This window comes from Amphiura filiformis, chromosome 3, assembly GCF_039555335.1.
Source record: "Amphiura filiformis chromosome 3, Afil_fr2py, whole genome shotgun sequence".
NCBI classification, from domain to species: Eukaryota; Metazoa; Echinodermata; class Ophiuroidea; order Amphilepidida; family Amphiuridae; genus Amphiura; species Amphiura filiformis.
Genome location: NC_092630.1, coordinates 3,082,497 through 3,185,666, shown reverse-complemented (window position 1 = coordinate 3,185,666; position 103,170 = coordinate 3,082,497). Strand labels below are relative to the sequence as shown.

At 38.5% G+C, this 103,170-nt stretch overlaps 3 protein-coding genes across 3 annotated transcripts; all 3 read left to right on the top strand.

The window, feature by feature from the left end:
- The first annotated feature begins 15,698 nt into the window (after window positions 1-15,698).
- LOC140147017 (lateral signaling target protein 2 homolog) lies at window positions 15,699-64,609 on the top strand. Its single transcript, XM_072168789.1, has 15 exons — window positions 15,699-15,747; window positions 30,979-31,066; window positions 32,104-32,257; window positions 33,555-33,679; window positions 36,305-36,454; window positions 38,115-38,257; window positions 47,276-47,365; window positions 48,234-48,335; window positions 50,103-51,220; window positions 51,336-51,772; window positions 51,865-52,202; window positions 54,935-55,086; window positions 56,627-58,171; window positions 58,928-59,031; window positions 60,818-64,609. Exons 2-15 carry the CDS (start codon window positions 31,031-31,033, stop codon window positions 60,932-60,934), a joined length of 4,611 nt encoding a protein of 1,536 aa, XP_072024890.1. The 5' UTR covers window positions 15,699-15,747; window positions 30,979-31,030; the 3' UTR covers window positions 60,935-64,609.
- An 11,556-nt stretch (window positions 64,610-76,165) lies between these two features.
- On the top strand, window positions 76,166-102,829 carry LOC140149325 (uncharacterized). The gene is made up of 12 exons (XM_072171590.1): window positions 76,166-76,317; window positions 89,649-89,770; window positions 92,442-92,571; window positions 93,162-93,276; window positions 93,898-94,073; window positions 95,428-95,575; window positions 96,331-96,418; window positions 98,330-98,468; window positions 99,945-100,061; window positions 100,345-100,489; window positions 101,655-101,749; window positions 102,528-102,829. Exons 2-12 carry the CDS (start codon window positions 89,735-89,737, stop codon window positions 102,827-102,829), a joined length of 1,491 nt encoding a protein of 496 aa, XP_072027691.1. The 5' UTR covers window positions 76,166-76,317; window positions 89,649-89,734.
- Window positions 85,761-87,152, top strand: LOC140149326 (uncharacterized). The gene has a single exon (XM_072171591.1). It carries the CDS (start codon window positions 85,761-85,763, stop codon window positions 87,150-87,152), a length of 1,392 nt encoding a protein of 463 aa, XP_072027692.1.
- Window positions 102,830-103,170: the final 341 nt, after the last annotated feature.

The following is a 103,170-nucleotide window of genomic DNA, read 5'->3' as shown; positions in this document are numbered from 1 at the left end:
TTTTCACTAGTTTATAAGCATGATACACATTCTCTGTTGTCGCATTTTGACAACTAAAGCAATAATGTGTTTAGATTATCCAATTCAACTGTGATGTTATCTTGGTTTCTTATCGTCTATATAGAACTCCCAACTATAATCCTTATACCCTCCCCCTTAATATTGACATCAGAGTTAAGATACACATATATGTACGCTGCAAATAGGGCAAAAGCTATATTAAACTTCATCATAATTTTTAGGTAAATATAGGTTGGGATAATATTGACTTATTATTAGTAATATTACCATAGTGACTTATATCCATACATTTAATGTTTGTTCACTTCTGTTACTTTATACCGCAAAGGTGCTTACATTAACTTAAAAAAGTTGCCGAAAAAGGCATGTCAAAGTGTTTCGACTGAACTTATTATACATAGAGTACAATAATATACTCTCGGGGACTTCAAACAATAATGCAGTTAACATGGTTAATGTTATAAGAGCTTAAATGTGGGCTAGATATCTCCGGGCGATGTCTACGTGGTTGATAGTACTTTTGTGATATTCATACTCGTGACGAATTAATTCTTTGAAGTAACTTAGGAACAATCAAATACGAGAGAAAATCGCTTGTTTATGGGCAGGGGTGTACCTTAACGTTTTGGGATTGGACTAGCCAACCAGGGCATATAGCAAGGTAGTAGTTCATGTTAGGCTGTAACATTCATTGATTGCCGGCCCGATTGGTTCATGTCCACTCGCTTGATTGGCTGGTAGCAAATTAGCCTGCTCAATGACACTTCAGTGGGCAGGTAATATAGTTCCTGTCGGGCCGGTAACTTTCATTAGTTACACGACCGATTAGCTTGTGCTCCTGACTGGCTGGTATGGCAATTAAGCCTGCTCAATAACACTTCAGCCAACATGCCCGATTGGTAGTGCCAACCTCTGCCAGTCAGACTGGATGGTACTATAGCCAATCGGGCATGTTGGATGAAGTGTTGTTGAGCAGGCTAAATTGCCATACCAGCCAGTCAGGAGCACAAGCCAATCGGTCGTGTAACTAATGAAAGTTACCGGCCCGACGGGAACTATATAACCTGCCCATTGAAGTGTCATTGAGCAGGCTAATTTGCTACCAGCCAATCAGGCGGGTGGACATGAGCCAATCGGCCCGGCAATCAATGAATGTTACAGCCTAACAGGAACTTTTACCTGCCCGATGTACTGAAGTGAAGTGTTAATATTGAGCAGGCTAATTGCTGCCATTCAGACTGGTGGGCACCAGCCAATCAGGCATGTTAAGAAGTTATACCGACCCGATCGGTACTATACGGTACTGCCCGATGTACTGAAAAGTTATTGAGCAGGCCAATTGCAATCTGCCAGTCAGACTGGTGGGCACTAACCAATCGAGCATGTTGGTAACTAATGAAAGTTACAAACCCGATCCGTACTATAGTGCCCGATGTACAGAAGATTTATTGAGCAGGCAAATTGCAATCTGCCATGCATGTCAGACTGGGAGGCACTAGCCAATTGGGAATGGAGGTAACCAATGAAAGTTACCAACCCGACAGGAGCTATTGTCTACCAGATGTACCTGAAGTGTTATCTGCCAGTCATGCATATGGGCACTCTCCTATGGAGACTAACCAATAAAAATTCAGTACTACCCGACAAGAACGGTTATACCTGTCAGATGTGAACACTTCAAGTATATCTGGAAGGTAATAGTTCCTGTCGGGTTGGTAGGTTTCTTTGGTTACTGGCCCGATTGGATAGTGCCCATCCAGCCTGACTGATATAGGCGTGGCAATTTAACCTGCCCTAGCTGGCAATAATTAACACTTCAGGTACATCTGGCAGGTAATGGATCCTATCGGGTTGGTAGGTTTCTTTGGTTACTGGCCCAATTGTATCGTGCCCATCAGTCTTACTGATGGTTGCAACTTAGCCTATATCCAATAACACTTCAGGTACAACTTGCAGGTTCCTGTCGGGTTGGTTTCCTTGGTTACCTGCATGCCCGATTGGCTAGTGCCTACCAGGGATTAGGTCTAAAACAATTTTACCCGTAATTAGCTCGTAATTGTCTGTCGGGATGGCTGGTGGTAAAGTACATCCCTGTTTATGTCTGATGATTGACCCTTTGACACTTTTATCGTTTTAAATACTTTAATGTTAATCTTGATTGCAGCAATCTCAACATTTGCAAACATCCGACTCGCCATGCAAATCGTCTTATTATATTGTTTGTCTAGCTTTATGTAACCCTTTATTGGTTCATGTATAATTGTATACACTAGAAAACTGTGACCTTTAATAATGAAGACAGTGTAACATTTTACAATTAACTTCACCGACAGAAAAAATCACTTTGTCTGGGAGAGGTGAAGTCTGGAGAGGCGGGAGCTGCCTTTCTTAATGTCGTCTTTTGAGATCTATATATTTAACCCCATGAGAACTGCCTGCCGATTGGCCAAAATGAATATTGTGCCCAATTTTGAACCAATCAAGGAGGGTATTAATAAGATTGTCTGCAAATGCAAGTTTGACCATAAATAGTTTAAAACCTAGTCATAATGGCACTTGAAATGAGCATTTCAAGTTATCAACCAATCAGAAATGCTGTCAGATGATCAGTAAGTGGGGTAGGTTGCGGCTGCACCCGGCGGCTGCATTTCTGCTTCGTACTGCATGTGATTCAGTAAAGAAGTCGATGTTACTTGGACGAGAATGCAATCGTCAGTGGACATGCTTTTATGCAAAAAAGATTAAATATATATATATGTATTAAGAATGATTTAGCATTCAAATTCCTTTGTTTTTCATTTATTTTACTCTTGCCCTTTCCGCCCTTTTTGTAATACAACTTAGCCATCACAAACCACATACGTTTGAAGGTCAAACTACGCAACTGAATACTATTACTAAGATCAACAAAAAATGATAAATACAAACAATACTTGAAACCGAAGCAAACTTTGGAAGAGAAAACAAAAAATAATTGAATTAACAGACAAAAATCACACACATGAAACACTGCATAGCACTCTGGGGTTACCGTCACCCAAACAAGATTGGCAAACTTATCATGTAGATATAACTTTTAAACAAATAGAGAAATGGGAAACCAAACGCCAAATTATTTGCTTATATTTAAATAGGTGGTTTGTCTAAGCTGATAAAGGGTTACCAGATTTTGATGGACATATCATTATCTGTTTTTGATCTCAGTGACAAACATGAAAAATTAAAAAGCTTAAGAGGGTCAAAGAGGTATGTCAATGAAAACATCCACAAAACACACCAATGTTTTTGGACAATGTGTTGTATTCAAAAATATAGCGCTTCTCATATCTCATTGCAGGATGTGTTCAACGCCTTCGGCCATTGTGCTGTTCCTGTTGAAATCCATACACCACTATGGAATACATTACTTTACACAGGGGTTGGATTTCAAATGGAGTCACCCATTCAGATAACTCCATTTGAAATCCGTACACCCTCTACGGAAGACATGACCTTAATCTCCCACACAGGGGGTGTAGATTTCAAGTGGAGTAATCCATTGAAGAAATCCAACTTAAAATTTACGCTCCCTCTGTGAGAGATTAAGGTCATGTCTTCCATAGGGTGTATGTCCCGGTGTAGGCCTATGTATTTCAACTGGAATATACTGGATCTGGAATGAGCGTTTTGAGCGTTTCGGCAGTATTTTTTGTGGGACATGAGAGCACATCAGATATATCGAATTGAATTCTTTATACGAGGAATGTCCTTCTGATATCAAATAATTTTTAAAATTGTTGATATTTAACAGTCCTCGAAGTAAATTTTCTGAATCTAATGATATACTTAAAGTGTATGTAGCTGCGATCAAATGAAGATTTTGACCTTTCGTATTGAAGATATATGTGTTTTTTTGGGAAAAATCCATATCGTCAAAATGAAAGGTCAAAATTTTCATTTGATCGTCGGCTTTTCATCCCAGCTACATACACTTAAAGTACATAATTAGATTTAGAAAGTTTACTTTAAGGACTGTTAAATATCAAAAATATCCATTTTTTATAATTTGCCATAAAATGTGTGTTATATCGCGAATTTCAAAAAATCAAAATGATTTGATATCAGAAGGACATTCTTCGTATTCAGAAGAATGCAATTCGATACGTCTGATGTGCTCTCATGTCCCACAAAAAAAATACTGTCCAAACGTTCATACCCCACCCCTTAAAGCAATGACTCAACAATTTAAGCCTATTGCTCTTGTTGATGTCTGATTTCTGGTGTATTCCATAGTTTGCATTTACTCTGTCTGTTCAATTATAGATTCTTGTATTTTTAAGATATTTGAAAAAATAAAAACATTGTTGTCAAAATCATCAAAGAAAAGTGTTAGCACAGCCTTAAACCCAACGTGATTTATACTTTTCAAATTCCAAAGTTCAATTTGAAACCCCATTTCTTTTCAATGTTGGTCTTTTCCCGCGATATTTTGTTAATAAAAAGCCGTACAACGTCGGGTACCATAAACTTTTTTGAATCAATCCATTTAGTGCAATAGGGACGAATGTCATAGGGTCAGTCCATGTCAAAACAGATTGAGTGTACACCCACCCTCTTGGATTTTGCTCTCCTTTGGCTCAGGGATACCTTTCATGGACCCCTAGGTGAGGTCACAAGAAAAAAATTCAAATTCAATTTCGTTTCCGAATGGCGCGCCATCTAAGTTTGGCGACCTTGGCCAAAATTGGGAATTTAAGGTGTCCAAATGACAAAGCGCTCTCTTTGAGAGGCATTTTCTTCTTAATTAAATCAGTTGTGACCCTCTTTTTGAATGTGGTCACTCACTGGCTGTGTCTGAAATGCCTAATGCCAAAAAAGATTGATTTCGGAATTTCGTTGGGATTTCAGGGGGGTCAAAATCAGCACTTCGTACTGTTCAATCAAATTATCTTTGATTTTGAAGGACCCATGATCATGATGATAATGTCACAGTGCACTTATAGGTCCTAATTATGTTCAGAATGGATTAACCATGTGCCAATGTCTATGAGCAATTCAAAAAAAGAGAAATTTCTAGACCCCCTACAGAATTTTAGGCCCCCCTAAAGTGGTTCAGCCACAAATGGTGCTTAAAATCGGCAAATTTTGACACCTAATAACTTTAGGTGTACACCAGATATGAATTTCTAGTCTTTTGCATCTGAAAGAATGTAGTCTAATGTTACTAGGAACATAAGATTTGTTTTGTATTATTTGTGTTTTGATACTAAGTTGATGGTCCCAAAAATCCCAATTTTTGACTAATAATGTACAGGTTATGGGTACAAAATGTCAATTTCAACACTCCCTTTTTTTCTATTTTTGATCATTGTCTTATTTATCCTGTTATTACATAGTTAACAGCGTCCGATTTTGGTGATTTTGGTGTCTACTTATGTTTTCTTGCATGAGAAATACAACTACGCAACTTAAAAAACTGTACAAGGAACCAAGGGTCATCGATTCCTTGTATAGTTTTTTAATTTGCTTAGTTGTATTTCTCATGCAAGAAAACATTATATAATTAGACATCAAAATTACCAAATCAGACGTTGTTATTAGGTGGCTGTGTACTCTCAGACATGCATGTAGTAAAAGTGCAATAACTTTGTAATTATTCGCGCAAAACATATAAAAGTATACATTTTTATGAAGGCAAGACATCAATAAATCTTAATATAAATACAGATTTGGGGTAAAAACAACAATTTTGAAGAAAATCACAAAAAGTGAGTTTTTGGCAATATTTGTTAGGTACATCATAACAAAAAACACTCTTTCCAAAATATTTTATTTTGTTTTTAGCTCAATCTTGAGGCTCCATTCCAAAAACGGTTTTTTATTTTTTTTGATATTGGCCTTATTTTTTGAGATATTGACCATATAAGGCATCAAAATGAACTTTTTAAAATTCAAAAACGCCTATTTGCACAAAATGATACCCAAAATCGGAAATAGACCAAAATATAAAAAAATGAGAAAACCGTTTCTTGAGTCGATCATGCTTTTAACGATGATCATAATTTTGCTTACCTATAGATGCTGTATTTATTGAGCTATCGTGTACCTAAATCGTCATTTTACCGAGAAAATGAACATTGAAATAATGGCCGTTGAAGTTTAAAGTGGTCACATTTTGCACTTTCATCGAATCTCACAGGAGAATGCGACAGTTTTCGTTTTTGTAACTTATATTACGTGAACATCGGGTAAATCCACAGCCCCTTGAGAAGTTTGAGCGAAATCCATTCATAACTTGATATTTAAATCGGGGGAAAGAACTTGAAAAAACCCACATTTTATCAGCTAAAACGGAGCCATTTGACCACTAGGTTTTTGTGAAATCAGTGCTTCCGTGGTGTTTCCATAAGATGCGCCGCGCATTCAGATAAGCGTCGCGTATGCGTCGCGTATTTGTGCGTTAACAAATTGCGCGATACGCAACGCGATGAGTTGTTGCGCGCGTGTACCTTGCTGGTACAACAAAGATTTTCTTTCCTTTTCAATTTCAAACACGAGTGGAATAGTGAAATAAAATCCTTAAAATATTGCAGTTGGAGTTTACAAATCTTGATTTTCATTCCTTGTATTTATAAAAAAACATAATAAGGTACAAACATATCATAAAAACTCAATTTTGAGAAAGAAACAATGGCTAGAGTACACAGCCGCGTTAACTATGGTCAGAATTCAAAAAGGTCGTTGACCTATGAACATTTTTCGTCATAGCGCCCTCCTGAAAGGTCTGACACATAACAAACTATACATTTTTGGTATCCTCATTACCATACGAGTAATTTGATATATTACTTGACATAATTGGGAGCATTCTGAAAATTTGACCCCCATAACCTGTATGTGCATCGTTGCCAGGAAGTGCATTTTTGACCCCCTTAAAAATCCATACAGAGGATTAGAAAGTACCCGGTAGTTTTTTCTTATTACTTGACTCAAGAGCAACTTGAAATATCAGGATAAATAATACAAATGGCTATAAGTGATCAAAAATATAAAAAAATATCATACTAAAATTGGCATTTTGTACCGTATCCTGTATGCATGGTATGGTAGGCAAATTTTTTTGAAAGCGTCAACTTAATACTAAAACACAAAAAATACAAAACAAATCTTATGTTCCTAGTAACATTAAACTACATTCTTTCAGATGCAAAAGACTAGAAATTCATATCTGGTGTACACCTAAAGTTATTAGGGGTCAAAATCTGCCGATTTTAAGCGCCATTTGTGGCTGAACCACTTTAGGGGTGGCCTAAAATTCTGTAGGGGTCTAGAAATTTCTCTTTTTTTTGAATTGCTCATAGACATTGGCATATGGTTAATCCATTCTGAACATAATTAGGACCTATAAGTGCACTGTGACATCATCATGGGTCCTTCAAAATCAAGATAATTTGATTGAACAGTACGAAGTGCTGATTTTGACCCCCTCTGAAATCCCAACGAAATTCCGAAATCTATCTTTTTTGGCATTAGGTATTTCAGACACAGCCAGTGAGTGACCACATTCAAAAAGAGGATCACAACTGATTCAATTAAGAAGAAAGTGCCCCTCAAAGAGAGAACTTTGTCATTTGGACCCCCTTAAATTCCCAATTTTGGTCGAGGTCGCCAAACTTTGATTGCCCGCCATTCGCAAACGAAATGGAATTTGAATTTTTTTCTTGTGACCTCACCTAGGGATCCATGAAAGGTACCCCTGAGCCAAAGGAGAGCAAAATCCAAGAGGGTGGGTGTACACTCAATCTGTTTTGACATGGACTGACCCCATAATAATTAGATGCGCTGAGATAGTATTTATCGACCATCCGCATCTGGAAGTATTTTCCAGCTAAATAGGTATATTTGTCAGTAGGCCTAATTTGTGTTGAAACCCCAATAGTTGAAACAATACGTTATTATAAAAATGTGAAGATGAACTAAGGTTTTCCAGTAGGCCCAGCTTATATAAATACATTCCTTGCGTATTTATATATTCATTTATTTATGCTCAGCATAATGTCATGCATAAAACGTAATCGCGCATAATTATAATTTCGTGCAACAAAAACCGGTGGACCATCATCACCTATAGACCCTATCCAATAACCGGAACGGTATACCAATTGAAATGGCAGGACAGATTGGTGGACAGATTGTTTTGCTTAATTGGATAGGGTCTATGCCCTAAGTTGAGAATGGACCGTCCCACTCGATTTGTGAAAGGGTCGCGAACCCTTTTGGTGGACCCAAGTAACTGCCTAAAATGAGGAAAAATTTAAAAGAAATTGGGTTTTAAATTGAACTTTGGAATTTGAAAAGTTAAAATCAATTGGGTCTAAGGCTGTACTAATACTTTTCTTTGATGCCTTTGACCAAAATTATTTATTTTTTCAAATATCTAAAAATACAAGAATCTAAGCTTATGAACAGACGGAGTAGTATGTTTCTGTAGGATCTTATATATTAGAAAGGAGGAAACCCCAATATTGTTAGTGCAAACTGCAAACCCAACGCCCTTTCATCGCACTCACGAACTTTGGTGAGACAAATCAAAGAAAATAAAACCCCAAAGATTTGAACTGTAAAGTTAAGTAAGAAGGTTTTTAGTGAATGTTGCACAAGCTAATATTTTAATGGAACTACTCTGTGTAAGTAGTACATAACGTCACTCAGTATAGAATCTGACGCAACTTGCTGATTACTCCCTGGCTGAATTAAGTCACGTTGATGGCGTAAAAGAAGCTGCATGACTGAACCCGGAAAATGGACTCTTTACTTTAATAAAGCGCGCCAAAATTACCAGTCCAGGCTTCCCAAACTGATGAATTTTAATGAACAGACGGAAAAGTTTAGTAAAAGCTTACTAAGATTTTTTGCCGTGGGGTAGGAGAGCTTTATAAGTAGATAGTTAACTATATTAGTTGATTGGAGTCACGAATCGGTGGACACTGGTCTAAATATTATATATAATTTGTATATATCCATGTAACTTTAATCATTGATGGCATACGGACCTGTTGATTAAAATTCATAAGGAAACTTAAAGCGTACAAATGACTGATTTCCTTAACATGAATTAGAGAAGATACCCAGAAGGGGTTTATTTTAAGTGTGTGGAAATATTAATGCAGAGAGGGCAGTGGAGTGAGGGAGAGGGGAGAAACATTGCATATCATGCCTATCGCCAGTTAATGTGTGTGCGCATTGCCGACCGGGCGCATTCGACGATAACGTCGACTTTCCGTGCTCTGGACATCCTCTGTACATGTAAGTATAAAGAAATGACATTTCAAAGACAATGATGATATAATTTCAATCTAATAAACATACTTCAAAATCAAAATAATAATTAGTATACTTTTTCTGGGAAAAGAGGATCCATTTTGGGTATTTGTATAGAGAAAAGAAAGGACGATTTCACATCAGTTAATTGAAATAGGCTACTCGTATATTAATAAATTTTTGGTATTTTTAGTAAATATACCTTCTCTATGTGGCACCTTTAAGGTTTAGTTATAACAGCCATGATTTTTTTTCACACCAACAGACTTTCCGGCACCGATCTGTCATCAGATAAAGTATTTTTCACAGAATTTGTACAATGGCTGAGATTAAAATCGGAACAACATTTTCATCTTCTTGCCTTCTGTCAACAATGGAAACTTCACTTACTGCTCTCTATATAAAGAACCGTATGGGTTAAATGCCAATGTAAATAAAGGCCAAAAAACGGTTCTGAAAAGGGCTAAAGGGTCCTTTTTATGAATGTAAAATGTTTCTTTCGTTAAAAGAAACAAACATATTGAGGGCCCACTCATATACATATAAAGGTAGGGAAATGTTTGTTTTTCTGATGTACCCAGCAAACTAAACACAGCAAAATGTTTTTGAATGTTATGAAAACGTTATATCCTTTATATAACCCGACATTTAAACGTTTTCTGGCAACCTTTTCGAACCTTTTGCGAATGATGTCGAAAAAGTTTTGTGTTTGCTGGGTAAGGCCTTTTTCAAACCTTAATTTCTGACAGATCGGTACTCAAAGTTTAGTCAAATGCAATAGACAGTAGCCCCCATTTTTGGCAGTGCAATCTTCATTAGACAGCATTGTGCTATTTTTTAAAACATCAGTAGTCAATATTTGTTCTATATTCAGTTGACATCATTTTTGCTATCTTCAACAGATAGTATTTTGTGCTATAATGATATTCATACGTATAGCAGTAAATAAAACAAATTTAATTTCTAAGCTACTAAATTTTGGTACGTTCATTGGAGCGCTTTCACCGGCATCTCCAGCGGATGTTATTGCTATGAAAATTTGTGCAATTTTCAGTAGACAACATTGTGCTATTTTCAGCAGACAATAATTGTGTGCTATTTCCAGTAGTCATCATCTGTGCTATCTTCAGTAGATAGCATTTGTGGTATCTTCAGTAGACAGTATTTGTGCTACCTTCAGTATAGACATTATGTGCTCTCTTTAGTAGACAGCATTTTGCTATCTTCAAAAGACATCCAATTTTGTGTTATCTTCAGTAGACAGCATATGTGCTCTTTCCAGTAGACAACATTTTCAGTAGACAGCATTTTTGCTATCACTAGTATTATACAGCATTTGTTCATCTTCAGTAGACAGCATTCGTGTTATTTTCAGTGACTGGCATGTACCTCATTGCATTCACACGCCATTCAGGGCACATTTTCAATGCTATCTTCATTAAATATGATTTCTACTACATTGCTATCTTCAGTAGATAGCATTTAAAAATATTGCCCTGGTTCAGTTACTTTTACACTAATTCGGCCAATATTTTGTCAAGAATTAAGTTAAATATATGGATTAAAAAGAGCAAGAAATCATTAAGCTTTATTTATTTTCAAATTCGACTACACATCAAAAATATAAACGAAATGATTATACGCCACATGCATGCATGCATGACATGAGAAGAAAAATGGAAAATTAGTTGCTATAGACAAGAGGAGTCGAGTCAAAAACAACACGTCTATGTCACCCGAAAGGTGTGACCTCTTTCTAGTTTATTCGGCTTAATAATGGTATAGGTTTTGGACGGTTTGCCTAGATGAGTTTAGCTCTATATCGCAATACCTGCTTATCAGACAAGAAAGTGTTTGATGTTGTTTCATCTGAAAGCAAATTTTAATTTATACTTAAAAGTAGTTTTGACAAATTTTACTTAATGTTGCATGTGTAAAAGTGACAGGAACTCTCCAAAATTACCTAAATTAATGAAGAACTTCTTGGGTGTGCTAACCTGTGTCCCAATTCATAATAAACCATCATGTTTCTACATGTTACTTAATAGGACTTCCATTACATCAAATTCGATGGGTTACAAGTAAAGTGTTACTTCTGCCCCCGGCCAACTTACCTTTAGTCCTGAAGCGTGTGTAGTTTACCCATTACATGCCGTATCACATTGCATAGTTCAAACATTTTGTCGAACTTGCATTCGTTTAAATGTCTTCAGATTGGTACAATCAGAATATTCATCATATAATTAACTGCCGGAATGGACTTGGAAAGCGGGTTGATTTACGAAATATGATGCCGATGAATGAAACAATGAATATAGTGAATGGAATAAAAAAAAATCCCGCATGATTTTTTTTTACTTAAAGAAGTGTGAATGGCGATTTTCCCCTTCGGGCGTATACGTCCAAGTCAAGCCTAATGGAAAGTAAAGTGATGTTGTATTTAACCTTGTCTACCATGGAAGCAACCTAATGTCTAGTTTAATATGCACTGCTTGGACAGGCAACATGGTCTAAGAGAAATATGCGTTAAGAAAAAGGTCCTTTTGCTGAAGGGGATTTGTTTTAAACTGGGTAAAACAAATAAAACAAAAAGTCGGGTTAACGAAGAAGTTTGGCCATTGTGAAAGTTTTGAAGTTTTAGATATAATTGATTGTGCTTGAATTGACGGGGCTTAATGACAAACGTGTCAGGCGGTAAAGTAGAAAGAAAGAAAGAAAGAAAGAAAGAAAGAAAGAAAGAAAGAAAGAAAGAAAGAAAGAAAGAAAGAAAGAAAGAAAGAAAGAAAGAAAGAAAGAAAGAAAGAAAGAAAGAAAAGAAAGAAAGAAAGAAAGAAAGAAAGAAAGAAAGAAAGAAAGAAAGAAAGAAAGAAAGAAAGAAAGAAAGAAAGAAAGAAAGAAAGAAAGAAAGAAAGAAAGAAAGAAAGAAAGAAAGAAAGAAAGAAAAAAGAAAGAAAGAAAGAAGGTAGGCGAGAAAGAAAGAAGGTAGGCAAAAAAGAAAGAAAGAAGAAAGAAAGAAAGAAAGGAAGGAAGAAAGAGAGAGAAAGAAAGAAAGAAAAGAAAAAAAGAAAGAAAGAAAGAAAGAAAGAAAGAAAGAAAGAAAGGAAGGAAGGTAGGAAAGAAGAAAGAAAAAAGGTAGGCAAGAAAGAAAGAAGGAAAGAAAGAAAGAAAGGAAGAAAGAAAGAAAGAAAGAAGGAAAGAAAGAAAGAAAGAAAGGCAGAAAGAGAGAGAAAGAAAGAAAGAAAGAATAGAAAGAAAGAAGGAAGGAAGGAAGGAAGGGAAGAAGGAAAGAAAGAACGAACGAAAGAAAGAACGAAAGAAAGAAATACAGACTGACAGACAGATTTTGTAGCCGTATTGCTTCTATTGTCTGTACCAAAATAATCCAATTTCCAAGTTTTGAGGTAAATTGTACGAACCGTTTTGATATTAGAAGTAAAAAACTAAAAAAGTGTTTCACAAGGCGCCCATAGAATTTTGGTATAAAAAGTGGGGAATAAGGCTGTTGATCAGGTCACTCGTCTTGAAGGGGCCGGGGATCCACATTGAATCCACTTCAACAAATCAGAAGGTCTTTGGTCTCGAAACTGACACCACTTATGATGGGTCGTATATAGACACGAAATTAACAATGAAAATTTAAGCTTGACGAAAGTCCTTTGAGGTAGATCAAAATTATTGTTTTCAAGAAATGGTAGGCCTATATTTTGGCCACAAATTCTCTAAAAATAATTTTGAACTGAAATAACTATTGGTATCTCTGTTCTAGAATAACAGAGAAGAACACCAGCTACTTTTAAAATCTGACAAAACATAACCTAAATCGGTGAGCTATATATACCGTAAAAACTCGATAGCATTATGTGCTGCTTACTATCAAGCACTTTTGAAAACATGAAATTGAATACATGAATTCAAAACCTACCCAAGTCCATGGGAAGTGATTTTGAGAAAAAAAACCTGTGTATCATTTTAATTCCTTCAGTTAGATTTACCGCCGGTGGTCAATATTAAGTTTTACGTGCAAATGAGTATAGGTTAAACTGTATTATATGACGATTAGCATTTCAGGGACTTCGTGGGGTTCATTTTAAATGCTGGACTTGGGTGTTTTAAAAAAATCATATACAAAGACAATAATGTTGGAATGAGATTACCACTAGTAAGATAATACAAAATAAAGCACACAGGTATGTATAAATGATAAGCATTCTGCCATGTAATATAAACCACAGACTTTCCTTGATTAAACTCATTTTTTTCAAAAGTCACTCTCCAGTAATGAATGTGTTACAAGTGGACTTTTATACATACTGGATTTTAATCAATGTGTTACAAGACTCAAATCATGGACTTTGGTGGTTCTTTCATGCATGCTATTTTTCACATGCTCAATAGACACAGAGGATGAATTTGAGTTGTTCTTTCATACATATGACAGGCATATAGCAACAATTTCCCATGCTTAACTCAATTTGGCCAAAGTATGGACTTGGGTGGGTTTTGTATTCATATATTCAATTGTACCACAGTCCGGCGCTTTACCAACTGAGCTAATGGGGTTGAGACACTAATTTGCAGGTTTACCTTGTTCGTATACCGTATAACTACGTGTAACTATCGATGATTTGCTCAAAATCGATGATTTGCTCAAAAGCCTTTACACTTTTGTGGATGGGGCTCTTCATGTTTGCATGTTTTAAACACGCTTGATAGTAAGCACATTATGCTAACTATCGAGTTTTTACGGTACTCAGTTGGAGTGGATATGGGTTGGTCTAACACAATAATAGTCATAGTCATAAAATTTGCCTTCATGTCATGTACCTCCTGCATGATTACGCTTCAAAATGTTTATGCCCCTGTCGCAATGTTATTATCAATTGATATGTGGCCGCGACAATTCGTCTGGCAAGCTATCTTCAGTGGGTGTGGTGCATGTTAACAGCAGTGGCGTAGATTTCTTTATGGGGGTGGGGTGGATGATGTTGAACTTAAAACGGAGCGAAGTAGCGTGTTTAGCTGTCATAATTACGTTGAACGAATTCTGTGATCTGGCACCTTTAAGATAAAATAATTAAATATGAACATTGAAGGAGACAAATGCGCACGAAGCGCGCAACAATTTGCCATTTGAAAGTGGCGTTTTGCTCCCAGATTAGTGCAGAAAGTCTACCAAGTTCAATACCAATTTCAAGCTAAAATGATCAAGTATGAAAATTGAATGGGACAAATGCGCGCGAAGCGAGCGAGAATTTACAATTCGAAAGTAGCGAATTTTGCTCCCAGATTAAACTCCCTGGAACAAACTCTGCGCCAATTTCAAGCTAAAATGATCACATTTATGAACATGTGCGCGAAAATTTGCAATTTGTCGACAAAAATATTATCCTAAATTTGGTCAGAAAAACTCTTTTGTATAAAATTGGTGGTGGTGAAATTAACGCTAGACATGATGCTAGACAGGTTCTTTAGGCCCTATTCCTCGATCGACTGACATTTTACTGCGGTCTTGCTTCCACGGAGAAATGTGACAGATAGGCCTATAGAATTTTGGTACTGTTGTCATTGTCATAGATGTGCTGACATAGCATGCTAGTGGTTCAGCCGAAAGCTGTGTATCTGAGACAAAATAAGGCATCCTCATGAATCTGTAATTTATATACTTACAGTATAGGCCTGTAGTAGGCCTATATACCCCGGTACTCGTATACAGCTACATAGTTTGAACGGGGCTTCAACTTCCTCAATATTGCTGTTTTCAATTGTTTTTGGCCAAATTTTTCATTTCAAAAATACTATATCACAATTTGAATGACTTATCATTCACTTTTAAGCAATTTAGTTTAGTTTTTTTTATATTTTCGCTGGGGTCACTGAATGAGACTTTAAGGGGGGGGGCTAATTGTTCAAGTTGTAGGCCTAAAATTTTTTTCACACAGGGCTGTAATTTCCTTGAGAGATTTCCTTTCCAAGAATAGGCCTATATATGTTCATATAATTGGTTTTGCTAAGCCTACATGTTGAAAGAAAGCAATATCCCGCAAAACGCAAGTGCAAGCAGCTATCTTCAGTAGATAGCAGTTCAGCAAACCTGCCTATCATGATTTAAAAAAAATAGCCTATCATACTTTACTAGTATTCTTCTTATTATTAATATTACCGATTTTCATACTGCCACTTCTTAAATTTGTCATTTTACTAGCACTTTTATATTATGCAAAAGGAAAAATCTTCTATGCTTTCAGTCGGTAATTTTTTTATGATTGGTTTCCAGAAATTTTTCGCGGCGTGGCGTTTGGGTGACAAGCTGCCCAAATTTTATTTACCGTGCGGATCATGAATAAATATTAAATGTAACGATCAGTCTGTGTATTTCAAAAATGGCTGCCAAGTGACATCGACAAAGGTGCACAATGTGGAAATTTAGTAAGTGGATTATTTACATCATAATATATTATTTTTTGAGATTCGTTATGTGTCTAACAGAGCTATGAAAGTATATAACCTGCGCGTAAAATATCTGCTGCCAGATATCCCGGAAAACTATAACAGTTCAGCTTTATATCCGGTCGGGGTGTACATCACATGACGACGTCGACGTCGATGATCAGACACAGTACATCACTACATGTATGCAATCCATGCATGCTATAAATGCTCAATCTTTTCTTAAGGCGCGTGAAAGTCGATTCCGAGTTTATCGTCCCCCGCCCGCGTCACTTTTTGGAAACCAAAAATACCCGCGTCAAATTTTCAAAAATGCCAAAATAATTCATTATTTTCAAAGTATCAGTGTTTTAGCAATTGGAAACATATAATTTTGTTTGTAAAACATATAAATTCATAACTTGGAAGCAAAACCAGGCTCTTTTCTAACTTTTCTAGTCCCTATCTTTCATAAAAATTTCTTCGTCGCATTTATTTCCATTTTGCTTTAAATCAACACGCATTTTAGCTGGTCAATAATGAAATCTGATTAAATAATGAAAAATGAAAAATGAAAAAGTCGCCTCACCAACCTGGAAAAAAAAAGTGACGATAAACTTGGAATTGACTTTCATGGGCCTAATAAAATTCTTTGACGAGAGCTAACGGGTGTATAAACCCCAGCTACATTCCTATTCGACGAGGATGACAATTTTTGTCATCCTTAATATCTGTTAAACAGTTTGTACATGTGTAAACAGATGGTTTAACAAACAGATTGCTCGAGAAGTCTACCCAACATGGCCAAAGAATTTGCTCACCGATAGCTTCACATTCTAGGCTAGAGACCATTGCATTCAAAATCTAGTCAGATTCGTCGAAGCATGACACTGTGTAAAGCAATGGAAGTTCAGAAGTAAACACAGCCTCTCACGACAGGCGATCGCATCAAAAATGTTGCTAAAATTACACTACAGCAAAATTTTAGACTGTCTAAAATAGGCAAATCTTGCTCAAAAGATACAGTTGATTCATCGAAATAAAATTCATCCAAATTTAAAATTGTAAACATGTACAGAATAAATAACCTCTGGTGCACAAAATTGCACCACTGTCCGACCGAAAAATGATAGAAACGCAGTCTAGCATCGAATGCGTAACTATTGTGTGCAAATTTGAAGCTAGAGTTCTTGAGTAACAAACAGACAGAGCATGAGATATATAGGCCAGGGAGTCCAGTACATGCATGACATGAGTAGTTTCCCGATTCCCGAATTTTTATCTTGAAACATGTTAAACACGCATGAATTGTTTTAGGTTTTAAACTTGATTTTTATGCTCAAATGGAAAAATAAATTACGATTTGAAGAGATTAAAGATGAATCTTTCTAACTGTATGATGTTTTTTCCAAAAAAAGTCTGTATAATCTTAGGATAATAATAAAATAATGTGATTAAAAATATGATGTACCTTCAGAGCAACAGATCAGCAGTAGATGCAGACTCAGTACACCGGTCGATCTTACCGTTTCCGATGTTGATTAAGATACTTCGTGCATCGATCCCGAGATGCGGAAAAACCAATAGTCATTTTGTCCCACATAAATGAATAAATAACAAAACCCCGATCCCCGGTGGACTCACCCAAAAGGTGACGTCACACCATATGATCGTCCCTTATCCTCCTTGGTCTCCGACTGACACAGACGTGCCTATCGATTGTTCATAGCACTGTGTATCAATTTCTCGACCAAAGGCGAGATATACGGTTGTAGTTTCACACCTTAGGTAAAACCAAACCGGTATTGTTCGGCTGAGGATAGTTTTGACGGCATTTTCTGACGAAAAAGTGACAAAAAAAATCGATCCAAAACTTAGCTACATATCGTGCCTCCGCTTGTATACGGGACACACGAGCAATTCAAAATGGCCGCTCGTTGACGCCATTCATTTTGTTTCCCACGTAAAACAACCATTGCAGCCTGTAAGTTACAATAGATGTTTGTACATACACATTGTATTTCATGTATGGTAGGTTATTGTTGCTATGTTAGGGTGATTACTCTATCGTTATGTCTTCATTACCGTCCGATAAGACGAGTTAATCAGATATTCATACGGTGGGGATTGGTAGGGACCCGTCTGACATTTTAGTAATAAAGTTAGCCAGTCCTTACTTTACCACTAACGTTAGCAGCGACCAGCCTCCGTGCTCAGGTTTGCTTACTGGGCTTGAGTCGCATGTTGGGGGGTAGTGCCCCTCCCTTTTCTCCTCGCTTCGCCTCGGCCTGTCGGGCTTGCCCTTCCCTGGTGACGGAGCGGGACCCACACCCGCTCTGTTTCACCCACAGGAGTGCTCACGATCTTCTAGATGTCTTTCTTTTGCTTAGGACTCTCCGAGTTCCAGCTTGACGATTGGGATAGGCTCCATCATCGCCATAAGACGAAGAAGAAATCTACCAAGGGCACTGGTAAGGTCGACACGGTGGATTCTGCTGTGACAGCCCCTATGGGTCATGGCAGGTCTGCTTAAGGGGCTCCGGTCCCCGGACAAGCAGGCGGTTCCTTCGGGACTGCTAAGCGCGTCCAAAGGCTCAGCAGCCAGCGAAAGCACTGACTATACGTCGGAGCAAAGTAGCAGGCAGCAGAGCGGTAACCACCAGCGAAAACCCTAGCGGGTTTTGTAGCAGGAGGATACCAGTCCTCTAGCCAAAAATCCTCACGGGTTTTTAGCAGGAGGACACCCGTCTGTTGCAGGCATATCTACGGGCTCAAACAGCCACAGTAGTAGCCAGCGACGGGCAGCATGCAAGGGTACCCGGGCTTGCCTGGGTTGAACCCTAGCATGCATGGGTTCAGCAGAGACGATACCGCGGCTAACGCTGTGGGTGTAGTCTTAGCAGAACCAACTGGGGTTGTCACACGGCAGCGCTCCATGGCGGGACCGCCGAGTGATACCCTGGGCCCTAGAATAGCTGCTGGCTGTCCACAGGGACTGGCTGGCGATTATTCAGGGGTTGGGCTCGCAGTCTCTCACGGGACAGCGACCCAGGTGCATTCGGTGGCAGCTACAAAGGCGAGCTACGGCTTGACTTCAGTGGTAGCCGCTATGCACCCGCCCATAGCTGCCGTGAGTGGTCCGCCACACACAGCGACCTTGGGCGAAGCTCTAGGGGCTCCAGTCAGTAGCTTGAACAGCCTAGCTGATCAACAACCCACTTATGTCCTCGAGAGCCAGCGGAGCGTGGGTGATCCATTATCGTCAATGGGTCAATTACCCTCTCTTGATCGATCACTGTCAAATCAACAGGGCATAGCTCCATTGATTGACGCTGCCTATTCAGGTGGCGAGGTGATTGATCGGGGGTATGCACGCTCAGCTACCCGTGGTACTAGGCAAGCTCCCTCTAGCCAAGGGACTGCCGGTATAGCGGGGTACCCATACACACGGCTTGATCCCCTTGCGGGGAAGGCAGTGAGGCATGGGTACAGTGGTACACAGCCGGGAGCCCTCACGGGCACCTACGCTGGAACCACGCATACAGCGGTACACAGCCGGGAACCCTCACGGGTACCCATGCTAGTACCGCGCCGGTACCACGCCAGCACACAGCTTGATCCCCCAAACAGGGAACGCAGTGTGGCGAGGGTACAGCGGTCCACAGTTGGGAACCCTCAAGGGTACCCACGCTGATACCGCACGGTACCGCAGCACCGCTTTAGTCGCCACAGTCTCTGTGGCAACAAGGGGGAGGCGGTGCTGGTACTGCAGTACCATGGGGTTACCCTGGTGGCGGATCCTTTCAGGGTCAGCTGCCGGCTGGGTATGCCCGTGGTACCCGCCGCAGGGTGTTTCTTCCACGGCCTAGCACCGTGGCAAGTGTCGCCTAGCGATGGCCACGCAGTACCAACATCAGCTGTTGACCAGGCCAGCCGGCATGGGGCTAACCCAGATCTTGATCAGGGTAGGCCCGCATGCTGCTAGCGCTAGGACGGCGGCTGCGAGAGCATGCGGACCCAGTGGTGCCATGGCGGATACCTCAGGGTCTTGCGGGAGTTCTCCCTCTTCTGCTGGCAGGTAGTCGGCGAGCCACACAGTGGTTATGCCTTCTTACCCGCTTTCAGATGCCCGGCCTCAGTTACCGTCATCATCGGAGATGATACGGATACTGTGGGCGAGGGAAAGGAGTCGGAAGCTGAGTCCGGTAGTGACATCACTACAATCTCCTTCCCCCGCTGCCCCGCGAGGGGAGCAACAGCACTGATCTTCCTCCGGACACCCCCTAAGGGGGAGGCCATGGAGGAGGACCAGGGGATCCTTTCATTAGGATGCTCAGCTGCTGCTTCCTCACAGGGACGCCTGCACTCTCATTCCCGCAAACCTCACGGGTAGATATCGTGGGGCTGTCGAGCTCAGTAGAGCTATGACGCCGCGTGCTTGCACGCTTCCTCTGCGTGTAACGCGGAGGACCACGGACCTACCTGAGGGGATCCGAGAGGGACCCAGATGTCGCAAGCGTATCACGCTCAGACAACATCTGAGCTCTTCATGCAGGTGAGCCTATTAGCGGTGCTAACAGCTTGCCTCAACGAGAGCTCCATGGGCCTAGCCCATAGGGTGTCCACTCAGCGCCGGGGGGAGGGGCCTGCCACTCCAATCGCTCAACGCGATGGAAAGGCAGGGTCCTTTTTCTCTTTGGATGCTTCTGCGCCACGGTGGAGGACCGTGCAAAGAAGCTACTGGAGCACTCTGAAGAAGTCGGAAACTGCCCTTACCATGGGTAGGAGCTCCGACTTCAGCAGGCCGTGCACCACCAACAGTACCCGAGCCCACTACCTCTGTAGCACCCATTTCTGGGAGGCGCAAGGGTAGCACAGGAACAGCTGGCAAGCCCCGAAGTAGAGCAAGCGCTCTTCCAAGGGAAGCTAGGCAGAGCATTCCTGGGGGGCTCAGCGGTTTTTCCACAGGGGGATCTCCCAGTGGACGACCGCTTATGGCTTTCACCCAGAGGTGGGAAACCATCTCTTTGAGTGCCTGGGTATGGTCAGTGGTGAGTGGGGGTTACAGACTTCAACCCAGTCTCCCCACATTCGTCTGCACATTTCAGAGGTCCACAGTAGTGCCGTCAGACGGCCCCCAGCGTCGGGCACTACTGACAGGGATCACACAGCTTCTCACGAAGCGGGCGATTGTCCCGGTCTACCCCCCGTTCTACGGGTGATCTTGGAACCATTGGCTCCAAGGAAGACCCAGCGACGGGAGCCCCATCCGAACCGCAGGCTGTTGAACACGTTCTTCAGGCCCAAGAGGTTCAGAATGGGGACTCTCGCCTCGGTGCTAGCCTGCCCCATCAGGGGCATGGGAACAGCATCGCTAGATCTCTCGGACGCCTATCTGCATATGCCAATCGCCTCTCAAGATCGGAGGCATCTGCGCTTCTAGGTACAGGATCAAAATTACCAGTTTTGATACCGCCATCCGCCTGTCCATCTCTCCCAGGGTGTTTAACACTCTTGGTCAGAGCGGTGGCAGCGCATCTGAAGCACAGGGGTGTCAACATCAGTTGCTACCTGGACGTTTGGCTCATATCTGGACGCACTCCACTGAAGACTACGGGTCTCATGGGGTTGATAGTCCGTGGGTGCGGGACCCTGGATTTTTGATCAGCTCAAAAAGTCCAGCGTGGTCCCGACGCAGACACCACTATTTGTAGGGGCCCAGATCACCCTCACGGGGGGCTTCGCGGTGCTCTCACCCGAGCGGGGGACGAACATGGTGCTGTGTGCCTGACTCTTGGCCGAGTCTCGGGCAAAACCCGCTGTGGCATGGATGAAGGTGGTAGGCCTAATGGCCAGTATGGTAGACCTCGTACTGTACTGCCATTTCTACGTTAGGCTTACCCAACTACACCTTCTAGCCTGCTTGCAGGCCCAGTCGTCACCAATATCCTCGCGGTTCCGTTGTCGGAGATCGCGCGAGAGGAACTCTGGTGGTGGACCCATCAGCCCAATTTGACCCAGGGTGTCAGGTTTCCTGCACCCCGGTATGTCACGTAGTGACGACCATAGCGTCAATACGGGGCTCGGGGGTCCACATCCACGGAGACTCCGTCTCGGGCCTATGGGCGGCCATAGAGACAGAGTTTCACATCAACCTCCCTCGCTCACGAGGAGGTGATCGTGGAATCACATACCGTTGTCCTGACGGATAACACAACCGTGGTAGCCTACCCCAACAGACAAGGGGACTCCGGGCCACCACGATTGAGCCTGCATGCACGACACCTGATAGGGTGGTGCAAGTTCAGGCAGATTACGATGAGAGCGATACACATCGCGAGGCGTCACCAGCATCCTCGCGCACAATCTGTCACGAGGAAGGGTGTCGGGACCAGCAGAATGGTCCCTTGCTCCGCGAGGTCGCTCAGACGATCTTCAAGGGATGTACCACCCCTCGAAAGATCTGTTCGCATCTCATCGCAATCATCCACTGCCGGTGTACTGCTCAAGGGTCGCGGACCCCCAAGCATTCACCGTGGACGCTCTGTCCATAGACTGGGGAGGGATGACAGCTTATGCAGTCCCTCCGATCTCGCTACTCATGAGGGTGGTGACCAAGATCGGGTGGGAAGACTGCATTGTCATTCTGCTAGCGGCAAGGCCGCTGGCACTCCCCGAGGTACCAGATCTACTCCGGATGCCCGGAGCGGAGGTACCCAGTCTATCACTAGAGCACCTGCAGTTAGCTGCATGGCCCTTACCAGGGAACGCGCAGCGGAGGGATACTTTTCATCAGAAGCTGTTTTTCTCGCCGGGGCTAGACGGAAGTCTACCCTCCGTGCGTATAGCCAGAGTCTGGCTCCATACTACGCTTGGTGCAATGAGACAAATAGCTCTCCGCTAGAGCCTCTGTGCTGCTAGTTCGGAGTTTCTGACAGAAAAGTTCCAAGCAAGACTTCAGCGGGCCACTGGGGCCAGCTATAAGTCAGCTGTCCTCTCCATTCACCGAGGTTTCGAGACGGGTCGACTATCATAACCGATGGTTACCTTATTAGTCTACGCCTCGACGGTATGTTCAACGAGTGTCTACCAAAAAGGAAAGTGATCCTCCTAAGGGATCACAACACAGTCTTAGATTACTTTAAGGGTCACCCTTTTGACCTTCCGTCCAAAAGCGGCGCTTAAATACGTAACTCTCAAGATGGCTTTCCGGTTTAGCGTTGGCTTCGGACGGCGGTGCTGAGTTGCACACGGTCTCGAGGTTAGCTTCCGTGTTCACAAACACTGGAGCGACACTGTTTCGGCGCTCTGTTCTCGTGATCTGAACGGGCGCGGTGCATACCGACATTCGTCCCTCTCCAATCCCCAGGGTTGGGCGAGGTTCGGCTGAAGCCAAAGATAGGCTGGGGTGTCCGATAAGGCGCTGCAGCACTATTTCTTCCGAACACAAGCCTTGCGAGGGACTCACGACCGCATTCATCACCCTTACAGAGCCTTTCGGTCCAGCCGCTGTCGCAATGGCTGGTCCAGGTGTTGGTGGGGTCCGGGGGATCGCGAAGGTTTCGCGTCCCACGACCCACTCGACACCAGCTATCTCATCATCTTGGGTATACCGTTCGGTTGTCCCTTGAGGAGATCTAGTAGGCGGTGTCCCGAAGCCACCTTCGCCCTTCTCTCACGATACTTCCGTTTACGTTAGTAATCAGAGACGGGCGGGAGGTTTACCGGGACATTGTTCGGCGATCATATCGGTGGTGTACGGGTACCAGGTTTTCAGACTATACAGAATACTCAGCATGGTAAGAACCAGTGTCGCTATTCTTAACCACCAAACTTATTAAGTAAGGAGGTTTATGTCTGTGATCGCGTGGTCTTTTTTGTTTCCCGACCGTTGGGGGAAAATATTTCTGACCTCGCGAAAACCATCGTTACCCGCTCCCGATCCCTGATCAGATGCTGACCAATCTTGTACCTCCATCCGTCGGTTACTTGCTAGATCGATCTTTCAGATGTTGATGCAAGAAGTATCTTAATCAACATCGAAGCGGTAAGATCGACGGTGTACTGAGTCTAGTCCCAAACAAAAATGTTTGGTAGACTGAGACTCATAACCGTGCGATCTTACCTTTCCGATGTTGATTATCCCGACCCCGCCACCCCTACAAGTTTGGTCCGGTAGGGGATCCCAAGTCGGATAAGGGATTTATCATATGGTGTGGCGCCACCTTTTGGGTGAGTCCACCGGGGATCGGGGTTTTGTTATTTATTCATTTATGTGGGACAAAATGACTATTGGTTTTCCGCATCTCGGGATCGATGCAAGAAGTATCTTAATCAACATCGGATAGGTAAGATCGCAGCGGTTATGAGTCTACCAAACATTTTGTTTGGGACTATTCTTCGCCATCTTGTCACATGAGCTTCCGGATGTGACAGAGTTTTTGGATCACATCTCATTAATCCCTGACCTAGTCCAAAATCTGAGATTATGATGGGATAGACAAAAGAATTCCCCATCCAGCAATAAACAAATGCCTGTTGATAAAGTATGAATTTTTCCACATTTTTCTTGTCAAAAGCCTTAAATAGTTGGTTATAAAGAGTCCATGAAACCTATATGAAACTGGTATTAGATTAAATTATAGACTTTCAAGAAGAAGTTGCAGAGCAATCGGAGGTTGCGGTAAATTGAGAACCATGATTTTGTACAGGGAGGTACTGTGGTAAAATGCGAAATACGGGGAGTGTAGCGGTGTGTTAGCGGTGCATGCCATGTGCCTTGTCGGGTTGACGCCGGGTGGGAGATGTAGCGCATTATCGGGTCATGGGGGCAAAGGATAAAAATTAAAAAGGCACACTTAATACAAGTGATATTTTTTGTTACGGTACTACTTTTAATAATTTCTATGATACTTTTTTGATCTGTGTAATATTTAAAAAAAAATTTCACTTCCTTGAGTAGTGCAGTGTCAGATGAGCTTCACAAACTAAAGACAAGAACATTTTGCATGAGGGCTTCAGAGAAAAATGAGAAAAAAAACCCACTTCAATGAATTGATATTATTTACATGTACTGTATGTTACCGTACTTCTTTTAATCAACTCTAGTATTTTAAGAATCTCTTTTCTAAATTTGTTATAAAAATAATGTTTGCTTTTTTTCTGCAACAAGTCAGGCAGCGTTGTTTTGTATGCGTTGGAGCTTTGAGGTGTACATATATGATTCATTCGGGGAGACCATAGATGAGAGAGTTACACATGTCTAATCTCGATGAAATGAAGACGTGAACAAGTCTTGCCGTGTCATCGTCATTGAGGTAATGCCTTATCTGACCGATTTTACGAATGGCAGCTAACGCCGACCTACAGACGGTATCTATGTGATCTTTCATACACAGTCTGGAATCAGTCACTGCACCAAGATTTCGCATACATTTAGAAGGATTGATTACAGATTCACCGACAGTCAGAGAAGGTGATGAACACGCTACTCTCTAGTATGCAACCATCACTCACAGACAGAGGTACGTCACTTACACGGACGGAAGTGGAATCTGGTGAAATTATATAAGGATTGTTTTCATGTATTGTTACATTCTTACTTCTTATATTTAGTCCTTCTGCCATCAGTTTGCATCATGATGTTATGTCGTTGATGTATAGTCGCTATAAGCTTCCGATGCGTTGAAAGCCTTCATTGTATTCCTGTCTGATTGTTTTGCTTGTACAGATATATAAAAACATCTTCCTTTGTCAGATAATTGTTTCTCTCCGAATGACTTGATAACATGAAAACATGCGTCCACAGCAGGTTGCCTAAAGCATTTACAAAACATACACAATATTTAACGTTTGTTATGAGCAAGCGAAGGAACGAACTGAAGGATGGTTTTTTGTTCTGATTCTGCTTCAGTTTCTTTGTTTTCCTTTTCAATTGTCTCAGATTTTTCTTGAACAAGATTTGGTATCTCAGATTGTTCTTGAACAAGATTTGGTGTACATGTAAGTGCAAAAGGTACAGATGGTGTATGTACCTTATCAGGGCAAGTTTATTTAGTATGTCCAGTCCATCTTTGTGACAGATCCCACACTTTCTTTCATTCCTACACATCCTCACATAGTGTCCTTTCTGCAAGCAATTACTACACGTCACTTCACTTGTCTTAGGTTGAACTTGATGATATAATTTGGCTTTAAAGCCAAGTATGGCAATGCATCTTGGTAATGGCTCTTTGCAGCACATTACATCAAAGCTCCATTGGGCGGAATGGGCGCCCTATTCCTTTTTTAAAGGAATTTTTATTTACCTCCACTCTTCTCTTTCCTGTTAGACACTTTACTAAATTTCCTCCTACTCTCAATTGTTCTTTCTTGCATTCTCCTCTAATTTCTGCTCCAACCATTCTTAAGGCATTGAGTATCAGAGGTGTAAGTCTTCCCGAAATTCCTGGAATTCCGGAAATGTGGCAAAAAAAAAAATGTAAATTTAAAAAAAAAAGAAAAAAAAAGTACATTTTATTTTTTTTGTTTTTTATTTTATTTTTTTTACATTTCCGGGATTGGATGATGATAATTCGTTATAAAAAGAGCCAAAAAAAACCAAATTTTTTTTGAGGGGGTGATACCCTGCAGCCTATTCCCTGGACAAGCCCCCTTGCACTTCCGGAAATTTGGCGAGATGCTCGCCTTTGGCTCGCATGTTTTTCAGGGAGTGGATCGTTACCTCACTTACACCTCTGGAGTATGCAACCATCACTCACAGACAGAGGTACGTCACTTACACGGACGGAAGTGGAATCTGGTGAAATTATATAAGGATTATTTTCATGTATTGTTACATTCTTACTTCTTATATTTAGTCCTTCTGCCATCAGTTTGCATCATGATGTTATGTCGCTGATGTATAGTTGCTATAAGCTTCCGATGCGTTGAAAGCCTTCATTGTATTTCTGTCTGATTGTATTGCTTACAGATATATATAAACCTCTTCATTTGTCAGATAATTGTTTCTCTCCGAATGACTTGATAACATGAAAACATGCGTCCACAGCAGGTTGCCTAAAGCATTTACAAAACATACACAATATTTAACGTTTGTTATGAGCAAGCGAAGGAACGAACTGAAGGATGGTTTTTTGTTCTGATTCTGCTTCAGTTTCTTTGTTTTCCTTTTCAATTGTCTCAGATTTATTTTGAACAAGATTTGGTATCTCAGATTGTTCTTGAACAAGATTTGGTGTACATGTAAGTGCAAAAGGTACAGATGGTGTATGTACCTTATCAGGGCAAGTTTATTTAGTATGTCCAGTCCATCTTTGTGACAGATCCCACACTTTCTTTCATTCCTACACATCCCCACACAGTGTCCTTTCTGCAAGCAATTACTACACGTCACTTCACTTGTCTTAGGTTGAACTTGATGATATAATTTGGCTTTAAAGCCAAGTATGGCAATGCATCTTGGTAATGGCTCTTTGCAGCACATTACATCAAAGCTCCATTGGGCGCCCTATTCCTTTTTTAAAGGAATTTTTATTTACCTCCACTCTTCTCTTTCCTGTTAGACACTTTACTAAATTTCCTCCTTCTCTCAATTGTTCTTTCTTGCATTCTCCTCTAATTTCTGCTCCAACCATTCTTAAGGCATTGAGTATCAGAGGTGTAAGTCTTCCCGAAATTCCTGGAATTCCGGAAATGTGGCAAAAAAAAAAATCCGGAAATGTAAATTTAAAAAAAAAAGAAAAAAAAAGTACATTTTATTTTTTTGTTTTTTATTTTATTTTTTACATTTCGGGATTGGATGATGATAATTAGTTATAAAAAGAGCCAAAAAACCCAAATTTTTTTTTGAGGGGTGATACCCTGCAGCCTATTCCCGGACAATTTTGCACTTCCGAAATTTGGCGAGGTGCTCGCCTTTGGCTCGCATGATTTTCAGGGAGTGGATCGTTACCTCACTTACACCTCTGGAGTATGCAACCATCACTCACAGACAGAGGTACGTCACTTACACGGACAGAAGTGGAATCTGGTGAAATTATATAAGGATTGTTTTCATGTATTGTTACATTCTTACTTCTTATATTTAGTCCTTCTGCCATCAGTTTGCATCATGATGTTATGTCGCTGATGTATAGTCGCTATAAACTTCCGATGCGTTGAAAGCCTTCACTGTATTCCTGTCTGATTGTTTTGCTTACAGATATATAAACCTCTTCATTTGTCAGATAATTGTTTTCTCTCCGAATGACTTCGATAACATGAAAACATGCGTCCACAGCAGGTTGCCTAAAGCATTTACAAAACATACGCAATATTTAACGTTTGTTTTGAGCAAGCGAAGGAACAAACTGAAGGACGGTTTTTTGTTCTGATTCTGCTTCAGTTTCTTCGTTTTCCTTTTCAATTGTCTCAGATTTTTCTTGAACAAGATTTGGTATCTCAGATTGTTCTTGAACAAGATTTGGTGTACATGTAAGTGCAAAAGGTACAGATGGTGTATGTACCTTATCAGGGCAAGTTTATTTAGTATGTCCAGTCCATCTTTGTGACAGATCCCACACTTTCTTTCATTCCTACACATCCTCACATAGTGTCCTTTCTGCAAGCAATTACTACACGTCACTTCACTTGTCTTAGGTTGAACTTGATGATATAATTTGGCTTTAAAGCCAAGTATGGCAATGCATCTTGGTAATGGCTCTTTACAGCACATTACATCAAAGCTCCATTGGGCACCCTATTCCTTTTTTAAAGGAATTTTATTTACCTCCACTCTTCTCTTTCCTGTTAGACACTTTACTAAATTTCCTCCTACTCTCAATTGTTCTTTCTTGCATTCTCCTCTAATTTCTGCTCCAACCATTCTTAAGGCATTGAGTATCAGAGGTGTAAGTCTTCCCGAAATTCCTGGAATTCCAGAAATGTGGCAAAAAAAAAAATCCGAATGTAAATTAAAAAAAAAAAAAAATTTAAATTTTTCTTTTTATTATTTTTTTTTTTTTTTTTTTACATTCGGATTGATGATGATAATTGTTATAAAAAGAGCCAAAAACCCCAATTTTTTTTTTTGAGGGGTGATACCCTGCAGCCTATTCCCCGGACAAGCCCCCTTGCACTTCCAGAAATTTGGCGAGGGTGCTCGTCTTTGGCTCGCATGTTTTTCAGGGAGCAGTGGATCGTTACCTCACTTACACCTCTGGAGTATGCAACCATCACTCACAGACAGAGGTACGTCACTTACACGGACAGAAGTGGAATCTGGTGAAATTATATAAGGATTATTTTCATGTATTGTTACATTCTTACTCTTATAATTTAGTCCTTCTGCCATCAGTTTGCATCATGATGTTATGTCGCTGATGTATAGTCGCTATAAGCTTCCGATGCGTTGAAAGCCTTCATTGTATTTCTGTCTGATTGTTTTGCTTACAGATATATAAACCTCTTCATTTGTCAGATAATTGTTTTCTCTCCGAATGACTTGATAGCATGAAAACATTTCTTGTAAAAAGCAAAGAATATAGTATTTTAAATTGGTAATGTTGATGGTGAATTTTGAGTGGATTTTAGCAAAAGTTATTGCAGTAAAAATGAAACATCCCGATGCCATCTTCAATTATGGCTTTGGAAATATTTGATAAAAATGTTTATTAACTTTCATTGAAATTAAAATTTTGACCTGAAAATGCTAAATTCTTCAGTTTATACTTTGAAAGCAATAAAAGTGGATGAAGTTTGGGGCAATTTATCCACATTTATATTTTTTCTCCCGGATGTTTCAAAGAATGCATCAACAGGGCTGTCAACTTTTTGGAATTGCTTGGCGTGAGACAGAGGCGTACCCGGCATTGCAAACTCCAATGTTCACTTGGTACCATGATTATTTGAGCCACGGCGCTTTCGAGACAGTGAAAAGCGGGGTGTAGGAGTAACAAATTATTCATGACGATGCGTGAGATTTTACTCATTTTATGTGAGATTTACTACCTAGGCGTGAGATTATACTATCTTGGCGTGAGACCGTGAGAAAGTGCCCCAATGCGTGAGACTCACGGCCAATGCGTGAGAGTTGACAGCCCTGTGCATCAACCTGGTAGGAGAATTTCCGACGACCGTGCATAGTAGTTGCGAAGCTATTAGTGAGCAAATTCAAAGCTAGACTTAGGGAGGTTGTATAGTACGGAGGACGGAGCTCGGAGAACTTCACAGATGATGGAGCTCGAATCAATCGTGAGTTTGACGATTGATCAAGTTGTGTTAAAATTAAGCAGAAACCACTTTTAAAATTGAGGCATTCAATTCCACACCCCTTTCCAATTACTCCGTGGGAGAACCGTCTTGGAAAAACCAGACTCTGTGTACATATAGCTCCATTTCTCTGCTGTTCAAATGTTTGGATGAGTATCATGAAATGTGGTACCTCCAAACTGTCAATCACCTCAAAATGTAAAGAATAGACATTCACACTTCACATCACCCTGAAAATACCATGTTGATGTTTCCTCTAACCACACAGTAAGCTTGCAGCTGTCGTGGCTCCTACCGTACACAAAATCTCTTACTGGCTGATGGCTTGGAGCATATTGGCAGGATGCATCATCGTAACTTTACCACTTACAGCCCAACCTCTTTTATCTGGCCATGATGGGACCAAGCATTGTTCGGATAAGTGAAAAATCCGGATAAGTGAATTACATGTAATTCTGCATTGAAAGTTCCAAGGACTGAAATTGTGACAACAAAAGATTGTTTAAACATGGCACTAAAAGCTTTAGAGTGCTTTATGAAACAGATATGTCATTCTAAGCATTCAGAGCATGGAATTAAGGTGTTAAATCATCAAAAACATACATGTCTTCCTGTGAAGATTTCACAGCCGGACAGAGATTTTATAATTATGAGATAAGACACTCTGTACAATTAACGTGCAAACGGCCTATACCGATGTGAATACAGTGCAAGAGTCACATTTGCCTAGTCTCGGGCATGGGTCAGACTGTATGCGGTTATAAACGACGAGTGTCAGGACCACGTAATTAACTGGTTGTGTAGAAGACTACGCACGAGAGTCGCATTTTCTGTCCTCCGCTGAGCTCCGGAGTGTCGTGGGATTGAGCCGGATAACAGAGAGATCCATATTATAAAAGAGGTCCGGATAAGAGAGGTTGGACTGTATATAGAAGTTGGGTATAGTTAGATAATATTAACTGTATTGATTTTTTTTTCCAGATAGTGTTTAGATCCAAGAATTATCCAGAGCAAAAATAAAGCATGAGCCAAGATGAAATCGATTCGCAAATGGTTCTGTAAACCAAAGGTTAGTGTGTATATTTTTCTTTTAGATACCGTACTCTGAAAGTCCTCTTCTGTATACTAAACTGATCTCAAAAAGAAACTTATAATTTTGTACAACTTGTGAATCACAAGGTCATATCTTAAAATACTGTCAATCAAAATGAACCAAAATTACACACATGATTACCTTAATACTCTACTCAAAACACATGTCAGTAACCAAACAGTTGTCCAACTGACACAACAGCAAAATGCACTGTCATGGGACAGCTTCCTGGACTTCCTTCACTTTCACAGCCCAACATTTGGCACCCAGGACAAAAAATCTGTGAGAATGCACACAAGATCCTTGCACAGATGATAAAACGGTGCTGCTTTCTGCTTTTCATACACTTTTTTCATGAAACAGGGCTGGGCTGTGAATGTGGTCCAGGAAGCTGTCCCATGTCAGTGCATTTTGCTGTTGTGTCAGTTGGATAACTGCTTGGTTACTGACATGTGTTAAGAGTAGAGTATTGAAGTAAATCTGTGTGTAATTTTGGTTCAATTTGATGGACAGGATTTCAAGATATGACCTTGTGAAAAAGTATAAGTTTCTTTTTGAGGTCAGTTTAGTATCTCATTTTAGGGGTTAGTGTAAGAGCTGCCAGGTGTTGTATTTTTTAGACAATGTATGTACATGATAGAATACAGAAATTATCAAATGTTTATAGGGCAGCTATTGTAGATATGCCCTCTTACACTAAACACTGGACTTACATGTATGAGAGTTCTTTCACACTGTTATGTTGATATATCATGTAATAAAATGTATGTATGTATATGGAGATGAAGTCCTGATTGGCTACATAAAGCACATGAAATGTTAACATCGCGCCGATCGATCATGTAAAGACATTGCATGACGCCGACATGATGTGATTCTTTGCATGCATTTGCATATCAGCAAGTTCAAAAGTGTGGAAGCCCTGGCCCCACTCTGGACTAGAGGTGTTACTGCTACATGTATATGTCCTGATTTAATAATAACCTTTGATATTTATCAATTTGTTTGTGCAGAGGAGTGATCGTCAACTATTAGCTCAATTTTATTTTGCCAATGAAGAGCTAAATGAAGTATCACAGGAATTGGACTCCTTTGATGGGAGACAAGACCCAGAAAGATGCACAGCATTGGTGAACCACCTACGAAGATGTCAGGACAAAGTGCTCTGTAAGTAGATCAAAATGTTAACCCCATGAGAACTACTTGCCGATTGGCCAAAAAGAAGTTTTCATTATCAATTGGACCAATCAGCAACATTGTTAGAATAATTTCACCACCCAAAAAAAATTGGGGTGAATTATTTGCAAAGCTCCATTCTGATTGGTGATTAAAGTGAAGACATCATGTAATTGACCAATCAGAGGCAATGTTAGATCAGAAGGTAGTGCTCAGGGTGTTAAGCTAATTAAGGCCCAGGTTTGGGTAGGGAGGTGCCACTGAAAGTACATAATGAAAATGGACCCATCAATACCAATCTTCCAAGAAATTTGGACCCATCGCTATACCACATGTCCAAATTTTGGCCAAATTTAACACAAAGTAGCAGAGTTTTGCCACAACTTTCCCCTAACATTTTGGCAAATTGTCATAGAAAAAGTGTCATTGATATACCAGAAACCTGTACTGAAACTTTTGAGGTTATGAATTCTACTTGTAGGTGGTTTAGCCTTGAATTCTTGTATGTTATTGCTTTTTGCTTTAAAGGCAATAAAATAAAAACAACAAGCTTTCTTTTTAGATTAAAATTGTCCAAAATTTCATACCCATTTGCTGTTTTGAGATAAGCTTCCATATAGTTAGGTCTGTATTTTCACGCTGCTTTAAGAGATCTGGAATGAGCGTTTTGACAGTATTTTTTGTGGGACATGAGAGCACATCAGACATATCGAATTGCATTCTGAATACGGAGAATGTCTTTCTGATATCAAATAATTTTCATTTTTTGAAATTCATGATATAATACAAATTTTATGACAAATTATTAAAATTTGATATTTTTCACATTTTTAATATAACAGTCCTCGAAGAAAATTTTATAAATCTAATGATAATTGATATATTCTTAAAGTGTATGCAGCTGGGAGGAAAAGCTGATGATCAATTGAAAATTTTGACCTTTCATTTTGAAGATATGGATTTTTTTCCCAAAAAGACCTAATTTTTTTGGTGTTTTGGGGAAAAATCCACATCTTCAATACGATAGGTCAAAATTTTCAATTGATCATCGGCTTTTCATCCCAACTACATACACTTTACATATCATCAGATTTATAAAGTTTACTTCGAGTACTGTTAAATATTAAAAATATCAATTTTTAATCATTTGCCATAAAATGTGTATTACATTGCAAATTTCAAAAAATCAAAACTATTTGATATCAGAAGGACATTCTTCGTATTCGCGTTCATACCCCATCCCTTAAGAAGTGACCATGTTTGTACTTTGTTTGTATCGCTATACCAGCTATTGTGGAGCAGATCATGATAGTGGCCATACCTACTGGGAGAGCCAACAGAGATTACAGAGCAAAATTTCCAGAAGATGTATTACTAGACAGCCTTCCTGGGCAACTATGGTTTGGTGCAGAGGTAAGCCACTCTGCACAGTGTATTTTACCGGGGGTACTCAAGTTTGGTTTTGGTAGGGACGTGCAGCTGAGATTTTGGAAGTAGACCCATAAATATACCAATTTTTCAAGAAATTTGGACCCATTGATATACCAAAAGTCAAAATTTTCGGCCGTATTTACCCAAAATTGTCTTAGTTTTTACAAATTTTCCCAACATTTTGGGAAAATTTTGAAAATTTTGGCTAGATTAAGGAAAAATTGGGCTGTGTTCGAAAAAATTGAGAAAATTTTGAAAAAAGACCCATTCATATACCAAAATAGGCTTTGAAAAAGGGGTCATTGATATACCAGAAGGCTGAAAATGCTACCCATGTTTGCGGCACGTCCCGTATGGTCATTTGTACTGAGTACCCCGGATTTTACCCATACGAAAAATCATTCCGTGCAGTGCTTGCACAGATCACTGACAGTGATGCAATCAACCAATCAGCAGTTGGAAAATCGTTAACCCAATGACGTCATCGCTGCATTTTCATTGATAAAATTCAGAATCGCTTCAAAACACAAGTTTTAATTGCAAATATTTAATTTTTTTGTGTATGAATGTCAATGTCTATCTCAAATTAACATTGTGTATTATCGTAGCGTTGAATGCGCTGAAGCTTGTGAGGCGGGTCCGTTGCAAATTTGGCAGTTCTGTTGTTTTTTGTGACATATCTTTCGCATGGCCGCTGTGTGTGTGAACAGGGGTCAGCTATGCACGCATTGATTCTGTTGATAACGACCTGCATGCATAAACACTAGTACTGCTGGCTGAGTGTACCAGTCGTAGCAGGGTGTAAAAATATACAACAAAGTCAATGTTTAATCTCAAATACGTTATGGTGTAAATATAAGCATTTGAAAAATTTAAAAATAATTTGAACCTGAAAAATAAATGAACATGAAAATTCATGGGTGATTTTTCAATATATTTGACTGTTGGATAAATATGGGTGCTGCAGCTTTGGAGCTAAGGCAATATGGCGCATTACTTTGAAGTTCGTAATGGGTAAATTACACTGTGCTCTGTTCTGTTACATAATGAAAGCCACATATCAGTTGATATGGCCAACAGAGACTACCAAGAAAAATTAAGAGGATGTATGACCTAAATGATAATGTAGTAGTAAATCTTTCACATGACTTGATCATGTAGTACTCGAAGTTTGATTTCCCTAGCATTCAGAAGAAAGCACTGCCTCCAATGCTAGACGTGTCTGTGGTTACTTTATTTATTTATTTTATTTATTCAAGGTTTATTAGAAAAATGCACTTTGCAGCCAAATGCTGAATTACATACATTGCACATATAAAAATACATAAGCTAAATAATAAATGGCATATAAATATAAACAAAGACACTTCAAATGCAAATAACCTTCCTTGCTCGCTCATACAGGCTCCCACTCACATTTACACAACTGCAACACACATTCACACCCACTTACACCCATCACACTCACCAAATACCACCAATAAATAAAAAATTGACCTACAACTACCAAAATTAGTACTACAACAAACAATATATGCAAAGAGATTGACTTTCCTCACCTCACAACCACACACCCAACACGTCACACACCCCCATCCAAACTTAAATTTCATAGCAACAAAATATCAAAGATCAAATATTAATCAATGATCAAAAACACACTAAAAACTATATCTACAAGCATTTCATGAAAATGTGACTCTTGAGGCACCCATCACATGTGACATTTTTCGTTCCACATTTTAATCATGGTTACTAACTTACTTAGCTGTTGTTGTTCAGATAGTGGGAGATAGGCATGCTGCCAGAGGAGGCTTAAAGGCATTCCTACAATGCACTATGATTGGGAAATTTGATCAATATAACCTAATTTTAAAGGCAAAGTCCCCATTGCCACACACACAAAATGGTAATTTTAAAACTGCAGTCAACGAGTTAATAGTTGAGACTTAGGAATGATATTTGATTTTCTTACAGGAAACATTCATATTGTCCCACTGCATTAATTTTATTCCTAAGTCTCGATGTTTTGAATGTTAAATAATAGGATGAAAACACCAGATATTTGCACACAATTCCAATGCAAGGTATGATCAACTGTACCACATGTGTACAAAAGCCAGACATACAAGGTCAGAAACCCCATTGGGTTGTGGGAATGTCTTTAAACATCCTCTGGCATGCTGTTAAACCTGGTCTTTACGGTACAGAGATGGATGGCCCCTTCCTCTAGGTTTGGTAAAATCAGGATGGTAAATTTGCTTGGGAAGTCTATTATTTGGCCTTCTTATGACATGGCTGAACCACTTGAGCCTACGTATGGTCACAGCATCTGTTATTGTTGTGGTGACATATAAGCTTATTTCAGATCTCATCATTTTTCATCTTATCTAAAAGTAATACACCCAGTATGGATCGAAGGCACCTTATTTGAAAAACTTTCAAAAACAACCAATTCATTTTTTAAATTTTATAATGGTGACAATAGCACTGGTGTGGTGACAACTATGAGGATGATGAAATAAATGCATGTTTTACTTATCACACTAACTGCACTAATGACACTGAATTACTTGTCATAATACCTTATGTTTCTTATATTTGCAGTGCCTTGGAGCGGGTTCAACTATCATGAATCGAGAGATAGAGAGTGCCGCTTTACGGCCTCTTGCACGTGGCTTGACAAAGACACTGGATACTATGCGGATGATCCTAAAGGAGCAGTGCTATGATAATTTGAATGAATACAGTGACAAGGCGAGTTCGATGTGCAGAGTTTGATTTGGAATGCCAGTGGGTCCAGTACATTAGTAAATACTATTGTTGTTTTGAAACAAATTGAATCGCGAACAAAATGTAGACCATTGCTATAATTGGCACCTTTCTGCCGTTGATGGCGTGATCATCGATCACATTGATATCTCATGCTATAAAACAATGAAAGTGAGGTCAAGAAGGGTATCATGTAATTGTAAAATAACAAAATAAGCACACAAATGATACCCTTCTTGGTTTTTTTTACATTGTTTTTAGTGCCGTCGTCGACATAATGTCGACATCGGCACGTATCCCGACATGTCGACAAGAAAAGCAAGAAAAGCAAGTTATAGGCCCAAAATAATTTGTTATTCAAGGTTGGAAACCAGAGAAATACTGCTACTAAAAAAAAAATGCCAATTTTTGGATAAAGTTGTACATTTTGATTACCTTTGCTTCTATTGAACAGTCAGGGACACATTGCATTAGTATGCATTGCTAGCTGTTCAATAGAAGCAAAAGTAAGTAATTAAAATGTAAATCTTTATCCAACTTTGTAAAAAAAAAATTGGCATTTTTTTTTTGGAGTAGCAGTATTTCTCTGGTTTCCAACCTTGAATAATAAGTCATTTTGGGCCTATAACTTGCTTTTCTAACCAAAAATATTTTTTTGAAAATTAAAATTTTTTTATTTTTTTTTAGAATTTTTTTTATGTCGACACACTGTCGACGTCGGTATACAAATTATATCGACATGTCGACATTAAAAAACAGTGCCGACGACAGCACTAGTTGTTTTAAAGTATGTGATATCACAACATCAATTATAGGAATGGTTTATAACAAAATAAGTTCCAATTACCCATCGACCAAGAAAAGAGAAACAGGAAAATATCACATTTTGGGAGTGGTGGGTGGGAAAATAAATTTTTTTCCCGATCCTAATCGGATGAGAGCTGAATGTGATGTGGTATGAAATGATGAATGAATGAATGAAATATATGGACATCTGTGGCCAGATCTCAAAAGTAAACATATCAAAAACAGTAACTAACCCCCCCTAAGTAATGACCATTATTCAAAAACATGTGATTGTATTACAAATCTGTAAAATGCGTTGGAAGCAGAATATATTTCTGCACATGTTGATACCTCATTTGTAGCAATTGACTAAATATTGATGTCACAGTGTACATTTAAATCAATGTAACCCAAGATTTAAAAGTTGCAGTAAATTGTATTGATTTTGTATTCAGTGTAATGGAAGGAAATCTGTGCAATGATATCTGAGTGTTTTTGTATTGTAAAAATTTGTATGTAAGTGCAACTTTCAAATCTGGACCTCACTACATTAAATTGACCGGTGTTTTATTGTTTTCTGGGCTATCGTATCAAATGAGGTGTCAAAATGCGCAGAAATAAATTCTGCTTCCAACGCATTTTACAGATTTGTAATACAATAGCCCCTTTTTGAATAATGGCCATTATTTAAGGGGGATTAGTTACTTCTTTTGAGATGTTTAGTATTTCCCACAATTTCCAAGGAGGAATTTTATTTTATACTGGAACATGTGAAGTACAAACTCATCTACTCTTTGCAGAGACTTAATTTATGCTATCTTGTATGCTGACATCATTACATGCATTTCTGTCTCTTTAGGTCAAAGTTATACTGAAGAGGTTTGATGAAACTTTTGCCGAGTTTGAGCTTAGCTATGTGAGCACCATGGTGCCGGTGAAATCTAGCCGAGAATATGACACACAGCAGGATGTCATTGTACTTTTCTGTGAAACACTCAACAGGTAAGACGGTTTGGGTGAGCCTAAATAGCTGGTATACTTATTTTTCTCTATTTTGATGGGCAATCAAAGAAATAAGATAAGGAGAACTCAAAATCCAAAGTGGCAAGTTTTCAGTTTTACAGTAAATAGAAAAAAATCTCCATCTAAAATGTCCACTTAAAATATTGGCTATTTTGAATGTGCATTCAGCAAAAGGCTCATATTTTACTGATATTTTCTTCAATTCTTCAATTCCTTAAGGGCTGGGGTATGAACGTTTGGACAGTATTTATTTTGGGACATTAGAGCACATCAGACATATCAATTGCATTCTGAATACGAAGAATGTCATTCTGATATCAAATAATTTTGATTTTTTGAAATTAGCAATTTGATACACATTTTAAGGCAAATCATTAAAAATTGATATTTTTGATATTTAACAGTACTTGAAGTAAACTTTATAAATCTGATGATTTATACTTAAAGTGTATGTAAGTGGGATGAAAATTAACGATCAATTGAAAATTTTGACCTTTTCAGATTGAAGATATGGATTTTTTTTCCCAAAACACCAAAAAAATTAGGTCTTTTTGGGAAAAAATCCATATCTTCAATATGAATGGTCAAAATTTTCAATTGACCGTCGGCTTTTCCTCCCTGCTACATACACTTTAAGAATATCTCATTAGATTTATATAATTTACTTCGAGGACTGTTATATATCAAAATTTGAAAAATATCAAATTTTTATAATTTGTCATAAAATTTGTATTATATTGTGATTTTCAAAAAATGAAAATTATTTGATATCAGAAAGACATGCTTCAGATTCAGAATGCAATTCGATAGGTCTGAGGTGCTCTCATGTCCCACAAAAAACTACTGTCGAAACGCATAATAAACGCTCATTTTAGATCCCTTAACATGCCTTTAGGTCCAATAATGCAATGAAATAACTATTTTTTTTTTGCTTTTGGAGTGTGCCTGGACCTAGACCAATCCCTTTGTTTAAATTTGAGATATAGGTGAATCAAACTGGGCAAATATAAAGAAAATAAGTGCTACTTTTGATCAAATGACCTTAGGAATTTTTGTCACCTCCAAATACACTCTCACATGATTTTTGTTTTGATGGATATCAACTGGACTTGGAAACAATGATCATTGTGTACATGTACACTGACATGTGTGGTCAAAGGTTATCTGGTGGTCATTTGAGGTCATTTTACACACATGTTTAAAAAGCATCACTGAGTACATTTTTCATTAGTCCCACAAGCTTTAATGGATTTTAATAGGACTTGGACACTATGAACCTTGGGGTCATTTTACAAATGTTCGAAAAGCTTCACTGTGTACAGAAGCTTATGGTACTTGCATGGAATGATCTTTTGGTCAGGGGCAAATTAATGTAGGTTGGTATGAAATTGGGGTCAAAGATCATTTTGGGGTCAAGTGAGATCATTATTGATTTAGGACACCAATGATAAACATCTTGTCATTTCTCCTTCATACTTTTTCTCAATATTCAACAAATGATGATGTTCTACATCATAACCAATGATGCTTTTGGGTGATCCACTGGTTCCACTTTTGCAATGGTTACACCTGGAACTTTTTGTGGGGGCTGGGGCAAAGTAAATTTTATCCTAAATTTTCTCGATTCGGTTTGGCTCAGTCACCCACCTTTGCACAGTATTTTTTGTGGGACCTGAAAGCACATCAGACACACTAAATAGCATTCTAAATATGAGGAATGTCCTTCTAATATCAAATAATTAAGATTTTTTGAAATTTGTGATATCATACAAATTTGATGACGAATTATTAGAAATAGACATTTAACAGTCCTCAAAGTAAACTAGGTAGATTTTATAAATCTAATGATATGTACTTAAAGTGTATGTAGCTGGGATGAAAAGGACAATCATATGAAAATTTTGACCTTTCGTATTGAAGATATACATTTATAGGTCTTTTGGTCTTTTTAGAAACTTGATGTACATCTTCAATACAAAAGGTCAATATTTCCATATGATGGTTGGTCGGCTTTTCCTCCCAGATGCATACACTGATGTGCTTTCAGGTCTCTCAAAAAATACTGATTAAAGGTGAGCGACGAGCCCTTAAACCATTACATGTGTATTAAATTCTGCTAACTTTGATGTGACAGTTCTGGCAACCTACTGCTACAGTGTGTAGTGAAGAAGGTGAAATACAAAAGCCCTGGGACAAAAGCGTCATTTCAAATTATCCAACAATGAAGTATTTGTGTATTACATACATAAACTGGGAGATTGGTTACAGGAGTTTGCTGCCTGGTGGAAGCATCCCCTTGATAACACAAGGGCATCATTTTGAAGGCAGCTTGAGTTGTTTGGATAACAGCTAATTGAGAAAGAAGATTCCAAACATGTATGGAGTGTGGGTAGAATTAGTACTTGTCTCCTTCAGTAGATGGAGTTGGTATTTGACACTTCAGTGGATGGTCACTGTATGATATTTAGCATGCAGGAATAACACATGGATTAAGCACCAGAAGAAATCAATATTTTGGAGGCAAAGAACTGCAATTTCCCCCAAAACACAAAATATTTTCATTTTTATACAGAAATGGAAAAAAGAAGAAGTTACAGACCTTAAATAACTTTTTATTCAGGGTTGGAAACCGGAGAAATAAATTACCATTCAGAAATGGTGCTGAATAAGTTATTTTGAAAGTATTTTTTCGAAGCTGGGTTAAGTTGTACTATTTAATTACTTTTTCTTCGTGAACAGGTAGCAATGCATACTAAATCAATGTGTTCGGTAGTAGCAACAGTAATGAAACATACAACCTTATTACAAAAACAGAAATTTGTTGTTGCATTATAATATTTCAAAATAACAAAGAACACAATTATCCCCATAAAATCCACTTGTGGCCACCATGGATAATCTGATCACTCTGTCTTCAGTGCTGCCACATGGAGAAAATTGCATACCGTAGAATTCCGTGTAGAAGCATATGTGCCTCTAAACGAGGGGTTTTTTTTAACGAAAGATATGAAAGGCCAATACCCTTCTCAAAAACATTGCAATAGATTGGTCTTACAAATATACATGTTTGTACAGCCGCCTTAAAAAGTAATATAGTTGTTCAAACTCCAAATAACGTTTTTGTTGAGAGTGTCTGCCTCTTGTCTCTTGTGTCAAAAAAAACCCGTTTAGAGGCATATATATGCTTGTAGACGGAATTTTACGGTATTTTACAAAATATATTGATCTCAGGGTTACTTACAGTTGTGCTTTGGTCCTGCGGAGAAATTGTTCTAGCAATGGAAAGTATGTGGTGGAATTTGATGGATCAATTACAATTTTATTGATTTGACTCAATCGTATGAACTCATATGCTGAAAACAATCCTGCATTTAGATAATGACCGGTAATTTGAAGCAAAAGTGGCACACCGTGTGTTATTTCAGCAATGGTTTGAGTTTGTTTTGAATTAATGTTTGGATTGATTGAATGAAGCAATTGGGATGAAGCAGCTAAGCTTAGAGGCTGTATTTCAAATGTTACTGAACCCAAGTCCTGCTGCTCCCATTCGTCTATAGATGTTGTTATTATTTTTATCTTGTGTACAGTAACAAGTGTTTTGACTAGTTTAAAAAATTCTTCATCATACGTTCCCAATACAAAATCAATGTCATCAAGAATTAGTAAAACATGAGAAGGAACTGTATTTGGCTGATTTTCTGGTAAACTCCATACTGCACATCATGACATCCAAGGGATGCAAGTAATGTTCTTGAAACAGAGGAAAGTGAGTGTTCCTTATCTATGCTAGAATATGGAAGAAGAAGGGGGGGCAAAAACAGGGCGCCAAAAAGCGAAGGGGCGGCAAAAAGAATTAGCATATAAAAAAGGGCGGAAAAATTTGATAAAGCATAAAATTTTTTTGAAAAAATGGTACTATACATCAAAATGTGCTGCTTTTAGGGCGCTAGTGCCTGAAACCCTTTTTTTTTTTTTTTTTTTTGCTCTTCACTTTTTCAAACGACCGAAAAAAAATTGGGTCAACCTTTTCGGGCTGTTGAGGAAGGGGCGGCAAAATTGAATTTTCTTCAGCCCCCGGGGTTGGGGCGGCCATGGTACGCCACTGATCATACCCATACAACTCTTGAAGATGACTTCCCACAGCCAATGATAAGCTTGTCTTGCCGTATGCTTGGGGACCAAAAATGTTTACTGTATATATAGAAGTTTCATAAAGAATGTAGTTAGCTACTTCCATTACATCTTTGTCTCGTCCAATGAAGTAGTGAGATTGCATGGGTTCAGGAAATTGAAAGGCAGAAGAATCAAGAAGATTACTACTTGTTTCATCTAGATCATGTGGTTGGTTTCCTTCACCATGTTCACTGAAAAGAAACGGATGCTGTTAAAGATGATTGTCAATGGTGCTTCTTGTAAGTACGACCAGTGCACCAAAAATGGTTAAAATAATGAGAAATTGTGGAAAGGTCATATGATGTATTCCTGCAAAAGTTTGTAAGCTTTGTTGCTTGATTACATCATCAACATCTTTATATGCATTGGGATATCCCAAATCATTCAAGCATTGCTTTATGACAGTACACCTGTTCTGAAAGTCGGTGTCACTGATGTATGTGCTTGGGCTCACATGTGACATTGCATTTCGACTGAGCCGCAGTTTATCTATTGCTTTGTGGAAAGTAAGTTGTGGCATATTTTTCAACATCTGCCCAATAGAATCAGAAAACAGCAGCACAAAAAACAAAGCTGTTAGGTCCCATTTTTCACGATCTCCAGTGTTATGCAAACTTTGTTGTGCTTTCTTCTTATTTTTCTCGAGAAGCAGTAAGTCATTCATACTTGCATTGTCGTCATTCCATGGCAAAGCAGGATAAGTTGAATCCCACTGTTTTTTGAAGAAATCTCGTAGATACGGTGCCACCACATTGTGATGTATAGTTGCGATGATATTATAGCGAATCATATTTCCAAGATTTGTTGCGTAAAGTTTTTTCTATAATGATAATGATAACAAAAATATTAATGCATTTACAAGTGGTTGTACATTGGGGTTGCACAATTTGTAAAATATCACACAATTTCTTCTGAAATTTGTATTGACACATGTAACTGACTATAATTTGATTGTCTCAAACTTAGAAAATCTATTTTGATATAAATCACAAGAAACTGATAAACTTTGTGATTTGGCACAGATAACATGCATGGATAAAGTAGTAATGTATATCTCATGTGTCCTATTAGTGACAATTTAGCTCAATTACAGTCATTCAGTTGGATCTACTGAGAATAACAGTCATCTTAGAATGTTCAAGTGATATTATTGCATGTGAACATGGTAACAACCAAAACCAATAGAGGTTGTGCATATGACGTATCATACCGTAAATATGGCGGACTACTCAAATGCATTCAACAAAAGCATGATTGCAATCTACCACGACAGTTCATCTCACACACATAACAAATGCACTACGATCAAATAGGTTGATGACAACATTTGAGTGAATGGACTGCACTGCGCTGTGATTATGGTGAAGGACACCAGTTCAAATCCTTTGTTTGGAGCCAATCAATAATTTCACGCACAACCTCTATAATCTACATGATGTATAGGCCTAAGTTTTAATGTTTTTGTTAATAAAAAGTTGTATACCTACTGTATTCATTCCAATAAGCGCCCAGAGCGATTAACAAAGTCATTTTAGGTGGGCGCTTATTTTTTTACATGGTTTACCTAATTTGTTCCCAACAGGTGTTGATTAGAGACGAATCTATGTACGTTATTAAAGGGTCCCAAGACATTCTACTGTTCTAGTAGCTTTTCTGATGCAGAAAATGTATTGCAAGTTTACACAAAACTTCTAATCCCCCAGCTATTTCACTGTATCAATGTCTATCCGTCACTTCAACATAAATGGTACCCTTTAGCAAATTGAAAATACCTGGGGTGGGCGCTAATTGGGGCATGGGCGTTTATTGGAATGAATACGGTACATTATATTATATATTTTCAAGCTGAAAACAGATATGTGGCTTCGATGTCATCAGTGCATCATTGTAATTATACAAATTCAGTGCATAAATAGATCAGATGTACACTTTGATATACATATCCAAAGGCTGCCTTGTATGAACATGTATGTATGTCAGGGGAGGGGATATGTGTATGGAGAGAGATGCCTTGGACTAAATTAAATAGCATAATTAGGGAGGGATGCTACAGTGAAAATAAAGTTGGTGTCCATTCACAAAGAATTATGTACACCCCAAAATGTAGCACTATCAATAACAATACTCATGGAAAGCGACACAAGGTAGCACATACTTTATATTGTGTTTTGAGCCTTAGGATTTTGGTTGAATTATCACAATAAGGACAAAGGCCAGAAGTAGATATGATATACAAACACATTATACATCACTGCAAAAAAATCAACTAATATGAGGGATTGAACTTTGCTCATAACTCACAAAGTTGGTCACCTGAAATTTTTGGAAGACTTGACAACTTTTGACTCTTGACTTCAAAACTGGATTGTAAAGATTTTTGATAATTTGTATCTAGTCATAGACACTTGCCTGGATGTGAATGGCACTTTGATCCCCTGGTCCCTTGAAGTACATGTCCTGTGGTCCTCAAGGTCCACAAGCTGTCCTGTGATGATTTGTTTCATACGTTATCTATTTAAATTTTGCTTTATAAATTAGGGTTTTTGTCTTGCCCAAACTTGTTTAGAAATACCATATGTAGTCACTGAATCTGTCTGTATGTGCATGTAGGGCTGGGTGCACACTGTTGGCTGAGTGTAGGAGTGTGTATATATGCTAATTCGATTAAAGTTGCATAAAATAGTTGCCATATCATAAGTTAGAGTCCAAGATTCTTTGTGTTGTATAGGCCTATATGTTAATTCTGTGATGTTTCCCATAAAAATTTACCTGACTATAGGAAAATCCAATTTTTTTCACACTGACTCCAATATGGCGATGTACAATGTTAAGGGGGCACAACACTAATTCAGCGTCCCATAGAAACGTGTGTGAATTTGGCCTACTTCAAGCGCCATTCCGGCAATACTTGGCAAAATAAACTTGGTTTCAAGTTGAAGCTCTGTATCTGTAGATTCCAAAACTTTTGTTGCAATATATCGATGACCATTGACTTATTTCGCGGTGCAAAAAGTAAGGGCAAAAATATACTAAACTCACTACTCACATTTCAAAATTGGAAGTTGTCCTAATCTGCCACATAGCATTGCTTTTGAGATAAAATGTCTGTTTATTCTGTGTTATCATTGAAGACACTTGTCGAATTCATATGAGCTGATATTGAGTGATTTAAAGTGATGAGGAATTCAGTTATGCTATTTTCATACACCCCTATATCAAAGCAGCCAATCAGAAAAGCTGTTAGAAAAGTACGAAACATGCATTGATTGTGTATATTGTGCACTCCAGCATTACTACACGCAGTGTTTCATGTGTGTTCGCGCGCGTAGGATTGATTCATTTTTCGGGCGGGTTGATGCATTTATATCTGGTTCTGTTTTCCAACATTTTTATACTTTTGTATAATCATGTGCTTTTTTCTTCTCGGGTATGAAATAGATTAGTAAACTTGTATTATCATCGGCAGTCAAGTTAGCTCAATCGATAAGGTGTTCGACTGCGGTGCGAGAGGTTGCGGGTTCGAACCCTGGCGGTGCCTAGTACGCTCTCCTGGAAAAAATTGAGTTAGCTTGAAATTCCCCTGGACAAGGAACTTACTGCTGATTTGTCTCGTTGTAACCCGTACGAAACTCGGGGAGCTGATCCTGGTTGCGATGGTTATTTGTGGAATGTCTAGGGTGTGCGCTCTTGAGGCAGCAAAGTCCCTGATATGTTGTTTAATGGTTTATGGAATGATGTGGGCCGTAGTGGTCAGCGACAACCTGTAAAGTGTGCTGAGGCTTGTGGATCAACGTATAGGCGTTGTGCCTGTGCGTAGCGCACTATAAATCACTGCGCTTATACAGTTGTGTAAGTTCATACGTGCAGGTAGTAAACAAGAAGTAAAAAGATTAAAACTTTCAACTGCACTCACCAGGTTATTTTCCCAAATATTTCAGAACCAACTGGTTCCTTCCTCAGTGGGTGATGGTGTGTGAGATGCTGCTGAAATCAGTGTTTCTAGTAGATCTTCTACTAGAGTTGCCAGTTGGTTTTACGAAACAAACTTGTATTACTTATTGCTCGAGAAATATTAGATTTAGTGCCAGAAATGGAGGAAAAAAAGTTTTGATTCATAATGTCATAAAAATTGTAAATTTGACCACCCTGTACGTTTAACGCAAGGGATACCAAACTCTGTCTTTCTAATTTGTTTGAACGGTCCATGCAATGTCTCTCTGAATAGCTTTCAGAAAAAGGAAAATAAGGGGTTCACCATGACAAGAAAGATGCTAATTTTGTTGATGTTCCACCCTGTATACATGTATTTCTTACGTGTATTATGATGTTATACTTTGTTGAATTAGCATCCTTGTAAATATAAGCTTTCCAAAAATATATTTTATAATGGTCTAAAATGTATTCATTAAAAGTTGTGTTGAAGTGAATTTGTCTCATTATGTTACACAAAAGATGACCAATTCTTATTCAATGGGTGCGTCTTGTAAAGAATTCACTTAATTTGATTGGTTTTCTGGTGTATAATATCTCACAATAGTTGATAGTGATATTAGTCAGGGCGCGCACGCTTGTTGCTCCTCAATGATCGCGCGATAATGCGTTCGCGTAATACACGTGCGAGAACTAAGAACGCGACTCGGCGGCTTAGATGTTCGTGATGGTTTCGTTCATTTAAAACAACGGGGATGTCCTCACAAAAGTAACTTTATTTTTTTCTGAAAAAAGGCAGTTTTTCTCGTAAAAATTACATTAAAACTGAATGAATGAGAATAAAAGATAGGATTTTGTCTTTTGCCTATCCAATTGATTTTGTTTTATTTTCAGAGCTTTAACAGAGAAACTGCTGACTCAAGATCAAGTAGATGATTATGATCCAGGACTGATGTTTACCATACCCAGACTAGCAATTGTCAGGTAAATATGAGAGCGGAGTTGACACACAGTGCTTTAATTGCGCAATCTGGTTACTTTATCAAATTCCCTATGTCTTGTTATAAATAGAGGCCGTCAGCCTTTCGCCATCTTGTGGGTACAAATGATCTGTGTGTTCATGCGTCGGACACTACGCGCAGGGCGCAGCTTTCCACGCAGCTGTTATCGCGCATCAACGCGTTGATTTTGCTGTTCACGCATGGAGATCGAACGACCATCACAGCGTGTACCCACAAGATAGCGGCATATGACGTCACGCTGATGGCCTCTATTGGGCTACATTGGCAAGTAGTGTCAATGCATGGCAGTATTTATGGTATTAGGTCAGTTTTCCAAATGCTGAAGTCTTGGTGAATATTTGAAATAATTTGTCTATCTAAATGGGGTTGGATGAGTAATGACTGTGGCTTATAAGTTCATATATATATCGAAGCAGTTGCTTTAAGTTAAAATGTGAAACATGTATATGTATGTAATCAAAATAATAATGATAAAAATGTTGACTTACTATCACCCTACCCTGAAACAACCTCAAGGAGATTTACACAACAAAATTTTATATAAAAAGCAAAATAAATATTATTAATATTTTTTGAACCGAAAGATAGTATAAACAATAAACAATAAAAACAAGATGAAAAAGCAACTTGCAGATGATGATTTATCCAGTTATCCTGGTAACCAAGAGATATAAACTGAGCTCTACTGGAGATTCAACACCCAGAGAATCAACACCTGACTAGGATGTGATGCCCACCTACAATATAACCATGTGCAAATACTTCTAATGATACAACAAGAGATATGATAATTTATTTAAAATAAATTGTGTTAATATTTCATTTTGCAGTGGACTAGTAGTGTTTCCAGATGGGCCCTTGAACATGGGTAAAGACACCGGAGATATATCAGAGTTGTTCAGACCATTTCAAGCGCTACTGTCGAAAATTAAGTAAGTACAAAACACATTCAAAGACATTGATAAGGTTAGAAAACAACAGCTAAACAAATTTTAAAAGCCAAATGGGATGAATTTGTGTTCACAGGCCGGAGTGCCCATCTCTCTTTCAAAGCCATTTGGGCTAGACTCCTCCAGATTGGGCCAGACTGCGGGGTATCGCAATACCTCTTCCACACTGAGTCTGTTACCTTCCCCATTGAATAAAGCTGGAATCCATTATGTACATCTGGGTGGGGAGAGGCAATAGGGGAGAAGAGCCTTGCCTACATGTTGAGACTGTAAGGACTCAAACCCACAACCTTGAGCTACCTTGTGATTATAAGTCAAAGTCTTAGACCACTGCGCCACATAATTACGCCAAATGATTGCACAATGTTTTTTTGCAAGCCTTATTAGTTTATTTTGAGTGAAATGAAATGACAGAGATTGTTGATACCGAGGTACTCGGGCAATCTCAACTAAAGTCCCCATGATAACTCTCTCACTGTGTTCTAAGGGGCTAATTATAATGTTAAATTATAAAGTAGGAGGCGGCCTATATAGTTCGCGACAATGCGAGACCCAATTAGTATATGCGAGGATTGGAAAAATCATCATTTAAGTCTTGGGCTTGCATCATTTATTTCTGAACCTCTTATGTATCAATTGTGTCTCGCATTGTCTTGCGCAGTGGCATAGCTGCCGGGGGGCAAAAATCCCAGCTACGCTGTTTGTCTACATGAGTTTTTGCGATGCATCACTCGTCTCTTTTGCATTTATACTAATTACAGTGATTGCAGGCAACAATTAAAATATTCAAAGTGCTGCAAAATACATTTTTAGAACATCCATTGCTGTCAATAATTATTGCTTTGAATTCATTCATCTCTGAAAGTTAATGATTGAGAAAGGTAAATTAATTTAATAGCAAAATAATAGATCCAGTTGATAGGAAATAATTTGTAGATGAATTCTTGTGTCAAGTGACATTGCTCGGGAGTTCAGATTTCTTCAACTTGCAAAAGCGACATTGCTTTTGCCTCAGTGATTTGTATTCATTGATCTGCTTGACGCTCTGAAACAGGAAATAAACACAGAGCATGCATGAGAATTGCTTTTCTGCTAAGGCTAATGGAACTCGATTGTTAGTTTCCGATTGACCGCCCGCATCACATTTTCAATTTGACCAAAACTTTCATTATTTTGATAAAAAAGTCAATTATCTGAAAATTGAGATGGAAATAACCAAAATTGAAACTCTCAAAATGTCTGACAACCTCTGCTGATCATAATCAGCAGTTTTTCTTAGTTGTAGGGGTAGAGGATGTGGTAAATAATGGAAATTTACGGATTACCTCATCATGTTTCTAGTGATTACAAAACTTGCAAATTTCTTTTCATTTAAATAAAAACAAATTCAAATCTTTTCTCAATCTGTTGCAAAATGTCTGTAATGATGATCTAAGCATTAATACCTGTTTTGAAATGGTCTTTCATCAACAATATACACTTTGGTACTGGTGGGGTACCTAAATTTGGAGAAAGCTGTTCATAAAATCATTGATTTTGTTGACATAATGGATAATGAAAAGAGACCGAATAATGAATAATGAAATAGCGACCTCGTCCTTTTTTTCAAACATCCAATCGGAAACTAATAATCGAGTTCCATTGGCCTAAAGCAATCAAGTATAAATTCAACTTAAGATATAAAGAAATGAATTTGATTTGATTTGATTGCATTTGATTTGATTGCATGTGCATTTTTTGTTACTGCAGAGAACTTTTGCAGACATTAGCTGAAGGAGAACTACACTTACTAGAGAAAGCTTTGTGCAATTCCACTGGATCCTGGGAAGACATTGAAGAACAATTAAAACTCATGGGCAGAGGGTCAAAGGCCAGATGCAATGCTGCTGTGCAAACAGATCCAACAGATTTTCTGGAGAAAGGAGCTGAAGGGGGCTGCAGTGGGGAACTAATGTTTGGTATGTCACCAATCGAGGAGGAAGTCGCACAAAAACTGGAAAGAGAAGTCAGTATACTAGGTTCATCTCCAAATCAGAACATGGATCAGAGTCAAGTCGAGACGGAAGTTCCTTCGGCAGATGCGACGGAAGATTTAGTTGATGATGGTATCGAAAGCGTATCATCGGGAATTGTTGAAGACAATGTTGACAATGAATTTAGATCACCATTACAGATTCAGTCTCCAGGAGAGCTTAGCAATGGAGACATATTTGATGACGTGGATTCACACACGCTAGGAATGTCACCCGTGGAACAAAAAGTAGAATACAAAATTAGTCCTAAACATAAAAGTCTTGCACTTAAGAGACCTCTTCTTGATAGAGTAACCGGACAAGATAGTATGTCCCATGTCTATGGTATGTCACCAATGGAAGCTGGTGATAAAGACTTTGCTAGAGACTCACTTTTCCTTGGGGCTTCTCCATTAGATTCGCCAATCATAGACTCCTTTGAAGCCTCGCAAGCTAGGTCTGATGTACTAGGCGTGTCACCTGTTGATTCAGTTCCAACTATTCCTTGCAGAGTGACATCCGAGATGGACGTTGACAAGGAAACTTTGTGTCAGAATTCAGTTGAAGATGATCACAAATCCAACTGTGTAGGCTGTACAGACCAACATAACATAAGTTCACCAAGTACTAATAGTTCAAAACGAGAAAACAATGCTGGACTTTCGGAAACGAATAATGGCATCAATTATATCGAGACAATAATGGAAGAAATCCAAAGTGCTGAGAACCACCGAGTTTCGGGCAATCAGGGTGATGATGATTCAGTGCAATGTGAAGAGGATGAGACATCTATGGTTATCCAAATGTGTCAGCAACTGGTAGATGACATAGTGCAATACGCGCGTGCAGTGTTCAGTATTTCATAGTCGTCATCACGGTGGAAGATGTCTGATGACGTTAAAACTCTCTCAGTATAATATCTCACCGACGTGTTCATCTTGCGGTATGGTCGTTTACACATGTACCAAAGGCCAACACGATAAGATTTATTGCGAACAATGCAAACAAACGAAAACAAATGGCTTGCCATCTTGCGAAAGTGATGCTACAGATAGTATAAACAAAGACATTAAAAAAGACAGTGCAAGGGATCAAGATGGACTTGGAGACTGTGAACAAGACATTGCCAATAATATCACAGCACCATTGTCAGAATGCGCAAAAGTTATTGAGGAAAATAGGATGAAGAACGAGAGCAACTACACGAAGCAACGACATAGTAAGTGCGTCTGTGGAAAGGCAGCGACCAATGGTAGTGTCATAACGTCCCCTAAAAGTCCATATGACGCAGGTGACTTAGTAGAAGCGCAGAACAACTTGTCTAAGCTTACTGATGATGATACGCAACAAAATCCTGAAATAATATATAGTACTGGTGCCATACAGAAGTCGGGAGGTGTTGCCATGGTGACTGGCGAAGGGACTCAGTGGAGCTGCGATGGAACGACATGGGAGACGCCCATATTTGGGAAAGGAAAACCGAGCGCTGAGCTGAGTAGTGCGATACCAAGTGGGAGAGATTAATATCGCCTGAAGACGTCTCTTCTACCGCGGCATCGTTAGATGATTCCAATTTATCTCAAAGTGACTCTTACAACTCAAGACATCTTACTAGTTACCAAGTCCAGTCCCCATCTTCAAGTCGAGTTTATCCAGCGAGTGCAATAAATAGAGTCACCGGTAGCAGAGGGTTACGACCTGAAGCGGCATTAGGACCAGATGAGGGTGCTGCTGGGGATAGTAGGCGGGAGAGTAATGTTTCCATAGCAGTTTGCTCATCGTGTGGGGATGAGTTGGTAGATGAAGAGGAGATCTACCAGTGGGAGTCTGATGATACGTGAGTACAGAATGAATAAATTGTTACCTGATTTTTAGTCTAAAAATGTTGTATGAAGGTATTGTAATCCAAACCATGTGATTAAAGCTGAAATGATACTCTACTCCCTATTCCAGAAAAATACAGCACTAATATTTTTAGGATTAAAAAATATTATCCTGGTGTTTTTTTTAATGAAACATAGCTAAATCCTAATCCTTTAGTTAGTTGTAAATGCAAAAAAATTCAAATTTTGATATTTTTCCAATTTGAAAGAAAATGGGCCAAAAACATGCAATTTTGCATGTCTTCGATCAATTGTAGTCACAAAATTCCAAGACTTGGCACAAGTCTAAGCATTCAAAACCTTGAGTAGGGAGCTAAGAGTTAAATTATAATTTAAATATTGTATGTTATTTTTGATAATTGGTTATGAACAAATTAGAAAATGTGTTTTCCAAAAAATAGAATGCATAACTTGAAATTAGACTTGATACAAGTCTTTGGGCTTGATTGTCACAGCATATGAAAAACACCCTAAAAACGCATGTTTTTGGCCCTTATTTCCAAAATTTTACCAAATATTAAAATTTTACTTTATTGCTAGTTAAAACTAACTAAAGGATTAGGATTTAGTTATGTTACATTTTGCAAAACAGGTTAATATTTTTTAATCCAAAAAATTAGTGCTGTTTTTTTTCTGGCATGGGGAGTAGTGGTGTATGACCAATGAACTGGGCTTTTATTATGTTCTTATATATTTTAAACACCCCTGTTAAGTAAGGACAATTTGCATTCACCTGTGACTTCCTTCCATTAATTCACTCATTCTAAGGAGGAAAATAAATTCTTGGATTAGGTGACAACCCGTCAAAACCCAGGCAAAATCAGTCCACTGTGCACACAAACGGCAGTTATTAACCCTAACACCCAAAAATCTTACAAAATCTTACGATGAAAAATTCTGCGCATGCATGAATCCCAGGGTCTCATGATGACGCAATCAGCCTAAGTGTTATATCGCACAGAATTGCTGGCGGGCAGCAATAACCCGTGGGGTCATGCGAGGGGTCAAAGGTTCGAATCCCGGGGGTGCCAAGTCAAAATTCTTCTTCTTCTTGACTTTTTCGGATCTTCTTTGACTTCCGATCCCAAAAAGCAGGGTCCAGTGTTAGGTTTAACTGAGATGTATTTTTCCAGATTAGAGCCTATGTTTAACCCTAACACCCAAAAATCTTACAAAATCTTACGATGAAAAATTCTGCGCATGCATGAATCCCAGGGTCTGCGATGACGCAATCAGCCTAAGTGTTATATGCGCACGGAATTGCTGGCCGGGCAGCAATAACCTGTGTAGCTACCGGACCGTGATCGTGTGGTTGGCATGCGAGGGTCAAAGGTTCAATCCAAAAGCCAAGTCAAAATTCTTCTTCTCCTTGACTTTTTCGGATCTTCTTTGACTTCCGATCCCAAAAAGCAGGGTCCAGTGTTAGGGTTAATTGCAGGATACAACAGTAACAAATTCACTGAAGCGCAAAATCTGGGTCAGAATGGTCCGAAAAACAGAACATTGATATGGAAAAGGTCACCTTTCACCTGGGGCAAATAATTTATGACCTGTTCCCACAAAACCCAGACAAAGTAGCAAAATTTGATTTTACCAGATTTAAAATGCTGACTTTACAAGCTTTAAAATGATGTATCATATGCTAGAGTTACTCAATCTTCTGTCCTTCAAAAATCAATTTTCCTTTGTAAAATGTTTTGTTTTCTGTCATGTTTATTGAACTGTATCTATAATAGGGCCAAAAAAAATATTGTTGTGTTGCCCTCAAGTGGGAAAATGGGAAAGTTGGGCCGGACGGTCGGATTTTTTTTTTTTTTTTTTTTCAAACCTTCAGTTTTTAAAAATACCCTCAAATATTAAATAATACTTCTTCAATTAGGGGACATTTGTCAATTTATTTATTTATTTATTTATTTATTTATAACATTCGGCCGAAGCCAGGCTAATCCCAATAGTGCTCAGAGGCTACTAAATTTAAGGGACGCCATCCGGATATGAACGGGACAGGGATATGGGAAGAGGTCCGATTTTAGATGCAGGAGGAAAACCGGAGCACCCGGAGAAAAACCTGCGAGGACGAGCATGGATCGGCAACCAAACTCACATGTGGCGCTGCGGGGAATTGAATCTGGGCCACAGTGGTGAGAAGCGAGTGAGAAGACCACTACACTAACCCGCCCTGACTTCTGGATACCTGTTAGATATCAATTAAAGACTAGTCTTTCAATAAAATATTAATATTAAGTGAAAAACATTGATTTTTTTAACAAATCTGTAAAAATCATCATTCAAAAAAAAAAAAAAATGCAGACCCTGATTTTTCAGGATTTTGGGTCGGGCGGTTGAGGGCAACACAACAATTTTTTTTTGGCCTAGTGCTCTGGCGGCTTTGTCCAGGGTTTGACAGATCAGGTCACATTTGCAGAATCAACTGTATCCATAAAGAATACAAGAAGGTGTTGCCCTAAATGGACATACTTGGTGTAAACAGGTTTGTTTTAAACATTTTGTCGAATATTATCGGAATAATTCTGGTATACATTGTGCACAAGTATAGCCATAGCCATAACCCTAATCCTAACCCAACCCTAACCCTAACTCTAACTCTAAAAGATAGGGTGCGCAGAGTAAACCAGAATTGGACCACATTATCATTATTCAGATTTATTGCCATTGCTATTTTCAGTGATACTGACAGTACATCATCTGTATCTGATAACGATGAACATGAAATAGCCATAGCTATCCAAGCAGCAGAACTCTCAGCAAGACAGGAAGCAAGGTCACATTTCACAAGCTCTTGGGATTTGGTACACAGACTATTTGTGTGTATTGCTGGTATGTAATATATATGTTAACCCCATGGGCACTACTGCCTTTCTTACAGAGCCACTGATTGGTTTTACATTATATAATCATATCAGTAACCAATCAAAATAGAGCTTTTAGATTTCTTGGCACTTTTCATCTTCTGTCAGCCCTACTGACCCATTTTTACCATATCTCTGATTGGTTAAATACATCATATAATCCTCTTTGTAACCAATCAAAGTAGTTCTTAGAGGCCGATAATTAGGCAGGTAGTGCCCATAGGGTTAACACATCAGGAAAAGATGAAGTATGCACTTGTTTGACTGCAGTTTTCAGCAAGGTCCTTCTGCACTGCCCTACCGCTTTTACTGATTATCGCTTTAAAAAACTAGGTCAGGCTTGTGTTACTCGATGCTACGAAGCTTGTTCAGCGAATGTTGACGTGATTCTGTTAGCCGATCAGAACCCCACTTCTGTGTTTACGCTGTAAACAGCATTGCATCGGGGGACTGCTGAGGACCTTGGCGAATATTACAGTTATACTTTTTGTATTATTTGAATTTTGTTTAGGAATACACTTTGTTATCCTTGAGTGAACACGATCTCATTGGCCTATTCCATTTAAAATACACCTGTGGAAGATTTTGGAAATATCTTTCACAGGGGAGAATGAATTTCAAATGCAGAGATGTCACTTTTCCTGATTTATCAGGAATTCCTGATTTTTGCCATTTTTAGCCAAATATTCAGGGTTTTTTTGGCAGTGAATGAGTGGCTACGCTTCGCAACTTCCTGATTTTTTTCAACAAGCAAATGGCATCTCTGCAAATGGAATGAACACATTAAGCAGCTCCATTTGAAACTCACCCTCCCTCTGTGGAAGATTCAGGTTGAATCTTTCTCAGAAGGTGTATGAAATTCTAATGGAGCTGCCTAATGTGTTCATTCCATTTGAAATTCATACTCCCCATGTGGAAGATATTTCTGAAATCTTCTACAGGGGGAGTGTGGATTTTAAATGGAATAGTCCATTGGTTACAAAAACAAGACTTTGATAAAATCCATACTACATGCATATTCTACATTAATATTCTGAACATATTCACAGACAGATACTTCTGTATTACCTGCACATGCGTCTCATACGTAATGTACACACTTTACGTAAAATGAGAAAAAAAAAAAAAGTGAGATGCACATGTAGTAAGTTTACTCTCAATCCATATATGTGACACGATCTGGTCCATGGGGGCCAAAGGCGGCAAATTTGAAACTGAGATAAAGGTAAAAATATGGAATAAAAAACAATAAAATACATAAGAAGAAATAGACATCAAAAAACGTCATAACTTTAGAACCAAATATGCTAGACCTTCGGTGTTTTCAGTAAATGAGAGCCTATTGTATGTGTATTTTAATAATTACAGGAACTCAATTTTCAAAAATGCCTCCTTTGGCCCCTATGGACCAGATTGTGTCACATATATGCAGATTCATTTATATAGTATTAATAAAAAAGCTGCAGTTTTTCATTCATGTTACTTACTTTGTTTGTTAATGCCAACAGGTGTTGCAGATCAACTCCAAACAAACTATGCCAGTGATTTAAGAAACATCCTGAAAGCCGTGTTTGAAATCACAGCTAATCCGCACAAACCATTCGACGAACCTGAAATGAACTCTGTACAAACCGACGCCACCACAAACTCTGACGTGCAGTCGCCAAGCACAGAGGGACGGTCGGAGATATCGTCTCCAGACCAAAATATTGATGAGCATAGACCAGAGATTGATAACGCATATGGGATCATTCCAGGTGCTGAAGAAGCTCCTTTTGATAATGAGATAACAGTTGTGATGGATTTAATGGGGGATCAGCCAAAAACTGAAAATCTGCTACAGATGGACACAGATGAATTGAATGTGACAAAATTGAAATTGGCCCCATTAGAAAAGGGGGAATCATTGGAAATGGGGTCTACAGTTTCAGATTCATCAGATCATAGCCAAGAGGAAGATTTGCCTGCAGATCAAATGGAACCATGTGATGTTGGTAGCAAAGATGCAGATGATGAAGTGTTCTTCTTAAATTTAGAGGATGAAAACAACGGACAAAATGATAATGAAATGCTGTTAAATGAAAACAAAAAAGTAGACAGTAGTAGAGGAAATAATGCTGATGATGTTGAACAAATTAAGTGTCAGCAACAGCCAAGTGCAACAGCAGCTGTTGATGAAGAACATAGAAAGAAAGAAGATCCACTAAAGCATCAAGAAGAAATTGTAAGTGACAATCAGCAACTCCCAGTAACTAATCATCAGCAGCAAGGTGCTGATGAACAGATTGAACTACAGCAAAGCATAAGTACAAGCGATGTAGAACCAAGAGACAATGATAAGGCTCATCAGCAAGTTGATAAGGAGGAACCAGAACTAGAAACAAAAGAAAGTGGTGGAGATGGTGACAAGACAGTTGATGCAACACCAGTGGTTGCTAATGAAGGTGGTGAGTCTGTGGTAGCTGTCACAGATGAGAGAACTCTTGAAAGTAGTGACTCTGAGGCAGTTGTGACAGAAATTAAAGTTCCCGAAGGTAGTGATTCTGTGGCAGATACCACAGAACAGGAAACTCTTGAAGATAGTGACTCTGTGGTAGGTGTTACAGAACAGAAAGCTTCTGAAGGTGTTGACTCGACAACATATATTACAGAAGAGATAGCTACAGAAGGCAGTGACTCTGCAGCAGCTATCACTGATCAGAAAACTCCTGAAGATAGTGACTCTAAGACAGCTGTGACAGATCAGAAGAGTCCTGAAGGTGACAAAACTCTGACGGTCGTGATGGAACAGAAAGCTCCTGAAGATGGCGACTCTGCAACAGCTGTGATGAAACAGAAAGATGACAAATCTCTGGCAGTGGTACAGAAAGCTTTATCAGATAGTGACCTTGCGACAGCTGTGTTGGATAAGAAAAGTCCTGATGGTGACAAATCTGTGACGATTGCGACGGACGAGAAAGCTCCTGTAAAGGATGAGTCCATGGTCGCTGTAAAACCGAAAAAGAAACGACACAGGAGTGGGGATCTGAGCAGAAGACCTGTATTGTTTGAAGGTAAGAACAGTTGGATAAATAAAACAAACTGAAACATGTGTCAGGTGAGAATATGATGAGTAGAAAATTGATGTATAAAGGAGAGTGATGTTAAAACAAAATCTGGAGGAACTGTTATCTTGTTAATTATTCTATTGATGTACACTCCATATAGAGGTTGTACTGTTTGCAAATGTAGATTAGAGGTTAATGACTGCGCATCAGTTGTTTTGAGGGTATTGTGAAATATCTAAACATTGTGCTTTGGACCGAGGGATATTCCTCGGTCCAAAGCACAATGTTTAGATATTTCACAATACCCTCAAAATAACTGATGCAAAATCATTAACCTCATTCATACACGCCACTTTTCACTTTTTTTAAATTCAATTTACGTCACATTTTCTTCTTTTAATTTGAAAACAGAACACAATTTTAACTTAATTTGTCGTTTTCCCTGTAAAAAATCGAATAGCCCATTAAGGAAATACCGCTAGCGACCAATCACACTAGCAGACAATCATGCGATGTCCAAATACGGCGGCCAGCGTCCGCGTAAATTGTTCGATCGCATAACACGTCACATAACACGGTCATTGTAGAGCGTACTTTTAGCTACGTCACGAGACGTGGTCATTATACTTTTTCAATGACCTGCAATTGCATCAGCGTATTTAAAAGTTATTATCTGTGATTGGATCGCACTTGCTGCGTATATTAATGAGGTTATGAATAAATATTAGCTCACTACATGTTTCTCATGTTATATTACTACAGAACCGCCTCTATGGGTTCCTGATGAGGAGTGCAATCAGTGCACATCATGTCAATCTTTGTTTACCATGATAAGAAGAAAACATCACTGTAGAAACTGTGGCAAGGTAGGTGCAATGATGCTCACTGAAAGGAAATATTTAAGGGTGTATGGAGTTGATCTAAAATGATACACTTTGATTTATATGGAATATATCAAAGTGGAAATTGTTTATAAAAGAGAGGCACACATGAGGAATCATAAATGGTCGCATGTCATAAGTTGGGTATGCAAAAAGGGTGGAGGGATTACACTTTTGTGAAAATTGCGATACAAATTTGAATGGCTTTCCGTAACCCCATATCCTACAGCAGTGGTTGATACCTCAAGCCTAATTTTATACTCTTTCAGTCTACTGAAGCATATGATTATACACCAATCCGAGAAGCGTTTACTGTATTTGGCCCTCTATTGACGGTACCACAGTTGTACCAGTGCGGGAGATTTAACTTGTTCAATGAATTCATGATCATGTATTGAAAATCACTGTTGTGTACAATTCTGTATAGCACACTAACAAGTAAATGATAGAACCCCCGACCTTGGGACACCGCAGTTTTACGTGCAGGCAGGGTCGGGGACACCGCAGTAATGGCTTAGTCGGATTGGTGTATACATTATTCAGCAAAAAGATCACATCAGTTGAAATGAAAAATGCCAGGGGTGGAGGAGCAGGTGGATGTGGAGCAGGCGGATGTGGGAGTGTGCAATAGGGCCTATGTGAAAATTCACATGTCAGCATGTCAAAACTACAGGTTACTTTTTCAAATCTAGTGAGGGTATGATGTATTGACAGCTTTGAATGTTGAATTTGTACAACTAAAACAATTACTGACTACTTTTGTTACCAATGTGTTATTATTTTTTGAGAAAAATGCAAAAATAGTCACAAATTTATCAAGGGTATAGTACCACCTTAAAGGGTATCATGTTCCATTTTTTTCATTTTCATTTTTATTTTTAATGAAATCCTAGTTGAATATCAGTATTTTTAGCTACGTATGCTAATGTACATTTCTCTTCTTGATATTCATTTCCTCAATAATAGAATAACCGTCTCGCTAGTTACTCGTAAAAATGTCATTGACCTTCACAATGTAATTAACATACATACAATTATTTCAAATAGTTCATTTGAAGCATTGATGTATTGAGAACATATCCTCCAAATCTGATGACATTCTTGCATAAAATAAAAATTTCAGAGTCATTTTTGTAATTTAGGTCCGATTTGAGAAAAATGCATTTGAAAATTGAGATTTACATAGACACCTGTGTATTAATTAATTAGTAATTAAGCATTATCTCAATAATTAAGCATGTGTTAAGGTTAAAAATGGTGTTAATTATTAGAGGTTGTCAATATATACAACATATCAAAAAATAATTTTTTTGTCATTTTTGACCATGTAATGGAAATTGTACCCAACTTATGACATGCGACCAAATGCGAATAAATTATGAAAATACATGGTATGGCAGCAACACATTTGTGGACTTGTAGAATAGTAGAGCCAGTGGCGGCGCCAGGAATTTTTTTTTGGGGGGGGGGGAGGTAGGCAAAGTGAATTTCAGGGTTGCCGCAAAAAGTGGAAATTTACGTGAATTGGGGTTTTGCCTCAAAAGTGGGGGGGCAAGAAAATATGTGCTTTCCCCCTGTAGGGCCGCCACTGAGTAGAGCTGTTTCTACAAATAAGCGTGTTATGTTTGAAGGTAAATACAAAGTATCTCCTAATGGCTGACATGTGAGGTGAGATGTAATTACACCAATGCACCTACCCACCTTGATTCAATGCAATTCATAGTCTTTTGAATTTTGTTCCTAATTTACTTTCCATACTTTACCGTCACAGATTTTCTGTAGTCGTTGTTCAGCCAACTGTGTACCATTGCCCAAATTTGGACAGGAGAAACCGGTGCGCGTTTGCAACAGGTGTTACATGTTCCAAGTCACGCCTTTCCAACACTGAGCGCTGTGAATGATGTAGCTGTAGGTGACAGGAGAGATGGGTAGGTAAGCTTAACAACTGCAAGCCCAGAAGTCAGATCTTGGCTGTCGTTTACAGATTGCGCTGACTGAGTGGTGAATACAGGTTGGCCAAGGTAACCCACTGAAAGCCCAGAAGTTATTAACTTTTTGCTGTTCGTAGGCATGGCTAACTTCATGATCTGATCAAGATGATCTGCCTTGATGATCTGACCTTGTGTCAGCGTGGCAATTGCCATGGCAATCACCCCTACGGAGTTCCTCCAGGAGTTTCAGAAACACATACAAATACATACAAGGACAGCTTGGTGAACTAGTTTGATCAAAATTAAAGGTGGTCATGTAAAGCAAGGGATAAACTATATTTTGCTGGTATTTGTGTACTGTTCTATAGTGTGTCACATCTTGAAGTTGAGGGTAACGTCATGTTGGATTTCACAGTGGCAGATTGGAATTGATGCGTTTATGTGGTTGTGTGGCGGTGTACGGGCAAATCATACCCCATGATGGACTTGGTTATCGCGCATGATTCAAATCTGTCACTGCAAAATCCAACATGGCGTTACTCTCAACTTGAAACAAGGCACACTATAACCTATTGATTTTGATGAAAGATAGCCAGTGGCGCAGATGTTTAGCCTTAAGGTCGGTCCAAGTGGTTGATTCTAAGATCAAGTGGTGGAAGCCCAAAATATTTTTAATGTCGATGTCACTTGTATTCCAGACCAAATATTACATACTGACAGATGTTAAACCCAGGGTGTAATACATAGTGACAGATGTTGATTGCAAATTTATCAAAAAACAGGCATCGGGAAATTGTATTGGGCATAGATTATAAGCTTGCCATTAATGTTCAGCAATTCATGTGTCTATTAAAAGTAGACCTTTGAAAGATATTTTCAAAACATTAAAATGTAGTAAAATCATACATCTTATATTATGTAATAGATTGCCAAAGTTATCCGTCACTATGTCTTGCGCAATTTTTTTGAGAACTCAACATCCGTCACTATGGATTTTAAAGTGCAGATCCGTCACTATGTAATATACCCGACGAATTCGCTCTAAAAAAACTAGACTGTTTGTTGGCTCTAAAAAATTCCAACTATTTTAGAGAAATTCTCTTGTTTCAGACATACTTGAGAAGAATCTGTGTGAAAATACTTGGGTATTTTATGAACAATGGCTCCTGGATTCAGGTTATGAGCATCATTGATTGATCAATTAATCACATCGTATATTACATAAGTCCAATTGTATTATTTACTACCATGTGTCCTGTGACTGTATATAGCTCCTTAATACTATTTATTGAATATCAATGCAGTAATATTTAAGATAATTGTAGTCCATGCATGTAGGACTTGAATTCAGTTATAGGGATTGGTGCAGATTTTGAGAAGGGTGCCCTAAATGACCAAATATTGAAGTTGATGAACAGGAAAGTGGCCTTCCATTGTGTTCAGATCACTACAAGATTCCTATTGGGGCCACCTGCACAGGTACACCATCGCCAAGGTACCTGACTGGTACACACAGAGTACCTACACAGTACCAATATTGCTACTGCACAAGACCCACCAGTAGTGGTACTGCACTGGTACTACACTGGTACTCCCCTGGTACTGCACAGTACCAGCTAAGTACCTTAGCGACGGTGTACCTGTGCAGGCGGCCTCAACAATAGGAATCTTGTAGTGTAACCAGCAGTGGCGTACCGATCATGAGTTGGGGGGTACTCAAAATACTAGAACAAAATGTATCATTGGCATCTTCCTTTCGTGGCAAATTGCAAATTTGTACGCATAAGGTGTAATGTGTGCATATGTCCTGGTGAAGTCAATTTGGTAGTGGGTTTAGTCGGACAATTTTGCCTCCTGTGGGAATTTTACCCACTGCACCACTGGTGACCAGAGGAAACAAGGGCCAGGTTAACTTTTTTGTACAAAATATGTTGATCTTTTTTATTTCATATCTGTATCTTGACACATATTGGTCCCCCTTCGCAGGGTACAGGGTTACCAAAATATTTTTGCCCAAATCGTGGGTCAAATTAGTGAAAAGTTGCCCAATATTTTTCTTAAAGCCATAATGTATGATGAAAATTGTAACATGAAATTGGTTATTTTTCCAAACCTTATTTTTTTTGCATATTTGTAATGTTTACACATGTCCCAACTTGTACCTTTAAAATGGAATCAGTCAAATTTGTTGTGTTTGTCGGTCAACAGAGCAAGTCATAATTCATAATTATGACTTTATGTCCTCCTATAGAACTGCATGTTAAACGGCCAAAATAAGCAGTAGAGTTTCTTTCACTTTGCCTTGTTATTTCAGCTTAAAATAGACAGAAACTCTTCCCGACAATTATTACTAGTATTAATTCAGCATTTTTAGTATCGAAGAACAAATCTAAAATTAAGGCGATTTGCGCGGAAAATAATAGCAAATTGCGCGGAGATTGCGCGGAACTTTTTTTCAGTGCAAATCATGTATCCCTCCTCATAGGAAAAAAAATAGCCAATTGCGCGGAAAAAAAGTTCCGCACAAATCGCCTGTCCCTGCATGTGTTCATGATACCTGGGCCTATAATGGCTCTTGGCAGTCCTGTGAAATGGGGTTCAGTGGACAGATCCAAAACATAATTTAAGAACAAAGGGTCAAAATCACTACCAATCCCTTTAAAGGGCATTTCGTGATCCATAGCATCATCCCCCACATTTCTCAGGCTACATAATATGTATGTACAAAACATTTCTTGCAGATTAATTCATTCAGCAAAATTATCGTGAAATTTGAATAACGCTTCTGGTACACCAGAACGAAATTACAACACATTGTCTATTGAGCAGTGTACTACACATAATCATTAGCGCCAATCCGGCTTGGATTGACGCCCATGCACATAGTCATGCATAACTCACAAACGCAAAATCAGAATCAACTGAAATTTAGGGATTAAGCTTTTTTTGTGGATAACTACTGAAAAATATCATAAAAAGAGGATGCTAGGATCACAAAATACTCCTTTAAGTATACTGATACATATGTATACAAGTTCCAGGGTCAGAATTTTGGCGTGAAACCGAGAATCAATACTCGCAAAGATTCTTGTTAACAGATTTCGTGAATCAATGTTGATTCTCGTAAACTGTTGTAGTTTACACAGAAGTTGATTTGCAAGATTCAAATGAATTTCACAAATTTCTGACCCTGAGTTGAGTTGTAAATAGATATTTGGTGCTGTACATTATAACCATTATAATGTCAATTATGCCTGCTTCCATTTTACATTTAATTAGCGGTGATGACCTAATTAACAAAATTGTATCAACCAAATTAATATTATAAATTGCAAATGATGAATTTTGCTTGACACTGTTGATAGAGTAGAAATAATCAAACTAGACAATATTTAAATCTAATAATATTATAAAGATGGTTGATTTCTTTATTGATATGTTATAGCAATCTTTAAAAAAATAAGATTAATATGTAGAAATTAAAAACTGTGTGTAAATATGTAAAATATAATTGATGAGTAAACCTAATGAAAGATAATAGCATTTAGTTAGACACAGAAGGTGCCTCCATTGACCCATTGAACAGTCATCTCAAAACAAGGTTCTACCTGCAAAGTGCACGTTCTGTGCATGTGCACCGTGCACGCCTTTCAAACGCATTCTTTAATTACTGTATACACTTTGCAAAGGCCGCCTGCTAAAAAAGCATGGAAAACATAATTAAACTTTATGTACTTGGGTTTATAGGGAGAACCTCGTTTTGGTAGCAAGATGGTGGATCCAAGATAGTAAGGGCACATTTTAAAGGTTTAAATGTTTGGTTTGATACGGCTAATCTGATTGTAGAGCTGGCGCCATATTGGGCTGTTCTATTTGAAATTTGCAGTATCCCTGTGGAAGATTTTAGGAAAGTCTTCCACAGGGGGAGTATGTTTTTCAAATAGATTATCCGAATAATTTGTAACCAGTACTCTCCCTATATATGGCTTTATCTATATCTTCCTCAACTGGAGTGAGTATTTTTCTAATGAAAGTTCCGCAATTGTGAAACCAATGCTCTCTCTGTTGAAGATTTTGTGTAAATGTTCCACAAGGGGCGTGTGCATTTCATATGGAATAGCCCTTTTAATAGGATACCAAAGATTTCCTTTCCTCTGTTGTGTAATTTTTAGCAATTTTGAAAACAAACCATTTATTGATATATTTCAGAGCCATCCATAAGACACAAAAAACCTTGTAAAATATCACCAAAATCTGAAAGATCTGAACAAAGTTTTTGCAAACACATTTTCTAAAAATGTTCGGCCAAAAAACGGCTGATTTTACATGATTTTAGAAAAATAAAAAAATAAAAATTCCCAAAAACGCAAATTTCTGGGTCAGTCGGGCCCGAAGAACAGTTTTTTTTCCAAGGGGTATTCTATACTGAACAGCTCTTTCTAGAGCCACCATTTCCCTAGATGGCAAGGTACAAACATTTGGAGGAAACTTTTGGTAATTTGAGGGAAAATTTGCTTTTCCTAATAAAGAAATACATAACAAAGTCTGGGAAATATTGCTTCTTTTGTTGGAAATTTCTTCCTGGAAAATAGACATTTGTTTTTCTAGATCTTGAATTAGAGGTACCTGTGTAAGCGTAATCAATGAAAAAAGCAATGAAATTTCATAACAAGCTTGGTAATTTTATTTATTAAAAAAAAATTGTTTCGGCATACATGGCATAGACTTGCAGTATTTTTCTTGCTTCATAATCTCAATTGTATTTGCTTCGTAACTGTTTATTTATCTTGTTATCGTTACAATTCATTTGGACAAAGTATTAGACAATATAGGGCTGTTCCATTTGAAATCCATACACCCCCACGTAAGACATGACCTTCCTCTGCCACACAGGAAGTGTGAAATCTATACCCTCTGTTGGATATTAAGCTCATGTCTTCCGTAGGGGGTGTATGGATTTCAACTGGAATAGCCCCTTGTTACAATTCAGTTTGACAAAGTATTAGACAATAGTCATATCTTTAGCTTAAGTTCTGTATTATTATGTTACCCGGTATTGAAACCTATGTTGTGCAATACTACTAATATAGTTTATTTTCCTACTTAATAACAGTAATCTTGTTGTGCACATTTCTTTTCCTATAACTCTTTTATACTTGGTAAATTATGCCCATATAGTTTTTTTTAAATATTACTTTTGTACTTAACCACATATGTATTATGATCAAGCAACATTGGTTTCATTCTATCATTCAATATTTTTACCCATGTGACAGACAAAAGTCTTCATTGAAATTGGACTTCCAGTTTCTGAGATGAATGTTTTTTGACCTTATTCCAAACAAAAAACTATTTGCCTATCACAAATACTTTCGACTGCATCGCAAAATCAGTTTTAGCGACAAATGAGACACCGTAATCATGCCGCAAACAACTCGTTAATCACTGCTATAGTTTGTCAAGACATTCACCATATATTAACAGAGATCAGGTTTAGGGGCGAGCGCGTGCCCTCTATTTTTTTTTTTACTAGCAAAGGGCGCCGGCCTAACTTAAAAATACAAAAATGAAAGAAATTCAAAAACATTAACAAATTCGGCCATGAACAGCAAACAATGGGCCAAAACCGTTTAGTTTTCGAGGGGGTAACCCCCTTAACACCATTTTTTTGTCGTCGACCAAAAGGCGCCCCCTCTATCAAAAATTCCTGGATCCGCCCCTGCCACCAGAGGTGTGCCTGATAAGGAGGGGTGCACAAGAAAAAGAAGAAATATTCCTTGTTCTTAGTACAGTTTAATTCGCTTACATTTGGTAAACACCTGAAAATAGTTTATCTGAAAATTGGAAGTCTGTAGGAACCCTGAGTTATATTTTATAGAAGATGGAATAGAAATATCAGTTGTGTCTCAAATCAGTTTGACCAACAAACGAGACATTGTAATCATGTCACAAAACAACTCACTATAGACGAATCCAACGAGCCAAGTCATGGTCAGGATTTGGTCTGCCATTATTGGGACCCCGCATGCACCAAACAGGTGTTGTGAGTGCCCAATTGGGTGGATTAAACCCGCTTAAAATTCAATGTTAGATTCTTTTTTGTGTTGTAAACTGTCATCATTCTTGGTGATAGAATGCAGTTTACCCTTCAGTTTACCCGCATCATTTGTGACCGTCCACGGCGAATGAGCCGTAAATTCCTCCCCCGGTCAATTTTGATTTATTTCGTGTTTAAAAATAAACCTTCACGAACTTAAAAATGGTATATCATTGTATTCCCCACGATATCCAGAAGCGGGTTATGGTTTGATAAACTTGGCTCCTTCAACAAAATTATAGCTTTTTACGCTTTTACATGTGTCTCTTTTTCCACATTGCTGGCAATAAATATCAAACAGTCATAATTGGCGGTCATTTCAAATCATCCCCAAGTCAACGAGGTTTAAGAAAGTTCTCTCATTGTTAATTGTTGGTTATGCATACCTGTACAAAATACAATGCCTGGTAACCCACCACTTGAACAGGATTTAGCAAAAGCAAACAAAGACCAGAGCTATTAAAAGTTCTATAGCCATCTAAGGTAGAAGCTTATTATCCACTTCAACAATAGGATTATTGATTAGTTTTGACTATCAAAATGAGTCAGATGTCGGGCCAGCTTAAGTTACCGATGAATACGACCTTCGTACACATTTTACATCATAACTCGGAATACAATTTAGGGAATTTACGGCTCATTTGTGCTGCCAGGTCACATTTCACATTTTAGGTGAGATAGCTGGGTCCCCGTCGCGGCTATGGCTGCCATTGAGGTGTAGGAATGCGTGAAATTGGATTTGTCTATATAAAGGGTTTTTTTATAATTGGCCCTTTCCTGCTGTTGATGTTGTTTTGGCTCGGCCAACTCCAATCAGGCCGGAATTAGCAAAGCGGAAACCTGAAATGGAGGCAAAATATTTGAATTACATTTTCGCAGTATTCAAAGTAACTATGGACTACTAAGACTTGGTACAGTACAGTACTTGTAAAATAGAATTACATTTAACTTCTTGCTAATTTTAATCTGCATAATTAATTAGGACTAATTTGTTGACAAATTAAAATGAGCTTGTAATTAGTAAGCAGATTGAAATTAGCAAAATGGTAAATATAATTTGCTTTTATTGTACTTGTACTGCATATGCACCAAGTCTCAAGTTAGACCTGCAGTTAGATAGTCTTTACTAATCTAAACATGTCACCCACCTTTAATATGGGAATTGACCCAATTGATGATAATTCTTACTGTACACAAAATGAATGCTGTGCAAGTTAGGCATAAGATCTATTCAACAGACTAACTGTACATTTGTATACTCTTACAGTTTGTGTTAACTCAATTAAACTTTGAGCATCCAAAATTACTCCAAGAACAATGCATTTATTTTATAAAGGGTATTCATTATTCAGCAACAATGCAATATTTTCTACATATCTTGTGATAGTATTATATCTTATTATTGGGCCATGTACAAGTAGTAGCAATAGGCAATTTAGGGGTTGAGGTTGACAGATTGACCATTTATCTATTACCCATAATACATAGCATTTTTGCAAACAATGTCAGTATGTACAGAAAGCCAACTGCTGTGTGTGCAGAAAGTAAGTTATAACATAGCAATGCATTGTGGGATATTATGGCCAAATCATTAATTGCTAAAGTTTGTTTGGCTTATAATAGGCGAAAAAAATATGACTCTTAGTCTTAACACCGTGTATTGATATTGAATGGCATGCACGCAGTTGGGTGTAGCACTTACGCTAGTTGTGCATTGTGTAATGCAAGACTGGCACACGCTTATGTGAATTTACGCAACTATGAGTTGGGGCTTTATTGACGCCAAATTAAAAACCAAATAAGTCGAACAAACTTTACAAACTGACTGCTTGGAGCTCAAAAAGGTCAACTGCATGGGCTGTGTGGGGCACTATGCCATATTTCACCCCGATGTGGCATTGACGTTAGTGCACATTTCATTGAGCACACCTTCAAATAACTACCATTTGCTCAAAGCGCTGGCGTATGCACAAAGGCCATTAGAGACATCGCGTAGAGGCGCGAGGCTCAACATATGACATCACTGCCACATCATGCTGAAAAATGGTATAGAGGGTTAACTGGTAGGGTTAACCACTGTGGTTAACCCTGTGCTCCTGGGTAGCCCATGTAGTTAGCCTTTTTGCGCTCCAAACAGTCAAAATTGCTCTGTTAGTCTTAATAATGATCTTTATTGTGCACTCTTTTGACCAGTATTAAGTAGAGCTTTGAATTGTACACTTGAGTTTGAGGTGAGCTTTAGACAACCTATACATCACGGTCTTTAAAACTTGTGTATTGTATAGGGCCGGCGTCGGCACCGTTTTTTGGTGTTGACATGTCGACATATTTCGTATCTTGATGTCGACAGTGTGTCGACATACATTTGGGTTCTGAAAAAATACCAGGATTTTTTTCTTCATGATTTTAGGAATAATTTAAAAATTTTAACCTAAAAATATCTAGAAACACCAGCGGCAATTTCAGCAGAATCCATGATAGCTGTCTTCATAGCGAGCACGTAGCGATAAAGTGTACAATTTACACTAGAAAACAAGGCAAAATACTGCCATAAGTATGACCCCTGAAGGCAAATAATATGAAAAGTTGGCGAAATAGTAGGTAAAAGATAAGATTTGGCATTGCATTTTGTTGAAAATACATTGGAAATGGCCAATATTTTGAGTGAAAATGAGCTTGCCTGACGAAGTTTTACTGGGCCATTGCCTGAGTGCTATGTCGCCATGGACAAGTTCTGTCGATATGTTGACATAATTCACTTTGTCGACAGGATTCCGACATAGGACCTGTCAAAGCCGACCTTAGTATTGTACCTTGATAAAGGATGACATGGTATCTGGTTTTATTTTGCCTGTTTATTTGGACAAGTATTTCTTTTTTGTGACTATATGGTTGCAGGTAATGTGTAATAATTTCACAATGTTACATTGTATTTCGGTTTGATTTTACTACATGTATATGATTTTGGTGTGATATGATTTATTTCTAAGAGCAATTTTCTTGTCATTGAAAAATATATTATATAAGAAGCTTGATGTACAACTGTCGTGATTTTGAACCAAATGTGAAGGGATGAATTATTTAAGTTGTCTGTAGATAATCTGAATAAAGCAATGCAATATTAGTTTTTGATATGGTGTGAAAAGCACTGCATTTTATGAGAATGCATTTTACGAGAATGCATTTTGTGGCAATGCATTTTGTGAGAATGTATTTTGTGAGAATACATTTTGTGAGAATGCATTTTATGAGAATGCATAATATGAGAATGCATTTTACGAGAATGCATTTTGCGAGAATGCATTTTGCGAGAATGCATTTTGCGAGAATGCATTTTGCAGAATGCATTTTGCGAGAATGCATTTTGCGAGAATGCATTTTATGAGAATGCATTTTATGAGAATGCATTTTATGAGAATGCATTTTATGAGAATGCATTTTATGCGAGAATGCATTTTATGAGAATGCATTTTATGAGAATGCATTTTATGAGAATGCATTTTAAGAGAATGCATTTTATGAGAATGCATTTTATGAGAATGCATTTCATGAGAATGCAGTGATGCAACTGGGCTCCGTGCATGCACAACAGTAATCCATGATTTGTTGGTGTTATCCTTTGTAAATATCAGTACAGCAGTTTCCAGACATACTCAAGTTATGATGTGTGTCCATGTTTATTTGATCGCGCATAGCAGGGTTGGGCGACCCCATGAAATTGTACGGGCTGCATATTCTTCAAGTACCTGCCTTAAAAGGGCATTTCGAGATCCACAGCCTCATCCCCTCAGTTTTCTCAAAAAAAGTTGAGATTTTTATATCACTGGAAACCTCTGGCTACATGTTTATGTACCAACAATTTCTTGCAGATTAATTCATTTAGCAAAAATATCGCCAAATTTGAATTTCGTTCTGGTATACCAGAACGAAATTACAACAGTGTCCTATGGAGCAGTGTAATACACATAATCATGCATAACTCGTAAAAGCAAAATTGGAATCAACTGAAAATTTTGGAATATTATAAAAAGAAGATGCTAGGATCACGAAATCCTCCTTTAAGGCATCTTGTGAATGTAGCATAGGTAAATTTCAGGTACAGGCTATTCCAGTTGAAATATAGACACCTCATATGGAAGACATGAGCTTAATCTCCCACACAGGGATTGTAGATTTTGTGGGGGTTACCTTAATGGGCGACTCCATTTAAAATCTACACCTGCTTCTGTGTGAGAGATTAAGGTCATGTCTTCCATGGGTTTATGGATTTCAACTGGAATAATTGGATTAATTACTTTTTAACTACTTTTGTTATTCAAGAACCTTGCTTGTGTAAGGAAATAGAGCTAAATTTGTTTTATTTTTGATTGAATATCAATCCTTATTGTTTCTGAAATATCAATTAATTTCCTAATGTATTAATTGTGATAGCATTTAATCTTTGTATGAAATGTACTGACCAATAGAAATTACCGTATTCATTCTAATAAATGCCCAGGGCACTTAACAAAGTCATTTTGGGTGGGCGCTTATTTTTTACCTGGTTTACCTAATTTGTTTGTTAGGGGCGTTTATTAGAGACAAATTTATGTATGTTATAAATGGGTCCTGACCGTTCTAGTAGCTTTTCTGATGTAAAAAATGTATTGAAAGTTTACACAGGGCTTCTAGTCCTCCAGCTATTTCACTGTATTGACGTCTATCCGTCACTTCAACATTTATGGTACCCTTTAGCAAATTGAAAATACCCTGGGTGGGCGCTTATTGGGGCATGGGCGCTTATTGGAATGAATACGGTAACTGTTAATTCTGATTGGTTCATAATTCATTGATAACAAGCACCAACAGTTAATCCCAAGATCAAACACATTTGAAAGCACCTTGCTTATGAAAAAGATATTCCTTTTTCCCTATTTTTATCATATAGTGGGCTGTACAAAAGTCGCCATACATTGCCCACCCTTATTGTATTGTCAAAACAAAACACCTTTCCTTGATAAAACAGCACCCTCCAAAGATGTCAAATCTTAATGATTATTACATTATTATTTCAATTATTGTATACCTGTAAACATATATCTTAAAAGACCATAGAACTGTTGCAACAATATTTGGAAAGAGTTTCTTCCAACATTATTATTATTTTCGTACATATTTGTATTCCAACTTTTCACAAAGGCTGAACAGGGTAACATAGATTATTGATAGGTACTAGTTAAGTTGTGCAATATGGTTTTATTCTGAGACAAACTGTTTGATTACTTTTAAGTGTGATAAAGGGAAGAATATCCACCTTTTTCTGGGTTGATGATTAAGGAATATAGCCTATTGTCATGACATGTATACTGCCCACAAATTGCCAGCCCACTGCACCTTCCATGGGTACATATGTCTTCACACATGCTATTTCTTCTAAAATGGTTTGATATTGGGCTGTTGCATACATACACCCCCCTATGGAAGACATGACCTTAATCTCCCACACAGGGAGTGTAGATTTCAAATCAAGTCAACCATTCAGATAACACCATTTGAAGTTCACACAACCTGTGTGGAAGATCAAGGTTTTGTCTAGCATACGGGCTGTGCGGAGTTAATTGGAAGAGCTCAATGAATAACAGGCTCATGATGACCCCAGCAAACACAAAAATGCTTTTTGTTTGTTTTTGGTTGTTGTCTTTTTAGGTTAAACATTTTAATAATCATACCAGGTTATATAAAGGTCATGAAAAATGTGTTATAGGAAAAAACACTCCAACAATATTTTTAATATGTTGTAAGAATATTATTGTAAAATGTGTTTTTTTAGAAAACACTTTTGTGTTTGCTGGGACTTACTGGAAAGCAGGTTATTTTCATATGTTTTTATTTTAGAGAGAATACAGAAAGGTTAGTATTTTCTTTTCTTCCAATGAACAAGCAGAGCTGAAATAAAAGCCTGCTAAATAAGTTTGACCAATAGGGTAGTGTGTTTAGTTTGATGAAATCATGAATTTAAACACTGTAAGTGTAAGAACTTTCAGTACTATTTAATTTTGCTAAAACCAAAATCTGTAAAAAAAAAGCACTTTTACAGAATGATAATACTATGACAGCTCATCCCCTTGCCAACTCCCAGGGTAAATATTCTGAAGCCAAATTATACTTTTGATTTGACCATTCATGTGGGAAAAATAAAGCTCAAAGCAGATTGTAAACACACAGGTGTCGACTGTAGACGACAGGTTTCAATATTTTGTTAATTTAAACATTTCAGAAATGTAAATTTTCATGACCATATTTGAAATCAACATGAAAAATGCATTAAAATGAGTACAAACAAGCTTTGTATTGGTTCAGTGGTTCTTGAGATACTCTTGATATTTTGAGAAAATATCTCAAAACTGGATTTTAATGTTGAAGTCTATGGCTAGTATACAGAGCATAAAGACCACCATAGTGTAATATTTTCATCTTGTAAGTGATCTATTATACACCTTTAATTTGGATTTCTTTATAATAGTCCTCATTTTGCATTGGTTTTAAGCACAGTCCTCATTTTGCATTCGTTTTAACACAGGTAACTATTTGAAACACGCTGTCTGGACTTAGCTCAAAATTTGTTATCAGATTCCTGTATTACCCAGTAAAATTGAGATTTCTTTAACATGTTATGCTGTGGAAGCTTTCAAGAATAATTGCCATGAATATACTGGTACCAGGTTAGCAAATGGATGTGCTCCAGGAGCACTATATGTGGATGATATCTCAAATATTTGTATTGCCTCTTATTATATGGACATGATAGCATACCAAATTATTATGTAGATGGGTGCCTGGTTATATGCATATTGTTATATATAGATGCACAGTATGTTACAATAAAACAATTAAATTCCTAAACTGAATGATGTCTCAGTGGTTTGTTTTGTAATGGACTGAATTATTAATATATCTTTCTTTTCATGAACATTGAAATACACCCCTTTAATATGCATTAAAGGGGCATTTCGTGATCCACAGCCTCATCCCCCACTTTTCTCAAAAAAAGTTGAGATTTTTATATCACTGGAAACCTCTGGCTACATAATGTTTATGTACAAAATATTTCTTGCAGATTAATTCGCTTAGCAAAGATATCGTGAAATTTGAATTTCGCTCTGGTGCACCAGAACGAAATTACAACGCATTGTCTATGGAGCAGTGTAATACACATAATCATGCATAACTCGCGAACGCTAAATCGGAATCAACTGATATTTTGGGAATAGGTTTTTTTCGTGGATATCTAATGAAAAATGACATAAATAGAGGATGCTAGGATCACGAAATACTCCTTTAAGAACGTCATTCAAATACACCTGTTGAATTTATTAAGGATGTGAATATTCAAATTCACCTTTTGAATATTTAAGACCTCTTGGATATTCATTCAAATATGTAACATTTAAAATTTATGGCTTGAATATTCAGCAGGCAACTTGAATATTCATGAAGTATGGGAATTAGCGATCTACTGCTGATAACAGTATTGATGAAGTAGCTATCTACTGCTGATAACAGTATTGATGAAGTAGTTATATACTGCTGATAACAGTATTGTTGAAGTAGCTACTTACTGTACTGTTATCAGCAGTAGATAGCTACTTCTTCAACAATTTTATCAGCAGTATATAGTAACTTCATCAATACTGCTATCACCAGTAGATATCTTCATCAATACTGTTATCAGCAGTAGATAGCTACTTCATAAATACTGTTATCAGCAGTAGATACCTACTTCATAAATACTGTTATCAGCTGTAGGTAGCTATATACTTCAACAATACTGTTATCAGCAGTTGATATATTCATCAATACTGTTATCAGGAGCAGATAGCTACTTCATCAATACTGTTATCAGCAGTAGATATCTTCATCAATACTGTTATCAGCAGTAGATAGCTTCATCAATACTGTTATCAGCAGTAGATACCTACTTCGTCGATATTGTTATAGATAGCTACTTCATCAATACCGTTATCAGCAGTAGATAGCTAGGCCTACTTCGTCAATACCGTTATCTGCAGTAGGTAGCTATACTTCATCAATACTGTTATCAGCAGTAGATAGCTACTTCATCAATACCGTTATCAGCAGTAGATAGCTACTTCAACAATACTGTTATCAGCAGTAGATAGCTACTTCATCGATACTGTTATCAGCAGTAGGCCTAGATAGCTACTTCATCAATACCGTTATCAGCAGTAGATAGCTACTTCAACGATACTGTTATCAGCAGTAGGTAGCTAGCTACTTCATCAATACTGTTATCAGCAGTAGATAGCTACTTCATCAATACCGTTATCAGCAGTAGATAGCTACTCAACGATACTGTTATCAGCAGTAGGTAGCTAGCTACTTCATCAATACTGTTATCAGCAGTAGATAGCTACTTCATCAATACCGTTATCAGCAGTAGATAGCTACTTCATCAATATTATTATCAGCAGTAGGTAGCGACTTCAACAATACCGTTATCTGCAGTAGGTAGGCCTACAGTGGTGTAGCTGCCGGGGGGGGGCAGGGGGGCAATTTCCCCCTGGCAAAATTGCCTATTTGGGCCCCCGCCACCTAGTGAAGAAAAAAGAGGAAAAAGAGGGAGAGAGAGGAAAAAAGAGAGGAGAGAGAGGGGGAGAGGGAGAGGAGGGGCAGAGAGATGAAGAATCCATAATTAGCCTATGATATGCAATACCATACGATTATTATCAATAAGCCTGGCAAAAATTGTCTATTTGGGCCCCTGCCCCCCCCCCCCAAGTGCAGGGAAATTTGGTCGATTTGGGCCCACGCCCCATAGTACAGGCTTGCCCCCCCGGAAAAATCCCAGCTACGCCGCTGATAGGTATCATCAGCAGTAGATAGCTAGGCCTACTTCATCAATATTGTTATCAGCAGTAGGTACCGGTAGCTACTTCAACAATACCGTTAGGCCCTATAATGAGGTAGCTAATTACTGCTGAATATTCATAAAAATAGCATATACATTGTACATGTGCTCGCCGTGCATGCCGTAGTGTACCTTTACGTACCGTGGCTGAAAACGAGATTACACTTTCTGCTTGCCGCTGGATCAAATTTTCGCGGCAACGTTATTACAAATCCAAAATCAGGCTTAGAAGCCTGACTTTACCTAACTAACTTCGGGTGGCAGTACACTATCACGACAAAAACTCGGCACTCGGAACAGGACATTGGGCCAGACATCACTCCAGTCCAGACAGAGTAAGCTTAAAGTTACTAAGCTTTTGTAAATTGTAATGCATGTAAGCTTACCTAAAAAGTTAATTTTTTAAAACTTCCGTGGTCCGAGCTGTGCGCCAAGCGTCTACGAGCGTACACACAGAAAAAATAAGCAATCACGCTGATTGGCTGATCAACGCACTTGACAACAAGTCGGTTGACCCATTGGTTGTCTGTTCGGCGTGTAGTAGGCGACCTTGTCACTTTTACGCGATCGCAATTCACCAGCGCGTACCCCGACCACGGAAGTTTTAAAAACCAACTTTACAAAATACATGACCCACAGTCATGACAGTAGAAATTTCAATTGAATCTCGAATGACATGAATGAACACAGCCTGACATCATTAGCATGATTAACGTGACGATTTTTCGCATGACGATTTGTCGCATACACTGTGCGACAGGGCTGTCAACTTTTGGGAATTGCTTGGCTTGAGACACTGTTGAACAGTGGCGTACCGGGCGGAATTATTGTTAGCCGACCAGTGTTTACTCAGAGGCCGTATGTCTCAATTTTGGCCCAGTGAAAATTATTTTTGGCGCACACAAATTTGCAATGATGTATTACAATTAGTCAATTTGGGGAATTACTGAGACAAAATTGGGCCAATTAAGCCCAATTTGGGAAGAAAATGTTTCATTTGGCGCAGCCAATTTCCAGAGCGAGTAAACCTGTAGCCGACTACAATGTTTGCATGAGATTATACTACCTTGCTTGGGAAGGCTTGGCGTGAGAAAGTGACTTATGCCCAATGGCGCATGAGAGTTGACAACCCTGCTTTGCGATGTAGCGACTGTGTGCATAATGCGGAAGTGAACCCAACCATGGCCATGCCAACGACACACTTAATTGTGATTGATATTGTTGTATCCAAGCCTCGGCTCAGCCTCAGGAGGTGCATTCGTGTGTTGTTGTTTGAAATACACGATATACGATTGTGTGGTTGGATCGTATACTGTGTTACAGCTGTCATGGCTGTTGGAAACTGTGTTCATTGTTCATTCAATTGAAATTTCTACCCTGGGGGGCCACTCAAATATAATGATGTAAGCATGCGTGACCAAAAAAATGTGTGAAAAGGGGTGTTTTTTCTTGGTTGGGCACGTTATGCGTTAAGGAAGGGGGCAAAAACGATGATTTTCATGAAAAGGGGTAGTTTTAAAATTGTTTGTAACGCATTTAGGGTACCATTTTAATCCGCTTTTCAAATTCCGAAAAAAGTTTATTCCAGTGCCGGAATTCCCCGTTCGTATAAATGTTTACAGCATACTCCAAACCTAGACTGTCACTATGTTATACACTTGTCAGTTGTATGACCCACCATACGACCCCCGGGAAAGGTGCGTCATGGGTGGGTCATTTAATTACCACCATGATATTGACGAAGGGGACCGTCATTGTAGCCTTTGGTCCGTCACGACTGTGACGATGGGGTGTGTCAATGTCAGTCAATTTACATACGTGTGTCATAATATCCCCGCTGTCAAAAAGGCCACGGTCGACGCCGAAATCTTGCCGACCGGAATAGTTATGTTTCTCAACATGTTTCTCGACATATTCCAACTATTAAAATTTAAAGTATTCAATAAAATCGGCTGAACCACGTCAGTCAGAGCATCGAGATATAAAAAACTCGATGGTCAGAGCAAGTTTAAAGATATTCAGCCTGAGTGTGCTACATACGAATGCGTGGATGACAGACCTATTGAAATATTCAATCAATCATGAAGTGTTTTTATTTTAACCTATCATTTCATTTTATTAAAATTCTACTTGAATTTTGCATACAAAATGACTTTTGTTTTGTTGCAACCCCCGGTTGCAACCATCCACTCGCCGCTATAAAAATACTTTTTGTGAAATTCCCACTTCGATCCGACCAGTTCTACCATGACTGTTCTCTACTACTACAGCTGAATTTGAATATACTACATCGCTGAGCGATATGTTTTTAACCAATGAAGTACAGCGCTTTTTGTTGCGTTGGGAAAAGCGCGCTACCTTATTGGTCAAATGCCAATCGCTGAGCGATGGAGTATGAATTCAGCTTACGGGTCATGATGAAAGTATGATTAAAACCTCGCCTCGGCCTACCTGGAAAGTGACAAATTTCCCTCACTAGCTGGCACGTTTGGAAATCCTGACCTACGTTGAAAGTTTTACTCCTGAAAGGCATATAGCCAGAAACTGCATATTAAAGAAAGAACAGTTTCAACTCTATTTTTGTGTCCGGGATACCTACGCGAAATCCTGGTAGGAGTCGCCGTGCTATAAAATATAAACATGCGATTATAGTGTCAAGTCAAAATCCTATTTAATTTTAATTTTTTATTTAAGCGCCTCTTTATTTAACTGGCGATGCCAAATGTTGTTTTTATTTTAATTTTATGTGTTTCGGAAGTAGACAATTTATGTAGGCCTATGTTTTTTCTTTCCCCAATCATAGGTTTTTCAAGTCCGTATAGAGTAGGAACTAGCTGTGCCAACTTCAGGGTCCCTGTAGTGCAGAAAGAAGTACATGTGCCAAGTCCCTACGGTAGCCTAGTGTGGACAGAAGTAGCTGTGCCAAGACTGTGGTGTAGACAGCGAGAGCTGCAAACATGCCAGTATGATTGCCCAATTGAAGTTGAATGGTCGAAATGGACATGTTTTAGGCCTACTATAAAGTGCCTAAATTATAAATGTTGTAGAACATTGAATTGATGCGTTAACTAGGAAATTAATTTGTTCAGATTTATTTAGAGACTGACCGATCAGATCGGTAGCTTCGGTATCGGGCCGATTATTAGCTTATCGGTAGTGATCTGCATCGGCCGATTTTTCCTTCATCCGCCGATTAATGCACCGATCACCCAATATCATGAAAGTAATTGTTGAAGCTTAATAAGTATTCATTTATTGGTATATTTCTTTGAATTAGACTAGTTAAATCAAGCGAAATTTAGCAAAAGAACAAGCTTTGTAGGCGATAAACATATATAAAATCATACCGTGATTCAGGCTGAGATAATCAGGTAATTCCCCGCATGCACATTACAATTGTAGTTCTTACTTCCGGGTTACACACGTGCGTACGGGCCGTGTGCAAAACTCAACACTTCCTGGTTACACACGTGTGTGTCAGATTGGAGAGAGCTACGGGCCGCGTGCAAAACTCAACACTTCCGGGTTACACACGTGCGTGTCAGAATGTACGGGCCGTGTGCAAAACTCACACTGACTTGAACGTAAACACAATATTAAAATGGGGCGATCGAATGATTCGATGGACTGGGACATCAGGGGGAAAAGGTAAATTGAGCTTATAATAATCATGGTCAAATTCAGTATTTTAAATGCATATGGGAGTGTGTTTTTTTGTGCTCAGAGCATAAATAATTATGGTAATAATTTGCGTACAAGTACCCTTTCAACATACGGGTGAAATTTACTCACGGTGATGGCAGCCATTGTTTACAATTGGGGAACTGGTAATCGGCGATCGGTGATCGAATCGGCAGATCAAAGAGATAATTGATCGGCCAATCGGCCGATTCAGATAAGGACATGATCGGTCAGTCTCTAGATTTATTTAAGATTTGGATATTTTCTTGACAATTTCTTGACTTTTCATAACTATTTCTTTATTTGAATTGTAAAGAACTAGTTAAGAAAAGTCAAGAAATGGTCAAAAAAATGTCCGAATCTGAACTAAATCTTGACAAAAGAACTTTGTAGTGGTCATGAGGCATTCATTTTCTCTAAATTCAACTCTGTCGGATTTTAGAAATCAAGATTTTTAAGGGAAAAGAGTGGATTGTGGGTAGGTTACGCTATTTATTTCCGAATTATATTACGAGATGCGTGCGCAGTAAACATTATTCATAAAAAATTAACACCTTTCAATGTTTTTCATGAAATGCTTCTGTCACTGAATCGGGGTCAGTTCTCTATTTAAACGTTTTCTCCTCAAATAACAATAGCAATGTAAAGAGTAGGATGAAAGTGCTTTGTAGAGGGTTTTAAAGTACAAGCACTTAAAAGCATCATCACATGCTTTAATGTACAGCTGTGGTTCTTGAGAAGCCATTTTAATTTTTCAGAAACATGTTGCTTGCCAAATTTTTTGCATAAAACTACTTAAAGAACTATACAACCCAGCAGGCACAAGGTTGAAACCTCATGGTTGAATCAATGTTGATGTTCAAGTCAAGTTTCAATGTTGAACACAAATTCCAATTTTAGTTGATGCAAACTTGAGGTGATGTTTATATTCAATGTTGTTGTGCCCGCTGGGAAAGTATTAAAGCAAGAATTCTGTTACTTTTCGCTGATAGTTTAATGCACGAGCCCTTTCAATTTGGTACAGAAGAATCCACAACCTCTATTAATAAAACTCGCTGGCATACACAATTGTGGTGAATACTATGTACTATTTATTTGTAATTCTGATTTAGACTTCAACCTGTTGTTCAAAACATTGAGTTATGTACACTTGTTCTGAATAGTAGTCATAGTGCAATTATCTTTACTTTCGATTGAATTCCACAAAGTTAAAAATATCAAACTGCACACTTCTTTTGCTTTCATGTACAATTGTCATGAGTACTTTTAAGGAATGAAATTGAAAGCAATTTTGATTGACACAATGACAGACAGAGAGGCCATGATCAAAATATTTTGTTCTTTCCAAATCTCAAATTTTACAGTGGTCTTTTAAAGTTTAAAGTGGTCACATTTTGCATTTTCATCGAATCTCACAGGAAAATGCGACAGTTTTCGTTTTTGTAATTTATATTACGTGAACATCGGGTAAATCCACAGCCCCTTGAGAAGTTTGAGCGAAATCCATTCATAAGTTGATATTTAAATCGGGGGAAAGAACTTGAAAAAACCCACATTTTATCAGCTAAAACGGAGCCAGTTGACCACTAGGTTTTTGTGAAATCAGTGCTTCCGTGGTGTTTCCATAAGATGCGCCGCGCATGCAGGTAAGCGTCAGCGTATGCGTCGCGTATTTGTGCGTTAACAAATTGCGCGATACACAACGCGATGAGTTGTTGCGCGCGTGTACCTTGCTGGTACAACAAAGATTTTCTTTCCTTTTCAATTTCAAACACGAGTGGAATAGTGAAATAAAATCCTTAAAATATTGCAGTTGGAGTTTACAAATCTGGATTTTCATTCTTTGAATTTATAAAAAACATAACAAGGTACAAACATATCATAAAAACTCAATTTTGAGAAAGAAACAATGGCTAGAGTACACAGCCGCGTTAAGGCTAACAAAATCATTAATGGACAAAAAAATCTGAAATTTCACTTCATAATTTTGAATTGCACAAATTTTGACCCACATTTCAAGAATTAAAGGAGCATTGTAGCTATGAGTAAAGTGAAAAAAAATGCCAAATGTTAGAATTTTTTTTGTTCAGAAATGATTTTCTTAGCCTTACTAATTTTAGGTACAAAAATTTTGAAGTGCGATTTGGGCCAAAAAACAACAACAAATTTTTGTGATTTTCTCAATGGATTCTATGGATAATTTTTCTCTCTAAAAGTAAAATAAACTCTGGTTTATGATTTAAGAAGTTTACGATCCAAAATAGATGAACCAAATAATACCCTTCCTTCCACCTTAAAATATACTTCAGAACACAAATTGCTATCACTCTACTACATCTAAATATACATTTGCCAATAAACAATGATAATACAAATATAGGGAGCATTTGATAAAATTTAAGGTTGATTGGAAGTGTTTCAGTTTAATCATACCTGTAGGTCTCAATCTCATGTAGATACTAAAGGGGAATATGCCCTTGGGAGGTCTAGAAATTATTATTGCAAATTCAAATTAAGGGAAAAATTACCTTTCTATTGCTTTTTATTTGACAATAATCGGAGCTTCCGTTCAAAAGTTATAGTCGAAAATGTGACTTCGCTACTTGAAATGGCTTTGGATATTTCTTATGTATTTTATTGTTTTCTCAAGCTGCGATATTTAATTATTTTTGCTTAAAAAATGCATATCTCAAAAAGTAATTGAGATATTAATCTCAAATTTTCATATTTATCTGTCAAAATTTAAGTTCTTTTTAACTCATAATACATGTATAAGTAAAATAGTGTTTCTAAAATATAAAAAACCTAAAAATCAGTGTTTCTAGACAAAATTGCTGACATCTCAAAATTGAATTTTAACGACAAAAAATGACTGCGCACAGGATTTCTCAAAAACGATTTCCACTAGAGAGATGGGGTAAAAAGCAAATTAAAGCATAATGGCAGGGCTACAGAATGAACTAGAATAAATTGCCATTATTTAGCCCTTTAGGGGGCAAATATATGCAAATATGTTTCATGACGTGTTACATGTGATTTAACCATGGCCTCATACTTCTATGTAAAATACAGTTTTGATTAAAAAACGTGCATATTAATTAATGACGTCATATAAATGTTGCTTGAATTATGATGAGCTATGATGGGTATATAGTTCAGTGGACAAACGGGGAGACAAAAATATCATGTATTTCAAACAGATTTTCAGGACTTTTATAGATTCCTGATTCCTCACATTATTTACTACTCCTGCTGGTAGATTTGTGAGTTTCCCCGACTCTGGATTACTTTAGGAAATTATATTTGCAGTGGAAAGCATGAAAAGGGCACACAATATCAGGACACGATAATCAACTTTAGGTGCAGAATTCGGAACCAAATACGATGTGAATACTGGGTTGCATCATTATGCTGTATATTGGTATTTTATATTCTCACAAAACTACTTTACGAGAATCCAATCAGATTCATACATGTAACAAGCTACGAATCTGAAGGCCTCATGGTACACTCTGAATTCATTGTATCATTATTTATACTATAGGGATAAAGTGGTATGGTATACCGGAGGGGGGGGTATACCGGAGGGGGGTATATCCGGGAGGGGTAGACTTTTAGTAGCTTTTAGTGTTCAATGACAAGTAATAGTAGGCCTACAAAAAATTGTTAAATTTGTCAAAATCCATCAAAACTTGTAAAGTGGGTCAAATTTAGACAAAAACTTGTCTAGGGGGTCAACATTAGACAAAAACTTGTTTAGGGGGTCAATGTTTGGAGAAAGCATGCTAAAAACTTGCTTAGGGGGCCATTTTGCTCACAGAGAAAAACTTGTTTAGGGGGTGTTCGAAAAAAATTTGGTCACGCATGCTAGGGTGCATCAGGAGCCCTCATAGTAAGCGATTAACTTCTACCTAGTCTTAAAATGTTCCATTAGTGAAAAAAATAACCTTTGTGAAATTTAATTGAAATCGGAAGTCATAAAGGGGGTCCACCGTTAGCTCGAAGTTGGAAGGCTATGTCCTCCACTATGAACATATGGCAGCTATTTAAATAGCAGTCATTAACATAACAAGAATAGTGGCTGCCTTAAGATAATTGGTCATTATTAGTGCTTTGTACTAATGAGTCTTCATGTATTCAAATATTATTTTTGAAGGAGTATAAGGCAGCTTTTTTGGCATTTATTATGCGCAAAATAATAGCTGCCATATATATTTTTGAGCTTTAGGCTACTGCCATAGATGATTGAGCAGCCAGTTACCCATCTGAACCCTATATTTGTCACAGGCTTAACCTAAGAAGATGATGGAAGGATGGAGAGCTACTGTTGCTCTGAATACCGTAATAACATCAGAGTTAAATCTTCACATGAGATGATTAATTGATTATCATGTGACATACATAACATGTTATAAAGCTATGTCTTGTGTTCCTGCATGGGCAGTAAAGACACAATTAACTTCAAGTGACCTGGAGCGCTGCACAAAACCAAATGGATGGCAAAGTTGAACTTTTACTATAAAGATATGTCTGCCTTTGCTACCAATACCATTATCTAACTACAGTTCCTGGAGGATTATGTGTACATGTAATTCTGCCATTTTCTGTTTCTGGCTCAATCCTGCCCAATGCAAGATGGACAGGAATGGTTGTGCACATGGAATTGCTTTATTGTAGTTGCCTTAGGTAATTGGTTGCTTCTTTGTTGAAATTGTTGGAGTCCTGTATTGTGGTGATGTGGCACAGTAGTTTATTGCAGTCTGTTACTGTTCTGGGCCATTGATGCCCCAGTCCTTTAGTGATCTGACACTGCATTTCTGTCTGCTAATGTGTAAAGATGTGAATCCTGTGTTTTCCTGAAGTGCAATCAGAGCATTCCAACATCATCTGTGGTATCTCACTGCAGAAATGGTAACCCTTGCACTATATACAAAGAAATGCAGAAATGGTAACCCTTGCACTATTCAATGTAGGCCTACCACAAGAGAACGACTAGCTGACAGACTTCCGACTGTTGAATCTTTCCCCTGACTGTTAAGCTTTCAGAGGCAATGCCCGCACCATGTGGCCGTTTTGGTACTGGATTCGGGAAGCCCAAGTGACTGAGACTGAGACATCAAACAGTCTACTACCCTTGCTCAGCCATGATTCTCAGCTATGATTCTTGGTTCACTCTTCAAATTCTACAGATAGATCATGAGTTTCTTGCAGAATATGTTGAAAGGTGCCCAAACTATGATGCTACCAAATGCTTCAGTTGTTATATTGATGCCAAGAATGTGGTAAACGATTGTGCTAAGCTTGGAGTTAAACTGAGTTCAAACTACTTTTAGTATCTTGGAGCGGCCAAAACTGTTAAACACTACCAACTGTGTTACAAATGTGCTCATGCAAATCTATTTCTGACTTACATGTGCCAGTGTTTTGGTTTTTTTTAGGTTTTATTTTTGTTCTGGTTGCTATGATTCAAGTATGATAGCTGATTTTACATTGATGCATTCCAAATGTATTACATAAATCATAAGGCAGCTATTGTTAACTATGTCACTGTCTATCCAATAGCTGCTTCATGTTTAATTGTGTGTAGTTTAAATGTGAAAAAATTATCAGTAACTAGCCTCAAATAGGGCAAATATAGAATAAATCATATGGGAGCCATTTTTGTCACAGTAACTCAATGCATTAAAATAGCTGCCTTTTGCATACAGTAATACATTTGCGACATATTTTTGATTGGCCCGTGGACCCCCTTAACAATGATTGATTTCAACCAAATTTTGTATGAAGGGTTCAATTAGGAAGTGGAACAAATTAGGGGTAGGTAGAAGTTCAATGCAAACATTTCTGAAAATCATGGGGCTCCTGATGCACCCTAACGCATGCGTACACTCTCATATTTGAGTGGCCCCCCAGGATTTCTACTGTAGCTTGTAGTTGTCACCTTATCAGCTTATAGTACATGTATGATGTATTGTAAAGTAGCAGGTAGACCTCCTGTATTAGCTGGTAAACAGAGTATTTTTGAATCTGAATCTGAAATGCAAGGTTACCGGTACTGTATAGTTTAATATAACTTATAATATAATTATGTGTGGTTATGGGTGACATGAACGCCAAGGTTGGAGAAGGCGAGGACAAGAAATGTGGAATTGGAAAGTTTGGCCTAGGAGACAGAAATGAACGAGGGGACAGGCTTGCTAAATTCTGCTGCGCCAACAACCTAGCCATCATGAATACTTGCTTCAAACATCACAAAAGAAACCTGTACACATGGAAATCACCTGGCGACCGTTACAGAAATCAGATTGACTACATCATGATGAAAAGAAGGTGGAAATCGAGTGTCTTGGATGCAAAGACATACCCTGGGGCTGACTGTGATACAGATCACATACTACTAACAGCAAAGATGCGAGTGAAGCCAACATGCACCAAACAAAAGAGAAGATCAGGCAAACTGAATGTTAAGAGGCTGAATGACCCCACCATCAAGGCCAAGTTCAAGCATGAATCCGAACAACAATTCAGAAATGAAGCGATGAACCAAAATACATCAAGTGAAACTAAACCTGAATCCTTGTGGGTAACATGCAAAACCATCTTGACACAGACAGCTGAGCAAACAATTGGTAGAGCCAAAAGAGTTCCCAAGAAGCCATGGGTTAGCCAAGAAGTACTGGATCTAGCTGAGGAAAAGAGCAAGTTGCGCAAACAAAGTAACACGCCAACCCAGAAGCAGCGATATAAAGAACTGCGTGCTGAGATCCAGAGGAGGATCAGAAGAGATAAGACAACATGGCTTGAAGAACAATGTAAGCAGATTAAAGACTTTGATGCAACCGGAAAATCCAAGGTAATGTTTGAACAAATCAGATCAGTAAAAGCCAAGTCTACTCCTACACAGCAAGCATGCATCAAGGATATAGAAGGAAAAGTCCTCAGTGAATCGGAAGATATCATGAACAGATGGAAAGAATATGGTGGAAAACTGTTTGAAAAACCAGATAAAGAAGTACCGGCCCTTTCCATGCCAAAAACACCGGTTGAAGAGGTAGAGCCACCACCTCTCATATCTGAAGTTGAGCATGCAGTCAGCCAACTCAAGACTGGGAAATCACCAGGTCTTGAAGGAGTACCAGCCGAGCTAATAAAATCCACAGGATGGTATGGACTAGAAGCTTTACACCAACTATGCACAAGCATATGGACAAGCTGTGAATGGCCAGAAGACTGGAAAAAACAGGAGTTTGTGATGTTATTCAAGTCAGGGGCCGGGGTCAGGGGACCCCAAGGAATGTTACAACTACAGGACCATCGCACTCATCAGCCATACCAGCAAAGTTCTCTTGATGATCATTATACATCGCCTGAAAGCAAAACTGGAGCGAGAACTACCAGAAGAACATGCTGCTTACAGGAAAGGACGAGGAACCAGAGACATGTTGGTATGCCTTCAGATACTGATGGAGAAGATACTTGGAATAGGTGAAGAAGTCTTTGTCATGTTCATTGATTATTCAAGGCATTTGACTCAGTCAGCCATGTTAAACTGTTTGCTGCAATGGAAGAAATGGGCTTCCCAGTGCATCTTGTGTCTCTGCTACAATCCTTGTATGTAAACCAGAGAGGAAAGATCAGGTGGAATGGTGAAAATACAGATGAGTTCAGCATGACCAAAGGTGTGAGACAGGGTTGCATTAAATCACCATATCTTTTTCGTGACATACACAGAGAAAGCGATGAGGGATGCTGATGTAGATACTTATGGCATCAAAGTAGGAGGCATACCAATCTCAAACCTTCGTTATGCAGACGACACCGCACTCCTTGAAACATCAGTAGAGGACATAGAAAAATTGGCGACAGCAATAGATGAAACTGGCAAAGACATGAATCTCAAACTCAACGTGAAGAAAACAAAACTTCTTGTTGCAGAGGCAGTAGAAAAAGAGTACAACATCACAATAGATGGAGAAGAAGTAGAACAGGTCGACCATTTCAAGTATCTGGGCTCGGTAAAAACATCAAATGCAAATTGCACGGCTGACATCAAAGCCAGGATTGGAATGGCCAAAGGAAGAATGATCGAACTTCAGGATTTGTGGAATGATCGAAACCTTCCAACAGAACTGAAAATGAAACTGATCAAGATACTGGTATGGAGTGTACTCCTTTATGGCCTGGAGGGCTGGACTATGACCAAAGCAGATGAGAACCGGGTGCTTGCTGCTGAAATGTGGTTCTGGAGAAGAATGCTAAACATCAGTTGGAAGGAGAGAAGAACGAACAGAAGCATCCTTGAGGAACTTGGTGTGAAGAGACAGCTGCTTGGAGAGTTGGTGACAAGTAAGCTAACCTACCTTGGTCACATCCTTAGAGGAAGTGGCAGTGCATTAACACTCCAGATAATAGAAGGAAAAGTTGAAGGGAGAAGGAGGAGAGGAAGACAGAAGAAACAATGGTTTGACAACATCAAAGAATGGACAGGAATGAGCCTAGTGCAAGCCAAGCGTCTAGCTCAAAACAGAACGGCTTGGAAGAAGGAGATAAGGAGATGCAGCCAGATGGTAGCCAATCGTCAGTAGTGACGGCGGCCAAAGAAGAAGAAGAATAAACTTGCTTGCGGAGTCAGCAGGGGCGTTTATTCTTCCGTTAATCGCCCCCAAAGGGGAGGGAATAATTTTACCCCTTTGGGGAAGAATTTTGCATTTTGAAAAAGAAAAAAAAGAGAGGGGGAAAAACAGAAGAAAGTCAACAGGATTCAAGGAAGATTAAAAATAAAATTAACAAATTTGGGGGAAAATGTATAACTGGAACATGTATTATTATGTTTTATGGTATTTTTGGAATTAAATAGATGGTCAGTGGATGGCAATGAAGGACAACTCGAAAAATGTGTTGTCATTCATTTAACTCCTTGAACGAGTTGAAATTCACTCTTTTAGAGTGGTTTTCACTCTATTTTGAGTGGTTTTAAAGTTAAAAAACACATTTCACTCTTTTTTGAGTGGTCTTATAAGTGAATCACTCTTTTGGGGAGTGAGTTTTCACTCTTTTACATTTAGAGAGTACATGTAGATAGCACCCGGGAGGCACTTTCGAATATGAAAGTGACATACCTGTGCCCACCAGCGTATGAAACTAGGGGTCTATCGGTGTGGAAATTTTCAGAAAAAGGGGGCCATTCGGTGTTGGCAATGTCAAAAATGGAGTGATTTTGTATGGGAGTGCCTAAAATTTCACATCATTGACAATCAAAAATATAATAAACTCATTTATTTTGCTCAAAATGTGTGTGAATCAAATGCTACCAAATTTCAATTTTGAGGACTAATTGTACAAGAAAGGGGGTCATTCAGTGTAGGCTACTGAAAAAACAGGGTCATTGGGTGTAGGATTTGCCAAAAATAATGGGGTCTTTTTCATGGGCTCATGACGATGTCAATATATGGGAGTGTGCCCCGAGATATAGCAACCAACCTAAAATTTTACCTTTTTGGTCCATTTTTTTGGGTTTTCAGTTGGGGAAGAATCTGGGGACAGATGTGACACAGCGCAGTAGGGTGAGGGAATAATTTCAATTTTCTGGAAGAATAGACACCCCTGGGAGTCAGGCAAGCAGGAATCATGACCATGCATGCTGCATGACATGAGTTGAGGATGATCGAGATGTGCACACTGAAGATTTGCTTCTAGTAGGCTAGCCTTGGTACATGGTAGTCCTTTTATAGCTTCATCTTGGGCTAAACTAGGATGTAACAGTGCAAATTGATGTCAACAGCCATGGTGCGGTGCGTATAGTGAAGAAGGTGAAGAAAAACAAAGAAGTAACAATTCAGCATAAAACCATCCAATGATGAACTGAGGGTGCAACTGGAAGCCTTAGTCTTTTTGTTAGTAGTATTCTTGCTGGTTGATGACTGATTGTGCCCTTGTGATCATTCATTATACATAACAGTAACAATGTTGGATTTTGTCATTTCAGGCTGCTATATCAGAAGTATAGTGATATTTGAAGTGGCATAATTATTTTACATGCTGAAGGAAGGTGTACAACACATCTAGGCTACAATGCCAAGATACCTGCTACTCAACTACTTGGAAGAGGTTGGTAATTATTATTGTATCTAAGCCTAAATGTGACACAATCTGGTCCATGGGGGCCAAAGGAGGCATTTTTGCACAAATTGATCGTAACTATAAAGAGAATAACATACAAAACTGCTGTGTTGCTATATGCAAAATCGCAGCGGCATTGTGGGTAATAAGGACAGTGTGAACCGCGTAGTACAAATATCTACATTCAAAAACCATACGCAGAGCAACATTGCCCCGTTTTCTGCTGGCCAAGTGATGGCTAAGAAATGATTCAGGCTATCTAGATGCACAACATCGCATAATTTAAAATGATCTTACGAGCTTTTTGCCCCTACGCAGAGCTACACGCCCCATTTTCCGCCACTGCATTGAGGTTGGCAGCCAAGAGATTAAGGCTACGACGCGTGAATCAGGTCTTTGCGTCATCACTAAGGTAACATAGGAAACAGTGGTCTGGTAGACTAGAGTGGTGATAGTGCCTGCATGGAGACCCGGGGTAGAGACAGTCAGTGTACAATTTCATTATTTATTCTAGGCCTAATCGTCGTTTAGTTTTACAGCCAAATTCATACGGGAGATTGAGGAATATATATACGGGAAATGCATTGCACTCTATTTGGTTGAAAACGGTAAAGAAATATGGTTAAACCCGGGTTTTTTTCCCAGGCTTTTTTATTGTCAAAACTCAGTGGTAGCGGGTACAGTAACTAACTGACATCGACAGCACGTTATGTTAATGCGTTGGCATACAAGGGATGTGACTCAAGCACGCACGGGCACATATGCATAGGCCAACTTTCCGTGCCAGAGAAATAGAAAAGAAAAGAAAGTAGGACAAAATTGAAAAGATAGGCCTACTATGGATGGGTTGTGAGTACAGGGTTGTAAATAAATAAATAAATAATTCATGAAAAAGGGAAGCTAAAATAATGAGAACATAATTAAATGCAAACGGGAAAATCACACGCTAAGCAGAAAATATGAAAAATGGGAACAAAATATGTAGAAAAAAAGCCGCTAAGCAGAAAATATGAAAAATGGGAACAAAATATGTAGAAAAAAAGCCAAAGCTAAAAGAACAAACGTAAGAAAGGGTAGATTTATAAAATATAAAATAATAATAAATAACATGGAAACGGAAAGTAATATATTAATTGGAACAAAATAGATCTATGTAGAAGAAACTGATACAGATACAGGTTATGGTTACAGTAACTAAATGAAACGGGAGCAAACTAAAGAAGGAAAGAAAGAAACTAGAATCGACAGGACATGTAAGAAAAAAAAAGCCAAAATTAGATTAAAATTAATCAGGAAATATAAGAAAAGAGAAGCTAAAATAATGAGAACAGAATTAAATAAATACCATGGAAACAGGAAATCACAAGCTAAGTAGCATATAAAAAAAGAAGCTAAAAGGGAAACGTAAGAAAGGATAGATTTAGAAATTAACGGGAATGCGGGAATAACGGTCTGATGACCGGCGTCAGTATTGTTTTCTCAGTCAGATATTGCCTTAATTTTGGCAATTTTACTGAGTATTCTGGTAGATATAGACTAGGCCCATGTAGAAGAAACTGAAAAGAAAGTAAAAAGCTAAATGGAACTGCCAGAAGGGACAGGTTTAGAAAAATAAAATTTACCTTTTCAATGATTCTACCTTTTCAGTAATTCCTCCTGTTTTAGTGATCGCTCCCATTTACTCATCTAGCGCGGGTATCCCGCTAGTTCTAAATATAATAGGCTATCATATACTGAAAACACCTAGCATACTTGGTCTAAAGTTATGAAGTTTTTTGATGTCTAATTTCTTATGTATTTTATTGTTTTTTCCTCCATATTTTGACCTTTGTCTCAGTTTCAAATTTGCCGCCTTTGGCCTCCATAGACCAGATCGTGTCACAAATATTAATTTGCCACAGAGCAGACTCAGCAAAGAACATTAAAAGAACGGGCCTTATGAGTTATAAAATGGGTTATCTATATGGTTATAGATGTACCGGTACTGAAGTTTTTGCAGGTCCTTTCTGTTGAAAATAAAGGTAAACCATATCACTGACCATAGGGTCTTGAACCTAGTGTCTTGGGTTAAAATTCACATTGATTTCTAATAAGTGCAATTTCCAGGTTGAGTCATTTTTGAAGCAGGACAGCAGTTGATCCACCCGGGGTGTACAAAAATTGTACGGGGATGTGCAACACAGACTTTGAGATGCTAACTTTTTCTATATGGTACCTACTTTTTGCTGTTTCAGTATACCAATATTTCAAAAAAGTACCCAGGCAAATTTGCTCTAATTGGGCGCTTTTAGGCCAGGGGCACTTTTGACCTCTGAAAACCCACCCAGTGATATACTGAAATCGCTGAAAAGGTACCCCAAAACCATGGCACATCCCCATATACCTTCAACCAGGAAGAACCCCCCACCAAGAAATGCACAGGCCTGTTACAGCACTGCTAAAAGTGGCAGTGACCTAAACAAGTTACAGTGAACACACCTCTTAAAAGATGTCCTCTTCAATTCTTCAGGCTTCGCAAGCAAGAAACTTAACATTGGTTTCATTAAGCCACCAAAAACTTACACTATCCCCAAATATACCAGTCAGATGTGAATGAACATATATATATGTTCTTTTTAGCATCTAAACGGTTTGCTTGTTTTGTTTTTGCTCTTCTCAGGTACGGAAACAGCGGAGCTTCTTTTTATCCCAATGGCTACTGACCAGTCCATCCCATCTGGAGAGTGTGGATAGCTACGCTCATAATGGCACACTACAGGATTATGTATACAGGCTGCCATGGCTTAGGGGTAATGTTATGGGCTGGGTAGGGGTATGGGTTGGGATTTGGAGAGGAGAGGGGTGGTTCAATATGGTAGTCCGGTCATCCCATTTGGAGAGTGTAGATAGTTATGTTCATAATGATGCATTACAAAATCAGACATCCTTTGATTGGGGAAAAAAAGGTTTGTCTCAAAGCTCACAAGTGGTTTGAAAACAAATGCAAAATGCATTTTTTTTAATTCCTGACTTATTTTTATGGTATTTTAAATTAACATTTTTTTTTTTTTTTTAAATAACAAAAAAATCTGCATTTTTTTTTTCAAACCGCACAATTTTACAAATGCGCATTGCAAGCTTTGAGACAAACTCTTATTTTTCTTTGGCCTTGACAGTCCTGGGCCAGGCTTGAGATGGGTTGGAAGAGAGAATATGAAAATGACAGCAGAGCAGATCATTTTTTTTTTAGTCTGACTTAGACAAAGTTTTCAATGACTAGGCTTTCATTCCTTCATAATATTAACTAGGCTATTTTATTACATGTAGGCAAGATACCTTTAAGCATATTTGTCTGAAGTTACACATACTTCTTCATTCATTAGCTCATAATTTGCTTTAGTTCCAGATAAAGACTCCCTTCAAAATTTTGCCAATACGGAGGACCTTGTGGCTGATCTTCAGAAATTGACCAATGGTGTCAGCGACTTTGAGAAACTTGCGTTCCCTCCCAAAAGGTAAGAAAGAGATTGCTTTTCATGTAAATATGAAAACAATACATGCTTTAATGAGTCAAATTATTCAAGAATAGGAAATAAATTATACACATAAGTGAGAGGTGTGTTTTTGGTGTGAGTCACCCATGTTTATAGGGGTTGTGAAAACTTCATTTTTGATTTGTGTGTGTGTATGGCAGCTTATGGGGGGAGGTGCAATGGTAAACACCTTTAATCAAGGATGTTACAGAATAAACTTTAGCCCCCTATTGTCATTCAAAAGTCAAATCAAGTAGGGTGTGTGTGTATTGGGGGGGGGGGTGAGGGGATGTGTGTGATCATGTTGAACTTTTTGGGCCCCACAAGGATGCATTTTTTGAAGGAAAAAAGTGCTTTTAATGAGGCAAAGTTTGGTAAGGTATTCTTGTTTGGCAAGCCATGTAAACAAGCTTGTTCAGGGTCACACTTGTAATTTGATAGTGTACACACTAGTCCCATTTCCTCCAGGATTCTACCAGGATGGATTTTAACAAAACAGGCTTTTACCCTCTTGGACCAGATATGCTTTTTAGTCTGAGTTTATGATTTAAGGGAAAAAAGATGACAACTATTATAATTTGCTATCAATTTTGTTTTTGACAGTGTTATACACATTGTACACGATGATGGAGAAGTTAGTGAAGTTGTGCCAAGTTCTAATCCAGACTCACCACCTGTGGACCAAGAACTGCTTGCTGAAATGGAAAGGAGAAGAAAGGACAACTCTCAAGAAGATTTCTTTCATGGTTTGGAAACTTTGCAGCCTCAACATGCTGAAGGTCAGTGGCGGGGGAGACACTGATTGTCTGTTACGGGGAGGGGGGGGCACTGATTGTCTTGTTGTCTTGTGTACATGGTATTGATTTGCTTTCCTGTTTGACTAGACACAATCTTTTACAACTTTGTGATCATCTGAAGAAAGCAGGGTTATCTTTGTTTAGGCAGCAGAAGGATGCTGAAGTATTTGCCAATTTATTTCATTAACTTCTTTACTAAACTAATTATACCCCACTTTTGTATTTGTATGCTCAAAATGATTGTCTTATGGTGGTTACAAAACAGTCTGCATGTACACAAGTCCCCCCCCCAATACATAAGCTCAAACACACCGTCAAACACACATGTATCAAGAGGTGAGTGCAATGGTTCCTAAACTATGGGTTGTGACCATTTTGGAGGTCACAGCCTCTTCCAAAAGGGGTCGCGGGACTTCTTGGGAAAAATAAAAAATACTTCTGATGTGCATTATAATATGCTGGATACCATTATATTGGTCATGGAACCCCATTTTTACCCATTTTAGCATTAAAACCACACTTTTTTGTACGCATTTATCCCCGTAAATTAATCCTGCCAGTCGGTCAGCGAAATGACTTGGAAATTGTGCCCCATTTGGAAATTTTGCCCGGTACGCTGCTGATAAGTTTTGAAAAGTAACAGCATTTGTAGTATGCTGTGAGTGGCGCCAAATTTTCCTTCATGAAATTTGGGTTAATGGGAGAAAAGTTTGGGAAGCCCTGGGTTAGTGCAAGAAGGGCCCTTACTGCAATAGCTGCCCTATTGACATTTGACAAAACAACTGCATTTATATTGTACACATCTAAAAGAAGGATACATGGCAGCTATTGCAGATTGGGCTACCTTGCACTAACTCCTGATTTTTTTTTGATTTGATTTGATTTGTTCGGTTTTGACAACCCTGGATAACCCAAGAAAGCCTCTATTGAAGCTTATTTCCATTGGGGTCCATTTGAACACCGGGACGGGTTGGGAACAGTCAGGGGTTAACACCCTACTCTTTTTGAAACTGGCTACGAGATACAGGTACAGGTATTGCTCTCTGTACACGGGACCGACGGCTTAACGTCCCCTCCGAAGGATGGAGTACTTTCATGATTCATTTACCCAATTCTAAATGAACCACGGGGAGAGCGGAAGTCTGAATTTAATCTACAGAAGTTGCCAATTAATTTCAGACTTTTTTTTTCCAAGTCAATATCCCAGCAAATCGCCACCGCCGGGAATCGAACCCGGGACCTCATGCACTAAAGGCAAGTACCCTAACCATTGCGTAAAGCTCTCCACATAGAATGCCAAAACTGTCAATACAAAGAACTTTTATGTTGCTTCCAGGTAAAACTCTGTTTCTGCCAGCATTGATGGAGCCTAATCTATTCCAAGAGTCTCTCTGTAAACTACCGACATTAGATACACTATGTGAAAGACTTGTGGCGAAAGGAGTACCAGATCCTCTAGATCAAAATGAAATGGACACCATTGGGTAAGATGGACTTAAAAAGTGGATTTTAAGTTTAAAATCACACTTTTAGGTGTGTGAGTCCTTTAGGGTACTTTAATTGGCTTATATTTAAGATTTTGCAATGAGAAATTTTGGAGCAACTTCATTATCGCTGTCAATACCTCACAATCATAATGCTAACCCTAATCTATTAATTGTATCCCTGACTCTAACCCTAACCCTAACCATAAACCCTAACCCTAATTCTAACCCTAGAACCCTAACTGTAATCCTAACATAAATAAAATAAATAAATAAATTTTGGATTTATAAAGCGCCTTTCTCCAGATCTCAGAGGACTCAAAGCGCTGTCATTTCGCTGCAATGGTGAATAATCACAATCAGATCGCATCAACTAGGTTGCTGCCGAACGGCGCACATCTATCCGCATTTAGATTGTAACATCCACCAATTATCTGTGCAGCTCCCCAAATTCCATTGGGTGAAGGAAGTTTTGATAACCAAACAACTAATCACCGATTTTTGCGATACAGGAGGAAACCGAAATCCCGGAGAAAACCTGCGAGAGCGAGCATGGAATCGGGATAAACCAAGTGCACATGAGTCCTTATGCCGCTCCGTGGCTTGAACCCGGGACCTCAGTTGTGCAAAGCGAGAGAACTACCGCTGCGCTAACTCGCCCTCCCATAATCCTAATCTGTTGGGGTGGCGGCAGTGTTCATAACCTTAAATTAGCTGAAGGTTTTTCCCCTTTGTGCACTTTTTATTTTATGCAGGAAGGATTTGAGGTATGTGAGCAATGAAAAAGCAAATGGTTCAGAAGAGCAGAAATCATCCAACTCTATAGAACTGATGCAGACAGAGGTAGGAGTAAAATGTGTTATTTAATGTTTATCATAAGTAAGGAATTTTCTTTATCACCTCAACATTATTAGTTACTAGCAGGTACTTTCCCTCTTTCTTTCCCTCTTTCTTTCCCTCTTTACTTCCCTTTTTACTTATTTTTTCTTTGTCTTTCCTTTTTTCTTTCAGTTTCTCTCTCTTTCCTCGTTCCATTTCTCTTTCTTTTTCTTGCTTGTTCACATTCTTTCTCTCTCTCTCTCTCTTCTTTCTTTCTTTCTTTCTTTCTGTCTATTTTTTCGTTGTCCTTCCCTTACTTTCTTTTCGTTTCTCCCTCCCTTTCTCTTTCTTGCTTTCCCGATGTTTCTCTTTCTTTCTTTTTCCCTCTTTCTTTCCCTCTTTCTTTCCTCTTCCCTTTTTACTTATTTTTTCTTTGTCTTTCCTCCCTTTTTTCTTTCAGTTTATCTCTTTCCTGCGTTCCATTTCTCTTTCTTTTTCTTGCTTGTTCACTTTCTTTCTCTCTCTCTCTTCTTTCTTTCTGTCTGTCTATTTTTTCTTTGTTTTTCCCTTTCTCTCTTTTCGTTTCTCTCTCCCTTTCTCTTTCTTCCTTTCCCGTTGTTTGTTTGTTTCTTGTTTGTTTCTTTCTTTCGTTCTTTCTTTCTTTCCCTCTTTCTTTCCCTCTTTCCTTCCTTCCCTCCTTCCTTTCCTCCTTTCTTCCTTTTTTCCTTCCTTCTTCTTTCTTTACATAGGCATAAATGCCGGGGTGAGTAATAAATTCCTCAATATTTTGATAAGGGCATGGTCTACTGAATCACCTCCATGTTGACGCATGTATGTGGGTTTCTTTCTTTCTTTCTTTCGTTCGTTCTTTCATTTATATTTGTTTCTGTTTCATCAAGTAGGCCTATAGCAACACTGGGTTTCAAGAAGGTTGAGTTACATAGGCATAAATTCCGGTGGTGGGGTGGGGGATACCCCCGCAATATTTTGATAAGGTCAATGATCCGTACAATCACCCCCAAGTTGACACATGTATAGGCCTAATAGATGTGGGTTTCTGACAAAATTAACCTCATTTTTGGCCAAACTAAAAGTGCCAATTTTTGCGGTCTTCGTGCGAATTTGTTCCACTTTTGCACAATATAATTCACCAGTAGGCCTAATTAGCTTGCCATAAATTATTCTGTCGCCAAGATGCTGGCTTCACTGTATGCCAATTGCAAGAAATTGATTTAAACGGACCCATCCCCCATGTCAAAAGAAATCTACGCCATTGTTAATGTTGCCAAAAGATGCCGGATTCACTATTAATATGCCTACTTCAAGAAATGTTTTCATCCCTCCCCCCAATGTCAAAAAGAAATCTACGCCATTGTTGAGATATTATAGCGGTTGCGGTTACCATGCTAATAATGCCCCACATTCCCCATCGAAATTCATCACAACATGACAAACGAATAAACTCAAATTACTTTCCAATATATGCCTAGGCCTACCTTGAATTTAAAATCTTCGGAAAGTCATCACAAAAGAAGTTTCCGAAAGTTATCATAAACGAATGCAGTTGATTTATTATTATAGCGGTTATGTTACCATGCCGCATAATGCCCACTCTCCATCGAAAGTCACCACGATGTGATATTTTCCGTCTTAGATGAAACTGGAAGTTTTGTTACCATTAGCGCGTCGGGAAGTTGCCACGACCTGTGCGTAATCCGCGTATAGCAACGCAGCAACGGACCGTAAATAAGCGGGCCAAAGTATCGATCAGTATCGATTATCGGCAAGTTCCTCTTTAATAGTATAGATTAGGTGAAGTTTGGGGGTGATACAGACTCCGAGACTAGATGTAATCCATATCACCCCCTAAACCGAACCTAATTTATTCTTTTACTAATTTGCAATGCTAATCAAGCATTGATTATATTTTCATAGAATTTGGTGCCCTCACAAGATCCACCAGTACTGGAGCAACCTGAGATCTTGCCATTTGTAGAAGTACTCACTGAACACCGACTGCATCAGCATGTACCTGAACCAAAGGGGAACTTTGATGTTGAGGATGAAATAAATGGTAAGACCAAGTACCAAAAATAATTAAAAAGTTATTTGTTTCAACATATGTTTTACTTGTTTTACCTGCTTAATATTAGGCGACGAATGTAATGCACTTTGAAATGTTTACTATTTTTTACCTAGATGGGGGAGGGTGTTATCCTATTTGCTGATAAATAACCTTTTAACAAAATGGTAGACTACTACAGACTATTCGCCAACAGGTAAAGTCCCAGCCCGGGGGGCACTTCAATTTGAAATGGATATAGGTGTAGGGCTGGCACTTTCGCACTAAGGGGCATTCGGTGAGAGCAAAATGTAAAAAATATGGGGTCATTAGGTGAGAGCATGATTTTTGGCATTCGGTGAGAGCAAAATGTAAAAAATATGGGGTCATTGGGTGAGAAAATGACAAAAAACAGCGTCAAAAAACCTCGAAAATAGGTAACAAAATCAGTGATAAATGAAAGTTGCTGTTCAAATTGAAAAGTAAGGGTCTTTGGGTGACAGATCAAATGGAAAAATAAGGGGTCTTTGGGTGACAGAACATGTGCTCGTAAAAAAATATGGGGTCTTTGGGTGAGAGCGACGCTGAAAAAGAGGGTCTTAACAGCCCTACATACCGTCACCTCCAAAGGTCCCACCGTTAATGAGGGCCTATTGTACCATGAAATGTGGCAGATGAAACTGCCACCACATAGGCACATACCACTTATTTTTATGCTCTATCGCGTAACACGAAGGCACACAACGCTGGCATGATTTGTTAGACACCCTCGATTGAAGGATTGGACCTCATGAATATGCGAGAATTTAAAACATACAAAGCAAGGGGACTTTGACTGTTGGTGAATAGTCTTTAGTAGTCTGTGTGGATCACAGGTATGAGAATGTTCAGGTTTAAACCTGAATTCAGGTTTTTTTGTTGTCCAAAAAAGTTAATCCGTCACCAGCAGAATGAGCAGATTGTGATGAAGTTAGGATTACCTATACTAGAAATTTCAATTGAAATGTAAATGCCCGACCTTGGATACAGTGATTAAAATATTAACCAATCACAAGTGGGTTGGTGTACCAATTAACCAATCACAAGTCACACTGGTGTACATCGTGCAGTGTATGCAAAAAATTGTCATGCTATGTCAGACTGTGTTCATTCAATTGAAATTTCTACTGTAGACCATTGATCTTCTACATGTTTAAAGGTTTTCCAGTTTCCATTTGGCAAAAGTCTTCCATTAAAATTCTATATTAGTATGTAAAGGTTTTAAAATCATGTCAACATGGTCAAAGACTTATAATAAAGAATAGTAAGCTTGAATGGAGCTGTCGATTCCTATAATCAAACCAATATGTTTGCTAATTATTTTATTTTGTAAAATTTAGAATGTATCAATTTCAAATAAAAACAAAACATGCATATGCATTTTTGTAATTGTTTCAGGCTAACAATCCATGCTATTATATTGATGTATTTTGTGATTTTGATTCAAAGACAAACACACAACTGGAGATTATAGCTTCTTGTGTTCTGTGGAGAAGGACAAGTATCTTGAAGAGTTTAAAGCACCTATAAAGCCCAAGAAAGGATTATGTACGCTCAACTCTGAAGGTGAGTTTTAGTAACATAATTGTCATCACTTCCAGAATGGCGTAGAACAAATTGTTACAGAGAAAGTAAGAACCAAGGATGACACAAGTTTAAGAAAATAATGTAAAACATCATGAAAATAATGTAAAACATCATAAATGTCATAAAGCTGTTGGTATCCAACAGGAATTTGAAATAATATCCATAATAATCCAAATATTAACAGCATAAATAAAATTTGTAAAATAAATCTGTTGTGTATAACTTTGTTGAATTACAAGTCTGATTTCCAAATTCTTTGCAGGTGTGAGGGAAAGGAAGAAAGTGACTGACACACTTTTATTTGAGGATGTTTTGGATGAGAGAAATCCCAAACTTATAAAAGCAGATGTGATTGATTCATTCCAAATACTGGAACGAGATGATGTATCCAATTCTGAAGATAACAAGTAAGTGTGGAATAGAGACAAATTTGGTTGAAGAGAAGTATTTATAGGTAGACATCGTCACCGGGCACTCAACTTTGGAAGTGACGGTATGTGCCTGTCAATAGGCCCCCTCTTTTGAAGTCGACTATACCCGATGACCCCCTTTTTTAAAAAGCCATACCCGATGACCCCCCTTTTTTTTAGTTGCGGCTACCCAATGACCCCCTTTTTTTGGTTGAGGCTACCCAATGACCCCCTTTTTTCTAGAATAGCATCATCAAATGGAACAAAAAATGCGAAACTGTCAAATTTTGCTCAATTTTTTCAAAATTATGCCGGAATTTTCAAAATTTTGCTCCATTTTTTCAACATTTTCTACCCGATGACCCTTTTTAAAAATCTTATACTCGATGACCCCTTTTTTCAAAATATTGTACCCAATGACCCCTTTTTTATTTTGTTTGTACCCAATGACCCCTTTTTTAAAATAACGCTTTGTACCCGATAGGCCCCTACTTCGCGACTCCGGTAGGCACATACCCGTCACTTCCAAAGTTGAGTGCCCCCCCCCGGATCGTCACCTTTGACTTGGTCCTTGTAAACTTATATACAACCCACATAATATTCAAGATGCAGGTGGGGAGTGGGGGGATTTCTCTCTACTTGTACCTGGTAGTGACCTGACACATTTGCCCCTGACTCAGCCCAGATGGTCCAGCGACAGTTTAAAAACAAATCTGTAATCATCCCAGGAAAACCTGACATAGGTAAGCCTAAACTGAACTATGGGTAACACTTTGGCTATGCTTCCCTTTTCCTGCTGATTGTCTCTCCTGATAAACCCAGTTGATTGATACACCATTATCCCCCCACCCCCAGTTGAGAAATATATGTGACACGATCAAGGGAAATGAGTCGGATGTCGCTAATATTGATTTTGAGATAATGGCAAAGAAAGTGTTAAAATCATTTTGTTTTATAGTGTTTTCTGCCATAGATAAATGGATGTAACTTCGCAAAGAAAAGTCGTATCAACATGGGGTTTTGAGTTTCTGAAAGCTCTAAATGTCCTCTTTAGAAACGTATGTAAAACTCATTTTCAACCAGGGTCGACTGTGACTCATTCCCCTTGATCATGTCACATATCTTATTCTCTCTTTCTCTTCTTTTTTTTTTCCCACTCCAGAAATATTCTTTCTGCCTTAGAAGAACAAGAAATACGTGCCATGGTGTGGAAAAAGCAGAAAAGGTTTCTGGAATTCCCTGCGTTGAGATTGACAGGTATGTTGCTATGGTGATATGGACAGTCTCCATGAAAGTTGTAAATAAAGACAGTTGTACATTGGCTATCATTTCTTTCAAAGTGAATGATTAATATCTTTTATAAATTTGTTTCAGTATTCTTGACTCCAGTTGCTGCCAATTTGATTTATGGTCTTATATCAGTCCATGTTTTTGTTGAGACGCGCCTATTTAGGAGCTGAACAAAATATACAATAGAGGCCGTAAGCCTTTTCCGTGGGATCCGCTATCTTGTGGGTACTGCCGTTCTGCATGTCATGCATTAGACATTATGCCCCCTATTACGCGGAAGTCGCAGCGCCTGATGCAACGCGGTGATCTTAGCAACAAGGCACTGTGTACCCACAAGATGGCGGCGTTGACGTCACAATGATTACCTCTATTGTTACTGCATAATGGTGAGGTTAAAGTAATTGTACTACAGGGTGTGTCTAAATGATTCGGATTGGTACCCATCAGTTGTCACTGATTATGGAAAACACTGTCACATCAAAATGCAACATAGTATCCGCATAATTTGTTGATTAATGTCATAAACAGTCATATAACAATAAATTATGGTAATTTCAAGAGGATCCAATGTTGCATTTGGAAGCAGGCTTTTCAGTAAACACCAAAACTGATGGGTACCAATCATTTTGATACAGCTTGTATGTTTCAATTCAAGTTTGGTAATGATGTAGGTGCATATTTTGCTGTTGGCAGCTTTATATAACTTTGCTGACAGAGTATGTGCTATGTGGTCTGTCTGTTTCAGAACCATGTATGGATCAAACTAAAAAGCACCCACAGGAAAACGTAAGTCATCAAACTGTAGCACTAGACAAGCTGAACCTGAAAACAGATAAGATCATCTTGGATTCATCACTTTCATGGAATCCATTAGTTGCTGCGATGCCAGCTGTGACAAGGACATTACCAAAAGTAGAAGACTACAGATGCGCAAAGGAGGAGGATGGGATGAAGGATTGTGATGATGAAGTTGGTCAGACTATTGGAAACCAAGATCAACAAAAGATTGATCTCCAGCAGTTTGTCACATGGGGTAGGTTGCAATAGTCAGTCTGTATTGTTATTTACCTAAAACTACTGTTTAATTTTCCGAAATCGTTGGTTGTGATCTGGAATCTAAAAGCTTCTAAATAATGCAGCTAACTAGTCATAGTCATGCTAAATGATGTTAGTCATGTTGTGTTTCCTGGTGGGTGTATTGTGGGTTATGACTGGAGTTTGAATAACACTGACCATTACAAAATTGAGCTTGTGCATTAGTGTAACTAAACTCCCATAATTGATGAGACAGGCTCAGGATTTGTGGTGCATAATAATAATAATAACACACTTTTATTAAGCGCACTTCACGGAGCGTCACAGTGCGCTTTACAAAATAAGTATATGAA

Bases quoted from the DNA above. Each gene is read 5' to 3' on its own strand.
- LOC140149325 (XM_072171590.1), top strand. From the start codon at position 89,735: ATGCCAAGATACCTGCTACTCAACTACTTGGAAGAG. The intron at 89,771-92,441 runs GTTGGTAATTAT...TGCTCTTCTCAG, and splicing joins TACTCAACTACTTGGAAGAG to GTACGGAAACAGCGGAGCTT. The intron at 95,576-96,330 runs GTAAGATGGACT...TATTTTATGCAG, and splicing joins AATGAAATGGACACCATTGG to GAAGGATTTGAGGTATGTGA.
- LOC140147017 (XM_072168789.1), top strand. From the start codon at position 31,031: ATGAAATCGATTCGCAAATGGTTCTGTAAACCAAAG. The intron at 31,067-32,103 runs GTTAGTGTGTAT...TTGTTTGTGCAG, and splicing joins AATGGTTCTGTAAACCAAAG to AGGAGTGATCGTCAACTATT. The intron at 58,172-58,927 runs GTAAGAACAGTT...ATATTACTACAG, and splicing joins AAGACCTGTATTGTTTGAAG to AACCGCCTCTATGGGTTCCT.
- LOC140149326 (XM_072171591.1), top strand. From the start codon at position 85,761: ATGGGTGACATGAACGCCAAGGTTGGAGAAGGCGAGGACAAGAAATGT.